The 141,697-nt window shown below is 45.1% G+C and overlaps 9 protein-coding genes across 14 annotated transcripts in view; 4 read left to right on the top strand and 5 right to left on the bottom strand.

Moving 5' to 3' along the window:
• ero1b (endoplasmic reticulum oxidoreductase 1 beta) overlaps window positions 1-10,811 on the bottom strand; it is a 19,996-nt gene extending 9,185 nt beyond the window's left edge. The window contains exons 1-5 of one of the 2 annotated variants that reach the window (XM_085275779.1): window positions 10,248-10,811; window positions 6,150-6,269; window positions 2,984-3,067; window positions 2,757-2,798; window positions 1-47 (exon numbers count right to left, since the gene is read on the bottom strand). The exon at window positions 1-47 is cut by the window's left edge and continues 36 nt beyond it. In XM_085275779.1, the coding sequence (XP_085131905.1) occupies window positions 1-47; window positions 2,757-2,798; window positions 2,984-3,067; window positions 6,150-6,269; window positions 10,248-10,412 (458 nt within the window). In that variant the 5' untranslated portion in view covers window positions 10,413-10,811. Of the gene's footprint in view, window positions 48-2,756; window positions 2,799-2,983; window positions 3,068-6,149; window positions 6,270-9,440; window positions 9,596-10,247 lie in introns of those variants that run through there. The other variant, XM_085275780.1, reaches the window with a different exon arrangement.
• Window positions 10,812-17,819: 7,008 nt separating this feature from the next.
• On the bottom strand, window positions 17,820-21,717 carry LOC146571811 (glutathione S-transferase theta-3-like). Its single transcript, XM_085275778.1, has 5 exons — window positions 21,271-21,717; window positions 20,908-20,995; window positions 20,682-20,832; window positions 19,941-20,117; window positions 17,820-18,356 (listed from the first exon to the last, which is right to left on the bottom strand). The coding sequence occupies exons 1-5, from the start codon at window positions 21,380-21,382 to the stop codon at window positions 18,159-18,161; spliced, it is 726 nt and encodes a 241-aa protein (XP_085131904.1). The 5' UTR covers window positions 21,383-21,717; the 3' UTR covers window positions 17,820-18,158.
• Window positions 21,718-32,907: 11,190 nt separating this feature from the next.
• On the bottom strand, window positions 32,908-49,291 carry LOC146571810 (glutathione S-transferase theta-3-like). Its single transcript, XM_085275777.1, has 5 exons — window positions 48,844-49,291; window positions 47,350-47,437; window positions 47,124-47,274; window positions 43,669-43,845; window positions 32,908-33,444 (listed from the first exon to the last, which is right to left on the bottom strand). Exons 1-5 carry the CDS (start codon window positions 48,953-48,955, stop codon window positions 33,247-33,249), a joined length of 726 nt encoding a protein of 241 aa, XP_085131903.1. The 5' UTR covers window positions 48,956-49,291; the 3' UTR covers window positions 32,908-33,246.
• Window positions 49,292-55,914: 6,623 nt separating this feature from the next.
• Window positions 55,915-59,070, top strand: LOC146571809 (uncharacterized). Its single transcript, XM_085278541.1, has 4 exons — window positions 55,915-56,108; window positions 57,510-58,532; window positions 58,623-58,776; window positions 59,007-59,070. The coding sequence occupies exons 1-2, from the start codon at window positions 56,057-56,059 to the stop codon at window positions 58,382-58,384; spliced, it is 927 nt and encodes a 308-aa protein (XP_085134667.1). The 5' UTR covers window positions 55,915-56,056; the 3' UTR covers window positions 58,385-58,532; window positions 58,623-58,776; window positions 59,007-59,070.
• Window positions 59,071-65,765: 6,695 nt separating this feature from the next.
• ddt (D-dopachrome tautomerase) lies at window positions 65,766-71,093 on the bottom strand. Its single transcript, XM_085275775.1, has 3 exons — window positions 70,879-71,093; window positions 67,082-67,257; window positions 65,766-66,111 (listed from the first exon to the last, which is right to left on the bottom strand). Exons 1-3 carry the CDS (start codon window positions 71,065-71,067, stop codon window positions 66,039-66,041), a joined length of 438 nt encoding a protein of 145 aa, XP_085131901.1. The 5' UTR covers window positions 71,068-71,093; the 3' UTR covers window positions 65,766-66,038.
• Window positions 71,094-73,409: 2,316 nt separating this feature from the next.
• Window positions 73,410-75,237, bottom strand: chchd10 (coiled-coil-helix-coiled-coil-helix domain containing 10). The gene is made up of 4 exons (XM_085275774.1): window positions 75,059-75,237; window positions 74,124-74,346; window positions 73,866-74,007; window positions 73,410-73,573 (listed from the first exon to the last, which is right to left on the bottom strand). Exons 1-4 carry the CDS (start codon window positions 75,220-75,222, stop codon window positions 73,554-73,556), a joined length of 549 nt encoding a protein of 182 aa, XP_085131900.1. The 5' UTR covers window positions 75,223-75,237; the 3' UTR covers window positions 73,410-73,553.
• Window positions 75,238-75,306: 69 nt separating this feature from the next.
• On the top strand, window positions 75,307-85,515 carry LOC146571806 (uncharacterized). Of its 2 annotated transcripts, XR_014892617.1 has the most exons (4): window positions 75,307-76,666; window positions 79,239-79,369; window positions 81,097-84,395; window positions 85,500-85,515. XR_014892617.1 is itself a non-coding variant. In XM_085275773.1 (3 exons), exons 1-3 carry the CDS (start codon window positions 76,378-76,380, stop codon window positions 82,012-82,014), a joined length of 1,338 nt encoding a protein of 445 aa, XP_085131899.1. In that variant the 5' UTR covers window positions 75,307-76,377; the 3' UTR covers window positions 82,015-84,419. The 2 variants fall into 2 exon arrangements, 1 of the variants encoding a protein (XP_085131899.1); XM_085275773.1 differs by lacking the exon at window positions 85,500-85,515 and having other exon boundaries at window positions 81,097-84,419.
• A 4,865-nt stretch (window positions 85,516-90,380) lies between these two features.
• LOC146571805 (uncharacterized) lies at window positions 90,381-101,237 on the top strand. Of its 4 annotated transcripts, none has more exons than XM_085275770.1 (5): window positions 90,381-91,000; window positions 91,150-91,570; window positions 92,197-92,273; window positions 93,280-93,394; window positions 93,477-97,236. In XM_085275770.1, the coding sequence occupies exons 2-5, from the start codon at window positions 91,297-91,299 to the stop codon at window positions 94,499-94,501; spliced, it is 1,491 nt and encodes a 496-aa protein (XP_085131896.1). In that variant the 5' UTR covers window positions 90,381-91,000; window positions 91,150-91,296; the 3' UTR covers window positions 94,502-97,236. The 4 variants fall into 4 exon arrangements, with proteins under 4 accessions (XP_085131896.1, XP_085131897.1, XP_085131898.1 ...); XM_085275771.1 differs by lacking the exon at window positions 90,381-91,000 and adding an exon at window positions 101,154-101,237 and having other exon boundaries at window positions 91,032-91,570; window positions 93,477-94,545; XM_085275772.1 differs by lacking the exon at window positions 90,381-91,000 and having other exon boundaries at window positions 91,032-91,570; window positions 93,283-93,394.
• LOC146571804 (uncharacterized) lies at window positions 97,674-126,959 on the top strand. The gene is made up of 8 exons (XM_085275768.1): window positions 97,674-98,184; window positions 101,154-101,245; window positions 101,337-101,451; window positions 103,421-103,560; window positions 110,658-110,751; window positions 111,032-111,147; window positions 122,508-122,907; window positions 125,566-126,959. Exons 1-8 carry the CDS (start codon window positions 97,890-97,892, stop codon window positions 126,195-126,197), a joined length of 1,884 nt encoding a protein of 627 aa, XP_085131894.1. The 5' UTR covers window positions 97,674-97,889; the 3' UTR covers window positions 126,198-126,959.
• The last annotated feature ends 14,738 nt before the right edge of the window (window positions 126,960-141,697 follow it).

The following is a 141,697-nucleotide window of genomic DNA, read 5'->3' as shown; positions in this document are numbered from 1 at the left end:
TGCTGGCACTCCACCACGTCCGACATCGTATTGGCCGCCTGCGAGTACTGGACACAGGAGGGATTCTTAATAACACTGTTTATCACAGTAATGACACCACTCACATCATCTTTACTTCACTGGGCTCGATGAAAGTGTTCCAGCCTGTAATTATGTAAAATGCTAAATGGCCTGTGTTTGTAAAGCGCTCTACACAACCTGTCACACACACATTCACACACTGGTGATGGCAGCTACAGTGTAGCCACAGCCACCCTGGGGCGCACTGACAGAGGCGAGGCTGCCGGACACTGGCGCCACCGGGCCCTCTGACCACCACCAGTAGGCGACGGGTGAAGTGTCTTGCCCAAGGACACAACGACCGAGACTGTCCAAGCCGGGGCTCGAACCGGCAACCTTCCGATTACAAGACAAACCGCCAACTCTTGAGCCACGATCGCCCCAAACAACAGCTGCTGTACACAACAGCCCAACACTCAACCGTCTCACAAAGACACAAACATAACTCCGAGGTTAAATCCTGCTTCACCTTCTGCTCCTGCCAGGTAAGCACAGCCCAGTGTGACCTGATAATACAACGCTCGGTCATGAAAAGTGAGCCCAATACATGATTCTTATAAATCTGTGCTTTGATTTAACAACGGAAGAAAAAACTAATACTTCTTGTTTCTGAGTGAACATCAAGACGAAGAGTAAGGAAATATCTGCTGCACAGACACTTTTACAACCCCCACCCCCAGCCCCAACTCTAGCCCCTCCCCCAGTTCTAGCCCCAGCCCCAACTCTAGCTCCTCCCCCAGTTCCAGCTCCAGCTCCTCCCCCAGTTCCAGCTCCACCCCCAGGTCCAACCATTGACTCACATGAAGAATCAGAGGAGCAGCGAGTGCTCCATAAACACAGCTGCAAACTGAAATCTTCTAAATGAGATTATTTGGCTCAGTCAAAGTGAAATATTTCAGGAACTGAAACAAAGAAGCACAAACATGTGACTCGTCCAATCTCGGTGCCATGTTTTAAAAGGACACATTCAGTAGTACCCAAGCAAAAGCAGTCAAACCGGTTTGTGCCTGAAACAGCAGCCTCTGCGTCCCAGTTACATTTAGAGGAGTTTTTAATATTTCTATCATATTCAAATCCTTTGATTTCACTGTGACCTCTCCCTGACTGTCAAAGCACCTCTGGTACTTCTCACTGCCACTCTGAGAAAGGCTCGCTTTAAGTCTGGCTGCGTCTCCCAGCTGATGGTCGGGAAACATCTGCCCCTGACTGAGACCAGAGCAGATGTGCAAACACTTCTGGGTCATTTCAAGGCAAACACCAGGCTGTTGGCCAAGAGCGACAAACACTCTGCTCTCAGCGTCTCCACGTAGAAGCTATCAGAGGAGATAAGAAGAGTGGCTGTGTGTGCGGTCAGTCCAGAAAGTGCTGGAACAAATGCAGCAGCTCTGAAACTTCCTCTAAAGTAAGAGACGACAGCAGCTACGAGGCCGCCGTCACAGCAAGTGTCTGCTGTCTGATCTCAGAGCGCGTGCACAACAGTGCAGCGCTGGCATGTCCACCTAACGTGGATTCACTGCGACGACTCAGCCACATGTTCCCACGGTTCTGAAACCAGCCCACTGAGTGAACAACGGGCTGGGAGGGCAGGTTATGATCATTAATATGCAAAGTGTCATAACCACTGATCAGGTAAGCAGTCCTTGTTTGGTTAGCACAAACACACACAACACTGCAGAGGGAAGGGGAACGAGGCTCACCCACAAACCTGCGTGCAAATCACACAGCTCAGACGCATCAATACTTCCATACCTGACAGTGTTTACACAAAACGCACAAAAGTGCCTCGTACAGCACAACAATAATGATGATGACATCAAAACCAGAAGGTGTTTAGCCTTTGGATCTAAGAATGCTCCAGCAGTGCTTTGACTTAGTCGGATTTCCTGGCACGATCCCACAGGTCCCTGTGGAGAACCTGACTTCCCCTCACTGCTGTGACTCTGTCAGCTCAGGCTGAAGATCAGCTGCTCGTCTTTCATGACCACGACTCACTTTTTGGGTTTGGTGTTGACCCGAGCGGCAGCGAGTACCTCGGCTAAATTAACAACGTTGGTAGAAATTGTGTTAATATGTCAAGCAGTGAAACAAACTCCTGACATTTCACTGCTGCAGTGCACTAGTGCACGAGCTGCAGTTACACCCAGAGACCTGAAGCAGGACTGATTCACACATGACTGACATTCTGTGGTGCACAGCACAAACGTTCAGGAAACACCACAAAGCTTCACTCATAACTGCACACACAATGATGACAAACACTGCTACACACTCACTACCCACTGACACTCTTCTTCAGTCCACTCATTGGTCAGAGGTGTCTGGGAGGGAGCACCAACAGTCAATACAGGAAGAAGGTGCCGTGTGTCAGCCCACTCGTGTCCTCCAGCACCCCCATGTTACATGTGCTGTTTAACATGTGAATCACTGAAACCGACGCAGTCAAATATCAGCCAGGAGTACACCAGACCAGCAGAAGTGCCCGGTCTACACCTCTGAGCCAGAGTGAGAGAAAACCCAAAATATCTGCACCTTTCTCCACCTTAGTCTTGGCTTTTAAAGTCCTGAGCTGCAGGAACTGCACCCTGGAAAAACAACAGTCCAAATATATACAGCACTCATGTGCAGGCAAGCAGGTGACCACAGCTGTACGTGGTAACTCCAAGTGGTGCAGCTTAGTCAGGAACAGCTGGTCTCACCTTGTTGTAGTTCCCAGACTTGATGCCAACAGGAACCTTGCTCTGTGAAACGGAACACAGACCATCAAACAATGATAGGTGACGATGTTCACACAGCTTCCCCTGAGAAAATACATTTAATGCAGTATGTGACAGCTAGTTAGGAGGCGGTCGTCTCCGTCCTCAACGAGCCGACGTGTGACTGACAGGCAGTAAAAAGAGACCATGTTGGAGTAAGGCTGGCTGACCTCGGGGCAGGGCTCCACGTGGCAGTCTTTGATGGAGCAGTGTCCGTCATCAGGCCAGAAAGGACACGGTCGCTTCAGGTTCACCTGCAGCACAGACACAGACACTCAGCACCTGCTCATTTATTATTACTGTTATTATGACCGAGGCAGGAAGCAAGCAGTGGCTCGTCCACATGTGAAGGACAAGCAGACGCTCGCTGCCTGTCACTGTAGGCTCAATCAGGCTTCAGTGAACGAGAGAAATCAAGGACGAGGGCGTGGCGTGTGAAAGCGTCGGCTCCACAGCTGTGCGTGGCTCACATCGTGTTTTTGGACAGTGGAGATTTCACAGGGGAAGCAAACGGAGGCCAGTGCCCACTGACTGTGGACAGCTGCTGACGTGCACGTAGGACACACGCTCGTTTCACCTGTAAGCATCCTGCTCGCCCCGCCGCCATTCACACAAACACCGTATGATCCAAAGAACACATATTTACTATGATGCGTGTGTGTTACGGTATACTCAGCCACTCCCACCGTGTTTCGTGCTCGCTCACAACGTGAACATATTAAAACCATTACAGACACAAGCCTGAAACTTTCACTGGCCTTTCTGAAGCGTACCAATCAGAGCACTGGTTACAACACAACTGTGTGTGTGTGTGTCACACGGTGGAGATTTGTATTTATGGTACATTGGTTTTATTCATTTTTAGTGTTTATTCATGAGAGTAGTTTTTATTTGGGGGGTCATGTGATTGTTGGGTGTTTCTCTGTATCTGCTGTACGACACAAAGCGCCGTGAGGAGACTTGTTGTGATTTGACGCTGTGGAAATAAAACTGAATTTGCATGGTTCTATTGTTTTATTTGACTCTGTTTTAGTCCACCGTGGTCTGGCTGCACATGGGACAAATTAGCTGATAGGGATCACCTGCTGAGGTGTGGGTGTGTCCAGAAGTGGCCTATCAGCTGTGACCTTTTAAAAGCAGACTAGCTGAGCGGCCCCAGATATGAGGAGGAATGTGTGAAGCCAGGTGAAACGAGGGACCCGCTGCCCTCTCGTCAGGGTGCGACGCCTAATCGGGAGACGGATGGGCCAGCGTGACGCGGTGAGCCAGTCCTGACAGCGAGGAACGGCGACAGTGGGAGACAACGCGTGTGACTGGCAGCAGGGCAGAGGAAGCTGGAAGCTGAACTGAAACAGACACAGGAAAGTGTTTGTCTGCTGTGCGTCTTCTCTCCACGTACACTCTGGTCTGTGTACAAGTCACACTGAAGTGACACCCGCACTACATCCATCTAAGTGGCCTCAGGTCTGCAGTGTGAATGAATGAGCACAGTGTGTGTGCTGCTCAGACACCAACAGAGCAGCCGGCCTCCTGTTCAAGCGCCGCTGCACCTCAGTGTGACGGTGCTACAGGCGACCCCTGAGCCTCCACCCCACCTCCTACACCAAACGCACACAATCGATTTGTGAAAACATGTTTAACACTATGGCATTAAAAGATTTGAATGTGTCAGCCGTTTGAAAGGTCACATACGGTGATTAGCACAGATCGATCCCGTTTAGTGTTGCCAGAAACAACATGTTTGTGCTGCAAGCTGCAGCTGAGGGAGGTGGTGCGCAGCATTTTGGTCTCCTTAAAAACGAGATGATCTACAAGCTCACAGAACTGGAGCAGCTGATATAGATCAGAGCTGCAGATCAGTCTGCTGTCTCGCTCCCTCTGCGCCTGACAGCATTTACCTGCTCGTGGTTGCTGACTTTACACCAGTGCTGTTCAGACTGCTGTACTAATAAAAACACAGCTAGACAGAAGTGCAGCAACGTCTTCATCAAGCGTAGCTCTTTCCAGGAGACTGCACGACTTTTTATGGCAGCACTGTCAAACCACAGTGTAGCACGACACCGGTACAAGATTCAGACATCACTTCCTGTTCTGTAACACCCAAACTAGAGACACAAGAAGAAAGGAAAAGAAAGTGCTACATGATTCTATGTGAGAATCATTTACACAGATGTTTAGGACCGTGTCATCCAACAGCTGCACGGCAGGAGTCGAGGGAAAGGACGTCCCAAAGCATTCACAGCATGTTTGTCCCACAGTGGGAATTTATATTTGTCTTTCATCAGTGGTTTTAGTGTTTATTTGTGAGTGTAGTTTTTATTTGCATGAAACTATTCTGATGTTTTTACATTGTTTTAACCCACTGTGGACTGGCTGGGCTTGGGACAAGTTGGCTGATAGTGATTACCTGCTGAGGTGTGGGCGTGGCCTATCAGCTGGTGAAAGGGCCTGTTTAAAGGAAGCTGGCTGAGCACTGAGGGAGGCCCTGATGTGAAGGGAAGGAACGCGCAGAAGCCAGACGATGGCAACAGTGTGCTGCCCTCTCGTCAGGGGCGTAGCACAGCTGCACCTCTACCTGCGTTTGTGAGCAGTGACTCCACTGCTGTTCACCGGGTGCAGCCGTGTTGGGAGAGGATCGCCATGGCTATAAACCAGGCCAAATTCCCAGACGATGCTTCTCTGCTTGCAGGGCGATGCCACGAGGGAAGACGCTGTGGCAGCGAGCGCGCGGCTCAAGGGCGGAGCATAAGTTGGGCTGTGATGGGACGAGACTGAGATGGGAGGCTTCTCCTCGTCCTCCTGGGACCGGCCTGGAAATGACTCCCCCGGTTTGAAAAATAAAGAAGATTCGTTCTGGGTTGTGGGAGCAGTTGCATCGTGGGACTGAGTGTTATTCTAACGAACTTTAGAAGTTTTGTTAGAATTGTGTTCATGTATTCCTGGGAATGCTCATGTATATGTTGTTTTTAGGATTGTTTGTTTGATTCTTGTTTTCTGGCCTGTGAATAAACCGTGACCGATTCGTCCTGTAGCATCTCTGGGTCTTGTATTTAAAACAAGAACGTCCTTGGTGTGACGCTCAGGTGCACCGGCTTTAGTGTCTGCATGTTCACGGTGTGCTCTTACTGTGGGAGGACACAGACCACTGAGGTCTAACAGTAAATCATGTTGTGACAACATGTGCCAGTAAACACAAAGACCTGCAAAAAGACAACATGTGCGCACACACGCAAAAGAGATCCATGTGATTTCCATCTGTTTTTACATACTACTTTTACTACTGCACTGAGCCACACTGTGCTTCCACTGTAGCCGGAGCGAAGACGCAGCTCTTACCCTGTAGTATCTGAAGTAGTCTCTCTCTGTCAGCTTCCTGATGCGGGGGTAGATCTTCAAGTTGTTGAAAATGTCGATGCTTTCGACGTCACAGAAGCAGTCATCCAGGACGCCTGTGAGCTGAAGCAAAGCAGGACACTTCGTTTACTAATGACACCTCATCTCTAAATAACAGTGTCACAGTGTTTCCACTCATGCTAAAACAGTAAAAATAATCATAATGTCCGGGTCATTTCAGATGTTTTAAGTGAAGCTGTGTGCTAGAAACTAAAACCTGACTGACGTCACGCAGTACAAGTCAAAGTCTGCACCCTGACGTTTGTTCAAACTCTTACGATCAGTCCAGACTCGGCAGCCTCAGTTTTGCCATGGATGAGATTGAGGCTACGTCCACACTAGCCCGGCTGGATTTGAAAACGCTCCACGTCCACACTGGTGTTTTCAGTCGTTTTCACAGAGGTGTGCGTCCACATTGAAACGGATGAAAACGCTGACGTTCCAGTCCTGCGCAAACGCGAGTGAGAATTAAAGACTTTGAAGGAAAGCTATCTGGAGCATGAACAAACGGATATTCATCCTTTTTAGGGCGACTGCTGTATAATGCCCTCCGCTATCTTAGCTTAATTGGTCACGTGACTGCATCACATGACTAAAATGAGTCATCGTTTTAGAAAGTCTGTGTTTTCGAGGGTCCACACTGCGACGGGGCAGCTCCCTTTTGAAACGTGTGCGTTTTCAAGAGCGTTTTCAAAACGCTGCGTTTTCCCTTCAGGAAAACGGCGTCTCAGTGTGGACGGGAGGCCAAAACGTTTTAGTGTGGACGTAGCCTGAAAGCACTTCAAAAGTCAGTGATAATAGTTACGCCTTCACTGGGAGATGTAACACCTAAAGACAAAATTACTGCCGTGAAGCTCTTACTTTGATGGGTGACAACAGAAGTGAGCCCTGAGGTAGGCCTGTGCCATATGACCACGATCTCAAATCCCGATATAAAACATCTATCATCGCGATAACGATATAAATCACAAACATGGAACATTTTCTGTAAATCCTGTGAATCTCGGGCAGCTCGACTTGTGTGAAGTGTTTCCAGCTGTAGCTGGAGTCGAGTGTTTTAACCGATGCATGAAACGATACATTTTTAGTCATAAGTTGTAACGGCGCCGTTTTCTTTGTGAGTATTTATTACACGGCGTGCTGCGGGGAAAAGCCTGTTCTAACGTTTGAGTCTAAGGTTTATTTTTTAGCACCTGGCGGCTCTTTTTTACTTCTCATCTGTAAATAATCTACTTTTTCACGTCATTCAGTTTATTTTGAAAAGTCTCAACAGGATCTTGAGCTTTATTGTGAAAGGTTCATGTGGAAACTAAACCAGCGGACACACAATGGTATTACTGTCCGTAGTGTGGTTATATTAAATATAAGAGAAAGAGAGAACTTGAAGAAATGAATATAACCACTACAGTGACATCAGAACCATGAACAAATATTGCCGTAAACAGTTTATTTTGCGACACCACGAAACAAACGACAACGTAAAATGAAACGATAGATGTTTCTATATCGTCATCCGATATATATCGTTATATCGAACAGCCCTACCCTGAGGGATCTCACATAGGAGAGGAGCAGATGTATAGCTTTTATTCCAAAGTGTCTGTTTGAACACAGTTACAGACACAGCAGCCCACTATTACATCTGTCAGCTGGTCATGTTTTTAAGGAGCAGTAACCATCATCCCGTTCTTAAATGGTCTTCCTGACCGACTGACTCGAGTTAATCTGGGTGAACAGATTCCTGGAAAGATTTTTTTAACCACAGCATGATAGAACAAAACAGTTAAAACACAAGTTCAGCTGAAATGGATCCAGAGACTCAGTTCATAGAGACAGCAACATGCAGCATTAGCAGGTGCATGCAGTCTCACATCCCTATTTTGGACATTTAGACAGTTGTTCCCTACTTGGTGGGGGTTTTTATGCAGCACTTTGTACGCTTTTGCATGAATTTATGATGGAAAACTGTTGTTTTATGTAAAGGAACACAACACCTGCTACTGTGCTTCTTGTTCTGTGGACACCCATAGATGGCAGCTCTCTTTATAACTTTACAATAAATTAAAACGCTGTAAGAATCTAAAGTGCGCCTTGTTAGAAGACATTACAGTTGCTGTCAAGTCTTTTTGTGGCTTCGCCTCCTCTTATCAATGAGCCACGTTTGCTTTGGCAAACATTTAGGATACCGTTCCTGACACAACCCCCACCCCCAGGTAGGGTTCACATTTCTGATAAAGACTGGATTGTAATTTTGCTGCTGTTACAAATTTATAATCATGTTATAGAAATGACATTAAGAAAATAAGAAAAACTATTAGGATCAGGTGATGATGCTCCTCCATCAGATAAACCACCACCTACCTGCACGTTCATACATAATACATCCATCACACTGTGTTACCTGAACCCACCAAGCCGACAGCCCATTGTCTGCTCTATAAACCGTCAGCTGCTGACTAAAACCTACAAATGTGTTTGAACTGAAGAATTACACAACCCAGCATTCACATGTTAAGAAGCTTGGTAAACAGTCAGTCAAATGGCTCTGGCTAGTTTTGTTAGGTAGCTCAGCTCTGTGCACAGCAGGTAGAGCCTCAAACCTCACCAAACATCTGCTCTAACTGGCTGGAGAACAGCTCCGGACACTCTTTCGGTTCATTTAGCTCATGATTAGAGTCTCAAATGCTTCATTAATACTTTAGTCTGGAAATTAAGAGAAAATGAAACATAAATAAAATGTTATTAACAAAATATCCAATGCAATGATTCCTCAATACTGAGTAAAGATGGACATTGTATTGTTTGGGGGCTTTTTTGCATTTAAATAAATAGTCTGTGTGTGTGTCTGTGTGTGTGTGTGTGTGTGTGTGTGTGTGTGTGTGTGAGCGAGAGAGAGAGAGAGAGCGAGAGCGAGAGCGAAAGTTATTCGAACCAAAACCGAACAAGTACTTTACAAGTATGTAGTTGTAAAAACTTGTAAAGTACTTTCACATTCTTTATATTTCACAACAGGCTTTTCCTTTTCAAGCTATCAAAGATATGACCGTACAAAACATATGGCAGCAACTGCTCAGCTCTGCAAAGAGCAGTACACCTAAACTACGTGCGGGTATTTTAGAAACCTTTGTAAACCCTTTACACTAGTATTATATATACTTATATATACACTACAGAAACACAAAGACAATCTTACTGTGACAAAAAACTAATGACAAACACCAAACCACAGCAGACCTCAGAGTGCAGCAGTCCACTGAGCGCCAGGAAAAGAACCATTTTTCTCAGCATCCTGTTGTTCGCCTTCAGCTTTCTGTGTCTCAACTTCCTTCAAATTAAAACTTCCCCCTCACGTAACTGTCCAAATGTCACGGCAGCAGCTGTATGTCTGTGCTGTCATCACAGACCCGCACTTCCATGCCGCCAGAAGCCCCGCCTACAAACAAGCCGCTGTCAAAACAAACGCCGCCCCTCTGACGGAGCCTCCCTGTTTGTAGTCATCTACATGTTATAGGTCGCTAGGGACACTTGGCAACTTCCACGCAAAAGACTACAATGTCCGTGAGGAGGCTGTAAAGCGGGAGCTCTGACACAGCCAATCAGATCACACCACGCTTTTCGCTCAACTCGCAAGAACTTCGGCTGGTTTAACTCGCTGCTGGGTCCGAGGAGAGGAAGAAGAGGAGCGCTCTCGACTCTGCTCATTAGTCTACTTTAAGGACTTAACTCACTGTTCAGTACAAACAAGAAGAGATTTCGGTTTAAATACCAATTTAGTCGGTCAACTGTAACTATATCTATTTATTTATCAAAATGGCAGAAAATAAAACAATTTGTGGACTCATGGACAGTCGCTAACTAGCATCTCACGTACACAGTGACGTCAAAATAAAATGACAGTAGAAAGTGCTGGAAGCTCCTAAAAACAAAACTGTGGTATGACTTTCGCAGATTACAAGCTTCATGAAGAACAACAAACTATGTTATTAAAAAAACAAACTGTATGTTTCCGGTGACAAAAGCTCCGTGTTTGGGGCTACTTACGTGACAGAAGCAGCTCTGGTCCTGGCTCTCCGAGGTTCTGCTCGGATGCTGCTCGCTGTGCTGCGTTTGGGGTTTGGTGTTTTGCTGAAACCAGCCCAGAACAAAGTTTCCCAACAACCACGCCAACAGCAAAACACCGAACGCTTGAAACGTTACTTTCCACATCACTCACTGCGCTATCAGCTTGGAAAGCACAAGAAAGTCAAACCTGGCGAGTAGTAGCTAGCTAACTATAGCAGCTTTAGGCTAGCAGAAATGTATCATCCGCAGCGTGTCGCCAAACCAACAGCCCGATCTCCAAGGAGTCTCACGTGGATATTTAGACTCCTAGCTGCCCCACGTAAACAGAGTCATGTTGTAAAAAAAATTACATGACTTAAGAGGCGCTTTCAACCAGCCTCCACTTTATTTTCAAGGTAGCGCAAGAAAAATGACTTTTACTTCCGGTTAAAATTTCAGAATAAAATGCATAACTCGCTCTTGCAGCTATAACAGGTCGATCTCAATCGGAGCCAAAACACGATCCTTTTTTCCCTAAACAGTAAATTAATATAACATAAAAGAAACAATGGAAAACTTCTTAAAACCAGCTACACAAAAGACAGCGTTGTCTTCCTGTGGGAGTTGTCGCCACTTTGCATGCGTTTGGAGTTGTTGTAGGGTGTGTCTGTTAGATTAATAGACTGGTTTTTACAAAGCGCTTTTCTACTCTGCCTGAGCTCTTACTTTATACAACATGTCTCCTTCACACGCAAACATACAAGCAGGATTTTCCAAGCCTGACGCTTTCTATGTGGGGTGTAGCTCAGGAGGTAGAGCAGCAAGAGCGTAGATTTGGTTTGGGCATTGGTGGGGACGGATGATTCAACCACCGAACCCTGCCCTGTTTTTGTTTTTTGTTTTTCCTTCTTGATTAACAAAAAAGGAGAAATATACTTGCCTACATATGCTATTCTACGTGCTTTTAAACCATTTAAAATTACAATTCATAGTTTTATATGTGAATTATATAATGTTAAAGTACTATTAAACAAATGACTGAGTATTTCAGGCTTTAGTTTACTTCAGCCATATTCCATATAAATCAGGTATCATACAAAAATAAAAATAGCTTCAAATACAGTCATGACAATAAAAGAATATGACTTTAAGGACTTAACAACATTACTTCAGTTATAGTACACCAACATCTCTGATACATCAGCACTAAGGGAACACTGAGTGACCTGCTGGTTTTTGTCCATAAAACTACTCGTCTAAGATGACCACAAAGTAACAGATCTCTCAGCAAAATGATGCAACGTTTGAGGCACTATTGCCCCGATTAACTCAGTGAGCTGCGATCTTTTATTCTAAACACGAGCTACTGTTACAGCAACAGACATGGACTACATGCCCCACACAACAACTCAATGTCCACTATGTGAAGCAGCCAAACACAGGCCTGCTCCTCTCACTAACTGAGATAAACTGCTGGCATATTGGTTTTACATCTATACTGTCCGGTCTCTCCTGGTGGACATGGCAACACGTTCTTCATGGTTACGTACAGTTTTAGACTGATGTGGGCCAAAGCCTGGCACAGCCTGTAACGTTATTGTGACACATTTTATGAGTGAACTTGGCTTTAAGTGACTCACAGGTTTCTTTGAAAAACACTTTCTTATATCCAGCTTCTTCCTCTTTGCTGCCGTCCTCCTCTCCTCCTCCTCGCAGCGCAGGTTTGCCGCTGCTGAAACTGAACAGAGCTCCCTGAAAGGCTCAGCCAATCACATTGGCCATATTTGTCACATGACGTAGGACTCCAGTAGAGGTGATTTAACTCTTTCTGCACCGCTGGGTGAATGAGACGCTGACAGATCGTTTTTCTTTCTATCGGGTTTGTTTTTCTTTACTCGAAGAGATCAAATTATTGGTGGGGACAATTCAGTAATCGCTGGATATTGGTGGGGACGTGTCCCTTCCGTCCATGACAATCTACGCCCTTGTAGAGCAGGTTACCTACTGATCGGAAGCTTGGTGTCGATCCCTGGCTCCTCCAGTCTGCATTTCAAGTATTCTTGGGCAAGATACTAACCCCAAGTTGCTCTCCGATGCATCCATCGCAGTGTGAATGTGTGTGAATGCAGTTAGAAAGCACTAAGTACAGAGGAAGTGCTTGTGAGAATGGGTGTGATTGGGTGAATGTGGCATGTTGTATAGAGCGCTTTGCGGACTCGAGTACTGATAAGAATCAGTCCATTTATGTAACACTCACGCGCACTCTGGAGCAGCTTGGGGTTCACTGACCTGCACGAGGACACTTTGGCATGCAGACCGGACTAGCCAGGGGTCAAACCACTAACATAATTAATCAGTAAATGACTCTTTGGTCACTGTGCTATAGCTTACATTGGGTCTTGGTGCGTCCCCTCACGTTTTATCTGCCTTCTCTGCGCATCAGATGACTGGAAAATCTTTCACAAGTGGATCCAAGCAACCAACATTTGGAGTTATTTAAACCCTATAAGACAGTGATTCTTAACCATGGGATCATGGCCATGTTTAGGCATTTCTGTAGATATGTGCTGTGAGGTGATCGGAGAGGCTGCTCCAAAGAAGCTACTGACCACCCCACTTTCAAACGACCCTGTGAGCCACCGTATCACAGACATGGCCTTAGACATACAGCATCAGCTTCTGGAAAGAATAACAAGTAGTCCGTTTTTTTCTCTTTGGAACTAGACGAGTCCACTGATGTCACAAATGGTGCATTGCTGCTGGTTTTTGTTTGTTATCGCTGGGACAGTAGTTGGCAGCTGGTAGAACTGTGTTGGGGTGTGCAGTGATGGTGCAGCTTCAATAACTGGCAGGCATCACGGCGTCATTAGGCAGATTCTCGATCGTGCACCAGTAGCTAAATGGACCCACTGTGTTCTCCACTGTGAAAGCCTTGCAGCAAAAGATATGTTACCAGAGTTCCACGATGTGATGGATGTAAGTGTGAAAACCATCAACTTCATTAAAAAGAATGCTGTAAACTCCAGTTGTTTTGCTGAGCTTTGTGAGGACATGGAAGCAGATCACGTCCATCTGCTCTGCCACAGTGAGGTGACATTGAACACGACTGGTCATCAAGCTTTTGTTGGAACTGAGGAATGAGGTCTTTTCTTACAGAGAAAAAAAATCTCCTCTTGTACATTATTAGTCCACCGCTGAGCGTGCCTACCTCTGTGACATTGTTCACTGCTGAACCAGCTGAACAGCAACATGTTTTTTATTGCAGACAAAGTTGAAGCTTTCAAGAGGAAACTTGCTTTGTGGACTAAGAGGGTCCAAGAGAAGACGATGGACATGTTTCCACTTTTGTCTCACATCTTGGAAAACTCCCCTCAGGTGAAGGTCAGTGACTCTGTCGATGAATATTTCCCTGAGGATCCCAGAGAAGCACACATGTGGATTTTGGACCCATTTTCTGTTGATCCCACTGAAAATGATGTTGCTTTGCTCTCACATCTGGAATCCCAGCTTCTGGAAGTTTCCACCGACAGCACTTTAACGTTGGAGTGGGGCAAACCGGATCTGGGCTCCTTCTGGATTGCTGTCTCAAAGGAGTACCCGTCTGGCACTGAGAGCTGTGAAACTCCTTCTCCCATTCACAACTACATACCACCAAGACCAAAGCCCGAAAGAGATTCAGAGCAACAGTGGAAGCTACTCTGAGAGTGATCCTTTCCTCCACTCCACCCAGACTGGATCTGATGGTGTCTCAGGTAAAGGGGAGTTACCTGCTGTGACTCTTTGTCCATTTGTCTCAAACATAAGGAGTAACTTCTGGTTCTGCCAATGAAAAAAGGTTTACTGCTGAAGTAACTTTCAGATTCACTCACAGACTATAAGGCTACATTTTCATTTGCACTTCATTTACATTTTATAACAGCTTATTTATTTATTCAATTAATTAGAAAATAATTTTGAATGTATTTATTTTATCACCACATTATTTATCCAGTTTCTATTTCCTCTTTTTTCCTCGTCTCTTTTGCTGTGGTAAAATTAAATGATCAGTTATTTCTGTGTTATTAAGGCTGACGTCAGCCTTTCAGTTTCTTCTTGCAGTCTGACTTGCTCCATGAATTGTTTTATGTGCAGGTTCACATACACATAATAAATGAATGTCTGTGTGATTATTGCATTGTATCATGTCATCATCATTATTTGACGAGGTTTTAGCTGTCAGAATGAAGTAGATTTGATTTAGTTATTAAATATGAATCAAACCAAAAACAACATCAATGTATTGAGTACGGTGTTAATATCTGAATGGGGCCCGGCCCCTTTGTAGTGGAAAAGTTGGGCCCCGAGGTAAAACAGGTTAAGAACCCCTGCTTATAAGACACTTGAATTTTCAAATGGTCGCCATTTTCCAAGATGGCTGTCACTTCCTATACAGGAAACAGCTGTTCTACAGAGTTCCAGTCACTTGTTTAAGTTCAGAGCTTGTACTCTATTTTTTACTGTAAGAATGACAACTTTAAACATTCCTCCAGAGCTTCTTTGTTTGATTTCTAACAAAACCCTTAAACAGGAAACAAATGTATAACTACAAGAAAGCATTTGTAAAGCAGATGGATCGGGCAGGTGTTTCACTCTAACTTCACAGCTCAGAGGTGCAGCTGTTATTATCAAAAAAGGGATCCCCTTCATAGCGTCAAAAGCAGTATCAGACCCTCGTGGACGTTATGTTACAGGGAAACTTTATAACAGTCAGGTTACACTAGCAAATATTTACGCCCCTAATGTTGATGATGCAGGCTGTATTAAATCATTTATATCCTCTTTACCTAATATGGATACCCATAAACTGATAATTGGCGGCGATTTTAATTTTGTTTTGGATCCCAGTCTTGACAGACCATCACAAAGATCAGCATCTAAATCAAAATCTGTGAAAACTATCCAGGAGTTCATGAAGACATATAAACTGATAGATCCATTTAGAGCTATTTCCCCAACTCTAAGCAATTTTCATTTTTCTCCTCTGTTCATCATACTTATTCTAGAATAGACGTTTTCTTAATAGATCACAGATTTCTTACACAGACCCAAAGTTGCTTCAATTCATACAGGTAACGAGTGGGGGACAGAAAAGCTTCTTACAGAAGACGTTACAGGTCTGTGAGAGCCAGAGATTTTCCTTGTTTGAGGTGACCAAATACTTATTTTCCACCCTGATTTACCAATAAATTCTTTACAAATCCTACCATGTGGATTCATGGACTTTTTTTTTCACATTCTGTCTCTCACAGTTGAAGTGTACCTCTGGTGCAAATTACTGACCTCTGTCATCATTTTAAGTGGGGGAACTTGCACAATCGGTGGCTGACTAAATACTTTTTTGCCCCACTGGATATACACATAACATTTGTGATCAATCTGAAGTACTACTCTCACTAGATGCGGAGAAGGCGTTTGACAGGGTCGAGTGGGATTTCCTCTTCTCAACCCTGTCAAAGTTTGGCATAGGCATGTTAAGCTGCTTTACACAAAACCTAAGGCCTCGGTTAACACAAATAATATAACTTCTAGTCCTTTCCTCCTCCACCGCTCTTGAAGACCAGGGTGCCCTTTGTCCCCATTGCTATTTGCACTTGTCATAGAACCTCTCGCCATTCAATTACGCTCTGCAAAGGATTATAAAGGAATAAGGAGATTTGGTGTAGAACATAAGGTGTCCCTCTATGCAGATGATTTGTTGCTATATATCACTGACCCTACTAAATCATTGCCAAAAATTATGACAGATTTAACTGAATTTGGGAAAAATTCTGGATACAAAATTAACCTAACAAAAAGCATATTGTTTCCTATTAGTTCTTTAGAAAAATTAGACAGTGCTACATTGACTTCGTTTCCTTTTACCATCTCAAATACTTTAAAATATCTTGGAATAAATAATAATTGTATAATAAATGTAACCCGTGAATTCTCTGGCCTTTTCAAACATAATTTTATTAATTTATACCATCAAACTGAGCAGAGCTTGGAAAGACTGTCCAAACTGCCCATCTCGCTTGCTGGCCGAGTAAATATCATTAGGATGAGCACTTCACCCAAATTTTTATTTTTGTTTCAATGTAATAATAATGGCATTTATATAGCACTTTTCAGGACCCCTCAAAGCACTTTACAAAGCCACTATTCAGTCACTCTCACACACTGGTGCAGGCAAGCTACAGGTGTAGCCACAGCTGCCCTGGGGCAGACTGACAGAAGCGAGGCTGCCATATCGCACCATCGGCCCCTCTGACCATCACCAGCAGGTGAAGTGTCTTGCCCAAGGACACAACGACCGAGACTGTCCGAGCCGGGGCTCGAACCGGCAACCTTCCGATTACAAGACAAACTGCCAACTCTTGAGCCACGATCGCCAGAATAAAAAAGACATTTCTCCAAAGACCCAAGATTACAGGAGGAATGAGGTTGCCTGGCTTTCAGCTCTATTATTGGGCCTGTAACATACAGTGAATGCAAAAGTATTCGTCCCCCTTGAACTTTCCCACATTTTGTCACATTACAGCCACAAACATGAATCAATTTTATTGGACTTCCACATGAAAGACCAACACAAAGTGGTGCACACGTGAGAAGTGGAACGAAAATCAGACATGATTCCAAACAGTTTTTACAAATAAATAACTGCAAAGTGGGGTGATTCAGGTGTGTTGACCCAGGGTGAGACCTAAAACCTGCAGCACACCAACCTGCATCTTGACTTTGACTTTCTCTCACCTTTATTATTTATTTTAGAACAACACACATGTCCATGTATGAAAAGAACATTTTCAATAACATCCTTTCTTTGAGTACTTCAGTTCACCGTCCATAAATGTACTTTAATGACAATGACTGCCTTGGAGCAGCTGTTTGTATTTGTTCGGGGAAATTACATTCAAATAAATGTATTTGTCATTTCCACTGAGGTGGTGCTGTGGGTACTGCTTTCCAGCCCTCTGCTGTGGATGTTCACCATAATAAGGATTTGCTGCTGCTGCCTCAATCTCCTTTCTTTCTTAATGCTGTATTTGTTAAGTTCTTTATAGACTTTAATCGGTTTTTTAACATCTCTGGAGTAGGTTGGACTCATAGGATCCTTTTCTGTGGATAAAGCAAAATGTCCCTTTTAGACTGGTCAGATGGTGCCAACCCCACCTCTTCAACCCTGGGTGAACCGAGCTGGTTGATAACCAGCCCTGTGTGAGAGATTATCCTGACCACTAATGTTAGAGTAAGTGAATCCAGACAATGAAGACATCCTGGGTACACTGAACTGGCTTTGTAGTGTAGACCTCTGGTAAAGTAGCATGTTGTGGTGGGCGGCCATCTTTGAAGAACAGTCAATTTCTACGTGAAAGGGCCGTCTCTGCTTGTGAGTACAAGTCTTGTTTGTTCTACAGTATGTCTGTGTATTACACTTGCACTGATTACTGTGCATGTAAATATGAAACACTAGGTGGCAGCAGTGCACCGTCATTTGCAAACATCCACACAGATCTGCACCAACACAGTAAACACAAAGGGAGGAAGCCAGGCTGACAGAGTGCTGCAGACACTTTATTAGGCTTGAAAGGAGATTAACAGCAGCTTCATTATATACGAAGACAGAGCTTTTATAACTGTGCATTTATTCTGAAAGCTCATGTTCCACATTCCTCTGTTACATAATCAGGTCTGCAGAGCCATGTCTGCCTGTCTCCATGGAGAAGCCCTGCACTATGCAACAAGAGTGTACTGAGTTTACTTGAAACATCTGGAATGCATACTACATTATCCTGTTAGTACAGACATACATGTAAGACGTTGTGTGTATTTGTTGTATCGACACATATGAGATGAATCCAAGTCGTTTGCACAGAATCGGTGCCGTCCTGTTCACATGAAGAGCCTGAGGATCTTGGGCTTGAAGACCTGCATCTTGCTGGAGTCCATGCTTTTCACACTCTCCTGTGCTCCCAGGATATACTGGTGTGCCTCATCGAAGAGCTCCTTTCCAATAGCTTCCTGGACTCTGTCCCGCCACGCACTCAGCTTGGGTCTCCCCTCAAACACGTCCACGCCGGCGCCCACAGGCTGCATTGAGACAAGCACAAGAAGAGGATTCAGGTTTAGTCCCCACAGAGATCAGAACCGGTTTGTTCATCGACCTCGTTCCCAGCAGCTGTTTCAGCTCAGGAGGAGCTCTGAAAACACCGGGGATGTGTGCGACTAGTCAACAAAGTGTTGCTACGGTTACTAGTCGGTACCAGGCGAACTAGTTGTTGGACCTGTTTATATTTTAATTTAAGTATTGTTGGTGAGAAACACCATTGATCTGGATGAACTGGAAAAAGGAAATACCATTGCTAAAACCAGTGGTTCCCAAACGTTTTTTGCTGGGCCCCTCTTTGTTTCACAAGAAAAATGCCCCCCCCCCACAAAACAAAAAAACCTTCCTCCAACCACACGCCCATATTTTGCTCCACTGCTGTTTATTTCACACCTCAAACATTTAGTGAACAATTAAGCAAATACAAGTAATCTGCAGGAAGTAATAACATAAACTACTAACTCTGTCACGCTGCGTCCGCACCTACACGGGTGATTTTGAACACGCAGCTGTTTCGTCCACGTAAACGGCGTTTCAATTCACTGAAAACTGAGATTTTTAAACTCCTTTTTTGCGTTTCCGTGTGGACGAGGAATACAGAGTTCGTCACGCAGCGTCAAAGGTATGTAACTTTTTCCACGTCACGCTGTGGCCACGTTATTGTTTACATGAGATGAACTGCAGAATGGCAGATAGAGACTAAATACTGTTAATCTGACTATCTGCAGGTTTACACGCAGTTACTGTCCCTCCATTTACAAAGGCAGAGGCGTCACAGTGTGATTGTTTTACATGTGGTTGTTTTTTCCTGTGTAATAATGTTCAACATTGCATCAATACATTTTTCTCTCTGTGCAAAATGTGTTCAAAAACATAAACAGCTGTGGGATCCTGTTTGTCTGTGATTTGAACCGGGGGAACAAACTGTGTCAGGATCAGCCTGATGTTATTTGTATCCTGCTGTAACTTTACTGTATAAAGAGCAAACATCTCCAACATGTCAGGAGCAGTTAGTCATTACAACAAGTGTTTGTGAACTAAAGATCAAGAATGTGGGATCCTGTTTGTCTGTGGTTTAAACAGCCCAGCGCTGCTCCCGACGAAGGGGAACCTGCAGGGAGACCTACCTCAGCACCTGTGCAGGTGAAGCCAAAGGGCAGATTTGCTTCACCAGATTTTCTCGTCTTTGGCTAAGAATGAAGTTGGTTTGGAAACATATTCAGCGACGCTTCATCTCCTGCTTTGTGTTTGTGTGGGCGCCCCGTCAAAAACCTGTCCACGATGCTAGCAGTGTCCAAACGTTCTTTGTTTTTGTTTTGTTTTTTCCTTCATACCGCCCCCCCTGCAATGGCTCTGCCCCCCCCCGCCCCCGGACTGGAAAATACATTTAAAATGTGATTAAAGGGACAATATGCCAAAAATGCACCAACTTACAAAGAAATGACAGATGTGCACTTAATGATGGTGTGACGGAGACCTGAATGAGTTTAAGATCTCGTGTTTGCTCCTCTCATAGTGGGAACACTGATTCTGATTCCTGTTACTGCGGGTACATTTGGGCCGCTCACCTGCATGATCTCCACAATGGCGACCAGATCAGCCAGTGAAATCTGATCTCCAGCGATAAAGGGCCTGTCCTGGAGGAACTTTTCTTCAACGAGTTTCAGGGAGGAGTTCAGATCGTCCAAGGCCGCGTTCATTTTGTCCTCTGGGATTTCCACGCCCATGACCTTGGGAATCATAAGCTACAGGCACAATGGATTCAGTGTGACTGAAACAATGAGCTTAATGCTGAACACAATCTGATTCAGGAGATGAATGATGACACGGTGACTCTGGGTTTTTCTTTGAGCAAATTCCAACAAACTAGAAAAGTAGCATCTGTCCCAAAGAGGTGGAAGGAAGTAAAAGCTCGAACACGCCGGGGAGGAGACGATGTCTGAATGATGTGGATTTTAAGTCAACGGCTATGACATCGCATGACTTTAGCTTACTGGCTCAGAGCAGCTCTCTCTCTCTCTCTCTCTCTCTCTGAGCGAGCAGACCAATGAAATGGCAGTGATGAAACTTTACCACAGAGGTGCACAGTAAGAACTGCTGAACTCTCTGTTTTCCAGCAGTGGCATTTATTGCTGATCATTTTCAGTTGGCCCTCACCAGCTGGCCCAGACATGCTCAGTGACATCACTCTGCACAGTGATTTTACTTCATAACCAGACGAAAGGGTATTTCAACAAAGCTAGAACATGATGGCGATAAGATATTACTAATCTAACAGCACCTACAAAGATCAGTGAAGGGGAACGTACCCGGAGCCAGAAGATCTTGGAGCCGTGCATCCGGATGGCCGTGTGCTGCCACGACAGGTACTCATTGACACGAGCACGCTGCTGGAGGTCAGCTGGGTACCAGAAGTCGGGAGTCTTAAACTTCTCAGCCAGGTACAACATGATAGCAATGCTGCAGAGAAGACATCACTGTGACCGTCACGGCAGACCAGCGCTTCCTCAGCTCACGACTTTTTGACATAATCACCTTTCAGCCAGGCAGAAGTCTCCATCTCTGAGAGCTGGGACCTTCCTGATCAGGCTGATCTTCCCAAAGTCCTCCCCATACTGCTGGCCTGGGACCAACACACGCGCATGCACACGCACACATTTTAATAGCAGATATTTGGAAGAATCACATGATCATCGTGGACATAACCAGACAGCGTCAGGCAGTCAGTGCGGACCGACGGAGCAGCTGCTCTGCAAGCAACGGAACCCAAGTTCAAAGAAACCCTGATCTACACCCTCACAGACTCACAACTCAGACCTGTGCTCGTCCAAACCTCCTTACTGCTGCTGTGAACGGTCACACTGGCGACGTTCTTCGTGTCTGCGTGCGTGAACTCACCGTCCAGCAGAGAAAGCTTCTTGAAGTCGAAGCTGATGTTGTTCTTCTTGGCGAAAATGTACACGGAGCGGCAGGGCTGCGAGAACAGGTCCAGGTAGAGCTCCAGCGCCATAGCTGACGGTCCTGTGTCGGCTCCTTCTGAGCAGGGTGCGGACACCAAAGAGTTTAAAGCCCTCTAAGATAGTTGGCGCCCCGCCCCCTGCTGTCGTGTGCCTCACCCTGATAGTGGAGTTAATGGCGACGGTAAAAACATAAGCGTGTTTAAAAAGCACACAAAATGTGTTTAAACACACGTTTTAAAGTGTTTTCAAACACAAGGCGTGTCCAGTGAAACCAGCAGCTGCAGAGCACTGGCTGGGTTCACTCTCCTGGAAACAAATGAAAAAATAAACTGCGCTTTGAATCTACACCAGTAACTTTTACCAACAGCCTTACATGAGACGCACTTAGTATCTCAAAGCTGTGCTTGAGGTCCAATCTGTTTCTATCAAAGGTGAAGTGCATTAAGCCAATGACAAGCCTGCATTATTCCCTAATGACCACCAGGGGGCAGGAGAGCCCGGACCAACGTGCCAGAATGTTTCCTTCGGTGGGCGTTGTTGTGTCTTCACTGCTTATGAAGAAATCGCCTCGGAGTCGTCATATAGATTCTTTTATATATATATATATATATATATATATATATATATATATATATATATATATATATATATATATATATATATATATATATATATATATATATATATATATACAACAACGCATCCACGCAACTGTAAACTGCTAAGCTAGCACATGAACACACAGCCGGCGTACCTATCTACTTCCGGTGATTTCAAAATAAGAGTTCGAACATTACGTCTCCCTTTAACAAACAAAAAACGCTTCTCTGGTAGTGAGACTATAATAAGATGTAAACAATATACTTCTAGGTTTCAATATGCTATGCTGCTGTATGTGTATTCTAAACATTTTTTATTTATTTTTCAAACATTTCAACACTCTTTTTAGGTTCTGCTGTATAAGTATCTCTCTTGCTTTTTCTTTTTTTTGGGGGAAGGGGGGTTACAAATCAAGGACCTGCCTTGGCTTGATGGCACGGCCGAATCTGGTGCGAGGGCAGGATTCAGTCATTGTAGTTGGAGTGTGGTGGGGAGACCTGAGCTGTGTCCTAAAACTGCGGCTGCATCCTTCAGAGGACCCGGGCCTTCGCGGTCTACGTGGGCCTGGTCCTTCGAAGACCAAGAAGGCCAGAAGTGCAAGGCTGTGAAATGGGACGGTCTAGCCTTCAGATTTGCGTCACCGCTGTCTTGGTGGAGTTTAAAAAAACTCGACCGTCCACCAGTTCAGAAGTTTTGGCGCGAGATATGTGAAGACTTATCAAAGTGTCTGAAATGTAACATTCCAGCCTTTAGTGTGCTTGCTGGGCAACTTGGATGAGGTCACTGCAGAAATAAACACAGCTCACGTTGTTTTTACGGCCCTATGCATTGCCAAGAAAATGGTCCTCATTAACTGGAAAAATAAAAATAATCTTAATTCTAACCTATATAAAAACCATCTAATCGATCACATTAGTCTTGATACAGCCTCTGCCATCACATTTGATCAATCCCTTTGGGCTCCTTTGATCGGCTTCATCACCTAGTGGGGGTGGGGGGTCATGGTTTGGTCCTGCCTTCGCTATTGTGGTTGATGTGGGGGTAGGGATGGCCTTAGGGTGTCTGGGGAGTCCCTAGGGATGTTTTCCCTGGAGGGCCTAACCCGGGGGATGTGGCCATGCCCTGTTAGGGGCTCTGGGGGCTCTTAGATGGTGTTTTCCTTGTGGCTGCGTACAGCAGAGATGGGGGAGGGTCTGTGCTGGCAGACGTTGGTTACTGGCCTGGTAGCCTGGCTGCCCCTGGGTGGGTTCGGGACGGGCGTGGAGGCTTGGGGGTCTGGGGGTGCTCCGCCCCTGGTCTTGGGTGCTGGCTGGGCCTTGGGGGCTTGGGTCCTGACTGTTGTGTCGCCGGAGCTGTGGGCGGGGTGGGTGCAGGGGGGCTCAGCCCCAGTGCAGGGGGACCTCTGGTGCATCGGCCCAACTAGGGGGCTCTCTAACTGGTGGGGAGGTTGTTGTATCTTTGCAGGAGGTCTCCTCACTACAGGAGCTCACTCTGCAGGTGGGGGGAGAGATATAGGAGAGGTGGAGAATGAACTCAACCTGGGTGTCTATTGTCTTGTGTAGTTTGGGAGATGATTGGATGATGGGGTGGGTGCAGTTTTCTCTGGGGTGGAGTCGGGTGGGCTGCCCTGGACTCTGTGGGGCTGGTCGGTGCTGCTGCTGCGGGCCCTGGTCTGGATGGGCCTGGGCCCCCTTGCCCTGGTGGGTTCCAGAGTGTGGGGGTGCCTACTGGGGTCAGCGGGGGAGCTGGCCCCAGGGTGGGGCCGCTTGCCCCTCCCTTTCTTCCCTCCCCATCCTCAGCTGCCTCCCTATTCCCGCTCTACCACACCCACCCACACACGCAGGGCTTGGGGTGCAGGTATGTCACCAGGGTGCAGGGGAGGCACGCCCCCTCTGTCCCCTTCTGGCCGCCTGTGCCTCAATTTTATTCTGCAACCTAGACATCCACATTACTCACACTCTCACATAACACATACATATAGGGCCTTGGGGGTGGGCACGTTTTACAGCATCCAGAGGATGGTCGGTGTACTCCAACCCACCTCTGGCACTGGTGCCCTACCCTCAATTTTAAATGCATATAGACACTGAGGGTTTTCGGGAGGAGCCGTGCTGCTCTCTGATAGGAAGCAGGAACCATGCTCTCCTGAGTTTTAAATGCACTTTAGAACAGCACACAGCAACACTACATATGAGCGGGCGTAGGGAGGTTGGGTCTTAGACTCAACCTCTCTGGGTACATCTCAGGCCTTCCAAAGTACGGAGGCCTATCTCCCCTCACCACACTCCCTGCCGGTGGCTGATGCCCTCAGACGTTGGTGTGTTGGTGGTTCTTGTCGTCTGGGGCTGGGCGCTCATGTATGTACCGGCTCACTCCTGGTGGCCGACTGGCGGGCCTGGCGCCTGTGGCCCGGCTGGGCCCCTTCCGGGGGGTGGGGTGCCCTCAGGCCTCTGGCCTCTGGGCCTGAAGCTCGGTCCTCTCTGGCACAGCTGGCTGCCGGCAGAGCCCGCGGGCACGCCACTGCAACCCCCTCTGGCCTCTGCTCCGTAGCTGCGGGGTGACCTCTCATTTGGGGCTCTACTCAGCTCTTCCCAGGAGGGTGGTACGGTTCCCCCCCTTTTTGGTGGTCCTCCTCGGGTCCTCTGGATGTCTGGGGCCTGGATCTCCTCCATACCTGCTTCATGCCCTGGGGGACGGGGCTGTGGCTCCCCACACTCCCTAGCAGATCGTTAAATGGAGAAACCTTTGGAATGCAAGCATGCTGATCCACACAGGTGTGCACACAGGTGTACACACGGGTATTCACAGACGCGGACTACAGCTTTCTTGGCTGCTGCCTCAAAGCACATTGTGCGCCGTCTATCTTGCGTGCTGCACAATATCGTTTGTTATTTAGTATCTACTGATATCTACTGCTAGCTAGTTTATTGTGATGGTGCTGTTTTTATGTTGCTCTTTTTTTGTTTGCTTTCTCTTCTGTTTTTTTTCTCCATACAGGTGATCCAGGTGTTTTGTTTGTTTTTTTTTTTTTTTCTTTCTTCCCCCCTTCTCACCGTCTCTTCTCCCCTCTGGTTTTCTTTCTCTCCCTCTCTTTCTTTCATTCTTTCTCCCTGTCCTATCCCCCAGTCATGTCTGCCCCGTTTGTAGCAACCGCAAATAAAATAAATACATAATTATTATAAAGGTCAATCAAATGGACCAATATGGCAAGGCCATGATGATCCACTTGGTAAAATAAATCCGCTTGGCATCTTTCTTGGCCTTAAGACAACAATTCTGACGGCTAAAGATCCAAACGGGACAAAAAATAAATAAATAAAAAATAATAATAAACTCAGCCGTCTGCTCCTTGCTATCTAAAATATAACAGGACACTGGCGTAAACTCTCGACCATCTCACACTTCTGTTTAATCAGTTTTCTGTTTGACGTTTATTCAGCTGTGTGAATATCCCGGAGGAACCCAGATGGATTAATAACGTTTTATTTAATCTAATAATCTAATAACTTTGATCTCAGCCAAACCGATTTACTCCGGAACAAATAAAACACCGAAAAATAGGCAAACAATTACATTTTTAAGTTATCCGAGTGACTTATATATCATGTTTAACCTGAGTAGCGAAAGAGCGGGGATCTGAAAATGATGAAGCCGGGAGTCCGCTGCTCTCGCCAGCTCGAGTGACCACTGAACCCCCCGCCTTGCTATCGAGCGGGTGGCTAACAGACATCTCCGAAAACGTCGGCGCACTTTTGCAAATATGCGATGTCTTGATAAACCAAGCAGATATTTGAAATGTACACAGCTGCTTTCTCGCCTGAAAATATGTTAAAAGTTTATTTTGTTACCCAGAAAGAATAATAAGACTAATTTTAAAACTTAGTAGCAGCCGCCATTGTTGGCAACTGAAATTTGGCTGGGATATGAATTCTGGGATATGGTGGGCCACGAAGGACACACCCGACCCATCCTTCAAAAATGAAGGACGCATTTGAAGGAGTCGACGAATTGGGACAGCCTTTGTCGCCTGACTGTGACGTAATCGGTCTACAAATGGTGCCTCTGGAGGATGCAGCCGACGTTTTGGGACACAGCTCTGGTCTCTGGAACAATGTCTTGAGTGGTTTGCGTGTCATCACAAACGCCAGTTTGTGTGGGATTTCGTGGCGACGTGTCCTGGGCGCTGACGAGGTGTCGGCGATTGCGTCTTAGGAATTGACCGTCACCTGTTTTGATGTGATAGCTGCGTGGGGTCTCTGCTGGTTTGACAATAGTGGCTGGCTGCCATGTCCCATCTTCTTGTTGGTAGCGTATTAGTGCTCCAGCCTGCAGTGTCGGCAGGGGTCGGGCGGATGTGTCATAATGTCTTTTCTGACGCAGTTGACATTCCTCTCGTCTTTCTTGCACAAGGCTTTGTGGGGTGACCTGAGGGCGGAGCTGTGTAGTTGTTGAGGGCAAAACGGAGTGCAATCTACGGCTCATGAGGATTTGGGCTGGGGATTTAAGGCCATCAACAGGTGTGTTCCTGTACTCCAGCAAGCTCAAGTAGGGATCCATCCTGTCCTGTTTTGCTTTTGTCAGAATACGTTGTGCAGTTTGGACAGTCTTTTCAGCTAAGCCGTTGCTCTGGGGGTAACGTGGGCTTGATGTAATATGCTGGAATCCCCAGTACTCTGCAAAACGTCTCAACTCTTGTGAGCTGTAACATGGTCCGTTGTCGCTTATGACTTTCTTCGGAATGCCATGTGTGGAGAGTGTGGCTTTCATCTTGTGAATCACAGCTGCTGTGGTGATGTGGTGAGGAGTGATGAGAGGCGCGAGTGGTAACATCTAGGAGGAGCTTCTGTCTGTGTTCACACAGCAGAACCAAGCACAAATGGAGCTGGAGTCTTTAAAGAGCAGCCCCACCGCTGGCTGATGGTCAGAGCATCTGCCTGAAGTGAAGGCATTTCAGGATTGAGATGTGAATGTACTGAAGAGCGATGAGTGTTGAAAAGCTGATTTGCACATGTGCAGAGCAGGGAGGGTGGATGTACTGGACACAGGATGATGAAGATGGAGCAGCCAGGCCGGGGGAAAGAGGAAGACCTCAGAGGAGGTTCATGGATGTAGGGGTGTTGGTGTCACACAGGGGGATGCTGGGAGAGGCTGAGACAGAGGCTCCTAAACCGACCAGCTGAACGTCTGAAAAATCACCCGAGATCCTAACTTTGTTCCTCGTTAACTTTTATTATGGCCCTAACCAAAGATCAGTCACGTCTCCACTGATAACTGGTGACCTGCGTGATTACGTTTTTGTCCTGTTCTGGCTGCATTAAAAGTCAGTGTTTCCTGCTCATACACTGTGACGTTTAATATCAGGGGCTCTCTGCAGGTTCGTCTCACAGCTGCTGTGAGCCAGATGATTCAGGGAGTTCAGTCCAACGGGGAGTCCTCGTGCTCCATCTCTCTGCTCTCTGAGCTGCAGAGCACTGGGTGAAAGGTCATCTGAGCATTTACATAACTCAGAGCTATGCTCCTGTTGTTGCCCTTTCAGGGACAGATGAGGGTCAGTAACCTCCTATGACAAACACTTGCTAGCATGGACTGCCTTCATAAATGTACCCGTGTTCACTCAGCTGGTGAAGTCTTACAGCTCATCATTGTGTTAGTCAGGCCAAAGCAGCTTGTTTGGAACATCCAGTTATTCTCTAACCCAGATTCTAGAGACTAAACCCTTCACACTGATGTTCATCACTTAGATTAAACTCACCTTTTCCAGTACATTTCCAACTGTAGGATTGAGTATTACTGCAAATGGAGACGGTCCTCTACCTCAGCCAACACAGGAGCTTTCCTCTGCTCTCACACATAAAGACGTGTTGCTCAGTAAGGACGAGGCATTTAGCCATGTCTTCTTTAGATAAGGAATATTAACACATTTAGGATACACATGTAAAAAGTGGCACCTTTCTCACTGATGTGTGTGAGCCAGGAGCTACGAGCTGTACGTCGCACTTCTTTAACGACTGAAATCACCAATGTGCAAAGATGCACATCGAACCTTCAACATCATGCACTCCACACTGTATATAAATGCCACTTGTTTTGCACATATTCAACTCTGTATATTTTATATATTTTATTATTATTATTATTATTATTTTATTTTATTTTTTTACTATTTAATTTGTAAAAATGTGTATACACACACACACACACACACACACACACACACACACACACACACACACGTAGGAAAATATTTAGTATACACATCCAGAAATGCATATACTATTATATATTGTACATATATTTATTAGTTTCAGGTTGGCCATTCTTGTATTTTGCTCGTTTGTGTTGTTGTGTTTGCACATCTCTGTTGCTTGTGGGGCTCGCACACAAGAATTTCACTCACATGTGCTGTGCCAGTGTGCCTGCACATGTGATGTGACAATAAAAAGTGATTTGATTTGATTTGATTTGAACCTGCTGAACACACGAAACAATGAACATTTTCAGGTGAAGCTGAGCTTTGAGAATCTGGCAGCAGATGTATAACGTGCAGTGATGGCTCACACGTGTCTGCTAACATGTGAAAGAAGGCAAACACACACACACATAAGTGAACTGTGTTTATTTCATCCACATCACAGTAACATTGTTTCCAGAGGAGCCCTCTGCTACATCAAAACTCAAACTTTAGAGCTCTTTCTCTGTGCGCTTCTTCGTAACAAGTATAGAAACCAAGCGAATGTAACAGTCGCAGAGCTTGGGTTTGGTTCAGACAGCAGAAATGATCATGGTGTGAAAATGAAGCAAGTGACCTTTAAACGACTGTGCAGAGGGGGCGGGTGCTGATGTGGTACAGCCGGTCGTTCAGGGAGGCGAGCCTTCACAGGAAGCTCATGACGGTTCCCTTTTTCCCCACTTGGTGAGGCTCCAGCGCGTTGAACACAATCACAATCCTGCCAATCAAACACAGCAGTCAGTCTGCACATCCACATGAGAGCAGCACACTCATCGCTGACAGCAGCACTAATGCTTACTGTGTTTAAACCATCATCCCAGACAGAAGACTGGCCCTGGAAGCAATCTTTCTACCAAATCAGTTCTCTACATCATCCTAATGGGAAATGCTCCACATGTGTCCAGATGATCTGCAACAACAGGAGGAAGAAGCACAAACACAGCACATCGAACACCTCTGCACCAGTGTTGTGGAGCACGGTGGTGCAGAGGTGAGGATTTGGGCTTGTTTTCTGATTGTTGCGAGTGCTCTTGCTCTTGACGAAGGCGGTCGCACTTTTCTCCTCTCCCTTAGCTTCCCTGCTTAGCCTCTTGTGTCCTTGTCTAGTCTCGTGTTTTTTTGTATTACTTTTTATTACTTTTCCGTGGAACACTCTCACAGTCTGTTCTCTAAAACCTAAAAGAGAATTATGGGTTGGATCAACTGGTCCCTGAATGCAATTGACACCCCTTTCTCAACGAGAAGTCTGGGCTCGGGTGAGCCTGAGTGCTGAAGATATCTACCTATTCAGAACCATGGTAACAGGGTTCTTGCTGATCGGAGCTGGCTTGGCCCTGACTTATCGAAGAATTAAGAAAGCGGAACCGGCTGTTCAAACCCCCACAAGGCTGCCCGCTGGGATTGGAACGATGGAAGAGGCGTGAGTTTCTCAAAATGGGCTCATTGAACGCAGCATGGATAAGATCTTGGAGAAGCTTACGGCTGCTGTGAATACTCAGAATAAGACTTCTGAGTGCAAATTGGATGACATCTCGAGGAGGCCCACTGTTGTGAGTTCTCAGAATCGGCTCTTTGAGCACAAGAATGACAACATCACAGAACGTAAGTATGGCGAAGCTCGCGGCTCTCCAACGGGAGATTGAGAGACCAGTGTTGGACTGTAGAACTGCTTTGAAATTCATATGAGCTGTTCGCACTAAAGTAAAAAGCACCATCACTTCATGCGGATACCCTCTCGGCGCCAGCTGCAGTCGCAAGGCTGGAGCTGAACAACAACACCCTGATAACGACTGTGTTTAGTCTGTTCTTCCCATTCCATGCAAGGCCACCTGGGTTGGCTGGAAGACTGTTTACTGAGCCTGGCAGGGCGAAGGACACTGTCTCAGCTGAACTCTGGACACGCCCACACATACATATACACTGATATGCACACACTCATCCTCCCTCCCTTTCCAAACGCCTTCGATGCTTGTTGCCTCCTGGGAACACGGCGGGTCTGAGCCCGCGCTGGATGGTAGCGCTGGGCAGGATGGCTGCTGTGTTTGCTTCGGATTACTCCTCACCCCCCACCCGACCCTGTGGCTGGTCACGTGCTCCATAATGTTGTACTGTGGACATTTATGTGCTTCTTTGTGCAGAGGAGTTTTGTTGTTTCCTGTTCTCATGCTGTCCTCCCAGGAGCCCGGCATGAGTAGAGGTCTCTTTTTTTCCTCTTGTACTTTCCCATTGTAGTGTATATTTCAGTGTTTTTCTGTAACGCTACCGATCTCTGACCTGTATCCCCATGTGATGTCTGTGCTATGTATGTATGGACGGGAGGGGGGTCCTATTTCACTACAGGGCAACCTGCACCCGGCGAATAAAGCCTTGATTGATTGATTGACTGACAGGTCAGCTCTTTCCCCCTCTGTTTCTTGTTTGAACCAGTGGAAACACTTCAGATCTCTGCGTCCCGCTTAGACGTTTCACTAATGTCATTCAGACTTTATCCTGGTCTCTCTTACAGAGACAGCAGGCTGTTGGCTTACACTGATTCTGAATCACTACTAGGGTGCGTATCTTTGATGAATCCAACTGTAACTTTGTGTGGATACAGACCGAGTACATGTCCACACAAGTGTAAGTGAATGAGGCCCAGTGAGCCCCACTACAGCAGCATGGTCAGAGTCCAAACCTCGTAGCAGAGCTGTGTGTGAACAAATAGCTACAAATCTCCATGAATCCAAGGAAGGATGTAAATAAGAGGCACGTTCCTCCACAACAGAGACGTCAACTTAGCTACTGACTCACAGGGTGTCCTCAGTCGCTCCCAGAGACTGTGCTCTCTGCAGAGACGCGAGTCCCTGATGCAAAGGTTTTACAATGCACAGCATTTTCACTTTCCTTCTGCTTGATATGGTTCCAACCTTTCCTGTGACTTTGCTCCTTGACACTCTTAACCCGTCGCACCAGCAGATGAAGCCTGCCACGTGTTCCTGACTGTTCCTTCCCATCCCTACACACCCCCATCCTGGATCCTGGACACCTTTGAAGGTTTATCTCCAAGGCCGAGGTCAGCTGGCAGGTCTAGGCCCAGCGCTGGATTAATAGCTGCAGGGCAAGATGGCTGTGTCTACATCGGCTCACCTCTCACCCCCTTACCCACCCCCATTGCTTGTCATGTGGTTTATGGTGTTGTGATGTGGAGATGTTTAGTTGAAGCCGGCTGCCATTCTTTACAGTTTCACTGCATCTGAAAGGTTTCTTAAGTTCTACCTGCCAGCATAGTGATTTTTCCTAGTGTCACCTTGGAGGTGGTAAATGGACTGATTCTTATAACGTGCTTTTCTACTCTCCTGGAGAACTCAAAGCATTTTATACAACATGCAACATTCACACAAGCACTTCCTGCTATGCTTTCCAGTGCTTTCTAGCTGACATTCACACACATTCGTACTCCGATGGATGGTTAGTATCTTGCCCAAGGATATTTGGTATGCAAGTGTGCAAAAAACCAAAACAACCACAGAACAGAATGATAAAGACACACAACAGTGCAGTAGAAAAGTGCAACAATGACAGGGGGTGGTGCAAAAGTCTGAGCATTGTGCAAATAGTAGCTTGATGTATGAAGGTAGGTGTGTGTGTGTGTGTGTGTGCGTGAGATTGTGCAGATAAATAAAACAAATAAGCAGAGTATTTCTGGCTCTTCTGTGAAATCATTATGAGTGAAAGCAGGTAAAACATCAGCATTATAACAACAGCGTGGACTCTGGCCACATACCCACTCTTACTGTTTCCTTATGTCAGGGGTGGGGAACTCCAGGCCTCAAGGGCCGCTGTCCTGAACGTGTTTTAAAGTTCGCTTGGTAATGAACTAATCGTATGATTCAGGTGTGTTGACCCAGGGTGAGACCTAAAACCTGCAGCACACCAACCTGCATCTTGACTTTGACTTTCTCTCACCTTTATTATTTATTTTAGAACAACACACATGTCCATGTATGAAAAGAACATTTTCAATAACATCCTTTCTTTGAGTACTTCAGTTCACCGTCCATAAATGTACTTTAATGACAATGACTGCCTTGGAGCAGCTGTTTGTATTTGTTCGGGGAAATTACATTCAAATAAATGTATTTGTCATTTCCACTGAGGTGGTGCTGTGGGTACTGCTTTCCAGCCCTCTGCTGTGGATGTTCACCATAATAAGGATTTGCTGCTGCTGCCTCAATCTCCTTTCTTTCTTAATGCTGTATTTGTTAAGTTCTTTATAGACTTTAATCGGTTTTTTAACATCTCTGGAGTAGGTTGGACTCATAGGATCCTTTTCTGTGGATAAAGCAAAATGTCCCTTTTAGACTGGTCAGATGGTGCCAACCCCACCTCTTCAACCCTGGGTGAACCGAGCTGGTTGATAACCAGCCCTGTGTGAGAGATTATCCTGACCACTAATGTTAGAGTAAGTGAATCCAGACAATGAAGACATCCTGGGTACACTGAACTGGCTTTGTAGTGTAGACCTCTGGTAAAGTAGCATGTTGTGGTGGGCGGCCATCTTTGAAGAACAGTCAATTTCTACGTGAAAGGGCCGTCTCTGCTTGTGAGTACAAGTCTTGTTTGTTCTACAGTATGTCTGTGTATTACACTTGCACTGATTACTGTGCATGTAAATATGAAACACTAGGTGGCAGCAGTGCACCGTCATTTGCAAACATCCACACAGATCTGCACCAACACAGTAAACACAAAGGGAGGAAGCCAGGCTGACAGAGTGCTGCAGACACTTTATTAGGCTTGAAAGAAGATTAACAGCAGCTTCATTATATACGAAGACAGAGCTTTTATAACTGTGCATTTATTCTGAAAGCTCATGTTCCACATTCCTCTGTTACATAATCAGGTCTGCAGAGCCATGTCTGCCTGTCTCCATGGAGAAGCCCTGCACTATGCAACAAGAGTGTACTGAGTTTACTTGAAACATCTGGAATGCATACTACATTATCCTGTTAGTACAGACATACATGTAAGACGTTGTGTGTATTTGTTGTATCGACACATATGAGATGAATCCAAGTCGTTTGCACAGAATCGGTGCCGTCCTGTTCACATGAAGAGCCTGAGGATCTTGGGCTTGAAGACCTGCATCTTGCTGGAGTCCATGCTTTTCACACTCTCCTGTGCTCCCAGGATATACTGGTGTGCCTCATCGAAGAGCTCCTTTCCAATAGCTTCCTGGACTCTGTCCCGCCACGCACTCAGCTTGGGTCTCCCCTCAAACACGTCCACGCCGGCGCCCACAGGCTGCATTGAGACAAGCACAAGAAGAGGATTCAGGTTTAGTCCCCACAGAGATCAGAACCGGTTTGTTCATCGACCTCGTTCCCAGCAGCTGTTTCAGCTCAGGAGGAGCTCTGAAAACACCGGGGATGTGTGCGACTAGTCAACAAAGTGTTGCTACGGTTACTAGTCGGTACCAGGCGAACTAGTTGTTGGACCTGTTTATATTTTAATTTAAGTATTGTTGGTGAGAAACACCATTGATCTGGATGAACTGGAAAAAGGAAATACCATTGCTAAAACCAGTGGTTCCCAAACGTTTTTTGCTGGGCCCCCCTTTGTTTCACAAGAAAAATGCCCCCCCCCCACAAAACAAAAAAACCTTCCTCCAACCACACGCCCATATTTTGCTCCATTGCTGTTTATTTCACACCTCAAACATTTAGTGAACAATTAAGCAAATACAAGTAATCTGCAGGAAGTAATAAAATAAACTACTAACTCTGTCACGCTGCGTCCGCACCTACACGGGTGATTTTGAACACGCAGCTGTTTCGCCCACTTAAATGGCGTTTCAAATCACTGAAAACTGAGATTTTTAAACTCCTTTTTTGCGTTTCCGTGTGGACGAGGAATACAGAGTTCATCACGCAGCGTCAAAGGTATGTAACTTTTTCCACGTCACGCTGTGGCCACGTTATTGTTTACATGAGATGAACTGCAGAATGGCAGATAGTCAGATTAACAGTTTTATATAATTCCCCAACAGCTTGTGTCAGAACAAATGACCAAACATCCTCCAGCTTCTGTCTCCTGAGGGGCACCAGGCAGGGATGCCCACTCTCCCCTTCACTGTTTGCAATTTTTATTGAGCCACTAGCAGCAGCAATTAGACAGAATTCAGTAATTAAGGGCATAAAATGTAAGAATATAGAACATAAAATCAGCCTTTATGCAGATGATGTGTTACTTTTTCGCCAAAATTCACAAACCAATCTCTCTGGGGTGATTGCATTGATAAATTCTTTCTCAAGTGTCTCAGATTATTCAATTAACTGGTCAAAATCTACAGTCCTTCCGATTAATTGCTCCTTGCATAATTCTTCTTCTACACCACTGCAATCGGGAAATATAAAATATTTAGCTATTAATGTTTCTCCTAAGCTTTCAGAATTAACTAAATTAAACCACATCCCACTTTTAAAGACAGTAGAAGGCGATCTGACTAGATGGAAATCTCTACCCATATCACTCATGGGAAGGGTCGCCACTATAAAAATGATTGTCTTACCAAAAATAAACTATTTATTGTCAATGATCCCAAATAAGCCATCACAAGATTGGTTCAGATCTCTAGACTCGTATATGTCTAAATTCCTTTGGAAACATAAACATAAACCCCCACATTAATCCAATACAAAATATTACATAGAGTGCACTATACATCATAGGATGTTCAAGATGGGCTATACGCCTTCCAACAACTGCTCACACTGCACAGCAAATACACCGGACAATTACATCCATGTTCTTTGGTTCTGTCCACCAGTGCAAAAGTTTTGGCGCGAGATATGTGAAGACTTATCAAAGTGTCTGAAATGTAACATTCCAGCCTTTAGTGTGCATGCTGGGCAACTTGGATGAGGTCACTGCAGAAATAAACACAGCTCACGTTGTTTTTACGGCCCTATGCATTGCCAAGAAAATGGTCCTCATTAACTGGAAAAATAAAAATAATCTTAATTCTAACCAATATAAAAACCATCTAATCGATCACATTAGTCTTGATACAGCCTCTGCCATCACATTTGATCAATCCCTTTGGGCTCCTTTGATCGGCTTCATCACCTAGTGGGGGTGGGGGGTCATGGTTTGGTCCTGCCTTCGCTATTGTGGTTGATGTGGGGGTAGGGATGGCCTTAGGGCGTCTGGGGAGTCCCAAGGGATGTTTTCCCTGGAGGTCCTAAGCCAGGGGATGTGGCCATGCCCTGTTAGGGGCTCTGGGGGCTCTTAGATGGTGTTTTCCTTGTGGCTGCATACAGCAGAGATGGGGGAGGGTCTGTGCTGGCAGACGTTGGTTACTGGCCTGGTAGCCTGGCTGCCCCTGGGTGGGTTCGGGATGGGCGTGGAGGCTTGGGGGTCTGGGGGTGCTCCGCCCCCGGTCTGGGGTGCTGGCTGGGCCTTGGGTCCTGGCTGGGCCTTGGGTCCTGGCTGTTGTGTCGCCGGAGCTGTGGGCGGGTGGGTGCAGGGGGGCTCAGCCCCAGTGCAGGGGGACCTCTGGTGCATCGGCCCAACTAGGGGGCTCTCTAACTGGTGGGGAGGTTGTTGTATCTTTGCAGGTGGTCTCCTCACTACAGGAGCTCACTCTGCAGGTGGGGGAGAGATATAGGAGAGGTGGAGAATGAACTCAACCTGGGTGTCTATTGTCTAGAGCCTTTCAGTCTGTTGCACCAAGGCTGTGGAACAGTTTACCACTACAATTACGTTTGCTTGACTCTGTGGATTCTTTTAAAAAAACAGTTAAAAACTCTTCTGTTCAAACAAGCCTTTTGTTGATCTACATATTTTATTTTATTTTTTACATTATTTACATTTGATCTTTTACATTGTATATAATGTCTATTGATTTTATTGTTTATTTTAATATTTTAATATTTGTGTACAGCGCTTTGTGATTGCCTGTCTGCGAAAAGCGCTTAATAAATAAAGTTTACTTACTTACTTACTTACTTACTTGTGTACAGGGATTAGGCAAATGAGTATTTTGTCCACATCATCCTCTCCATGCATGTTGTCTTACTCCAAGCTGTATAGGCTACTACCAATTAAGCATATTAGGTGATGTGCATCTCTGTAATGAGAAGGGGTGTGGTCTAATGACATCAACACCCTATATCAGGTGTGCATAATTATTAGGCAACGTCCTTTCCTTTGGCAAAATGGGTCAAAAGAAGGACTTGACAGGCTCAGAAAAGTCAAAAATAGTGAGATATCTTGCAGAGGGATGCAGCAGTCTCAAAATTGCAAAGCTTCTGAAGCGTGATCATCGAACAATCAAGCGTTTCATTCAAAATAGTCAACAAGGTCGCAAGAAGCGTGTGGAAAAACCAAGGTGCAAAATAACTGCCCATGAACTGAGAAAAGTCAAGCGTGCAGCTGCCAAGATGCCACTTGCCACCAGTTTGGCCATATTTCAGAGCTGCAACATCACTGGAGTGCCCAAAAGCACAAGGTGTGCAATACTCAGAGACATGGCCAAGGTAAGAAAGGCTGAAAGACGACCACCACTGGTTTACTATTCAAAGTCTCGTCTGTCTGAGATTTACCCACAAGTGATGGATCAGTGTGAGAGATGTCATGCCACCCCATGTGACCTAGGCCATATGTTCTTTCTGTGCCCAAGACTCCATGGCTTCTGGAGTCAGTATTCAGTTATTCTTTCCAAGGCTCTTGGGACCCAAATCTGCATGGACCCTTTTCTAGCTGTTTTTGGGCTTCCAGTCAACACTGGTCTAACCGACCCTACACACTTCAAAATTTTAGCCTTTACATCACTTTTGGCTAGACGTTGCATCTTACTCCTTTGGAAATCTTCATAGCCACCTTCAGTTTCTTTTTGGTTTAGAGATGTGATGTCATTTCTTAAATTGCAAAAGATAGGCCTTGTGGCGAAGGGCAAATACAGAGAATTTTATCGTATCTGGGGCCCCTTTGTAGACTATTGCAAGTCATTACACGCTCTACCAGCTGATTAATATATCTCTATCCCCCCTTCTTTTTTTTTTTTTTTTTTTTTGTGTGTTTTGGGGTTTGTTGTTTGTGTTTGTTTTGGGTTTCTTATTAGGTTTTATTTTGTTTGTTTATTTAAGCCTGTGTGTGTGTGTTATCGTATCTGTTCATGTAAGAAAAACTAAAAAATATGTGAGGGGAACAGATTGTATTGTCATTGTAAACCACTGTACACTTGTCTCTCAATAAAAATATGAAAAGAAAAAAAAAAAAAAAAAAAAAGACGACCACCACTGAACAAGACACACAAGCTGAAACGTCAAGACTGGGCCAAGAAATATCTCAAGACTGGTTTTTCTAAGGTTTTATGGACTGATGAAATGAGAGTGAGTCTTGATGGGCCAGATGGATGGGCCCGTGGCTGGATTGGTAAAGGGCAGAGAGCTCCAGTCCCACTCAGACGCCAGCAAGGTGGAGGTGGAGTACTGGTTTGGGCTGGTATCATCAAAGATGAGCTTGTGAGACCTTTTCGGGTTGAGGATGGAGTCAATGGTGAACAGATCAAAACACTGACAGAATCCATGGATGGCAGGCTTTTGAGTGTCCTTGCAAAGAAAGGTGGCTATATTGGTCGCTGATTTGTTTTTGTTTTGTTTTTGAATGTCAGAAATGTATATTTGTGAATGTGGAGATGTTATATTGGTTTCACTGGTAAAAATAAATAATTGAAATGGGTATATATTTGTTTTTTGTTAAGTTGCCTAATAATTATGCACAGTAATAGTCACCTGCACACACAGATATCCCCCTAAAATAGCTAAAACTAAAAACAAACTAAAAACTACTTCCAAAAACATTCAGCTTTGATATTAATGAGTTTTTTGGGTTCGTTGAGAACATGGTTGTTGTTCAATAATAACATTATTCCTCAAAAATACAACTTGCCTAATAATTCTGCACTCCCTGTAGTTTGGGAGATGATTGGATGATGGGGTGGGTGCAGTTTTCTCTGGGGTGGAGTCGGGTGGGCTGCCCCGGACTCTGTGGGGCTGGTCGGTGCTGCTGCTGCGGGCCCTGGTCTGAATGGGCCTGGGCCCCCTTGCCCTGGTGGGTTCGAGAGTGTGGGGGTGCATACTGGGTTCAGTGGGGGAGCTGGCCCCAGGGAGGGGCCGCTTGCCCCTCCCTTTCTTCCCTCCCCATCCTCAGCTGCCTCCCTATTCCCGCTCTACCACACCCACCCACACACGCAGGGCTTGGGGTGCAGGTATGTCACCAGGGTGCAGGGGAGGCACGCCCCCTCTGTCCCCTTCTGGCCGCCTGTGCCTCAATTTTATTCTGCAACCTAGACATCCACATTACTCACACTCTCACATAACACATACGTATAGGGCCTTGGGGGTGGGCACGTTTTACAGCATCCAGAGGATGGTCGGTGTACTCCAACCCACCTCTGGCGCTGGTGCCCTACCCTCAATTTTAAATGCATATAGACACTGAGGGTTTTCGGGAGGACCTGTGCTGCTCTCTGATAGGAAGCAGGAACCATGCTCTCCTGAGTTTTAAATGCACTTTAGAACAGCACACAGCAACACTACATATGAGCGGGCGTAGGGAGGTTGGGTCTTAGACTCAACCTCTCTGGGTACATCTCAGGCCTTCCAAAGTACGGAGGCCTATCTCCCCTCACCACACTCCCTGCCGGTGGCTGATGCCCTCAGACGTTGGTGTGTTGGTGGTTCTTGTCGTCTGGGGCTGGGCGCTCATGTATGTACCGGCTCACTCCTGGTGGCCGATTGGCGGGGCCGGGCGCCTGTGGCCCGGCTGAGCCCCTTCCGGGGGGTGGGGTGCCCTCAGGCCTCTGGGCCTGAAGCTCGGTCCTCTCTGGCACAGCTGGCTGCCGGCAGAGCCCGCGGGCACGCCACTGCAACCCCCTCTGGCCTCTGCTCCGTAGCTGCGGGGTGACCTCTCATTTGGGGCTCTACTCAGCTCTTCCCAGGAGGGTGGCACGGTTCCCCCCCTTTTTGGTGGTCCTCCTCGGGTCCTCTGGATGTCTGGGGCCTGGATCTCCTCCATACCTGCTTCATGCCCTGGGAGACGGGGCTATGACTCCCCACACTCCCTAGCAGATCGTTAAATGGAGAAACCTTTGGAATACAAGCATGCTGATCCACACAGGTGTGCACACAGGTGTACACACGGGTGTTCACAGACGCGGACTACAGCTTTCTTGGCTGCTGCCTCAAAGCACATTGTGCGCCGTCTATCTTGCGTGCTGCACAATATCGTTTATTATTTAGTATCTACTGATATCTACTGCTAGCTAGTTTATTGTGATGGTGCTGTTTTTATGTTGCTCTTTTTTTGTTTGCTTTCTCTTCTGTTTTTTTTCCTTCTCCATACAGGTGATCCAGGTGTTTTGTTTTCCTTTCTTTCTTCCCCCCTTTCTCTCCCTCTCTTTCTTTCATTCTTTCTCCCTGTCCTATCCCCCAGTCATGTCTGTCTCGTTTGTAGCAACCGAAAGTAAAATAAAATAAATACATAATTATAATAAAGGTCAATCAAATGGACCAATATGGCAAGGCCATGATGATCCACTTGGTAAAATAAATCTGCTTGGCATCTTTCTTGGCCTTAAGACAACAATTCTGACGGCTAAAGATCCAAACAGGACACAAAAAGAAAAAAAAATGTTGTGGTTCCCAAACTTTTTTTGCTGGGCCCCCCTTTGTTTCACAAGAAAAATGCCCCCCCCCCCACAAAACAAAAAAACCTTCCTCCAACCACACGCCCATATTTTGCTCCACTGCTGTTTATTTCACACCTCAAACATTTAGTGAACAATTAAGCAAATACAAGTAATCTGCAGGAAGTAATAACATAAACTACTAACTCTGTCACGCTGCGTCCGCACCTACACGGGTGATTTTGAACACGCAGCTGTTTCGTCCACGTAAACGGCGTTTCAATTCACTGAAAACTGAGATTTTTAAACTCCTTTTTTGCGTTTACGTGTGGACGAGGAATACAGAGTTCATCACGCAGCGTCAAAGGTATGTAACTTTTTCCACGTCACGCTGTGGCCACGTTATTGTTTACATGAGATGAACTGCAGAATGGCAGATAGTCAGATCAACAGTATTTTCTCTCTATCTGCAGGTTTACACGCTTACATATAAACACGCAGTTACTGTCCCTCTATTTACAAAGGCAGAGGCGTCACAGTGTGATTATTTTACGTGTAGTTTTTTCCTGTGTACTGATAGTCACTGCTCACCTAATGCGGAGTTTTTAATGGTCAAATGCAGACCTTATTATCTCCCCAGAGAATTCACTTCGATCATACTCACTGCCGTGTATATACCCCCCGACGCTAATGCTAGGTTGGCCATGAAAGAACTTTCTGCAGCCATTAACAAACACCAGAATAAACACCCCGAGGCTGCTTTTATTGTTGCTGGCGACCTCAACCACACCAACTTAAAGACAGTCCTCCCCAGATTCCACCAACATGTCTCCTGCCACACCAGAGGAGACAAGACTTTAGACCATGTGTATTCCAACCTGGCTGGAGCCTACAAAGCCACACCCCTCCCCCACATTGGACAATCGGACCATCTCTCCCTGTTCCTCACACCTCGGTATTCACCACTCATCCAACGTGTGAAACCTGCTGTGAGGACAATTAAAGTGTGGCCAGAGGGGACAGACGCAGTGCTCCAGGACAGATTTAAAAACACAGACTGGAATATGTTCACCCACACAGACCTGGACCAGTACGCCTCATCTGTACTGGATTACATCTCCGAAACCACAGACAGTGTCACCACCCAGAAACGGATCACCATGTACCCCAACCAGAAGCCTTGGATGAACCGGGATGTTCGTCTCCTCCTGAAGGCCCGCAACACTGCCTTTAGGTCAGGAGATGCACACGCCTACAGCACAGCCAGGGCTAATCTAAAGAAGGGCATCAAAAAAGCCAAACACCATTACAAAAAGAAGGTAGAAGAACACTTCTCCAACTCCAACCCCCGACGCATGTGGCAAAGACTCCAGACCATTACAGACTACAGGACCACCAAACCCTCCCCCGCATCCTCTGATGTCTCCTTCCTCAACGAGCTCAACAACTTTTATGCTCGTTTTGAGCGAGGGAACCCCACAACCACAACCAAAGCAGACTTGACGCCAGACCACCAACCTCTGACTCTCTCCCCCACCGAGGTAGGAGTGGTGCTGAGCAGGATCAATGTCCACAAGGCTGCAGGCCCTGATGGCATCCCCGGGCGTGTTCTCAGAGCGTGTTCTGGGGAGCTTGCAGGAGTGCTCACAGACATATTCAATCTGTCCTTGGCCCACGCTGTGGTACCGGCCTGCTTCAAATCCACCTCCATCGTCCCGATACCCAAAAACTCCAACCCATCTAGCCTCAATGATTACCGCCCAGTAGCACTCACCCCCATCATCACTAAGTGCTTAGAGCAGCTGGTCCTAGCACACTTCAAATCCTGTCTCCCCCCCACCCTGGACCCCCACCAATTCGCATACCGCCAGAACAGGAGCACAGAGGATGCAGTCTCCATCGCACTGCACTCTGTCCTCTCACACCTGGACAACAACAACAACTTCAGTTCAGCATTCAATACAATTCACCCCTTACAACTCATCAGGAAACTGACAGACCTGGGCATCAGTTCCCTCATCTGCAAATGGTTACTGGACTTCCTGACCAACCGGCCCCAACATGTCCGGCTGGATAACCACTGCTCATCTACCATCACAATGAACACCGGTGTACCACAAGGCTGTGTGATGAGCCCTTTCCTCTACTCCCTCTTCACCCACGACTGCAGACCTGCTGATGGTTCCAACACCATCATTAAGTTTGCAGATGACACCACGGTGATTGGCCTCATCAGTGACAACGATGAGGCCGCCTACAGGGAGGAGGTGGATCGTCTGGCTGAGTGGTGCGACAGAAACAACCTGCTGCTTAACACCGAGAAGACCAAGGAGCTCATCGTGGACTACAGGAGGAATGCTGACCCACATCCACCCATCCACATTAAGGGGATGGCTGTGGAGCGTGTGAGCAGCTTCAAGTTCCTGGGAGTCCACATCTCCGAGGATCTCACCTGGACGACCAACTGCTCCAAGCTGGTCAAGAAGGCTCACCAGCGCCTCTTCTTCTTGAGGACTCTGAGGAAGAACCACCTGTCCTCAGACATCCTGGTGAACTTCTATCGCTGCACCATCGAGAGCATCCTGACCAACTGTATAACAGTCTGGTACGGGAACTGCTCTGCCTCGGACCGGAAGGCGTTGCAGAGGGTCGTGAAAACTGCCCAGCGCATCGCCGGAGCACCACTTCCTGCCATAAAAGACATCTACAGGAAGCGGTGTCTGAAAAGGGCTGGGAAAATCATCAAAGACCCCAGTCACCCATCACATGGACTCTTCACCCTCCTGCCCTCTGGGAGGCGCTACAGGAGCCTCCGGACTAAGACCACCAGGTACCGGAACAGCTTCTTCCCCACAGCTGTCAGACTCCTGAACTCTGCCTCCTGACATCTGACCCACGTTAAACTCATGGACTGAACACACACACACCCACAATGGACAACTGTACCCTCAAACACACAATAATAACATGGACTGAACCACCACTCACAACCACTAGCACTTTATATAGCCTCTGTAGAAACTATCTACACCCTCACTTATCTTAACTGCACTACTGTATAGCTCTGTGTAAATAATCATTCTGTACATTCAATAATCTTTAATCCTACAACTGTTTACAACTTGCATAGTTCCCATTTCTGTATAGCTGTATATCTCAGATTTCTGTAAAGTTATTTATTTCATATTCTGTATAGTTTTTCATATTTATATCCTGTTCATATCCTGTACATAGCTTGTACTCACTACAGCCTGTACATACTTATAGTTATAGAATATTCACAACATACTTACAAGTGTTTGTGAACTAAAGATCAAGAATGTGGGATCCTGTTTGTCTGTGATTTAAACAGCCCAGCGCTGCTCCTGAAGAAGGGGAACCTGCAGGGAGACCTACCTCAGCACCTGTGCAGGTGAAGCCAAAGGGCAGATGTGCTTCACCATATTTTCTAGTCTTTGGCTAAGAATGAAGTTGGTTTGGAAACATATTCAGCGACGCTTCATCTCCTGCTTTGTGTTTGTGTGGGCGCCCCGTCAAAAACCTGTCCACGATGCTAGCAGTGTCCAAACGTTCTTTGTTTTTGTTTTGTTTTTTCCTTCATACCGCCCCCCCTGCAATGGCTCTGCCCCCCCCGCCCCCGGACTGGAAAATACATTTAAAATGTGATTAAAGGGACAATATGCCAAAAATGCACCAACTTACAAAGAAATGACAGATGTGCACTTAATGATGGTGTGACGGAGACCTGAATGAGTTTAAGATCTCGTGTTTGCTCCTCTCATAGTGGGAACACTGATTCTGATTCCTGTTACTGCGGGTACATTTGGGCCGCTCACCTGCATGATCTCCACAATGGCGACCAGATCAGCCAGTGAAATCTGATCTCCAGCGATAAAGGGCCTGTCCTGGAGGAACTTTTCTTCAACGAGTTTCAGGGAGGAGTTCAGATCGTCCAAGGCCGCGTTCATTTTGTCCTCTGGGATTTCCACGCCCATGACCTTGGGAATCATAAGCTACAGGCACAATGGATTCAGTGTGAGTGAAACAATGAGCTTAATGCTGAACACAATCTGATTCAGGAGATGAATGATGACACGGTGACTGGGTTTTTCTTTGAGCAAATTCCAACAAACTAGAAAAGTAGCATCTGTCCCAAAGAGGTGGAAGGAAGTAAAAGCTCGAACACGCCGGGGAGGAGACGATGTCTGAATGATGTGGATTTTAAGTCAACGGCTATGACATCGCATGACTTTAGCTTACTGGCTCAGAGCAGCTCTCTCTCTCTCTCTCTCTCTCTGAGCGAGCAGACCAATGAAATGGCAGTGATGAAACTTTACCACAGAGGTGCACAGTAAGAACTGCTGAACTCTCTGTTTTCCAGCAGTGGCATTTATTGCTGATCATTTTCAGTTGGCCCTCACCAGCTGGCCCAGACATGCTCAGTGACATCACTCTGCACAGTGATTTTACTTCATAACCAGACGAAAGGGTATTTCAACAAAGCTAGAACATGATGGTGATAAGATCCCAGATAGCAAGGAGACATTGAACAAATGTTGATTTTCCATCTGAACCATCAGAATCGTCAGGATTGAAATGTCAACACAAAACCAATGTTGAAACAACAAACCTGACACTGACATTGAAATAACATTGATTCACTGTTGTTCTGTCATCGTTGATTGTTGATCTATTTATAGTTGACAAGGTGACAACAATCACGTTGAAAAACCATCGATTTATGGTTGAGCGGGAAATTAAAGCTGCTACCACTTGGACTATTCCATAGCACCCCCTCTCACATTGGTACATCCCGCCAGGTAACCATTGTCTTGTACAGTAGAGCGGGACATTAGATTTACTCTCAGCGGAATTGACCGGAGAAGGCATCAGTTCATGCACTGCACTGGCCTGCACCACGATTAGTATAAGGTAAGAATGAATGACTTTTGTTCTATTCGTTATTTCCACGGTTGCATTTGAATAACAGTAAAAAAAACAAAACAAACTTGTTAATGTAAAGTTTCGGATAAAATGTGGGAGCCCGAAATTGTGTCTACTTTCATCTTACAATCCGGCAACAAATAAATTGCACTGCAAACAAAGTCTATCAACAAAGAAAACATTTTCGTTTCATACTTTTCCGTTATACAAAGCTAGCTTTAACGCTTCGAGGGTTCCTTTGTTCTTGCCGTCGCCTCGGCGCTTGACCCAGACTTTCGCTCTGTTGCTTTTTAGCATAGTACTACAAAAAATTGTAAATCTGTGATATATGATTGATAAACGTAAAGGTAACTGTATAAATGTGTTCAATGACTTTGTTACTTTTAATGATTGGAGAGCACCCGCTTCGATTCGCACTCAATTCAAACTTTACGCTGCACGCTCACCTACCTTGCGTTTGCACCTTTTGTCCACACGTAAACTGCGTTTTATTATTTATTTATTAGTTTTTCGCCTCTCACTGCTTAAGCCATTAATATTTCTAGAATTGTTTTTTTTAAACAGATGCGACCTCACAAAAGATGTTAACTATGCTGTCTGACCTGACGAGAGCTGTTAACGAACTCCGTGAGGAGGTCAGAGCCATCCGCCATCCCTGCTGCAATGAATCGGTAGATGCTGGGGTACTGCCTCTGGATTTGCCCTTGCACAACATTGAGGAGCTAAACAATGCAGAGCCAGCTCTTCAATCACAAGAGGCAAATAAGGCAAAGGTAAGTATATAAAGGTTATGTACACTTTGTAACTATAAAGTATAATAGCTGTCAGATGTGATTTAAATACATAACAACGGCCTGTTGATTACACACACAAGCACTTGCATACACATTAAAGACATGAGACACGCTAATTCCATCTCTTAAAATGTGTCTATAGGTGAGACGCTTTGCCTTGATTGGAGGGACCACACTGGAGGTGCGAGTCCGCCGTGTAATGGCTTATGCCATTACAAACGAGCTGGCCTCGGTACTAAACTGGGCAGGGGAAAAAACCAAGGACCAGACAAAGCAAAAAAGGGCATTTAAAGATACCAAATATGCATTTGCAGAGCGCTGTAAGTTTTACCGTTTTATTGCTATATTACTTTTTCTTTCTTAATAACAAGACTTTCATGTCCAGTTAATCTGGAGATGGAGTCTTTGGTCTTTGGCTTGTTTAGTCCTCGGGTTGTAGTTTGTACAGCCCGAGGACCCCATGTTTATTTTGTTTTAAAGGATACACGGTACACCATGCTAAGACTTATCACTTTTTCCGCTCATAGCTCTTTGGGAATCAAATGCGGCAGTTTGCAGATTTACGCCTGGTGACTTTCATGTCTATCAGCCTAGGAGTTTACATACTTTCTCCCAGCTGAAGACAGTTAACAAGAGCTTATTCATGTGCTCTAATTCACTTTTTGTGTGTGTGTGTGTGTGTGTGTGTGTGTGTGTGTGTGTGTGTGTGTGTGTGTGTGTGTGTGTGTGTGTGTGTGTGTGTATTTTTGTCCTAGATGGCCTGACGCAGCAGTTGGGAGCAAACTCTATGTCCGAGTTAGTCTTTGCACAAGCAGTGCAGAATTGGCTCCGATACGCCCCAGATCGTTTGGGTGGTGCAGGACGCACATCATCCATCCCCATCCCGGAGTAAAAATTACAAACTTCTGTGAATCATATAAACGTAAATAGGAAACTGTCTTTTAATAAAGTATTTAGCAAACGAAACATGCCTATTGACCTTTTTTGGTTTATTTTTTTCTCTGTTACATCACATGCAATGCTTTCTTATTTTAGGATATTAATATTGACATGATACATTGTGAGACATTTGGGTTTTTTTATAAAGGGTGTCCAATTTGAGGAATAAGTACAATTATGTGTTTAGGTGGTTGAAGTATTGATGGAAACATGCAGTAGTTTAGTATTGGTTAAAATACCTATAAAGAGAGGTAGATTTCCAGTCATGATTTAACTGTTGTTTTAATAAAAAGCAACTGTGCGAAAGAGGTGGAAAATCAACACCATAGCTCAACAGTGTTTCAATATCAGAATCTGACATTGTTTCAATGTGAGCAGTATTAGAAAATATAACGTTGAATCAACGTCAGGTTTCAACATTGAATCAACATCAAAACCTGACGTTGTTTCAACGTTAAAAAAGGGTGCAAGAGTGATGTTAGGTCAACGTCACACTTCAACGTTGATTCAATGACACAGCCTGATATTGACTCAACATTGTTTCAATGTTTCCTTGCTATCTGGGATATTACTAATCTAACAGCACCTACAAAGATCAGTGAAGGGGAACGTACCCGGAGGCAGAAGATCTCGGAGCCGTGCATCCGGATGGCCGTGTGCTGCCACGACAGGTACTCATTGACACGAGCACGCTGCTGGAGGTCAGCTGGGTACCAGAAGTCGGGAGTCTTAAACTTCTCAGCCAGGTACAACATGATAGCAATGCTGCAGAGAAGACATCACTGTGACCGTCACGGCAGACCAGCGCTTCCTCAGCTCACGACTTTTTGACATAATCACCTTTCAGCCAGGCAGAAGTCTCCATCTCTGAGAGCTGGGACCTTCCTGATCAGGCTGATCTTCCCAAAGTCCTCCCCATACTGCTGGCCTGGGACCAACACACGCGCATGCACACGCACACATTTTAATAGCAGATATTTGGAAGAATCACATGATCATTGATTGATTGATTGATTGATTGAATCTTTATTTTGAACATGTTGAAAAATAAAGATTTTGGAGAATTGTGGTAGTAAAGAAACAGGCCTGTAATTTGTGAAGTGGCGTCTATCCCCGGTTTTATACAGCGGCACAACTTTAGCTATTTTCATTTTGTTTGGCACTTTTCCCGTCTGAAATGATAAGTTGCAAATATATGTTAGAGGTCCTACAATTCCTTCAATGACCTTCTTGACGATTTTCATGTCAATATCATTACAATCAGTGGATGTTTTATATTTACACATGTGTACAATGTCAATTATTTCTTTTTCCTCCACTGATGTGAGGAACATTGAGTTAGGGTTCCTATCAATCAGGTTTTCACTACAGTCTACTGATGGCAGTGACTCAGGAATTTGTTCTGCCAGTTTTGGTCCAATATTTACAAAATAATGATTAAAGCTGTTGACCTTATCAGCAGTGTTTTCCATAATATTGCCATTATCGATAAAGTATTGTGGATAACTTTGTTGTCCAGAATTATTTTTAATGATACCGTTTAAAACATCCCATATTCCTTTCATATTATGTTTATTGTTGTTCAATATTTTACTATAATACTCCTTTCTACATACACGTATAATATTGGTCAACTTATTTTTGTATTTTTTATATTTATTTTCAGCTTCTTTTGTTCTTTGTTTTAGGTATTCCCTATAGAGTGTATTTTTCTTTTTACATGCATTTTGTAAACCCTTAGTGAGCCATGGTCTATCTGAATATTTGTGCTTTCTGTTGTATTTTATTGTTGGACAGTTTTTATCGTACAACTCCATGAATATTCTTAAAAATATGCCATATGCAATATCAATATCAGCTTCTTTGTACACCTTGTCCCAGTCCTGATTTAATAGATCGTTCTTAAATGCAGTCATCGTTTCTTCCGTCCTTACACGTCTGTATCTCAGTTGTTCTTCATGCTGATTTTTCTTATAATTAGTGTCATAAACTGCAAAAACTGGTAGGTGATCACTGATGTCATTAATTAATATTCCGCTCACAATGTTGTTTTCCATATTGTTAGTGAAAATATTGTCAAGTAAGGTGGCACAATGTGGTGTAATTCTGCTAGGCCTGGTTATTTTATGTCGTGGACATAACCAGACAGCGTCAGGCAGTCAGTGCGGACCGACGGAGCAGCTGCTCTGCAAGCAACGGAACCCAAGTTCAAAGAAACCCTGATCTACACCCTCACAGACTCACAACTCAGACCTGTGCTCGTCCAAACCTCCTTACTGCTGCTGTGAACGGTCACACTGGCGACGTTCTTCGTGTCTGCGTGCGTGAACTCACCGTCCAGCAGAGAAAGCTTCTTGAAGTCGAAGCTGATGTTGTTCTTCTTGGCGAAAATGTACACGGAGCGGCAGGGCTGCGAGAACAGGTCCAGGTAGAGCTCCAGCGCCATAGCTGACGGTCCTGTGTCGGCTCCTTCTGAGCAGGGTGCGGACACCAAAGAGTTTAAAGCCCTCTAAGATAGTTGGCGCCCCGCCCCCTGCTGTCGTGTGCCTCACCCTGATAGTGGAGTTAATGGCGACGGTAAAAACATAAGCGTGTTTAAAAAGCACACAAAATGTGTTTAAACACACGTTTTAAAGTGTTTTCAAACACAAGGCGTGTCCAGTGAAACCAGCAGCTGCAGAGCACTGGCTGGGTTCACTCTCCTGGAAACAAATGAAAAAATAAACTGCGCTTTGAATCTACACCAGTAACTTTTACCAACAGCCTTACATGAGACGCACTTAGTATCTCAAAGCTGTGCTTGAGGTCCAATCTGTTTCTATCAAAGGTGAAGTGCATTAAGCATGTGAGTGAAGTTGGCCCCCCACCTTCTTCAAATCCAACAAAAGTGGTATCAAACGTTTGTGCTGCAAACATCTTTGTTTGTGCTGCTATCATTTTAAAAATATTAATAACATAACATCTTGATGCGTGCTTAATCTTCCAGGTAAGTAAATCCCAAAAGGTTGGTTCCACACACATGCAAACAGCTCGTCTCCACTGCTTTAACTGTTAAACAGAGGCAACACTGCGGCTGGCAGGGTTTATTATGTGGAGCAGCAGCTTGTTTAGTTTAAACAGTCTGCATTAAGCTGGGCAAACACTGCGATTTTTTTCAGTCCCGTTATTCAGCTGCTGCTCAAACTGTACAATTGAATCTCAGGGGTTAGAAGTTCATAGGTCACGATGCAGGTCTCACACTATACAGCCTGATGCTCTGATGCGACCTGAGTGCTCACACTGTGCGTCCATAACATGAAGCTTATCATACAAAAGCTCTCCCTCGCTCTGTCTTTCACACACACAGACACACACACACCATCAACTTTGCAACAAACAGGTGTACCTGGCAAAGTGTGTGTAACCCTCAGTGTTACTGACATGTTCCACACTGATGCACAACAGTACTCTGGGCCCCACACTGTTTTATTAAGTATGTCTAATCACTGTAGACATTACATGTACCTTCTTAAAGGAGAGGTCAAAGGTCAGCTACCTTTATAGGTTCCTGCTATATGTTGTGACATATACACAGCACAGTTGTAGGAATGATAGTTTCTAAGTTCTAAAGCTTTTTGTCAATTTTCAACCAATAAATCATCAAGTTGACCTTGAAGACCACAAGTTTGAATGGATTGTTAACATGACCCCACTCCACAACACAATCCGGACTGACTTTAACAAATGTGCTATAGGCTCACCCGGAAAATAGTGAGCTTTACAAGACTGATTTTGTTCCAAAGGCTTGCACAGACCTCAACCAATCCTAAGGCTAATTAGCACGGCTAGAATTTTAAAAACATTTGTTAAATGTTGTCATTGCTAACATATACCTGTTTTAGAGCATGGTGAGTAGCCAGAGTGCAAAGTTATTTTTACCTCTAAAAAAAATGTGAAGATGTGATATTAGCATGTACGGAGCCCCTCTGATGACACGGTCCAAAAATAAATAAATTGTGGCCACAAAATACTACTTCGTGGCCACGAAATGGGTATAACGTGCGCACGAAATACTTATTTGTGGGCACGAAACACTTGACCGATAACCGTGATCCTTCCCAGGCCCTTGCAGTTGGTTGACAATAAAATCTACCCCAACGTCCGGATTGTACTTACGTCTGCAAAGCAACTGGGCTCTCAATATCCTGTTTAAATGTCTCTCCATAATAATGGTTCCTTTCAGTGCCAGGCTTTTCAAAATGCATCTGTAGCTCAGTCCCAGCCTAAAATTGTCAGGGATCTGGGTCTGAGGGACCTAGACCTATTATTGTATATTGTTTACTTCACTGTAAATAAACGCACTGCATTAATCCGCATTTTGGGTCCTCCTTCCCCACACACCCACGGTCTGCCACGCAGACCATGACAAAAATATGCCTGTTTCTCCATCACAGCTCTGATGGTTCAGTAAGGACATCTCCTGGTTTCATCTTCATGTTTCCCTCTCACCACATATCCAAACCGACATCATGACCAGCAGCTTTACAGCTGTGGCTCCAGCAAACATCAGCTGATACTAGAAATTAATATTAAATAAATTCTAACAACAGCTGATCAAACGTGCTGCTGTTGTTTAGCGCGACATCCGCTGGTTTCCTCTTTCTGGCTCGAAATATAAACAAACAAGAGAGAAAAGCGATCAGCTGATCACTGATCAGTTTCATCATTTAAGTAGCAACAGGAGAGGGAGGGGGGAGAATGGGAGAAGAAGAGGCCGCTGCAGCGTAAAGACACAGAATAACTCCAGCTTTGTGTCTTTTTTTTCATTCAAGCTGAAGTCTGGACCAATCACCTTCCTTTTCAGCCCAATACGAAACGCGGCCGGTCCGGCGGCCACCACGGGTCTCTCCTCCTCCTTCCTCCCCTTTCCCTCATCCACCTGCTGTACTCAAAACTTGTACTCAAGTACAAGTACTGTTACACTGGTTAAGTTGTACTCAATTACAAGTAAAAGTACTGGTGTTAAAAAAATACTACAGTAAAAGTACAAAGTACTGTTCTCAAAAACTACTCGGAGTATTAATTACTTTTTAACAGACTGATGTTTTATTCTGTCGTCAACAGCAGGCATTCGACTCGATTCACCAGTATAAATATTTATGTTCAAAGCACATTTCTCAGATGAACAAGGTATAGAAAGGTAACTTGTTTTGTAAATAAATGTAGATATAAAAGGAGGAATTTTGTTTGTTAAAACAATGACAAAAATGTTTCTGAACATGCGTAGAACCGTTTAAACTTTTCCCCATACACTGAACAACAGGCAGGAGTGTCTTAAAGTCTTAGCATTTCTGTCACACTTTACTTTCTGAACCTTTTGTTCAGTTTCAGCAAGAGCTGGTTTTCTAAATTAACAGAGGCAATCTGACTTCGTTTGGCAGTGAAGAGTAAACCAGCACAGCTAAAAAGTCGTTCACACGCAGCAGAAGCAGGCAGAGCTGTGTTCAGTTTAAGAGAGAGGTTTTTGATGGCTGAGGAGTGCAGCAGCTCCATGGTGTCTGTGGCACAAGCAAGGTAACCATCAAGCTCAGCTGCACTTTGGTCTGGAGAAGAATTCATCTTCATCAGATGACTCTTTGCTGATCCTCACTCTCATGCTCCGTCGTTTCAAGATGTTGTTTGATGCATGTCAAGGCTGTAATTGCAAGTAGATAACACAATTTTGTTATTTAAATTTCAGTGATTATTCCTGAACACAAATTTAAAATCGGCAAATTCTCAAAAAGGATTGTTTAGTATTCAGGACAGACCATCAATAACTTACAACGTATTAGGTGAAATACTCACTTAAGCATGTGTTCAAATGTAAGATTACACAAAAGTGGGATCACATGAATCCTTACCAGCCTCTGTTACATCTGCTCTGTCAGTCCAGGAAGTCTTGAACTTGGGTAAGAGGACTGCAGCTGCAGCCAACTCTGGATCCTCCATCATCGTCCAAAACGCTTTTGAAGGCCATTTTGCAGGGCTCTGATGAGTGGCACGCATGTCGTGCTTGATGTCTCCAGCCTGCTAAGTTTGGACAGTAGTTGTTGGATTACTGGCAGGAGCCATCCCATAAAGGAAGTGGACTCAGACTGAAGGATGTTTGCAGCTTTCACCAGTGGCTTCATGGTGGTACAGTACTCCCTAAGGAATGCAACTTCTGCAGGACTCAACCTGTAAGACACAACAACAAAACCCACCATGACTATAACAGGGATCTTCTGATTTAATATTAAGAGTCTGCTCACGTTTTTAACCATCCATTAAGGAAAATTCACAAAATTTGCAACCATATTGGTAGGTGTCCAATCAAATCAAATCAAATCAAATCACTTTTATTGTCACATCACATGTGCAGGTACATTGGTACAGCACATGTGAGTGAAATTCTTGTGTGCGAGCTTCACAAGCAACAGAGATGTGCAAATACAAGAACGTAAACAAGCAAAATACAAGAATGGCTACATCTGAAACTAATAAATATATGTACAATATATAATAGTATATGCATTTCTGGATGTGTATACTAAATATTTTTCTACGTGTGTGTGTGTGTGTGTGTGTGTGTACACATATTTTACAAATTAAATAGAGTCAATAAATAAAATATATAAAATATACAGAGTGAGACATGTGCAAAACAGTGGCGTTACTGTACAGTATGGAGTGCATAATGTTGAAGTTCCAGTAGTGGAGGTGAGGTGTCCAATTTTACTCACATTTTCACCTTGAACTCCTCACAAATGCTCCTGATGGCATCTTCCTCCTTCTCATCAATGATGCGTATTATCCTGTCAATGGCAAGGTAGGTTGAATTCCACCGTGTTGCATTGGGACAGATGATCTGTAGCTCACACTTGTCCTCTACCACTTCATTAGCCAAATGAGACCGGCCAGTTTTGTTCCAAATGGCCTGGCATTTTGCAAAGCTTGCACGGGAGAGCCTCTTGTAGGTGTCACTCATGCTCTCTGCTAGGGCAGCGTCAGATGTTGCCACAAGGTTTAGCAGGTGACATGCACATCGCTGATGAGGCGGGAGTTGATACTCCAAACCAGAGTCTTCATCAAGAATTGCACCTGCCTCATGGTAGTCAATATGGTCAGTCAGGTCAAGAGTTTCTGGGTCTGCTTCATCTTCAGCTGCATCATTTTGTGCCCCAAACATGTGGAAGGCCTTGACAGAGTTGGATCCATTATCAGTTGTGTTCTTACAACTTTGCCTCTAATCTTGTATTGGCAATGGATATCATCAAGCGCACCAGCAAGCATGTCAAATGTGTGAGACCCTCTCAATCTTTTGCACGCTAGTGCTGCAGACTCTTCCTCTATCCAATGGCATGTGACTCCAAGGTAACTTTTCTGATGAGCTGACCAACAATCAGTAGCAACAAATTTGACTTTATCCAATGCTGCAACCAAAGTCATCTTCATGTGATCAGCAGCTTCACAGATTCTGGCACGGACAGCGGGTCTGGAGATGACTTGAGGTTGTAATGTGGTAACCAATTCTTTGAAAGATGGCTGTTCTACCACTGCAAATGGCTGTAGACCCTCACATATGAAATTGATGACAAGCTGTCAACAGTTGCTTGTGGAACATGTTTGTTTGCAGCTCTCAACATCAGGTCTGGTAACTTGTGTATTTGCTGAGAGCTTGTTTGGTGTGGCTGTGGTCTTTCGCTGTCGAGATGTTGATGCCACAGTGATATTGCACTGCTCAATCTTCGATGGATGTTTCCTCTGTAGAGATAAATATTATCATACGTCAGGTTCATACATTACTTCATAACCTCACTGTGATTAACACTAAAAGAAAACACATTTTTAAAACATCATTCAACTAGACTTGAGCTAATCTTTGATTGTTGAGCATAGTATAAAAGAGTGGTGAATTGGTCAAATTTTGCAGATATATTGCTGTATTTATTTACAAATGTAAACCAATTTTGAACGATCATTGCAAAAAACATGAATTTCTGTATACATTCTAAGTCCTGTAATCTGTATACTATCTGTAAAAAGAGTATCGACCAATGTATCAGTATCTAAATTTTTAACTCCTTTTTATCAGTATCACCCTAAAGTTTTCAGTATTAGTCAGGTCCTAAAAATACTAAGAGAGCAAAATATGTGTATCTAGCAAATCTAATTTAAGAAAAGGGATCACATACACAAAAATGCTGCCCATACAGCTAACAAATAAAAACAATCCACATTATGTTCTTTAAAAAAGATATCATATTGGGAAACATATAACCCTACTGATTAAGAGCCACGTCACTATGATAGACCTATATCAGGCCAATGATCCTGATCAACTGATCCATCAATCGCGCTCTGGTACATGTCAGCTGAGAGCTGGAAGATTCATTTGAGATGCAGCTCAGCACTGTGTTCAAGTTTTTGTTTTTTATATAGGCCAGCTGATTGTAGGCCTGTGAGTTTTAAATGACTACAAGTTTAATTTATTGTAATGACGGTGGTTATCCAAATAATAAGCTAAAACATGCACACACACGCACATTAGCTAGCTCCGTCTTATTTTAATATCAGGCTAACCAATGGCGGTGACAATATCTTAGCCAAAATAACCTTAACACACATGGAAAATAAGAAAGCAATATCATACACGTATAGTTGTAAAAGCTCTTACCTCAATGTGTGTTTTTAAGATTAGACGCTGAAGTCTTGTAAGCTGAAATGACTGTGAGGTCAAAGTTGGCACTGCATCTGGACGCTGTCTCCGTTTCTCCCTCTGCACATGAACAATCCCTCCAGGTACGGCCACGGGCACGCGGGTATGGCCACGGGCACGCGTCCTCCGTCTTTTCTGCTCGTTCTCATGGTTGACAGTGTTGTCCTCTGTCTCCGTTTTGGCTTCTTTGTCTCCAAATCTTCGGTCTATAAAGTAGTTTGTACTCCACCATTCAGCACCTCCAGACTGTGCCTGCTGCTGCAGCGGAGTTTATTCTTTGCTTACGTCTTAAATTGGCGCGGTTGCGATTGCAAAAATGCAGACGAAAGGTTTGAATATTAAGTCAAATTGTGGGCGTACTCAGTAGCGACTTTTGATTTTATAAGTAGCGAAGTAGATTACATGGTGTAAGTTGTACTCAAGTATGAGTAAAATTACACACTTGAAAAATTACTCATAGTACAAGTACCCAAAAAAATCTACTTAATTACAGTAACGTGAGTATTTGTAATTCATTACTTCCACCCCTGACAGTAAATGACCATAAATGAACTGTAAATTACACCGCGGTCAGCTCCATTCATATAGTTCTATCAGTGCACGTGTACACACGTTGACAACCGTAACCATGGCAGCCGAGGGTATTTAAACGCTGCACGAGGCTCCAATCGTCCGTTTACACTTGCTCGTGGACTTGTTTCGACCTGCTCCAACCTCAGCCTGTGGAAAGCTAAGTTTTGCAAAACATTTGACTGAAAGCGGATATAACTTGAGAGCACAACAAGTACTTCATCTGTTTGTACTTGTTTCTGTTTTTCAAGTTTGAAGATGGCTCGCCGTGGACCCGGACTCCTCGACTGTCACCTGGACTTCGCTGCAGGTACGTTTGAAAATTTCTTTAACTTTAAATGACTGTAATAATTTAACAAGTTCCAGTGTGAATATCAAGTTTTAACCTGATCAAATATGTGTATTCAAGATTGTTTCCCGTAAATTGTTTGTATGCTTTAAATTTTCCGGGAGAGGTGTAGAAATTATTAACGACCGGTGTATGAATACGAAAAAAAGGTGTTACTTTGATGTGAAGGCTTCAAATTTGACACTTTTCTTTAAAATGAAATGGTTAAAAATAGCTTAATGGACTAAAATTTGTAAAATGCCCAAAAATCCGTTTCTGTGGTAACGGCATCTTCAAGCTGTCATGGCCTCAGAACACGCAGGCGTAAACACGCAGATCCAGGTCCCCTCCTGACATCCTTTTCTTCTCCGGATCAAAGGCTTTAATGACAAACGATATTTTTTCTCTGCTGCAAAACACAAAGATAAAAAAATACAAATAAAATAATATCAAAAGAATATGAAAACAGTAGAAATAATGGCATTAAGACCCATCTTCTGTTACGGTAATGCTTTTAACCTTATTGGATAGCAGAGAGAGATATTGTACACGGGGATATTTCCACAGGGATATTTCCACAGGGGTAGCATGTTTACCACAGATTAGATGTGTCTGTCCTTATGGCAGATACAGTCCTTGTGCACATTTCTAAAAATGTGGATTCTGAGTTAAGAGTTTGTTTGTTTGTTTGTTTTTCACTTGACCATCATTTTCAGACATACCTGCAGAGCTTTGTGTGTGCAATTTTTACTCTTGCCAAGGAGGTTGTGTTTTTATTTAAAAAAAAATGTGATTGGTACATGTGGTCTAAATGTTACATTATGGTTTGCATAATGTAACATTGCTTAGGCTGCTGCCCCCGCGACCCGGCCCCGGACAAAGCGGATGAAGATGGATGGATGGATGGTTTGCATCCACATATTTAACCTCTGAGCTTTTTTCAAAATGTGTGACATCGTGAATTGTAAATAAAACAGGAGAATGAGCTGCATGGTTAGTTCTAAATGTACTGTAGTATATTTATATAATAAGTTACTCATGTTCGGCTATTTACAAATCAATACTTATTATCCATTACCTATTCCAACATAGTGTTTGCATAAAGGCTTACAAAGAACAAATAAAACAAATTGAATGTACACTAAATACAGTGTCAATATAGTGTCACCTTAAAAGTACACAGAGTGAGCTGCCTTGGTGGAGGTTTGGTGGTCTTCTATTAAAAAACTTCACTTAAAGATTGAACAAGTAGAAGTGTCATTCAGTCTGACATAAAATGCTTTTCTCTCATGCTCTGCTCAAACTAACAGATGTAGGTCTGTTGCTTTAACACTGGGTGTCTATTACATTCCTAATCTTATTTTAAAAATTGTTTCCTCACAGGGCGTCTTGACTATGTGGTTGAACGCCCTGCAGAAGAAGGCCTTCCTGAAGTCATCAGGATCCTGGATGACAGTCTCCAGAGCACCACCTCTTCTGGTGAAGCTCAGGACACTGATACCCAGCGTATCAGCGAAGGTGAGTATGGTGAGTATTTTTCCCCTCTCTCACCCTCACCCTCTTCTGATGAAGCACCAGATGCTGATGACGGTGAACAGCAAGGTGAGTATGGTGAGTACCCCCCCTACCTACCTGTAGATGATGAAGAGGTGAGTGAACAGACTGACAATTCATCTGACTGGAACGACTCAGAAGAGTGGGGGGATTGGCTTAGCGATGACTCGGGGTATGACACCATGGATGAGAGAGATGATTCCCCTCTCATCCGGGAGCACCCTCCAGGGCCGTTTTGGCACGATTGGCAACATCCTATTGCTCCAGGTGCTGCCCCCATCGCCATGCCGCCTTTTGGCCAGGCCAACGCCCCACTCTTCCCTCAAGTTGTTGCCCCAGTTGGTGACCCGCCAGCTGCTCCTCCCTCAGCTGCTCCCTCTGCTGTTCCTCCCTCAGCTGCTCCCTCTGCTGTTCCTCCCTCAGCTGCTCCCTCTGCTGTTCCTCCCTCATCTGCTTCCTCTGCTGCTTCTTCCTCATCTGCTCTCTCATCTGCTTCTTCAGCTGCTCTCTCTGCTGCTCTCTCTGCTGCTCCTTCCTCAGAAAAGAGAAGCAGAGAAGACATCTGCACCGAAGAGGTAAGTGCAAAGAGGTGCAAGGTAAGTGACCAGTTTGATGCCCCTTCAACATCCTCAGGTTGTTTTGGAGTCAGACGTTTCTGGGAGAGGCTTTTTAACCTTTCCCTTGATGACAGTGACTCTGATTAGTTTATGTTAGAACGTGTTTTTAAACTTTGCCTTTGTGTTTTTGTTTTTACAGATATAAGAACATCTGACTCACACATGTGAAATGTATTGTTTTTTTCTTGAATAATATATGTTTTTCCCAAGCCCTAATTCACCATGCAGGACAAAGGTACGTCTGTACTTAATGTCAACACAAATAAGTAGAAAAGGTTTAAATATGATGCAGTGAACTGACTGTAGTCTCTTGTTTTTACATAAGGTATAGCCTGTGGCTAAGAATTCAACACTTCAGACACTCAACATCCAAGATGGAGCAAACACCCCACCCAGAAGACAGCCTTACCCCGACCAACCCGATGAGAAGGATGGATGACCAAGTGAAAAACGGGAGAGTGGTGCTGTGGTCCAACTATGTAAGTTATCACCTCACATTGACAACAAACTGTATTGAAGGCGAAATTCTTCCAATAGTTGGTATAAATCATCATCCTCTGTCAGCAGCACTGTAGGTTTAGCTTTATTTATATTTTTCATGTGTATACGTTGGGTTTAAAATTGCTTTTTAACAACATACTGCAGCTGCCAACAATGGAAATGCTGTTTTGTGTTAAAATGACAGCTTTCTTGTGTTATTGCTTTGCAGGGCAGCTGAGAGTGGACAGAGCTGCACAGAGGACCAAAGATCCACTCTCAGCACTTCATACCTGACTGGCCACAGCACCACCCCTCCTCACCCAGGGTGAGGAGGGTCCTGACCCCGCCTGCACAGAGGGAGTTGTGAACATGCACTTCTGTGTCGGTGGGTTTAGGATCCTCCTCACACTCACACTGATGAAGACTGTCACTGGAAGATGTCTCCATTGCATCAGCAGGATGTAAGCATTTGTAAAATATTACAGTTTGTGATGTTTTATACATATTTTTATTGAATCATTTAAAACTATGAGATATAAAATAAACCAATTTTCATAACATTTTCTGTGTATTTAGTTGTTTTCTTAATAAGTTATTTGGAACATCATCACAACCTGTCAGCTTTTTATTGAGGATTTAGAAAGTTGCTGGTGGCCTGAGTGTGTGGAGTGGGGTGTTGTTTTTGTCACATGGTGAAAGTGACCTCAGGGGGAGCAAATAGAACAACTGCACAATTTGGGGATTCACAGACTTTGGTAATCGCTAAAAACAATTAATAAAAATTGTTCTGTGTGAACTAAAAGCTCAAATATAAACCATCCTGACACTGACACAAATGATCTGCTGTTTATAAGCAGGACGGTGTTTTCATGAGCCTGGGTGAAGCTCATTTGCATGAGTTTAACCTCCTGGTCAAAAACTTGCATGACTCTGATATCACTCTAACTTTCTTCTGTTTATTTATTCATTTCTGCTAATTGTAGTAGATTAATATGTTCACCAGCTGATTCTTGGCCTGAATGTTTGAATGTTTGCAGTTTCAGGTCCTACTGATCAGTTTTAAGTATTGTAGAAAGTGAGCAGCAATTCAATCGAGTCCTGGGATGAAATGGGACAAAAGGGTAATGTGACAGCCACATTAGTTCCCTTCCCTCGTTTAACAATGTGTAAGCAGACTGCTTTAACCTGCAATTTACTGCATGTTGTTAGGCTGCATGGTACAACCACAGGCTGCTAACCACCCGTGGTGATCGAAGGTTTTGAGGTCTTGCTTGAGCTACTGATGAAGTTTTATCAAAGCTTGTTAAGTTTCCCAACCACATTTCATCCTGATGGTCCAAGGCTTACATCTTTATGCTCACAGACGTACTTCTGTAATTAATCAGTGACCGATTTATTACTTTAAGTTACAGTGTGAGGGGCATTAATGAACATAAATCAGATTTAACTGGATTATGTGTTTAGGTCAAGAGACACAGACCTTCATCTTTAAGAGGCTCTTCCCGAATGTCTAATCACGATGTTTGTGTTTGTCTGCAGCAGAGAGGGTATAACACAAGGCCACAGTCATGTGGTATTCTTATTCTTATGTATAAAAAGGGTTCACAACTGAAAGTAAAAAGTAATACAGTTAATGCACATTCATCTTAGTTGACATAAGCATAAAGACAATGTAAATAAGATATGGAAATATTTTAAAAGTTATTATTTTTCATGTTGCATCAGTGGTTGTCATTTTATTCACCAGAACTGCGATCTGTACAATACTAATCGGCTAGTTTCTGGGATCGATTGGTAGTGTCTCCAATCTCCACTAGGGGGCTTTCGCACATTCTCCTCATTGCATTAAACTACTCTGTGAGATAACAACACAAAATCACTTGTGATTCTTTCCTTCCTGTTTTCAGGGGCTGCATTCACTGAGGAACGTAGAGGAACAGTTAATATATGACAGCCTATATTTAGTAACGTCGGGTCAGTGCAACACAACCAGGCACCTTTACATCGATAGCTCAATTGTGTCCAGCAATATTGTCAGAAACGTTTTGATACACAGACTTTGCTTATCTCATATAAATGATTGACATTAAATGCAGTCATGGGGGATCAGTTGGGCTTCAGAGGTGCAAACATAGTGTCATCAGCTGTAGTCTGTTATGTTGAAGTTGCCTCGTTCTAATGTTTTCTCTGAGGCTGCTGTAAATGTGAATATATTTACTGTGGGTTTTGCTTGAAGAAGCTTTACGTTGTGAAAAACTGAAATCTTAAATTAGAATTGTTGTGCCTTATTTTGTGGATCTTTTTACATATATTTGAAAATACTAAAATTTGTATATTTATGTATTTTTGTTTGTCTGATAGCATTGATTTATAAAATAAATCAGACATTTCAAACAGTTACTCGCTACTTACTCAGTACTTGAGTAGCCTTTTCACCAAGTACTTTTTTACTCTTACTCGAGTAACTTTTTTGACGACTACTTTTCACTTTTACTTGAGTAATAATATTTTAAAGTAATGATACTCTTACTTGAGTACAATTTTTGGATACTCGACCCACCTCTGCATCCAAGTGACTTCTTCAGTCTCAGCTGACTGCAGGTTTCCCCAACCTTACAAACACATGTGAGTGAAGTTGCCCTCCAACCTTCTTCTAATCAAACAAAATTGATGTCAAACATTTGTCCTGCAAATTATTTTGTTTGTGCAGGTTGTGTTTCTCTAATTTTATACACAGTACATGTACAGTGAGAGAGAGATGTTACATCTGTCTTCACTTGCATCCCAGTCATAGAAGCGTTGGAGGTCGTTCTTTCTCCCACTGAAAATGTCCAGATGAACAGAATCAACCTTTTGGGATTTACTTACCTGGATGATTAAGCACGCATCAAGATGTTATTTTATTAATATTTCTAAAATGATCGCAGCACACACGAACATTTTTGAAGCACAAACCAGCACAAACGTAGCAGAAACGTTTAACATCGTGTTTGATTTGGGTAATGTGGGGGGGCTGGTTGACCTTTTGACCTTTACATTTTCATTAATATCTTTAAAACAGAAGCAGCACAAATGACAATTTTAGCAGCACAAACCAGCACAAACATAGCTCAACTGATTGACACCAATTTTGTTTGATTCCATTAATGTGGGGGGGCTGGTTGACCTCTGATGACCTCTAGAAATTTTTATTAATATCTTTAAAATGATAGCAGCACAAACCAGCACAAACGTTTGATACCACTTTTGTTGGATTTGAAGAAGGTGGGGGGGCAACTTCACTCACATACATGAAGCCAATGACAAGCCTGCATCATTCCCTAATGACCACCAGGGGGCAGGAGAGCCCGGACCAACGTGCCAGAATGTTTTCTTCGGTGGGCGTGTCTAAGATATGACCACACTGCCAGCATAAGAGGAACTGGTATAACAGCAGTTTCATCACACAACATATCAGAATCAGAATCAGAATACTTTATTCATCCCGAGGGAAATTAGGGTTACAGCAGGCAGCACGCTAATGGCGCATGCGCACTCACAAAGGAACCTTCTGACCAACTTTACACAAACATCACATTGGGCAGACATGTCAGAAAGGTAGGCTGATAGGAAAAAACAACGAAAATACACTACATGAGGTAAGAGGAGGAGAAAAAAAACTCCACTCAGACTGAGCTCCTAGTGGGAGAACAGTTTGATAACAGAAAAAACACCTCAGCACAAAAGCACATGACTATCAATACACCATAGAAACACAAGACCAGCAACAGGTAAAGGGTGAGAGAGAGCCGGTGTACACAGCGCATCCGGTCCTGCAGCATCTGCGCTGGTCCAGTTGACTGCTATCTTCCCCGGTAGGGCACAAGCATCGAAGGCGTTGGAAAGGGAGGGGGATGAGTGAGTGTCTATCAGTGTAAGTGTATGTGTGTGCGTGTCCATAGTTCAGCTGAGACAGTGTCCTTCGGCCTATCAGGCTAAGTAAACAGTCCTCCAGCCAATCCAGGTGTCCTTGCATGGGACGGGAAGAATAGCCATAACACAGTCATTATCAGGGAGTGATTGTTCGGTTCCAGCCTTGGGCCTGCAGCTGGCGCCGTGATGGGGATCCGCAATGTTCATGTTGATTTTGTTAATATATATTTTCAGTCATATTTTGATGTGTTTTGTTGTTTTCATCACTTTTATTTGGTCTTTTTAGTTGCAGAGGTAACCATGGTTCTATGAATGAGTTTATTACAGCTTGAGACACGTTTAAGGACCAGGCAGGACAAATATTTCACAATATACAGCAGGTCCCAGAATATTCCTCAGTCTGATGAAGGCAGAGAGGTGGTTGGTATGATGGAGAGAAGGAAGACACATGGATGTGGGCACGCTGAACTCCAGCTGAGCCACCCGTCTGTCATCATTGCTGCACTGCTGGTAGTGCCTTGCTTGCATTAGCTTGCACCTCCTTCCCTCTGATTCATTCCTAGAGAGTCGTCTGATTGTTTTGGTAGGAAGCCAACATGGGCAGTGTTTCGGCATCAAACCTGAGAGTCAAGTTCAACAGACATCTGGCTCTTATGTGGAGCGTCAGACAAACTGAGACTGATGAGGAAGTCTGGCTAAAGAACGCTGGAATCTCCCACCTCGACTGATTCATGGATAAATAATCTACCTGTGGATCCTGGCAGATGTTTGAATGTGAACTGAGAGAAATCCTTTTGACTGTGGTTTTGTGGTGATCTCATTAACCTTTTATCACCTAAGTAGCATACAGGCGACCTGGAATTATTTTGTCATTTTCACTGTAAAATTCTGAGTCCCATTCTTCAGGAATCATCTGAATTTCTTCTCTAGCTCAGAATAGTTGAGGAGTGATGAGAGGCGCGAGTGGTAACATCTAGGAGGAGCTTCTGTCTGTGTTCACACAGCAGAACCAAGCACAAATGGAGCTGGAGTCTTTAAAGAGCAGCCCCACCGCTGGCTGATGGTCAGAGCATCTGCCTGAAGTGAAGGCATTTCAGGATTGAGATGTGAATGTACTGAAGAGCGATGAGTGTTGAAAAGCTGGAAGAAGTGCTTTAATCAGCTGATGAATGAAGAAAGTGGAGGACAGCTAGGAAGAGCAGAGGATTAGTAAGGAGGAGGTGAGGGCAGCTATGAAGAGGCTACTCTAGAGGACGATCCTGTGGAGTCGGTTGTTTAGGAGGACAGTGGACTAACCAGGATTTTCACAGGAGAACTGTACTGGTACAGATCTGCAAGCACCAGGGTGATGTACAGAGCTGCAGTAACTACAGAGGGCTGATGAGCCACAGCATGAAGATATTCAGATGTCCAGGTGTTCACTGGGAGTGAGCAGGATGGACAGGACTAGAAATGAGTCCATCAGAGGAACAGCTCAGAGTCAGAGAGGCTGGGATGATTTGCACATGTGCAGAGCAGGGAGGGTGGATGTACTGGACACAGGATGATGAAGATGGAGCAGCCAGGCCGGGGGAAAGAGGAAGACCTCAGAGGAGGTTCATGGATGTAGGGGTGTTGGTGTCACACAGGGGGATGCTGGGAGAGGCTGAGACAGAGGCTCCTAAACCGACCAGCTGAACGTCTGAAAAATCACCCGAGATCCTAACTTTGTTCCTCGTTAACTTTTATTATGGCCCTAACCAAAGATCAGTCACGTCTCCACTGATAACTGGTGACCTGCGTGATTACGTTTTTGTCCTGTTCTGGCTGCATTAAAAGTCAGTGTTTCCTGCTCATACACTGTGACGTTTAACATCAGGGGCTCTCTGCAGGTTCGTCTCACAGCTGCTGTGAGCCAGATGATTCAGGGAGTTCAGTCCAACGGGGAGTCCTCGTGCTCCATCTCTCTGCTCTCTGAGCTGCAGAGCACTGGGTGAAAGGTCATCTGAGCATTTACATAACTCAGAGCTATGCTCCTGTTGTTGCTCTTTCAGGGACAGATGAGGGTCAGTAACCTCCTATGACAAACACTTGCTAGCATGGACTGCCTTCATAAATGTACCCGTGTTCACTCAGCTGGTGAAGTCTTACAGCTCATCATTGTGTTAGTCAGGCCAAAGCAGCTTGTTTGGAACATCCAGTTATTCTCTAACCCAGATTCTAGAGACTAAACCCTTCACACTGATGTTCATCACTTAGATTAAACTCACCTTTTCCAGTACATTTCCAACTGTAGGATTGAGTATTACTGCAAATGGAGACGGTCCTCTACCTCAGCCAACACAGGAGCTTTCCTCTGCTCTCACACATAAAGACGTGTTGCTCAGTAAGGACGAGGCATTTAGCCATGTCTTCTTTAGATAAGGAATATTAACACATTTAGGATACACATGTAAAAAGTGGCACCTTTCTCACTGATGTGTGTGAGCCAGGAGCTACGAGCTGTACGTCGCACTTCTTTAACGACTGAAATCACCAATGTGCAAAGATGCACATCGAACCTTCAACATCATGCACTCCACACTGTATATAAATGCCACTTGTTTTGCACATATTCAACTCTGTATATTTTATATATTTTATTATTATTATTATTATTATTTTATTTTATTTTTTTACTATTTAATTTGTAAAAATGTGTATACACACACACACACACACACACACACACACACGTAGGAAAATATTTAGTATACACATCCAGAAATGCATATACTATTATATATTGTACATATATTTATTAGTTTCAGGTTGGCCATTCTTGTATTTTGCTCGTTTGTGTTGTTGTGTTTGCACATCTCTGTTGCTTGTGGGGCTCGCACACAAGAATTTCACTCACATGTGCTGTGCCAGTGTGCCTGCACATGTGATGTGACAATAAAAGTGATTTGATTTGATTTGAACCTGCTGAACACACGAAACAATGAACATTTTCAGGTGAAGCTGAGCTTTGAGAATCTGGCAGCAGATGTATAACGTGCAGTGATGGCTCACACGTGTCTGCTAACATGTGAAAGAAGGCAAACACACACACACATAAGTGAACTGTGTTTATTTCATCCACATTACAGTAACATTGTTTCCAGAGGAGCCCTCTGCTACATCAAAACTCAAACTTTAGAGCTCTTTCTCTGTGCGCTTCTTCGTAACAAGTATAGAAACCAAGCGAATGTAACAGTCGCAGAGCTTGGGTTTGGTTCAGACAGCAGAAATGATCATGGTGTGAAAATGAAGCAAGTGACCTTTAAACGACTGTGCAGAGGGGGCGGGTGCTGATGTGGTACAGCCGGTCGTTCAGGGAGGCGAGCCTTCACAGGAAGCTCATGACGGTTCCCTTTTTCCCCACTTGGTGAGGCTCCAGCGCGTTGAACACAATCACAATCCTGCCAATCAAACACAGCAGTCAGTCTGCACATCCACATGAGAGCAGCACACTCATCGCTGACAGCAGCACTAATGCTTACTGTGTTTAAACCATCATCCCAGACAGAAGACTGGCCCTGGAAGCAATCTTTCTACCAAATCAGTTCTCTACATCATCCTAATGGGAAATGCTCCACATGTGTCCAGATGATCTGCAACAACAGGAGGAAGAAGCACAAACACAGCACATCGAACACCTCTGCACCAGTGTTGTGGAGCACGGTGGTGCAGAGGTGAGGATTTGGGCTTGTTTTCTGATTGTTGCGAGTGCTCTTGCTCTTGACGAAGGCGGTCGCACTTTTCTCCTCTCCCTTAGCTTCCCTGCTTAGCCTCTTGTGTCCTTGTCTAGTCTCGTGTTTTTTTGTATTACTTTTTATTACTTTTCCGTGGAACACTCTCACAGTCTGTTCTCTAAAACCTAAAAGAGAATTATGGGTTGGATCAACTGGTCCCTGAATGCAATTGACACCCCTTTCTCAACGAGAAGTCTGGGCTCGGGTGAGCCTGAGTGCTGAAGATATCTACCTATTCAGAACCATGGTAACAGGGTTCTTGCTGATCGGAGCTGGCTTGGCCCTGACTTATCGAAGAATTAAGAAAGCGGAACCGGCTGTTCAAACCCCCACAAGGCTGCCCGCTGGGATTGGAACGATGGATGGTGGCATTGATTAGTGCTGGGCTCTGCTGGGATCGGGCCCAGTTTGACTTTATAGCATTCTGCAGAGTAGTAAACGTACACGCTCTTCTTTCCAAAGTATATTTATACAACAGCTGTCTACATTCAGAAAAGGCTCAGCGGCTCATGTCCGTTAGTTTATTCAGTTAGTGAATCATTAACATTCACAGCCTTTACATGTGATCACTGTCAAGCTGTTAAGGAGACAGCCTCAGTAAACAGGTAACTACAGCGAGTGTGCACAGCAGACTCACCTGTCTTGGCTCAGATCGAGCTCCTTGGTCAGAAACTCAAAGATCTTGGCGCTGTGCTCCTTGTTCTTCTCGGCGGTGTCAGTCACACCGATAGCAGACACTGACAGGATCACACACGGAGAGGTGGAACCTGCCATCAGCATCGGCAGCCCCGGCGTCACCACCACGTTCATCCGCTGGACCAAAGACACAGACACTCGCATTGAAGCCCGACTGAGAAAGAAGGCTGCACGGGCGAGGCTTCATCAAACAAACTAAGTGTGCTTACTTCCACAGAGGGCAGCACAGGTGCACCAGTTACTCCTCTGTGTCCTCGCTGCACACGCAAAACATGACGTAGCCTTAAACACGGTCACGAGCATCAGTGCAGTTAATCCACTGAATAATACAGTGTTCAATAGTTTGGTGTTATCAGACTTTGTGCAAAGGTACAGTTCGTGTTTCTCTAAGCAGAGTCACATTCTTTCATGTACATCTCTGAGGGGTAAAATATTAGTGTTTAAAAGTTGTGGAGGTGGACACAGTAACTCTGACCTCTGACCTCCTACAGTGGCTATGACCCTGACCGAAGGTGAAGCGACGCCCTGTACGAACATTCTGCTCTCCATACTTCTGCGTTGTTTGTTGGCAAGTCTTTCTCATCTGAGAAGGTTTAAATTTTTATCATTAGCTTTTCCTTCTTTTTGAGTTGAGACAAAGCTGTGTGAAATTAGCCACGTTCCTCGCTGCTAGCACAGTAACCTGATCTGCTGGATGAAATGTATATTTTCATAGGTATTTGAAAGCTACTTGTGGCACATTGAACTGCATGCTGACAAGCCCTGACCTAACACAGTATCCCAGTTTAACTGCTCTCCTGTAAACTGGTGAGACATCGTCCTCTGTCCCGGCTCCAGATGTGAGCGGTCTCTGCCAGCATGTCATTAGGTTTGGTAAAAAACAAGAGTTCAAGCAAATGCACATACATGTTAATATTATCATTGGATCCCGATACACACGACATGCTGATTAAAATGCTGTTCATGTGTTTTAGCAGCGTGCTCTTCTTCACTCGGTCAGTCACAGTTCTGTTACAAATGCAGACAAAAACACTGACAGCAGATCTCCAGAACATCACCTCGACATCCAGGTTTGTCCAAAGTCTTTGTGTTTCTCTGATGAGCATCAGTATTAAATGTGGATTCTTATTAGCAGCTTCACTGCTTGTTGGCTTTAAAGCTTTTATAGCTCTCCAAGCCTGAGTGGTCCTACACGGAGTGCGTTTGTAGCTGCTGGCTACAGCTGGAATAGGGCATTTACTTTATTCTTTACATCAGAGCAGGTGTGGGGAACGCCAGGCCTCGAGCGCCGGTGTCCTGCAGGTTTTAGACGTGTCCTTGATCTGCATGGCTAAATGACCTCCTCAGCATGTCTTGAGGTTCTCCAGAGGCCGGTGTTGTGCCAAATAGTGATTGTCTGCCAAAAATTGATTTCCGGTATTTGCCAAAAACTGATTGGTCGTATTTAAACTAGAGATGGCACGATACCACTTTTTTATGTCCGATACCGATACCGATATCATAAATTTGGATATCTGCCGATACCGATATGAATCCGATATAGTGTTTTTTAATCAACAAAACTGTTTTTTAAATATCTTGCTGCATTTTGTATAAGTTCATACTCAAGTTTAAAACAACAACTACACTAAAGCTATTCTGTTATACCTGTATGCAAAAAAAATATTTCATAGTTCAGCAATACTGATCAATCTAATAAACTTAAACCTACACCATCCTCCCTATTCTGGTATTTTAAAGAGTACTTAGCATAAATATTAAGCAACCTAACTAATAGGGTTCCAACTCCCAGCAACAACAAAAATAAATAAATAAAAAATAGGGAACCACCCCTCACGCTCCACCTCATGATGCTTAATCGACGTAATCAACCTTAATTTGATGCAGTGTGAAAAAAAATGCACAGAAATCAATTATTTTTCAAGAAATATTAAATAGATTCAACATCTTTCTTCAACAAAATTGCAGACTGCACAGATGGTACCTTCCCAAAGGAAAACGTAGTATAGCTTACTAGGGTATATTAGACTTAACAGTTACTATATACAGTAATTGACTTCTATTCATTTTACATCAAATTAAAACTTTGGGTGTAAGATTCGGATAATTATTTATTAAAAGCTCGACATTTTAAATGAGAATAAGAAAGAAAAGTATGTCTTTGTGCCCCCTTTAACCTGTTAATGCCCTATCGGCCCCCCTGGCTAAACTTTGCTAGATCCGCCCCTGCACAGTTACCAGCGTCAGCTACGTAGAAAAAGATCCTGGAGTAGAAAGTAATATTAAATAAATTCTAACAACAGCTGATCAAGCTTAAACGTGCTGCTGTTGTTCAGCCGCTGGTTTCCTCTTTCTGGTGCAAAGTGGGCCAAAAACAAACAAGAGACACGGACTCGCGACAGAAAAGCCGATCAGCTGATCGTTAAGCAGTTTCATGATTGAAGTAGCAGCAAGAAGAGGCAGTCGCTCCATATATCGTTTGTTAAGCTTAATGCAGGAATGCTTTACAAACATTCAGAGATGGACTTACACACTTGCTTTACTTCTCTCGGGATAACTTTGTCGGAGATGAAATGCCGGGTTGCTAGCGAAGCTCCAAATGCTATCCAGACCACCGACAGGTCCCGCATGCCACAGCCGCTCTATCACGTGATGCATACTGCTCCGACTGCTAACGTTCTGAGGAGAGTTACGGCGTGTTGCAAGTTTTGTGAGGTGCTTTCGTGATATTTAATGGATCGGATTACATTTTTTATTTTTCTCCGATATCCGATCCAGTAATTTAGGTCAGTATCGGACCGATACCGATACGTAATATCGGATCGGTCCATCTCTAATTTAAACTGCTATAAATAACTTGTTGGGCTATAATATGTGAAACATATGTCAAATGGATCCCTCATGGATAACATAAAGCCATCTTGGGCCACAAACAACATTTGTGTAACAAGGTAGAAGCCGCAATCAGTTTTTGGCAGTGACTTTTATATGACCTTTATTTATGCAATTCTCATTAACATTAAAAGTCTCTTGTAAGAGTAAGTTGGCCAAGAGGACAGCAGAAATGGCAGCAAAAATTACAATAGTTCTGTAAACATATTTTAAGTGGGGCTAAAGGACCGAATTTGTTATAAAGTAACTACAGTAACACAGAGTTATACAGATACTTGAAAAACTGATAATTTTTTAATTTATAATCCTTTTGTAAACCCTGTTCACCGAAGTCTATTACCAACACATGTAAAGATTTTACTCATAAAAAATACACAGACACATTGGAAATCCGTTTTTGGCACAACACCGGGTAACAAACTCATCGTGCGATTCAGGTGAGATCTAAAACCTGCAGGTCCCCACGCGTGATCCAGAGGCTGCAGCTGCAAGAATAGAAACTACACCCTCGTTTCAGACACGTGACTATAATCCAGCGCTATCAGCCTGTGCTGTGTCCTGCTGATGGAGCTGTGATACTGAATCAACTTTGTTGACAAAGCGGCTCTTCGACGCGTGTAAAAACACTTTTGACGCTCTTTCACTGCGCGTGACTTTCACCGATTCACGCGTCATATCCAACTCTTCCCGATCGGTGCTTGTGATTGGTCACCTGTCGTACGTGGATCAGGGCTGAGAGGGTGATGAGAGAGCTGATCAGCGGACACGTATCCTCGGCGTGCGGCGCTCGCTCGCGGGCCTGTCAGCCTGGAGGTCGGGCTGGGTTCGTGTGTGTGCCGTACTCACGTCCTCGGGTTTCCCCAGAGCCGCCGCGGTGCTGGAGCACAGCCTCTTCAGAAAGGCCTCCGAGAACTGGCCGGCGGGCAGGTTGCTCTGTAGCTCGATGAAAGGCATGTTGCTGGAGCTCGCACGGACGTGGCCGTGGGAGGCTGAGACGGATGTGTCGTAAGAGCTGGCGAACCCGGAAGTAAACATGTAAAACCTTAACTCTTTACCTGGGCTGGGAAACTACAACTGTGATTGATGACGTCAGGTGTCATCAATCACAGCCCCCCCAGTCACATGACTGCGCCCCTCCCCACCACCAGCACTCACATGACTGCCCGCATGTTGGATCGTCGGCTCGCTGGTTGGGGTCCAGAAAGTGATGTGAGCACTTTGGACAGAGCCGCTCTCACTTCTACAAACCTGGACAAATGTGTTTAAACATAAACGAGACCGTCCACGGCTGCAGTGTGTGTGTGTGCTCCCACGCTTCAAGTCAAAACGAAACAAGCGCGAGCACTCACGGAGACCAGGTAACTTCAGCGTGGACTGTTAAACATCAGGTTCTTATGAAGCCCTACGGAGCCTCGCACGGGACTGTCCAGAGCACTGTTAAATCAAATCAAATCACTTTTTATTGTCACATCACATGTGCAGGCACACTGGCACAGCACATGCGAGTGAAATTCTTGTGTGCGAGCCCCACAAGCAACAGAGATGTGCAAACACAACAACACAAACGAGCAAAATACAAGAATGGCCAACCTGAAACTAATAAATATATGTACAATATATAATAGTGTATGCATTTCTGGATGTGTATACTAAATATTTTCCTACGTGTGTGTGTGTGTGTGTGTGTGTGTGTGTGTGTGTGTGTGTGTGTGTGTGTGTGTGTGTGTATACACATTTTTACAAATTAAATAGTAAAAAAATAAAATAATAATAATAATAATAATAAAATATATAAAATATACAGAGTTGAATATGTGCAAAACAAGTGGCATTTATATACAGTGTGGAGTGCATAATGTTAGTGAACTTAACCAAGACTGACAGGGAAGACTTTGTCCCGGACGGCTGGTTTAATGTGCTCAGAGTTCAGGCCAAGCGGCCGTGTCTTCCATCGCGGTGGTTGTTTCCGAGGTCTCAGTGCTGACCTGGAGGCACGTGGACTTAAAACACTCTTGCAGGATCTCACACAGCTTCAGTTCCTTTCTCTAGTGGACCTTGCGGGGCTCCGTAGGAGCTCGTTTCCTGTTTGTGCTGTAAAGAGAAAAGTGGACTGAATCACGAAAATCGCTTTCAGGGATGTTCCAGATCAGACCTTCACACAGTCATTAGGGAGCGTTTGCATTTTAAATATATTAACCCCCAACCGGTCGCAGCAGATGCCCCGCCCCTCCCTGAGCCTGGTGCTGCTGGAGGTTTCTTCCTGTTAAAAGAGAGTTTTTCCTTCCCGCTGTCACCAAAGTGCTGCTCGTAGGGGTCACATGATTTTGGGGGTTTTCTTTACCTTACGATATAAAGCGCCTTGAGACAACTGTTGTTGTAACTTGGAGCTATATAAATTAAACGGAGGACTAGCGCTATCAGAAAGATTTCATAAATCCTTATTTGCTATCATTTTTGCTCCAGCAGTTGAATGATGATGGAATTTGGTAACAAAGAGTTTGCAGTGGCTGGGAGGAACAGACTCCTGCATGAGAGTAAGAGGGCTTCAGGGGGGATGACATGACCTATATGTATCCTGGGACGACCACATCGACAGGAGGGACGAGCAACACAGAGGCTGCAACAAGAAGGTGATGAGGTGTTTGCTTTTCAGTCACTGCGGGGAGATCGGCTCACACCAACAAACTGAATGAAGGCTGCCTCTGTGCTGCAAACTGGAAGCTGTGGTGGGGAGCAGGGCCCTGAACAAACTGGTATCCATCATAGATGATCTGCACCAACCTCTGAACAGGCAGTGCAGCAAAGAGACTCAGCTCTGCTGCCACACAGGACATCATTCAGACACACAGCACGTGTGTCGGGCAGAGCTGCAACGATAACAATCTGTTAGATTCAGTGTTTCTGGAGTTACAGTCAGTCTTATTTTGAAAGCAGTGTTGTGTGGCTCATGCTGGGAGCTAACACACACAGACCTCTGTGCAACCTTACTGGCTGCTTCTTTCAAACAAACATCTATACAGGGACGCTCAGCTGTTGTTTGCAGATCTCACAAAGGCTCGATTCATTTTGTGGGTTTTTTGCAAATTTAACGGGACTATTAAAAAACACCTGGTGAAATTTAAAATGCAGCTTTCATGTGAAAACATTTCTGTAATGTTCAGATCTGTGTGCTGTTTACATTAGTGCAGTGTGTGGCACACACACCTGTGAGTATCCAGCTGCTAGCAGACTTACAGCACCAATCCAGCAAACAAACCTTTAATGTTCACAGTGTTTACCCACCATCATCATCATCAGTTTCCCACACTGAAAATAATCAAAGCAGGAAGTGAACATTTGTTTCGCTGCAGCATCCCAAAGTAGGACAGACCAACACGTGACGTCAACAGCAGCTATTTATTAAAGAGTTCATCACTGTTGTACAGTCAACACACACACACACACACACACACACACACTCTGAAGGACAGCGCTCCCGTTGGTGTCACGTGATCTTCACCATGATTGTGGGGGTCCGTTCATCACACCAGCGATGTCACACCTGCACAATCACAAACAAACACGAGTGAGCGCCCTGCAGACATCAGTCGTCTCCTGACACCATCAGCGCACTTTGTTTTAAAGGGAACTGCTCCTAATGAGGGAACCAAAATAACCAGGATCGATTAGAGGTCCTGAATGTTTGTTTTCCACTGACTACCCACCCCCACTGATCACGTGACTGCACACTCAGGGCAATCACATGAAGCCGGTGGGCTGTTGTTGCAGGTTTTCGTGGCGTGCTCCGAGTAGAGCTGCAGTATGAGGCTCCACGCCTCCTTTACCAGACTTACCATGGGAGAACTTGCACTGTTTGAGCGCCTCGTTGAAGCCCTCACAGAGAGTGAGGTCTGTATGGTTGGTGGCACAATCCAGAAACTGTTTGACTTCAAAGTGACAGGGGCCTGGCTGGGCTGGAGCAGACCGGGGGGGCTCCTGAATGAGAGCATAAAGAAATGTCACACTCGTGGCATTTCAAACCACAGCAGCTGCAACATTAGAGCTGAGGCATGCTGGGCGTTGTCTGGGCGGCATTTCCAACCACCTCTTACCTGGTATGTAGCTTTGGCTGGTTCTGGACTGCTGCTGCTGCCCCCACCGAATGCTCCCGTGAGGGCGCTGCCAACCACGTGGCCCACAGCTGAGCCAACAGCTACTCCTGCAGCTGTGGTAGCCATCTGGGCCATGAGTCCTGGACCCTGGGACTGAGCAGGAGCTGGGGCCAGCGAGGCCGGAGGTGCATGAACAGGAGCTGGAGCGTGGGATGGAGCTGGGCTACAGACAGGAGAAAAACAGTCATGCAACACTGCTGCTAGCAGGACAAGAGCTTCCAGCTGCTGAACGCTCTCTGTGCTGCTGTTAGTTTCTGAGGGTAGGCTTCACATCAGAGTTAGCAGGTTTGGAGTTGGTTAGCATGCTGTGTGGATTTGTGATACGTCATCCGTCGCAGATCAAGTTCTGTTGCAATTCAAATTCCCAGATGTGCTCCGGCTCCTCCCGTCCTATCCAGGATGCATTGATGGCGGTTGCCTGCGTGGACTCAGTGCAGCCAAACATCCCAGAATGCATTCAGTCCAGAAGTCATGTTAGTGTTTGGTTTCTTTGCTCCTGACTAAAGTTCAGCTTCATAACTGGATCATTTTATTTCATTTGGAGAGGTGTCAGTACATGTTGAACTGAATATTACATCAGATATGACAGGTGAAAACTGTGCTGTTCTTATTTCAACAGCTGAATTCAGGCTAGCATTAAACACATTTTAGGTCAGAGATGATCAAATTATGTTTTTAATATTTGTATAATTGTCCAAGCTCAGAGCTGTTAGCTGAAGCTGCTTCACTCACCTTTTGTGACGCAGAAAAATGTCAGCAGTGTTTCAGGCGCACGTCACCGTGAAAGTCACGTGTACGGCGGGATCAGCGCTGCGTTTGCACGAATGCAGCAGCAGCGCTGAGATATTAACACACAGGTACTGTGACAGTCTCACCTGGCTGGAGCCGAGGGACGGCTGCGGCTTCCTCTGGCCATTGGAGATGATTTAGCGGACAACGCGAAGCCTGGACACGCCGACCTGCTCGCCTCTACACCGGCTCGACTGACCTTGTGCAACTCGCCTGTAATCCCCCCCAAAGAGCAACTGGAGGCAAACATCGCGAGATTTAGGCGTTACTTTAAACTCCCGTAGTGTCTCCTGGCGGGGAGGGTGGGGGGGCTGCACTTCTTGGGTTTTTAAAGTTTCATTGGAGGTTGGTAAACAGCAAAACGGCGCATTAGCGCCATCAGCTGGTATGGGGATGATCCAGCATGTTCAAAACCAGCAACACTAAATCTCAGCTGCTGACAAGCGTCCATGGCTGCAGAGCTCCGTTTGCAGCAGCTCACTGAGATCTGGCCAGTGTTGGCCAAGTTACTTGAAAAAAGTAATGAGATTACAGTAACGCGTTACTGTTGGATCTGGCTGCCTCTTTGTCTTCTTGTGGTTTTGGGTCACTTCAGTGACGCCTGTCCTTCGCACAGTGGTCACAGGGCCCTGAATGAAAACTGTGCTGCTCCCTCCCCTGCGTCTCATTTCTCTGTGTTTGCTGGATTTTCTGAAACCATTGTCCTTTCCTTTCTTGCTCCTTTCGTTAGAGTTTGCGCTCTGATGTCTGAGCTGCAAACTGACCCGTGGTCTTGTATCGTCGTCCGGCTGCAGAGCTCAAAGAGCCCATTGCTGATCCTTTTCCCTAATCTGACATGAAACTGGGACAATAAACGCTGTGTGTGAGGCAGTACAGATGTGGACAGAACTGTAACACTGGTCCATGTCTGTGTGACTGTGTGCCGGTGTAGAAAAGAAGCAGTAATGGAAGATACACCCCACGGCAGTGCTGCTGTCTGGGCGACTGTCCACCCACAGCTCTGTGCTTCTCCTCATTTTCACAGGTTTCTGTAGTTTGATGTCATAACCAAGGATTTCATCTTTTCATTCTGTCCCTTTACAGCTGTTCACTGTTACACACAAATCATGAAAGCAGCCCGTGACTGCAGCGTGGGCTGGCTGTGTGCTCTCGTGCAGCAGCGCGGGGAGTCCTCTCAGCTCTGGCTGTGGTGAGCGCTCACAGGCAGTACCGCCCCTGACCGCAGGGGGCGCTGTGTGCTGATCGCCGGGGTTCCTTCTGGAAAAGCTCCGTCGACGTTAAAGCTTCCGAAGAGCGTCCGTCCTGTGAGCCGAGGTGCAGGTGGTGGTCCCGGGTTATGCATGTCAGATAGCAGCAGTAACAACGCACAGGCTCCGCCTTCTGTGAGAGGGCCGAAGGTCTGAAGATGTCTGCCGCCGTGGACTTCCACTCTCAGATCGCCTCCATCATGGAGGTGCTGGCTAACGCGGCCGTGGCGGAAATCTGTAAAGTTGTGGACGATGGATACGCGGTGGTTCACCTGGAGATGTCCCGGAGCCAGAAGGAGAACGAGTTCCTGAGGAGGAAAATCAAGCTGCTGGAGCTGCAGATCGCCCGGTACCGAGCGGAGAGGGTGAGGGGGGCAGAGGGCTCCATCAGCAGCCGCTTTCCCGGGGTTCGCCTCTTCAGCCGGCAGAGCAGGGACTCGCAGGCGGGTATGTAGCACCGGCACCGGGTGGTGAAGCATTACCGTCATAGGACAGGCTGGCAGACACGATCAGGACGCGGTGGGAGGGCAGTGTGCCGTGACTCAGCGTGACACAGTCCACTGGGCACTCGGTGATTTTCGTGTTTGACCACGGCCGCGGGCCTGTCCTGTGTTTGGAGCGTCCTCCTCTGTAGCTTGGTGGACTCGAGTGTCAACGCCACGGGCTTATTATATCCAGGCGTACTCACACCCGAGGGATATGTTTGCAGTTCCACTGTTTCTGTGGGCTGATTATCGTGTAGTCCATAGTAAACACACCGCTGACCTCTGACCTCGGTGCCTGAGTCAGCGATTTCACTCCTGTCTCTGATTCGTTGGCTGCCACTGGAGGAGAACGTACTGGCGGCTGCGCGGTAACAAAGCAGGGCAGGGCCCAACAAACCCACGACCCTGGCTTCCCTCATCCACGGTGTGGACAACATGTGACCAGTCACACTGGTTATTGTACTAGCAGCTGATTGGTTGGTCCAGTTAAAGCACTCAGTAGAGTGGGGCGGAGCTACTGTAGCCTCAGTGCTGGTTGATGGTTTGACTGTCAGTGATAAACACAACACACAGGTTACAACTACGTGCTGTAAAATAGTTTGCAGCCAAGAGAAAACAAAGTTTCCTTTAAGAATTGATATCAGACGTTAGAGCAGGGTCCCCAATCCCAGGCCTCGAGGGCCGGTGTCCTGCAGGTTTTACATCTCACCCTGGGTCAACACACCTGAATCACATGATTGGCTCATTACCAGGCCTCTGAAGAAAGTCAAGACATGTTGAGCAGGTCATTTATACATTTAAATCAGCTGTGATGGATCAAGGACACATCTAAAAACCTGCAGGACACCGGCCCTCAGGGACTGGGATTGGGGACCCCTGCGTTAGACTGTCGGCACACACGTCTCAGGGATCTCCCAGGAGTGGCTGTTAGTGATGGGCAGATGAAGCCCCATGAAGCACTGAAGCTTTTCATCCAATTGGTTCACCCCAACGCGAAGCTTCATGAAGCTTCATTTGCTCTAGCAGGACACCTACTGGACGTAAAAATAATAGCTGGCATGAATTTGAAGAGTGTGGCCTTTTGCACACAGCCTGTAAATGTCAACAACAAAAGGAGTGTGTAAAACATCTATATTGTAGTGATGGCAGTATACTGTGTATATTTATAGTGGCAGTATGGAAAATGATCATTTGGAAATGCTTGAAATGGAAATGATCATTTACTGTGAGGTGAGGTGTGGTTGGGGTGTGGACAGTAGTTGTGCTTTTGTAACGTTGAGGTATGGACAGCTACACACTGAGGCTTTGAGCCTCAGTCCTGCCTGTTCACATTTTATTCTGTAAAAACTAAATTTTCACTGCTTTTATGACCTTTTTAGTGGGGAGAACATAGCTGGGATTTAATGATTTAACAAATCTTTTGAATCCTTTGTCCTCCACAATGCTAAATGGCTGGGAGTCCTCAATCACCATGGTAACCAGGTCTTCATCTATTTGAGATTGTTCTCCTGAGGAAAGACAATAAAGACAAAGCACAAATATAAATATCACACACGTAACTTATAACAGTTGTATAATATTGTTATATCATTTAGTAACATTACTGCATGCTATATTATCATTGCATTTGATGGCTCACCTGGTCTTGCTCCACGATCGGTGTTCCCCTTATTCTCATGCAAAGCTCTGTAGTGCCTAAGCATGGATGAGGTGTTGTTGTTATATCCCAGCTCCCTGGCACATAGAAAACACTTCACCTTGTACAAAAGTACAGACAGCTCAACATAAATTGTATTGCACCATCAGTATCATGAAAATACATCTTCTGTAGAAATTTACATACCTTGTTGGGAGATATAAGATCAAAATGTTCCCACACAGGGGAGGACATCCTCCTCTTCTTAGCTGGCTCCATTCTCTCCTGACTTTCTCTCCTCACTCTCATAAACCTCCAAACGGTCTCCAAACTCTCTCTAACCGCAACTCTCCATCAAACACCCACATTTTGAATAAAGTCTGAGGGGTTTATATCGCTGTCATATCTCGCGGCAAAGTTCGAACCACTTCATGAACCAGTCACGTGGTACAGCCGGGCAGCGAGGCTTCGGACGTCATCATTTTCAGCTCCTCCCATAAATGAAGCAAGCCTCGATACGCGCTTCGCGGAAACGCCCCCTCCAGTACTCGACACAAGCTTCGAAGCCTCGATACAGAACGTCCCATCACTAGTGGCTGTTTTCTGGAGATCTGATTGGTCAGTAGGTGGTGATTTGTACCTGTTCACCTGTGATGAAGTCTGTTTGTCCAAACACTCAAATCCAGCTTAGCTGTTACGATGATCTACTGCGTCAGCCGTCGGTGTAAGGAGGGCTGACTCGGAGCGGCGAGCCTCTGACTCTGTGGACATGCAGCTTTTTAATACATAACGTGCACATGTGTTTGGCACGACATTAAACACCTGATTGTTTATATGAGTCTTTATTTTGAATGATCAGACTCACGAGCCTCTAATCATTCTTCTGGTATCCCATCAGGCCCCTCTCTGCAGGGCAGGACCAGGTTTCTGAACCGAGGGCCAGGAGCTCATCAGTCTGTGCAGAAGATCCAGCTCGTCAGTCTGGACCAGGATGCTGATCAGGAGGTTGTGACCACCACCAAAGCCGAGGTAAATCCTCACCCACACACGTCCGTTTACACACCAGTCCAAACTGTTCACACTTACAGACTGTCACACAAAGTTTTTATAGTTTTAAGTTGTTTTTAAATGGTCATGGCTGGATCTGTGACTGCGAGTGACCACAGTGGCCCCGGCAGACCTCCCTTTGTTACTCTACCCCCGTTTAAAACATACGATCCATGAAGGTGTAACACGGACAGGCTCAGAGCAGATGCCTGATGTAACCCACACACCTCACCACCGTCTCCTCGTACGTGTCCTGCACCACCTCACACACTGCTCTGACACTGCTGACCTCCATGCAGCACCACAGTTCCTCTCTCAGCAGCCTGTCATCTGCTTTCTCTCATCCTCAAAGACACAGTGAAGCTGACCTTCTCTGTTCTTCTCCATCATCACCCTCAAAGCAAACATCTTCTGCTCACTGATCTCTGTAACCTTGCTTCAACAGCTCTGTCCCACGTCTGCCTGCTGTGGCTCATCGTCCCTCTGTAGTTACTGCAGCTCTGAACATCAGCCTCGTTCTGGCAGATCTGTACCAGTACAGTTCTTCTCCATGCTTCAACAGCCTCTCACAGACACCTTCATACCTGCAAAGGTCATCTGGACCAAGTGTATTTCCACTCTTCATCCTCTTGTAGCTGACCTCACTTCCTGCTTATTATTCCTCTACACTTCCTGATTCACTAACTTCCCCCCACCCTCCTCCTTCCATCGCTCTCTGTTTTTCCAGTCGTGGGAGGAGCTATGAGGACTCCCTGGGCTTGCAGGGAACACAATAGAACAGATGTAGACATTTCTATAATAGAGTGTGAGTGTCTGTGACCACAGTCACATGTGCTTTAGTTCTTTCATGGTGTGTGTGCTTCAATGCACTCTCTAACAGAGTGTACTCACACTTCTGTCCCACTGCCTGTGAACACTTTCCCCTCACGATGTGATGTTTCTTAGCATGTCTGACGTCGTAACGTCCACAGACAACAGTGACAAACATTATTGGCTTTGTCTTTCTTCCGGTGCGTTTTCATTCAGAGGTGGTAGCAAGAACACCTACAGCAACAGGAGCTAATGTGTCTGCATTTAGCAAAAGCCTGTAAATGCTCACTTGTCTCTGTTTTCCAAGCCAAATTTCTTCACTGGCAAAATATGTGAGGGTTTGTGTTTGCAGCTACGCTCAGTTGCTGTCCACAGCTTTGCTGTTAGCGTCCTCCGTGATACGATAGCCCTCCAGCTAGCTGCTGCTGTCATGTGGTGCGTCCCTCATTTAAAGTGAAAAGTGTTCTTGTCGTTGTTGAGCGTGAATAAGAAATCTAATGTTGGGTCCATAATTATCTGGAGGATGACGGCACAGTAGAGAAGCAGCACAACGTCTCAGGGAGGAAACGCAGTATTTGTTGATGCCTGTGGGCTTCAGACTGTCGTCATTCACTGCAAACTAATACAAACAGTCCTAATATTTAAAATGTGCACAGTCTAGTTACCTGTCTGCCTGTGAAAATGGGCCTTTAAAACCAGAAACCAAAACATCACGGTGGGTACGTGGAAGTATCAGCTGGATTCATGCAGACAGGCTGCAGCTTTGCTCTGCATGGAAACAGTTATGTAACACGTTACTATGTAACTATTTATTTGGACGTGTGTTGTAATGATTACATTTGAAATAGTTTGATGATGTGAAGAACAGTGTTGTTCTCAAAGTGGGTGTGTCCTCTCAGTCAGCAGAGCCTGAGGGGGAGGGCGAGCTGCTGATCGTCAAGGTGGAGGGAGCAGTGGACGCTGGGTCTGTTGACCACAAGCTGCCGAGACGAGATGCTGCCTCCACCACTGCTACGTCACTCGGCGTCAGCGACGGCCAGACATCCAGACACCTAAGAGGAAAAGAGGTCAGTGGATCCAGCGTCGTCGGCTTTGTTGACGGTGGGACGGCTGAGATTGAGGGCGGCGACACTTTTCACAGTTCCCAGCCGCAGCAGACCGGAGCAGGGGACCGTCGGCCTTCGAGTAAAGGTGCTGACACCGGGCTGGGTACAGCTTCCTGTGAGGACAACAGCAAAGATAACCAGGCGGCGTTGGAGCCCTCCAAGTGCCCGCTGCCAGAAGTGATCGTCATTGATAGGGGAGGGGCATCGGACAAGGAGACCGCAGGGGAGGGGGGTGACTCGTCAGATGCAGTCCAGACAACCAGAGGACGAGACGGACACAAGGACGCGACTCGGTCCTCGGGTCTGTGCTCAGCCGGAGATGGGTCTGTGCTTCCTCACAATGACCCTCCAGGAACCTCCAGCATCAACTCCTCCAGTGACACGCACCTCCTGACTTTACACCACCCTGCGGTCCAACACAAAGCCCTCCCTCTGTCCTTCTACCAGGCCGTCACAATGGAGCGTCCGTACGGCTGCACCATCTGCACCAAACGCTTCTTCATGGAGTCGGACCTGCAGAAGCACATGGCCAGGCACACCAGGGAGAAACCCTACACCTGCCTGCTGTGTGGCAAAAGCTTCGTATGCCAGAGCCAGCTGGATATCCACCACAACGTGCACACCGGGGAGAGACCTTTCAGCTGCTCCGTCTGCAACCGGCGCTTCTCCCACCCCAGCAACCTCAAGAGACATCAGAAGATCCAGCACTGAACCCAAAGACGAACTCTCCACAGCCCGCTGCACCACAGCTTCTCCTCCAGAGGCAGGCTTATACACTACTAACCTTCCTCAGCCTTAACTTCATGAAACAGGACTGGATGAATATTATCACATGAGCTGCTGTCACGTCACCCACACAGTCCTCTGCAGCACACAAAGGACACACACTGTTGTTGATGAGGGACAGGATGCAGTATGTGAGTGTGTAAGGATGAGTATCGAACAGCAGCGCACACAGAGACACACACACAGACACACACACACACACACACACACAGACACACACACACACACAGACAGACACAGACACACACAGACACACACACACACAGACACACACACACACAGACAGACACAGACACACACACAGACACACACACACAGACAGACACAGACAGACACACACACAGACACACACACAGACAGACACACACAGACAGACACACACAGACAGACACAGACAGACACACACAGACAGACACACACACAGACACACACACACAGACAGACAGACACACACAGACAGACACACAGACAGACACACACAGACACACACACACACAGACAGACAGACAGAGAGACACACACACACACACACACACACAGGCGTTTCCATGGAAGTATCCAATCAGACCATGAACACTGTGAATGAGCTTGTAACTCCTGAACTGTGAGCAGCATGAATCAGCTGGCACATGGCAGACACATCATCATCATCATCATCATCATCATCACCTCTAGTCCTTTATGAGCTCCTTGCAGACGGCCCGTACATCAGAAATGATGTCACAACTGTTGGTGTGTGGTGCACTTGTTGCCGTTAGTTTGCTGCACCTCTGTCTTTTGTAACCTGCTTCCTGTGTGTGTGTATTTACATGAAGTCTAATCAGTTTAACACAAATGTTCTGCAAAAAGCACCAAAGCAACATGAGCGTCAGCTGGGGACGGGCACAGACTGAGTGATTAACTCCATCACTGAGACCTCCTGTATGTTCTCGCTGCCTCTGCTGTGAGAGGCTGCACCGTCTCTGAGCAGCACATCAGAGACGTCACATCATGCAGATTCATTGCACGCTGTCTGGTCAAATGTTTGTCATGCTGGAGGTGTTTCAGTGTCCCACACACCAACACAAAGCCCAGTGACGACACATGTGATGTTTGTCTTAGTGTTTAGGTCTGAGCACTTGATCGTCTCAGGTAGAAACGGAGGCTGACTGCTCGTCACGTTGTTACCTGATGAAGGCTCTGGCTGCTGGTCTGGGGTCAGCACACACTCTGCTGTAGCATCACTCTGGGCTCTTAGCTTAGCGTTAACATGCTGCCTGTGGTGTTGGCTGTCTGCATCATGCTGACACTCAGACACAGGATGCTGGCAGTGGCTGCGCTCATCATCCTGGTGCCTCTACACTGATGAAAGAACTAAAAAGGTTTCTGTGCTCATAAAAACACGGCCACGTCTGATAAGCAGGTCAGTTTCAGATCCAGCAATCAACCAAGAACCATCATAGCTGCTGCTGAGCTGAGCACCTGTATGGACATCAGACTGACTGAATCCAGACACATTAAGTGTACAAAGGCACAGCTGCTGTCTTTAGCAGCAGAGGCTAACTTGCTAACCCAGCTGCTTTCTTCTTTTGACTGATGAAAGTTTCTGTGAACTTGTCGAGACTTCATATATAAACCTCCCCCACCTTTAAATCTATCATCACACCTCATGGCTGTCCTGGTGAGCTTTGTCCCCATTAATCTGCAGCGTTGACTTTAATATCAGATTATTAGTCCACACCAGGTTAACGGGAGCTCCTGACACGCCCCCTGTGTGTAACGGGCTGTGTGAGTTGATGGCTGCGAAGAAGCCTTCGTTTGGTTTCCTTCATTTCTTTCATTTGGGATATGAGCCAAAGTCATGACATCATCACGAACATTTCCCTGTTAACGTACAAATTTCGCTTCACCTTTGAAATGAATTCATGAAATCTGAGCTATGAGTTCAACAAAGAAGAGAGAAACATTGTCACTGCTTTGTACTCGTGAATATAGTGACATGTAAATTCGCTAATAAATTGTATTTTCAAACACTTGTATTTTGTCGTTTCCTGTGTCGTACGCTCTGGACTCAGTGGTCCTCGGCCGAGCTCACGCTCGCTGTCGGCACCGGAGCGGTGCATTAACACTTTGGCGTCTCACTGAAGGTGAAAAGGAGAAACTTGTCAGGTATTAACCTGAAAAATGCCGTTTCTAATCCTGTTTCTTTGCTGTGGGCTCCTCAGGCTCCACTCCAGGGAAACAGTCCCTCCCAGGGGCAGCTGGATTGGCAGGAGGACATCAGGACACAATGTCACCAGGAGACCGAGGCCCTGTACAGGCTCTTGGTAAATGCATTGAGGAAATCAATGACTGGTTGTGCCACAATTTTCTCCAGCTAAACAAAAACAAAACTGAGGTAATAGTCTTTGGCACCAAAGAAAAACGATTACAGGTCACCAGAGAACTTCAATCTATACATCTAAAAACCACAAACCAGGCGAGAAATTTGGGTGTAGTGATGGATGCAGACCTAAACTTAGAAAAACACATTAAGACAATAACAAAGTCAGCTTACTATCACCTCAAGAATATTTCAAGGATAAAAGATCTGATGTCTCAACAGGACCTGGAAAAACTAGTCCATGCATTCATTTTTAGTAGGCTTGATTACTGTAACAGCATCTTTACAGGTCTACCTAAAAAATCAGTCAGACATCTACAGCTCATTCAGAACTCTGCTGCTCGAGTCCTCACTAAGACCAAAAAAGTGGACCACATCAGTCCAGCTCTGAGGTCCTTACACTGGCTGCCTGTCCGTCAGAGGATAGACTTTAAAGTTCTGATGCTGGTCTATAAAGCTCTGAATGGTTTAGGACCAAAATACATCAGTGACCTCCTGACCCAGTATGAACCATCCAGATCCCTCAGGTCATCTGGATCCGGTCTTTTATCAGTTCCCAGAGTCAGAACCAGACACGGAGAAGCTGCATTCAGCTTTTATGCTCCTTATATCTGGAACAAACTCCCAGAAAGCCTCAGATCAGCTGAAACACTCAGTTTATTTAAATCCAGGTTGAAGACTCACCTGTTCTCAGCTGCATTTGAATAAAGCACCAAATCCACACTTTAAGCTTAAATTTCAAAACTTACTCTAACTACTGATTTTATCTACTGTTCTGATTTTATCTGTTTTGATTTTATATACTGTTGTTTGTTGTTTGTTTGTTAATTAGTTAGTTTGCTTGTTTGCTTGTTTTATTCAATTTTAAATCATGCTTTTTATTTGTTCTTGTTTCTAATGTCTCTGTAAAGCACTTTGAATCACCTTGTTGTTGAATTGTGCTATACAAATAAACTTGCCTTGCCTTACGGAGCAGCATCCTGTTCTAAACTCAAAATTGCATCAGTCAACCAAATCAGTTCAAAGCCAGCCTCTGGTTTTCCACCAGGTTCCAAGATGGCTCAGAGTGGAGCTCTGCTGCGAAGCTTGACGGCGCTGCAGTCGGCTTGCTGCCACGTGGGGCTGACAGACGTGGTGGGTCGTGGGTAGGAGGTGGAGACGAGGGAGCGCCTCTCAGCAGAGCTGAGTGCTGACATCATCAGCCGGAGGTGTGGGGTTCAACGCCTCTCCTGTTGCCATAGAAACAGTGGACTCCCAGGTCCAGCTAACATGGCCATCGTGGTCGCAGATGCAGCAGATGGACAACTTATCGAGTCCGAGCAGCAGTCAGGAGCAGGGGTCTGGCTCTCGCTTGGTGTGTTCGGAGCGATAATGCTTCTTTTGCAGTGCAGCTGTCTTTGCACCAGTCTTTCACCGATGTAGTGTGTGGACTGTGTGTGAACCAGTATGTGACTCAACACCAATGGGCTATTTACTGACAGGGTGTAGCCTTCAGATCGTCATCACCAGGTGTTCCTAATACACTCCGGGGTGACCCGGCCACTGTGACAGAAAACAGCCTTCATTTAGTTTTCCTGACACGTTCAAAGGTGACTCTGTGAATGATGGTCAGACTTTCTACCTCAGGACTTTCTGGTAGAGAGCAGAATTCATGGTTTCATCGATTACAGCAAGTCTTCCAGGTCATGGAGCTGCAGTTCACCCCAGAGCAGGGGTCGGCAACCTTTCTGATGATGAGTGCATCTAAACTTTCCTCAAAAGTCAGTGTGCCATATGACTGCATTAGCAATAAATGTAATAACGCTCTATACTAGCAGTCCTTCACAAACAGGGAACAGTCTGTCTATTCTCTCCATCTGTCAGCTGCTGCTGGCTCTTCCTCCTCCTCTTCCTCACACACTGCTGAGTTTGTCCTGGTGGATCATCAGGGCTGCAAAGCCTCACAGATGATGTGCAGCAGTGGGTCCCTCAGTCTGTCCTCACTCTGGACACTTGCAGTCGTCACACATGGAAATCAAATGTGTGATAAGCTGCAGGATTCAGACACAAGTGTAACTTGCTTCAAGGAGTCCATCATTGTTCCTGTCCCGAAGAAACCCCACCCTGCTTCTCTCAATGACTATCGCCCTGTAGCCCTCACCTCAGTAGTGATGAAGTGCTTTGAACGCCTGGTCAGAGACTTCATCATTTCTTCACCACCAGACACACTGGACCCACTACAGTTCGCTTACCGTCCAAATCGTTCCACAGACGATGCCATCTCTCATCTCCTCCACACATCACTCACTCACTTGGACACTAGAAGGGGGAATTATGTTAAAATGCTCTTCATAGACTACAGCTCTGCATTTAACACCATAATTCCCTCCACACTCACCACCAAGCTGGAGCATCTGGGACTCAGCTCATCTATGTGTCAGTGGATCTCCAACTTCCTAACTGGCAGACCACAGGCAGTAAGGATGGGCGGACATGTCTCAGCCTCCACCACTCTCAGCACTGGAGCCCCCCAGGGGTGTGTTCTGAGCCCCCTGCTGTACTCTTTGTACACATATGACTGCGTGGCCACTACCAGCTCCACCACCATCATCAAGTTTGCTGACGACACCGTCGTGGTGGGCCTGATCTCTGATAACAACGGCCTACCTGAAGGAGATTAGGAATCTGGAGAACTGGTGCCAGAGGAACAACCTCCTTCTAAACGTCAGTAAGACAAAGGAGCTGATAGTGGACTTCAGCACTAAGCAGGAGAGGAACTACCAGACCCCCGTCATCAACGAGTGCCCAGTGGAGAGAGTGGACAGCTTCAAATACCTCGGAGTTCACATCACGCAGGACCTGTCATGGTCCTGTCACATCAACACCGTGGTGAAAAAGGCCCGACAGCGTCTCTACCACCTCAGACGCTTGAGAGACTTCCAACTGCCCTCCAAGGTGCTCAGGAACTTTTACTCGTGCACCATAGAGAGCATCCTGACGGGAAACATCTTAACCTGGTTCGGGAACAGCACCATGCAGGACAGACGAGCTCTACAGAGGGTTGTGCGGTCAGCTGAGCGCACCATCCGCTCCGAGCTCCCTGACCTGCACTCAATCTACAGCAGGCGGTGCTGGACCAAGGCCAGGAAGATGGTGAAGGACCTCAGCCATCCCAACAACAGACTGTTCTCTCTGTTGAGGTCAGGAAAGCGATTCCGCTCCCTGAAGACCAACACAGAGAGACTGAGGAGGAGCTTCTTCCCGCAGGCGATACGGTCTCTCAATCACACCACCACACAGTACTGACCCACACATACAGTTCTTACACACACACTGGACTTTCTGGACTTTGGTTTTGCACAACACTGGTCACTATATTCTTCATTTCCGGTTAATACTTGTACAGCTGCTGTTATTGTGTATATATTTATTTATATTTCTTCATACATTCTTATATAGTTCTATATTGTGTATTTTGTTGTACAGTTATTTTATTTTCAACTTTAATTTATATATTTTATCTTATTCTTCCCAGTTAAATTTACCCTTCATTCTAATTTGTGTTGTACAGTTATTTCATTTTTAACCTTAATTTATATTTTATTCCTTCCTAGTTAAATTTACCCTTTTTAATTTTTCATATTTATTTCCTATCTTATTCATAGCCTTTTCCTTTTTTGTTTTCTTTAGGTCACGAGCAGTTGTCCAAGCATTTCACTACATATCGTACTGTGTATGACTGTGTACGTGACAAATAAAATTTGAATTTGAATTTGAACTTATAAACACATGTTCATACTTTTATTCCACAATCAGAGAGAAAGAAACAGAGAGAGAGAGCAGGACAGACAGACAGGTGACAGTCTCAGGTGTACACACTGCTACACAACAGCACAGAGAAGCAGGATTTAGTGTTTGTGTTATTACGAGTGTAAACAAGAAGAGTTCCAGATGGTGCAGTGGACACATGTGTGACTGCTGTGATTAAAGCATCTTTCTTTCAGCTTAACGAGTGAACCGTCAGCTCGTTCAAACACACGTTAAAGTGCGTTTGGCTCGACACCACCGAACAGAGGCAGCAATATAACACAGCTCACATTAACAGTGCAGTGAATCCTGCTTGTGCCGTGATGTTCAGGACTGCAAACCGAGCAGCATCACTGACTTTCAGCTGGTTGTGTTTGTGGATATATGACTGACTTTAATTATCCACAAAATCATCACATTCTCTGTAAGATTAAGGTCGACTATTGTATTATATTTTAAAGGCTTTAAAACCAAGTTAACGCTGAAAGTACAAACATCGCTAATGTCACATAACTTTGCCGACATGTGGCCAACAGGAATGTTTTAATGTTCTTCATTATTAAACATTTGCACATAAATAAGTGACATAATATTCAGTACTTACTTTTAACAGTTTACTCTTCGGCCGCTCCACCTCCACTTCTGCAGCTGCCAGTCAAAGCTGCTATGATAACGTTTCACCCCAATTTAACATCACCGCGGTAGGAATTAGAATCAAACTTATGGGAGAGGAGACTCATTGGACATCAATCAGCGTGATGAGAACTATTGATAACAAAAGAAAGAATCTTTGGAAAAAGTTTTTCTTAGGAGAATTAATTTATTTTAGTCTGACCACAGTCCCATCCGCTAACATAGAGGAGGCGGGGTTTATGACCTATACTGCAGCCAGACACCAGGGGGCGATAGAGACGTTTTGGCTTCATTTTTGGGACGCTGTCACGTCATCCATCTTTATTACAGTCATTGGTGGTGATGAAGGAAAACGCTGGGTTGGCATGTAAAGGGGCATTTATTCCTTTCAAAGACCTGCAGTTCAAAAAAAGCGCCCCTCGACAGCCAAACCCATCTGTTCTCTGATTGGATTGTTACATTTGTGATTGACATGACATTGACCAATCAGATGAAAGGAAGAAAAATAGGGTTAAAATTCGTACTTGTAACTTGCAGGGTTTTTTGGCTAAGTCCACACACAGATTCTTTTTACACATACAAATCCTGATTTACATGTACAAAATATTTATGACCCAAGAGCGTAGATTTGGTTTGGGCATTGGTGGGGACGGATGATTCAACCACCGAACCCTGCCCTGTTTTTGTTTTTTGTTTTTCCTTCTTGATTAACAAAAAAGGAGAAATATACTTGCCTACATATGCTATTCTACGTGCTTTTAAACCATTTAAAATTACAATTCATAGTTTTATATGTGAATTATATAATGTTAAAGTACTATTAAACAAATGACTGAGTATTTCAGGCTTTAGTTTACTTCAGCCATATTCCATATAAATCAGGTATCATACAAAAATAAAAATAGCTTCAAATACAGTCATGACAATAAAAGAATATGACTTTAAGGACTTAACAACATTACTTCAGTTATAGTACACCAACATCTCTGATACATTAGCACTAAGGGAACACTGAGTGACCTGCTGGTTTTTGTCCATCAAACTACTCGTCTAAGATGACCACAAAGTAACAGATCTCTCAGCAAAATGATGCAACGTTTGAGGCACTATTGCCCCGATTAACTCAGTGAGCTGCGATCTTTTATTCTAAACATGAGCTACTGTTACAGCAACAGACATGGACTACATGCCCCACACAACAACTCAATGTCCACTATGTGAAGCAGCCAAACACTAACTGAGATAAACTGCTGGCATATTGGTTTTACATCTATACTGTCCGGTCTCTCCTGGTGGACATGGCAACACGTTATTCATGGTTACATACAGTTTTAGACTGATGTGGGCCAAAGCCTGGCACAGCCTGTAACGTTATTGTGACACATTTTATGAGTGAACTTGGCTTTAAGTGACTCACAGGTTTCTTTGAAAAACACTTTCTTATATCCAGCTTCTTCCTCTTTGCTGCCGTCCTCTCCTCCTCCTCGCAGCGCAGGTTTGCCGCTGCTGAAACTGAACAGAGCTCCCTGAAAGGCTCAGCCAATCACATTGGCCATATTTGTCACATGACGTAGGACTCCAGTAGAGGTGATTTAACTCTTTCTGCACCGCTGGGTGAATGAGACGCTGACAGATCGGTTTTTTTTTAAATCGGGTTTGTTTTTCTTTACTCGAAGAGATCAAATTATTGGTGGGGACAATTCAGTAATCGCTGGATATTGGTGGGGACGTGTCCCTTCCGCCCATGACAATCTACGCCCTTGTTATGACCACATTTTGAGCCCATATAATCGGCCTTAAAATGCAGCTTTAAGGCTGCAGACCCTGAATTGGGATACAGCCAAGGTTTCAGGTGAACCCACTGTGAAACCTGGCACCGCCCTATCATGTGATTTCCTGAGGTTAGATGGCCCATGAGGTGAGTGGGCGTTAAGGCGTCTGGGAAGGATCTCAAACTGGATTACAGATGGCAGACTTGTGTAGCAGCATGAGACGCTGCAGAGGTGACCCGCGTGTGTGTGATGAGCCATCACAGCCCCTCCACAGCACACACGCACCTGCATCTTGCACAGGAGTGCCATGGTAACACTTCCTGTCAGGATTTAGACCTCAGAACGCCTGATGATTAAGGTCTGTGTCTTTAACACACACACACACACACACACACACACACACACACACACACACACACAGGTGGTTATTTTTGTGACCTGATGCTGTCACATGTGGGGCGGCAGCCTGCGACATGATACTAAACAACAAACTGACGTCATCAGCAGGCGACTCCCACCTGACAGCGCCCAGGAGGCCGACGGGGAGCCTGTGCATGTCTTCGGCCACACATCAGTGCGCGGATCTCCTGACGCCCGTGCACCGCAGCGTCTGCCGCGCACATCTGTCCGTGCACTCCGACAGCGCGGGCCACGATGGCGGACTGCGTCGGCTTCCAAGCGCAGATCGCCTCCATCATAGAGATGCTGGCCAACTCGGCGGTAGCCGAAATTTGCAAACTGGTGGACGACGGTTACGCGGCGCTGCGCTCTCAGATGGAGCAGGAGCGGGAGAAGAGCGAGAAGGAGAACCGAGCCCTGCGGCAGAGGCTGCGAGACATGGACGTGAAGATGCGGAGCTGTGAGAGGAGGATGAGGAGACGGAGTCAGCGCGAGGAGCATCACACGGCTCATTTTAGGCCGCCCAAAGGTAGGGGAGCGGGACACCCTGCACATCCACCCATCCAGCTGTGAGCTCAGTAATGATTATACTGCTGCATCCAGCCCCGTGTGCTAGTCGGAGAAATTCGTCCTGTCTCCCATGAAGAGCATGGTAAAAGATGGCTCGCATGTTTTGTCCCAGCAAACCTGATTCAGGTGTCCTCAAATGCTGGTTGGTGTAACATGCACCTGCTGATCTGCTGGGCTCTTCCTGCACAGCCACCTGTGGAGTTCAGCAAAAGGCAGAATATCCAGTGAGTTCTCTGGGTGAAAAGGTGTAGTTGATGTTAGAGCAAATCAGAGCTCGTTACAACCGAGGTATGCAAAAGAGCAGGGCTGAGTGCACAGCACATCGAACAGATGTGCTACAGCAGCAGAAGAACAGGAAGCCACTGCTCACACAGGCGCAGCAAAACTGGAGAAGAGTGGAAACACTGCCAGGTGTGCCGAGTTTCTGCTGCCACACGGTACAGCTCGCCGTGCGTCAAATATGACGGCAGATCACAGACATCAGACGTGGGGATGCGTGGCGTGTCTGTCTGATAATGTGGCTGCGTGACACACAGCTGAAACACGTGGGGGAGCACATGTTCAATGTCCTGTGTTATTTTTCAGGACCTGATGACCATCAGCCCCTGGCACCCCCTCCTCTGGCTCTTTCTGAAGGCAAACCCTTTCATCCAGTTTCAAAGGTAAAGATGAATCGTGCACTAGGCTAGCACGTTATATAACCTCAGCTCTCTGCACTTTGTGAACCTCTAATCCAAGATCAATCTGTTTTTGTTAATACAAGAATCCAACATTATTTTCGTCAGTGTTGATCTGTGACCGTGTGACAAAGAAAAGGTCCACATCCTAAGGTTAGACTCAGATGTGTCTGAGTCCACCCTCTAACATATGTTTCATATGTTATTCACTCTAAAAACATTACTTTGTTAGGTTCAGGATCTTTAAAGGGTTCTATTGGTTTAGGCCCTAAAAAGGAACAGTTGGAGTTAGGAATACAACATAAACTGAATTAGAAAAAGCTCATGGTTTGGGTTCAAATTCTGCTTTATTTATACAGCTCCAAATCACAGCAACAGTCACCTCAAGGTGCTTTATACTGTGAGGTCGACTCTACAATGACACAGAGAAATCACAACAATGAGCAAGCACTTTGGCGACAGTGGGAAGGAAAAACTCCCTTTTAACAGGAAGAAACCTCCAGCAGAACCAGGCTCAGGGTGGAGCCGCCACCTGAGACCAGTTAGGGGTGAGTGGAGGAAGACAGGATAAAGACATGCTGTGGAAGAGAGACAGAGATGGATAACAACTAAGGATTCAGTGCAGAGAGGTCTGTTAACACATAGTGAGTGAAGAAGAAACACCCAGTGCATTATGGGAATCCCCGGCAGCCTACGTCTATTGCAGCATAACTAAGGGAGGATTCAGGGTCACCTGGTCCAGCCCTAACTATATGCTGTAGCAAAAAGGAAAGTTTGAAGCCTAATCTTGAAAGTAGAGATAGTGTCTGTCTCCTGAATCCAAACTGGAAGCTGGTTCCACTCACAGTGTGCACACGTGCAGTTATTTCTATTTTGGATGCAAAAAGTCTTGAATGTCTTCCTTCAGCGTCCGCAGCGTCTTGGCTGCTGTGTGGGACAGAAATGATTGATGCAGTAGCTGAAACTGTGAGACTCGTTTGTCTTTTCTCAGCAGGAGGAAGTCAAGATGTTGACACTGGTGAAGCAGGAAAAAGAGGAGAGAGATGACTGCAACTTGGACGTGAAGGTGGAGGTTAACATAAGGGCGGAGTGTGGCCTCTCTGCAGGTGAGTGTGGCCCCCACACAGTTACATCAGTGTTTTGTTGGCTGCTCACATGGTTTCAGTGTTACTGTCTGTCCTTCTACAGCTTTGGAGCCCAGCGAGGAAAGCCCCCCTGCTGACACTGTCCTCGACACCAGCGTCAGCAGCCTCACATCCTCCACATCACAGCTGTCCTCCTCTCCTGCTGATGCCACGATGGACCTGACCTGCAGGCCTCGAGCAAAACGTAAGGCTGCTAAGCCCGTAGGCAACACTGAGGGGGTCCATGCCTCCGAAGCGGCTCGCAGGGACCCTTCGGGGAGCCTACCTGATATGGCTCTGAAGCCAGAGGTCCAGACAGATGAGCTCACAGAAGATGACCTTCATCCCTCTCAGCTGTCGGCCACTATAGCCTCTGATGAGTCGAGCTGCGACCGCCTCAACAGCCTGGGCCTGGATCTGGCCTGGATGCAGGAGCGTGTCAGCCATCTGGGAGCAGCCTATGCAGTAGCACAGCTGGGTTTGGGGAACACGGACAGCGGGCACCCTTCTGCCTCCTTCCCCTCACAGGGAGGGGGAGAAAGTCTCGACGGCCCCCCGACTATGCTCTTTACAGGCGGCGCTCACGAGATGGCTGCTTTTGCTGCCTCCTTCGACATGGCTGCTGCTGCCGCCGCCGTAGTAGCTGCACCCCCTCCACCTCCGCCCCCTCCCCCTCCTCCGACAGCTCCCACTGGCACTGCCAGCAGCCAGAGGCGGCCTTACAGGAGCAGCACCGCCTCCGCAAAAGAGCCGGTGGCGTGCGCTGTGTGCGGACGTGTGTTCCCCAGCACGGCCGGCCTGGAGTTGCACCAGCGGGTGCACACCGGGGAAAGACCTTACACTTGCCCTCACTGTGGGAAGGGTTTTGCCCAGCCCAACAACCTGCGGGTTCACCTCCTCATCCACACCGGTGAGAGGCGTTATCGATGCACGCTGTGCGGGAAGAGTTTCATCTCATCGAGCCATCTGAAGAGGCACCGTACAGTTCACACACAGGAGAAACCCTACAGCTGCTCGCGCTGCGGCCAGTCCTTCAGCCAGATGTGTAGCGTCCGCAGACACCGGCAACAGTCTCAGTGTGGCCTGTAGCATGAATGCTGTAGCAACATCTGATACACTCTGGACTCTGAATGGTGAACATTTAAAGATGGTAGCTTGAGCGTAGATGAGGTGATGTCATGATGACGTTCAGAGTAAATGTTTGTAAATGTTTGTCCTAAATCAGTTCTTCGGTTGGTCTACCCCACACTGTCTTCATATTGGTGGTTTGACAGTGAGACACGGTCACACAGGTGAGTTTGTGATAGACTCTGAGACTAAACTGAGACTAGACTCTGAGACTAGACTCTGAGACTAGACTGAGACTAAACTCTGAGACTAGACTCTGAGACTAAACTCTGAGACTAAACTGAGACTAGACTGAGACTAGACTCTGAGACTAAACTCTGAGACTAAACTCTGAGACTAGACTCTGAGACTAAACTGAGACTAGACTCTGAGACTAAACTCTGAGACTAAACTCTGAGACTAGACTCTGAGACTAAACTGAGACTAGACTCTGAGACTAAACTCTGAGACTAAACTCTGAGACTAAACTCTGAGACTAGACTCTGAGACTAAACTGAGACTAGACTCTGAGACTAAACTGAGACTAAACTCTGAGACTAAACTGAGACTAAACTCTGAGACTAGACTCTGAGACTAAACTGAGACTAGACTCTGAGACTAAACTCTGAGACTAAACTCTGAGACTAAACTCTGAGACTAAACTCTGAGACTAAACTCTGAGACTAAACTGAGACTAGACTCTGAGACTAAACTGAGACTAAACTCTGAGACTAGACTCTGAGACTAAACTGAGACTAGACTCTGAGACTAGACTCTGAGACTAGACTCTGAGACTAAACAGACTAAACAGAGACTAGACTCTGAGACTAAACTGAGACTAGACTCTGAGACTAAACTCTGAGACTAAACTGAGACTAAACTCTGAGTCTAACAATAAACTCTGAGAACTCGTTCGAGTGAGCTGTGACTAAAACCGCGATGTCGAGAGCAAATAAAAGGGCAGAACCTCTATTTTAATCTCGTGGCCCAAGGAGCATGACTGTGTACCAGTTTGGCTCATGCTTTTATCAAACATCGGTGTTCATGACTAGATGAAGCTGGAAGCTGACAGTGCAGTGTAGTGGCAGCGACACGGCTGCTGATTCCAGCATGTTGTATTTCATGCTGTCAGCAGCTGTAAGTAGCAATGACAACAGAAAGTCTGACTTTTGCTGCGCAGACTCTCCACCTAACTGTTGTTACCTGGTGCTATGTACATAAAGCAGTGATGGCAAACAGCATCTGCACATCTGTTGAAGGTGATCGCTCTATTTAGAAGAGTGGACTTTATTCCATCCATTAAATATTGGTTGATAAAGTTTGCAAACACAGAGCACTTTCTTTAGTCTAACATCAGAACATCGGTCATTAATGGGACTCTCAATATGCCAAATTCATGTTTGAATGTATTATTAACATAATGAACATTAGTCAATCCTGCACACAGAGAGTGTGCTACATGTGGCACAGTAACAGTACCTTAGTTATGTCTCAAGAACCAAGAAGGGAAATCCCAGAACGTTGTCTGTGTTTGTGTGGATGCTGCGCTTTGTTTGGGAGAAACGTTTCACGGCCCATCCGGGTCAGGCTGCAGCTTTCCCACCGTGCACACGGCACAGCTGACACGAGCACCACTAGCTCCGTTTCATAAACATTAATATGCAAATTGTCATGAACATTGATCGCTGACCACGAGTGCGATTCACAGAGTCAGGACTGGCAGCATTCACGGCGCTGACTCTCGTCCCGTGGATGGGCTGCAGCTTTCCTCAGTCCTGTTGGGATAATCGCCTCGATCTCTTTGACGGTCCTTTTCTGGGCTCTGCTTTCCAAAGTCCAGAGTTCCAATCAGAGGTCTTTATGGCCCGGATAAGGTGAACAGTCGAAAGGAAAAGTGGACATAGAAGGCACGTTGTAGCGGGACAGTGGGTTTCATCTTATTTTAGCTGATATGAAGAAGACGCGTGTCCTGGTTTGATGGGAGGAGCTGCGAGGGGCGGGCTGCTGCAGGAAGGCTAGGATACCACAGCTGTGCAGCGGCTAGGAGTCCATGTTGCTGCACGATTACAAAAGCTATAACAAACTGAGTAATGTTGTTGTAAAAAAATTCCAGACTCTTCCGTTGAAGCACTTTAAAGGTTCCCCTTTGTTAGAAGGGAAAAACTGGAGTCGCGGTTTGATTCCATGCTCTCTGTATCAGCGTCATCATGACAGTATCGTGGACGAGTGGCCTTCTCAGACCTGTGCAGTGACTCTGACGTGTTGGCACTTTGTTGAAACACATCTTGTTGCCCAAGCTCGCACCTCCTCGTTGTGCTGACTACATTTATGTGTGTGCACTTCACATTCATATTGAATTGATGGAAATGTAATAAGCTGTTGTGAAGAGAGGGCATTACATTTGGATTATTGTTATTATTATTTTTGGATGCAGAGCCTGACTGGAGAAGCTTTTTCCAGGTCCAGGCCTGAAGATGAATCTTTTAATGTCAGACATTCATTGTCCACATTTCAACACATCACAGGACTGTAAAAAGATGTAAAGTGAAACATATATATCAGAGTCGTGTTAGTGTGTGTTGGTGTCTGACTGTAATCGGCTGTAGCAGCTAAAACAAATACTTTGCCTTCGAGTATTCTTTCATGACATGTTTCAGTGTTGATGTCATTAAATATGTAGGAGGTTTGCAGTGAACCTCGCCATGCTGTGCTCATCATTTCTGCTGTGTGCTGTCACTTTGTCATTTGTATGTTGTAATGATTACATTTGCATACACACCCAGTTATCATTATTTTTTATAATTTAATAGATAAAAACATGACAGCAGAAGGTGTTGTGCTTAGCAGTAGGTGTGGCTGTAGCTCAGGAGGCAGAGATCACTTACTAACAGGAAGGTTGCTGCTGTATCTTTATGTGTGGCTGGACAAGTTGTTTTTAAAACTATCAGCACAGCCAGATGAAATGAAGTTGTGTCATACAGTACACTCATACCTGAGATTATAAAAGATATTGAGATATTGTTATCCAGCCACAGTCTGATGTTTCTCTGTTATTTTAGCCGCTGTTACAGAATTAGACAAATTCAGAGTCGTAGCTAAATCAGGTGATCTGGTGACAAACACACATCTGAACAAGTTGGAGCTTTAGTGCCACCGAGCTACGAGCAGCATTACATCCTCCGGAACAGAGGGTGGCGCTGTTACGGCAAACTGGCTGTGAGCCGCCGTCAAACAGGAGATGCACTTTAGCGGTGAGGTGCTAGTGTTTACCTGCTAGCTGTGCTGCAATGCTGTGAACGACCTCCAGTAGTTTCTTAGTCCTACTCGAGCAGTGAAAGAGCAAAGACCGAGCAGCCAGCGGCTAACAGCCATGTCCAACCGCCTGGCCTTCCAGACCCAGCTGGCCTCCATCATGGAGGTCCTAGCAAACGCAGCGGTGGCGGAAATCTGTAAGCTGGTTGACGACGACTACGCGGTGGTGAGGTTGCAGATGTCTCAGTGCCAGAGAGAGAACAAGGCCCTGAAGAGGAAACTACACCTGCTGGAGCTGAAGATGGCCCGGGGAAATGCCGAGAGAAGGCTCCGGGAGAGTGCCCTGAACAGCAGCCGGCCGAGGGTGCAGATAAACGGCAGCGACAGGCCCCGAGAGCCCTCCACCCCCGCCGGTACGGTCAGCACGAATAATCCGAGCAGTAAGAAGAGTCCAGTCTGAAACCACATCAGGCTTTCTTCACTCACACGTTTATTATGTTGTAAAAAGTCTGGGCCCTGGATAGAGCCGGGGCTACAGTGTGCCTAGCTCGTTTTTCCGGTGTGCAGAGAGGGCACAAAGTGGACACACGAGCATCTCTGGTTCATTCATGCAAACTCAGAAACCTCTTCATCGAGACTCGATGAAATGAACGTCTCCGCCCATCAGCTGTTATACCGGTACATTACAGAGCACATGTAGAAGCCTCCTACATCAAATCTGCATTTACATATAACCCCATCTTCTTTTCTGATCGGCTGTTTTCAGCTTATTTGTACCTTGTGACAATGAGCCTCCCGTTCTTGGCTTTGGGACAAACGCGATCTTGGTTCATGTTTGTCACCCTGCGCTGTGATTTCAGACACGTCACAGGGCTCTGACTAAGGCTTCCCACGGTTGCACTGGTGCGCCTAACGGTTTTTCTTAGCTGCACCAGGACAGAAGATAGGTGCAACTGCATCACTTAACACCGCAGTTTTACATGTTGACTTAAAAAAATTGCTGTCCATACAGACAATATTGATTTGTAAATGATTAAGTTCTTTATTTGGAGCTCAGTTTTACAAGAAACACAAGTTACTGACAAAGTGCTTAAAGCGCTTCACTGAGCTGAAATTTAACCTCAAAACATCTCAAGACATTCAATGAAAAGAAAATCTAAAAGGACCTCAAAGTGTCTCACGGGCTTCAAACTGAACATCTCGGTGTTGGCACAGCTTGATATCTTATGGACTGTCCTCCATTGCAGTCACATGGCCCTCAGATGGCCAACTCCTGTGATTTGGCCTTTTTCTTCTTTTCATCTTTTCTCATTACCCACAGCTACATCTGCTGCTGTCAGGCCGAGGCTGCTCACCTCTCTGTATCCGCCTGCACTTTCAAACGTACACACACACATAGGCCTACAGGAATATCTGGACCATGGCCAATCAGAGACTATCTTTGATTGGTTAGACCATGATATGGGCATAATGTGTGTCTGTTGTTGACCGCATGGAGACTTTCAGTGTTGTGGGGACTGGCTGGTCTCACCTGTGTGACCTAGGATTTTTTGTTTGAGAAATTTGGTCGCACTCTAGAGCCCTGAATCAGTTGAAAAAGAGGTGCAGGTGGGAAGAGACTACAAACATCAGAGGAGACGAGAAGATGGTCACACAGACGGTCATTTGGCCAGCCCTCGTTACATGGATATGACAGCAGAGGACTCTAGTGTCCCCCTGCAGTGCCTGGCATAGATGTGTGTTGTAATCTGTTGGTGCTACACAGAGCTTTGGTCCCAAGTGACACCAACACGAACCTCTGTCCTAATGAGGACACACATGTGATCTTTGTCTTAGTGTTTAGGTCTGAGCACAGAGCAAAGATGGAAACCAGCACAGAGACTTCAAAGTGATTCAGGTAGAAACGGAGGCTGACCGCTCCGATTCTACCTGGGTTGCTCGCTTGGTTGCTGTTTTGATCACGTAAACGATGTATATCTCTGCCCCCATCCTGATCCAGTTTGAAATCGATGTGGAAGAAGTGCAAACTGAATCCCAGCCCTTCTCCATGAGCTATCAGTTAGTCAGATTTTGTTGCTCTATAAAATGACTGCTCAACATAAACCAACCATGATGTAACCTTTTTAAGCTTTCTAACCAGCTGTTTAAAGTCTCTGGTTCCCACCATTTGAATCAAATACTTGGCAAAACACTTGAGTAACCACGTCGCTCGAGTGACGCTCGGTGGAGTCCTTTATTTACATTTGGGTGGCACATTAGTGGCTGCTAGTATCTCCAGCTTCATAGCCTGCACTCCACGCTGTCTTTTTGCCTCAGGTGGTTAAACAGGGCTTTGTTGTTTCCACGGTTGTGCGTGTCATGCGAAGTGCCGTCAGGAGAACGTTGACGTAGATCCTTTGAAATAAATCTGCCTCTGAGGCTGACGCGTTTGTGTCATCGTTCTGTGCATTAGAGAATGTAAATGCCATTATATCACAATGTGACACTTTATTAATCACATAGTGTTGGCCGTGCTGCAGGTTAGCATCTGAAAGTGTGTTTGAGATGGAGAGGAACAGCTCAACACTTTCACTTGGATCAGGAAGTGTACAAAGTTTAAATGGCAGGAATAATCAAACACGTGATTTATGCAGAACGCCAGCTGATGTTTGAGTGTGAATGCATGGCACGTGCACAAAAATCCCCAGCAATGTACACATCACATTTTAGACAAAATCAAACTGAAACAAATGTTTAGCAAAAAAACATAGTATTACATAATAAGACTCTTTTTTTTGTTTGTTTTCTAATTCAGTTTTATTTACACAGCGCCAAATCACAACAACAGTCGCCTCAAGGTGCTTTATATTGTACAGTAGATGCAGAGAAAACCCAACAATCATATGACCCCCTATGAGCAGCACTTTGGCGACAGTGGGAAGGAAAAACTCCTTTTAACAGGAAGAAACCTCCAGCAGAACCAGGCTCAGGGAGGGCGGGGCCATCTGCTGCAACAGGATAAAGACATGCTGTGGAAGAGAGACAGAGGTTAATAACAGGGATGATGGGGAAACAGGAAGATGAATATTATGGATGCATGTTCTCAAAATACTTCAACTGTAACATTGAAATATTGAATAAAATAAAGTTTCTCTGGTAAAATGCTGATACAGCTGAACACAGTAAAATAAGTAACTTGTGCCTGTCAAACACACCGTCACACCCACATCACGGTTAAAATAAACAGGTGGGCTCTGCCATTACTGCCCTATAGGGACGGAGGGGCGGGATCTATTTACACTGACACAGAGCCGTGTTAGCGTTCACTTCCAATAGTGTAATATGTGAGCCAAACATGAGAATAACATCGGCATTTGAAGACAGCTGCTTTTCTGTCGTGTAGGTGACGTGTTTGACCAGCAGAGGGAGGTGCTTCTGTGGCCCAGCGGAGACGCAACCGGTGAACTGATCCTGTCTGAAAGCATGCACAGTAAGGTAGGCACATCATCACAGGTTAGCGTATGTGCACGCTGCTGTGTGAAGCTGCTATTGGCTGACTGAGAGACGATTCCGTGTTGCTGTGCAGTCTCCAGATGTGGAGCTGGTGGAGCCGGAGGCAGTGCTGGTGAAAGAGGAGAAGGTGCAGGCAGCCACGTCTCGAGATGAAGCGGAGCAGAGTACGTCACTTATAGGAGATGATGGTGAGTACAGACAGAAACACTAAGGCTGCTGAGTGGACGAGTACTGACACTGGGACATTTCCACGCAACATGCCGTGCTGCAGTTTAAAAATCTTAACACCTTCGATCAAATCGGTCGTAGTTTAAACCGCACATGCACGTGGTTGGAGGCGTCGCCTCAGAGGAACAAGGCTCGGCTTTTTTCTGTGGGTTTGCTCCTCCCACAGTCCACACACATGCATGTTAGGTTAGTTGGTAATTCTGAAGTTGACCGTGGACATAAAGCATGAGTGGTCCCAACACAGACACACAGCTGAGCGTGTGGGGATTCCCACTGGGAGAGCACTCAGAGTGACCGTGATCAGATAATAACAATACTAACCCATCCAAAGAGACGGCACACAGGTCTGTCATGGTGAACAAATCACTACTGTCGTTTAACTGGATGCAACATCTGTACAACATCTGTACAACTGAACCCTTTTATGTGTCATTAAAATGATACTTTTTAAAGAAAACGTCCTAAATGAGTAAATAAGTGTGTTAGTGAGTGACAGGTGTGACCTGTAGGTTTAGACGCTGGTGTGCACAGACAGTATTCAGGTTAGGATGTAGGTGTCAGTAAAATAGTTTCTTGGTCACATTTGTGTTTGGATTGAAGCACTCAAGTCCTCAGAAGGCAAAGCTTTACATTTGTAGAGTAGGTAGGCTCACATCGTACACATTTGTAGCTCTGACTGTACTCGTACAGCCTAAACTCGGACATGAAGACGGTGCTCTGTCCTCCTGGAGGAGTTTTACATGAAGAGGAGGAACAAAAAGCTCAGATCTGCTGCATCAGATCAGAGTGTGTGTGTTAGCCTCACACAGAGCGAGCGTGTGGCTGCTCTCAGGTTTGCTGTGCGGTTGCGTGTTGTTGTACGCTCCTACAGCAGGTCTGCTTTTAGGCACAAATGTAAACTGCAGCTCTAAGCAGCGTGCTTACAAGCTGCGCTCTGCATCAAATGCATCCAAGCAAAAACAATGCATTGAGGAGTTTTTATAATTTCTACAACAGAGAGGTTCACATATTTCAGGACATGAGTGCTGCAGGTAGAACAGAGCACAGCAGGGTTTCATATCCTCTAAAGCTGTTTGTTTGGATATGAAACATGTTTGACCATGAAAGAGTTAAAACACTGTAGAACAGCTCGTATATTAAAAACATTAAAACAATGCAAAGCCAAACAGGACACGCTGTTACAGCCATGTTGCTTCATAACAGCTGTGACTCCTCCCACACCGAGTGTGATGATGAGCAGGGGCAAGTAAAGTTCACATGTGAGAGTCGGTGGACATTTCCTTGCATATTTTATATCCTGCTTAGACCGTCGTGGTAAGAAAGTCGTCTCTTATTTCTGAGATTTGATGTGTCGTGTTGTGAAACTGCAGAGAGCTCAAACAGCAGTAGTTTCTGGTCTTAGGCTGTAAGCTCAGATATCGATGTGGTCTTCAGTTCTCCAGGCTCCTCTGTCAGGTTTGAGCCCACGCTGCTTCAGTAACGATGGGCGGTGTGACCGCCCAACAATCAATATGCTGCCAGTCAGACTCTGTGCAGATCTGCTAAAATATTTTCATACAAGAATCTATTTAACATATTAGAGACCTCAGAGGAGGTTTCACAGTGTGGTGGTTAATGGAGTCACTCACAAAGGGAATGATTGCTGGTTCTTTCTTTGGCCCGGTGAGGAAGGCCATCCGACAGAAAGCTTCCGTGGCGACTCTGTGACGGCAGCAGCCAACGGTATCTGTTAGAGACTTTGGAGAAACGTTGTTGTGCCTCGTTCTACATCTGTGACTCTGAAAGTCGTCTCCCTGTTTTCCCTGAGAGTGTGCAGAGCTGCGTATCCACACGTGTTACAGCCAGTACTTAAATAGCAGTTAGCATTATAGAATAGTGCTCTACTAATTGAGTGTAATGGTAAACTGAGTTTTCTTTCTGTGTTTGAAGGGCTGATGGAGTGTGTCCCTCATGGAGCTGAAGGTCAGATGCCTGGCCCCGAGGACCAGGACGCCCAGTCCGTGTCTACTCGATCCCAGTCGCAGAGCCAGGCGTGCAGGACGAAGCTTACCGGCAGCAGGGGAGTGGAGGTCAGTGGCTCCTCTCCTCTTAAGTGTGAACTCACTGCTTCTGTTGAAGGCAGAGACTCGCTGCAGGAAGTGGCGATCCCACACCGGTACGTCGACGATGGCAGCAGCGACTCAAAGTTTGACGTCTTGTGTGACATCGATAAAACCGGTCACTCGTTGGTCGGGGAGTTTTTTGACGAGCCCTCAAATGTTGACGTGGAAGGAACGAGTCCGTCGTGTTCGTACTCGATGGCGGCCGTCGATTTGCCGTCAACTTCTTCCGGTGTTAATGGCTGGAATCGCTATGACAACGTGTTTTCCTTGCCCCGGCCCTTCACTGACGGCAGCAAAGCGTTCCCGCGCACTGGCAGGGAAAGACTGTTTGCCTGCAGCTACTGCGGCAAAGCTTTTAACCGGCCCAAGAAAGTGGAGATACACCAGCGTGTCCACACAGGGGAGAAGCCTTTCAGCTGCTCCACATGCGGGAAGATGTTCTCAGAGGCCGGGAACCTGAGAAAACACCAGAGAGTCCACACTGGGGAGAAACCGTACACCTGTGGGGTGTGTGGCAGGGGATTTGCCTGGATAAGAAACCTGAAAACACACCAACAAAAGAGCCACGCTGACGTTTACAACGCAGAGACCTGGGAGGGTAAATGAGCTGCATTTGTGTGAAAGGTGCAGAGACACTGGAAGGCCGCTTTGTGCTGGACAGAATGGAAAGTAAATCTGTGGCGACTACAGTCGTTGTTTTTACACGAGTGAAATTTACACTCCTCCCACATGATACTCAACATTGGAATCAGGGCAGTGTGTCAGCTAGCCGTTACAGCAGAGCTGTAAAGCAGAGTGAAGCTCTGTTTGCTTCCACATCTGTGTGTGTTTCTGTAAAAGCAGGCAGCCAGGCCTCCTCTGATTGGTCAGGTCCAGTGTCCTGGTTCTCGCTCTGCTGGTTTGTGTATGCCCCCGTGCAGGCGTCGTCTGTAAGCCAGACGCTGTGGTGTTATAGATGTATGATTTGTAAAAAAACACGTCAACATAGCATTTTGTTTCATGGCGTCTAAAATAATAACTTTATGATAAAACAAATCGTAGTTTACAAAAAGATGCTTGAAACATTTTCAGGAGGCTGAATAGAAAAGGTTGAAGTTACATCTCCAGTCGTAGAACCAAAATCAGCACCCAGGCAGGGCTGTAAGACAGGACGCTATGTCTCTGATGGCGATATAAAAACGTCGTTTCATTTTACGCTGTCGTTTGTTTCATGGTGTCACACAATAAAGTGTTTACAGCAATATCATGGTCCTGATGGTCGCTGTAGTGGCTACATTCATTTCTTAACGTTCTCTGTTTCTCTTATATTTAATATAACCACACTACAGACGGACAAGCGCCTGTTTTTACATGTTGTCGTTAGCAACAACGACGGTAAACCCAGCATGAGGCTCCGCCGTCCTCTTGTTTATTTTCCACATAAACCTTTCACAATAAAGCTTAAGATCCTGTTGAGATTTTTCAAAATAAACTGAAATGATGACAAACAGAAGGACCAGTCCAAACAAATCGAGGACCTTATTGGTAACCGAGGGGCCACCTCTGTAGCACGGACGTGGTTTGGTTATGAAGAGTCTGACACGGACCAGAACAATCATGGTGCAAACTGGTCTCAGACTCAAACATGACAAACCTCTTCTACCACCTACTGTTACGCCCCTGTCGAGGGGTACAGGAACGAAGCATAAGCTGAAAGAAGAGTGACCCCGCCCTGGTCCCCAAAACCACACCACAGCCGATTTAGATGTGAAAGTGGTTTATTGTGCCTAAACTGAAGCGTGACTCCGGGCTGAACAAAGGCCAAAATAACAAACAAAACCAGTCAAGGGGATGCTACCTGAACCCTACGTGATAAAAAGAACAAACCAAAGACAAATGCCCCAACTGAATAAACAGGAGAAAATAATACAGAAAATAACAAGGCAGCTCACCCTTCGGCTTCAGTGACTATTTACACGTGACTCTAAACTACACACTACATACAGAAGCTCAGCAATCCTCAGGAGCACACACGCGAGTAACACAGGGTCTGGAGGCCAAGCATGGGTCTGCTGCTGCTGTCAGTGTTGCCAACTCCTCAGTAAGGAAAATCGCTATTGGCTGTCCTAAAAGTCGCTAGAAGTCGCCAAATGACGTCATCGCCTAATCTGCATAATTGGTCATGCTAATGTAATTGTAACCTATGCTGTTGAAGAGAGAAATAACATCGTGGAAGAGACATAAAGTGAGCAAAAAACGTCCTAAATGCATTTAGAGTTTATTTAGAACTACGAATTAAATTTCTTTTAGCAGTTATTGTTTTTTAATGTCACAATTCCAACCCTGCTCCTTTACCCGGGCTTGGACCGGCAAAAGTGACCCGAAACAGGCGCTCTGGTGGAGTTACTGTGTGTGTGTGTTTATAAGTAGTTTTAAACCTTGTGATCCACAAAACAGCATAAGAGTAAAAGAGTAAAAGAAGAACTGACTGCGTTACAGTCAGTGCGGAGCAGCGGCTTCGCTCATACGCGATTCATTTGCCGTTTGGATGCACAGGTGTGAACGTCTCCTGCCCTGATAGCAGCTGGGGAGGACTATCGTCCGCCCGTGAGCGCTTTGGCACGGGTGAGGTGTCCACGGCAGCACCGCTGCTTGTTGAGAAAAAGAGCGATACGCATTTTCACGTCAAAAAGTCGTCATAAATAAGTCTCCAGTAACACCAGAAAAAGTCGCCAGATTTGTCGCTAGTCGCTTTTTAGAAAAAATGTCGCTAAGGGGTCTGAAAACTCGCTAAATATAGCGACGAAGTTGGCAACACTGGCTGCTGTCAGCTGCTGGTGACAGATTTTCAAAGCAGCCACATGATCAGGGGACCAATCAGCAGCCGTCAGCTTCTCCAATCAGGGACCTGCAGAGACTTTTAAAGACACAGACAGGCAGAACGAAAAACAGCCACCACGACACATTATGGCCAGGGCCGTAACACCTACACAAGAATCCCCTGACAGAGTACGGAGAGAGTTTACGGACGAGAAGCAAAAAGAGCCGTCAGGTGCTCCAAATAAACCTTAGACTCTCTACACTCTGCAGGCTGTTTAATGCATCGGTCTAAACACTCGACTGCAGGTACACGACGCCCAGCTGAAAACACTTCACGCAGGTCGAGTCGGCCGAGATTCACAGAATTTACAGCAAATTCACTATTTTGTGATATATATGGTTGTGATTTGGGATTTTGGTCATATCGCACAGCCCTACACCCGGGTTAAGAGCACATGTTGTTCAAAGGCTCAGCACTGTGCTACCTTTACCTGTGCTGCTGTGGATGAAGCTGCATTAGTTTGATCAGTGAGATGTGCAGACAGCAGATTAATGTGTGTATCACTACTGTACCAGGGGACAAACTGCAGCGCGCTCTCGGTAGTGAACGAGCGCGTCAGCCAGTGCAACGACGTGACTCGCCCTCACTGTGGCACAGAGGAATACGATGTGTGACGAGACCTGAAACCGTGCTGCCGTCAGTGCACGTAGTGACCTGCTGTCAAAGGTTTGTGGCCCACAAAAGCACGTTTACATCAGCTGTTACATTAAAATGTGTCCAGTCACATTTACAGACTGGCTGTTTTAACCTTTGGGAGGGAGACTGTGCTAAGCATGAACACTGCTAACCTAGCAGTTAGTAACAGTGATGTTTGTCACACGCTGTTGGGTTGGAATTGATCTGAAATGGCTTTGTTTGAATTGCAAAGTATTTTAGTTACCGAGTCTACATTTGTTTGTAGCTCATGTTAGCATCAGAGCATTGCTCATTTTGGTAGGTTTCCACTTTCTGCATGCATCATTTCATTAAGGAATAAAATGTTGTCTTTTACCTCAAATGCGTGGGTTATTTGTTTTCAGACCCTGCAGAAACATTACAGCTGATAAATGATAAATAAAGCTTCAGATGTAACCCTTGACACCTGCATGAAGGCGTCCTCGGCTGTTGTACTGCATACTAGGCTGGGTATCGTCACTGATTTCTAGAATCGATTCGATCCACGATTCCATTCGATTTGAGTCGGGGAAATTTTGCCTCAGACAGTCAGAAATATTATAATTCTGATCACGTATCAGTACATTTCCATATTTTTATATCTATAAAAAGAAAGCTGACACTTGTGATACTTTATCAAAGGTGTGAGCGTCACAGCAGAGGCCTTTGTGTCAAAGTAGCTGAAGATAAAACACAGAAAAACATGAAGGAGAATTTCCTGCCCTGGATTTTATAAAAATATTCTGCAGTAGATCAAAAATGAAAGAAGACCATGAGTCAACACATGAACATTACCTGATGCTGCTGAAGTGAAACAGAGCAAACTTACAGCAGTTTTACAGACACAGCTGAGAGTTTTGCAGTTTTGCATAATTTTAAAAAGTTTAAATTTGTTCAGTATTGAACAGCAGAAATTAGGTTTTCTTTTCGGAAGTAAGTAAAAGGAAAAAAACAGCGTCCGACAGGCTGTAAACAACGGTAGACTTGTGCGTAACAAGCAAGCGAATAATGCAGAAAACAGATTTTTAGACGGGAAACTGTTGTTGGAGAGAGAGAGAGAGAGCTGTGCATCGTGGTGGAAGCAAAACAGCAAAAGTCAGAGTGAATCCATGACGATGTTTATGTGAAGCGTAGTTTGGATCTTCTTTTGCTGCTGGTTCGGTCAATATTGTTTGGAGAGAGATCAAACTAACAGCTTCAGAATCAGCGCAAAAACGACGTAAACACAAAGCTCGACCCGCTGACACATCAGACTCAGCGAGCTGTCGGCTTTCAGCCCCGACCGTGTCCGTGCCGTCGGTGAGAAAGGCGACATCTCACTGATCCTGATCTGTCGGCGGGTCGAGCTTTGTGTTTACGTCTTTGTGCAGAATCCGTGTTCCTGCTCTCATTTACTGTTTGAGCTGTTTGGTGGTTGTTGGAATTTTGTGAGGTTTAACCTGAGATTCTGGCGTTTCGGGCAAAATAAATTTACATTTAAAAATCGATTCAGGATTTTAATGAATCGATATCACATTATCCAAGCCAGAATCGATTTTAATTGATAAATCGATAATCAAAACCCACCCCTACTGCAGAGGTTACTTCAAATCAGTGATAATAACACAGAAATCACATTTGTCCATTCATCCATTTTCTAACAACTCGTGGGGGTGGCAGTCAAGCAGAAAACCCAGATCTCCTGCTCCCTGGCCATCCAGAGGTGCTCCCAAGCCACCTGAGAGAGGTTGCAGGAAGTCACAGCTCTACTCTAGTGCTTCTCTACGCTGAGCACTCAAAGATTTTTACACAGCATCCATTCATTCAAGCATTTTTACTATACTTAAGTGCTTTGTATCTAACAATTACGCTGAAGAGCAAGTTAGTATCCTGCCCAATTCGGCAGTAGAGGAGGAGGATGACCTGCTCTACTTCCTGAGCTAAAGCCACCACATGACCTCTTGGGACCACCAAAAAATATACCTTCCAACAGGGACGGCTCAGGCAGGCAGTATGGACCAAGCTGTCACTGCAGTTCTGAGGGACTAAATGGACCAGACCACATACTCCTGAAGCCCCGCCCACAGGATCCCCTGAGGGACGTGACTGAATGTCTCTCCCACCGAACACCTGCAGACTGATTGGACAAACTCCCTCAAATAACCTGAAGAGGATAACGAGCTAGTCCGGTTTTGACCAAGGTGGAAACCAGTAAATTGTTGTTTACTCATATTTCTTGACCTCCGCGCTGCGTTTGATTGTGTTACCATAATATTTAATAGGCTCAGTGTTTTGGCTGGTATCTCCAGCTCAGCACTAGACTGGTTTTCTTCTTATTTATCTGGAAGGACATTGTATTTGGGTGAGCAAGTTCTCCTTTTATACTGCATCTCTAAGCTGTGGGGCTCAAAAGGTTCAGTGTGGGGCCATTGTTGTTTTCCTTTAACGTCCTTTTCTAGTGTTTCTTGTTTCTGTGGCGCAGACAAATGTTTGAGCCTCAGCAGCTGGATAGGCTGTCCACACTAGTTCACTGTTTATCCCAGAATTGTGACCGCCTCTCCAATAATAAATATATATATTATCTTTAGTTCCAACAAGACTGAGGCTACATTATAGCTCCTGCTGATATGTATTCAAGAATCAGCTCCTCTGTGAAGACCCGTTTTCCTAATCTTGATGTCATGTTTAATTCTGAACGTTGGCTCACATGTATAGGGTCGATGTCACGCTCCTGTTTCTTTTCTACTCTAAACTGTGAGCTGTAGTGTTGTGCTCTGAACCAGAGGAAACCGTTCATGCGTCAGCGTGCCTAGACCACTGTAATGCTTTTTACCAGGATATGTGTATCGTCTCATTCATGCCTCCCAGTCATACAACATGCTGCACCTAGCAAGTTCACATTACCCTTTTATTAATTTTCAGGGGCTTTCAGTTGATTTTAGATTTTCAAATTCTCACACTTACATACAGACAAGCTCCAAAATACTTGCTGTCTGCGGTCTTTGCTCACAAGCTCAAAACCTAATAGTTTTTGCTCGTATAAGACTGAAGACTGGGCGGCACAGAGCGCTTGAGTCTGTTCCCGGCTCTGTTCAGTCAACTCTGTGGAGTCTTTCAAAACACAGTTCAAACCTTTTCTGTGTAATCCGGCTTTCTGCTGACGTCCTTTGGTTTGTTATTCAATTCAGTTTTATTTACACAGCGCCAAATCACAACAACAGTCGCCTCAAGGTGCTTTATACTGTAAGGTCGACCCTACAATAATACATACAGAGAAAAACCCAACAATCATATGACCCCCTATGAGCAAGCACTTTGGCAACAGTGGGAAGGAAAAACTCCCTTTTAACAGGAAGAAACCTCCAGCAGAACCAGGCTCAGGGAGGGGCGGGGCTTTTTTCATGGTTCTGTATTGCTATTAATTGTTTTGGAGTGATTGTACAGTACTTTGTGACTTTGATGTCTAAATAAACTTCACTATACTTGAGTTCGTATTCTTTTTTCACAGTTTTCACTGGTATCGTGTTGTGTATTGCATCAGACAGTTCCTATGTTTTCTTTGTGTGGGCAGAAGGATGAGGAGCCAGATGTGGTGCTGGTGAAGGTGGAGGAGGTGGAGCCAATGACGAGACCTCGGAACCGGCCGTGCCTCAGCATACAGGAGGGTGAGCAGACCCGTTCACTGTGAACTGTAGATCAGTTTAGGAAGTGTTCTGACTCCGACTACAGCAGCCTGATGACATCAAACGTGTCCCCTCGAGGGCTACTGTTGCTGTCATTTGGTGCTATATAAATAAAATAGAACTGAGTCGTCAGTCATCATATTGCATCATCTGATGTTTTGCCCTACATCAAGGATTCTCGCTCCAGAAAACCCTGTGAGAATGTTGAGTCCATTTAACCCTAGCTGGGTGAGAACTTGACTCTGAATCTGTCTGTGTCCAGGGTTGGTGGAGTCCAGTACAGACGACTGCAGAGGAGTGCTGTCCTTTGATGAAACCACACAGATGTCCACCAATCGGCTGTCCGACCTGCAGGACTCTGGGCGGGGCTTCTCAGAGGTCAGCTGTGGCCATTCTTCGCTGTGGACTAATAGGGGGGGCGGTTACAGTGAGAGCCTTCCAGGGCTGTCCTCACACTTCGCTCCACTCTCATACTTGCCTGGCACACTCACTGGAGGAGAGCCTGGCAGCTCTGGGAGGGGATCGGCTGCTGAGAACGCAACAGAGAGGGGATCAGCCGCTGAGAATTCTAGAAAGTTGCCCACTTATCCCTTTGAGCAGAAGCTTCCTGTTATTGATCTGTCAGATGAGTCCAGCCAAAGTCAGGTGTCAAGTCAGACGCAAGCAGGACACCTGTCAGTCCAGGGGTCTCAACAGTATCTGCACCCAGGTCCAAGTCAGGGCCCAAAAAATCCCACGAAGAGGGATTGTGTCTGTAGTTTCTGTGGGAAAAGGTTTCCTGCTCCAGCAAATTTGGAATCTCATATGAGAACCCATACTGGAGAAAAGCCATATGGCTGCACCATCTGTGGTAAAAAATTCTCCCAGTTGTGGAATTTGAAGATCCACAGGAACATCCACACAGGGGAGCGACCGTACCAGTGCTCGCTCTGCCCCGAAAAGTTTTCTGACCCCAGCAACCTGAAAAAACACCTAAAGAGACACCATCCACAAAACATGGCCATACAGTCAGGAACATCTTAGATGAAAGGGCTAACACACTGTTAATGAGTACTGTATTTTTCAGACCATTAGGCGCACTGGATTATATTATAATAATTATATACTCATTCTTCTTGCTTCTTCGACGTCCGTACCATTGATTCATTAATGCTGTATTCAATCACAGCTGCTCTATTCCCATGTTGTTGCAGTATATGAATGACTAACTTCGTATTGTGGATGGATTATCTCAGTTGTTCTCCTGGCTGAAGTTTGGTCCTTTTACAGCATCCTGCCATGCGACTGCATTTGTCTCTAACTATCAGGAACCCTCACATTAACTTTTATCGAGTGGAAAAAAGTTAACATTCATCCTCCAGCTTCACTGTTTATGCTATGCTAACATAGCTGTGTTGCTAGCAATCACGTAGCACATCATTATATACCAGCTAGCCCAACTTCAGTAACCCTACAAACATCACTGCTGTTTAGTTTTCTGTCCTCATTTATGTTGGAAGTGATAGCAGAGCTGTACGTTTGAATTTGTTTCAGAAATCTCTCAGTCAGAACATGGTATGTCATGTTTAGGTGGAAGCTAGCGAGCTAACTTCCTGCTAACTTCTAGCTTCATTAAATTTTAATAAATTCTGTTTTCATGGATGCCAGGATGTTAAACTTAATTGTTGCACCTGGTAAAGCAACAAAGCTGATGATTTTATTACAGATGAAAGAATTTAGACAGTTTTTAACTCTCAGTGATGCCGCAGTGTTCGTTTGACTTTGGGACCTGAAGTGGACGGAGTTTAGGACCCAGATTACTCTGCGAGGCTCCTGACTACGGTAGCCGTAATGCTCCAAGCGGTGCGCCTTCGTAGCTTACCAACGTCGTACTAAAACACTTTTGACAGATTTTCCAGCGCCGTGTAGCACATAAAGTCGGATCAGGTCAGTAAGCACAACCAGAATTCATACATAAGGCGCACCAGATTATAAGTCGCGCTGTCGAGTTTTGAGAAAATTAAAGGATTTTAAGTGCGCCTTATAGTGCAGAAAATACGGTAGCCTTATTTTAAAAATCGTGTCCTGGTGTGATTAGTGGGGATAGGTTAATTGATTAATCTAAATTGCCCATAGGTGTGAATCTGTGCGTGAATGTGAGTGCGAATGGTTGTCTGTCTCTGTGTGTTGGCCCTGCGACAGACTGGCGACCTGTCCAGGGTGTACCCCGCCTCTCGCCCTATGACAGCTGGGATAGGCTCCAGCACACACCACGACCCTGGAAAGGATAAGTGGAAGTGGATGGATGGATGGTGCCCTGAGGTTAAAATAGGCTTCAGGAAATGTAGCGTGTACCCTGGCTGTTAGTGGTGTAAATTGACTCGTTCTTAGGTAGTGATTCTCTATTCAAAGCACTTCTACTTTTTCTATGCTTAAGTGCTTTCTGTCAAACATTCACTCCAAGGGATGCATCAGAGAGCAAGTTGGGTTAGTCCTGTCCAAAGCACGTAGACTGGAGCAGCCTTCACATGATTGTGTCCTGCTCTACCTCCTGAGCTACAGACATCCTAAATAATATATTGCATTTAAGTGAGACACTCAGTAAGGGCATTTGTTGGGGTTTAGCATTGCTTTGCTTGGTTTGGCCTGTGGTCTCCAAAGTCAGACGTTTACCTTGAGTATATTAGCTTCACCTTTTGAAAACACAACACTTGTTTTGTTTCAGCTTTAGCATGCTAGCAGGTTATTAGGCCTCTAAAGATGCAGATCCAGTTTTTTATGTAACTCATGTTGTGTAAAGTCATGCTAAGTGTTGCTGTGTGTGCCCAAGGGCAGTTCCAGTCAAATCTATTCCATACTGTTGACAGGAAGTGAAAGCAGTAAGTGTTCATTCTCACAGCTCTAAAGCTCACCATGAGAACATTTGACTGAAAGTTTTTGATTCATTTTTTAACTGAAGCCTTTTGGTCATTAGAAAATGTGTGTGCTTTAGACCGGAGTGATAAGTGAGCCACTGTTCAACATTTACAATTTCAAAATAAAAGCAGAAATCTTTATTTTATGTATGTGTGTTTTATCCATGTAATAGATTGTTAGCCCATTCTGGTGTCATGAATACAAACTCTTAGGAAGCCCTTGTGAGTATTTCTTGAAGATTGGCACACATGTTTACTGGGACTGGTGGTCAGAGGTCAAGGTCACTGTGATCTGACAACACAGATTTTTGCAAGCACAAAAATTCATACACTAATTCTGTCAAATGTGTATCTTATGTTTAAAAGTAATAACTGAACTTTTCTGGCTGTTTGTCTGCATCATAATCCTATTTCACATTTGGTCTTATATTAAATTGTTGACCTTAATCTTTCTGCCACTTGGAGGTGACTGTTGTTGTCATTTGACACCATTTAAATAAAATAAAATTGAACCTCGTAAATTCATTTAGTCTTTACTTTTACAAAAGTCTGGACAAACATGGACACAAACTGCAGCCTTACTGGTTTCCAGTGGTGTGCAATAACCTGGCAGTTCTCCCGTTTCTACTGCTCTCTGCTTAGAAAACATTCAACTTTGAGCTATAACATTGCACATACCCATTAATTTATGTTAGATTACACGTAGTTTCATAGGTGTCGCGGTTGGTGGTTAACATGAAGAGGACCAGATGATGGAAAAAAACAACCACAACAGACTCGAGTCGTTTTCCAGAGCTCTGAATATATTTCTCTTACAAATACAAAGGTTCAAAACCATCTTAACATGAACACCCCAACTCTGCTCCCCACCACACACACACACACACACTCCAGCTACAAATAACATATACAGTGAAATGCTGCACTCATGTTAACACACCACACATACATCTGACTGAAGGAACAATGGGCTGGGAGGTCAGTTCCTTCATTAATATGCAAATTGTCATGACCATTGATCAACAACCACTGATCAATAACCATGAGTACCATCCACAGAGAGTTGGGGAATGGCTGCAATCACAGCATTGTAAGATGGTGACAGATGTACCCAATTAGGCCCCCTCCTCAATTCAGAGATGGTCTTTCCCTTATCATGGTGTAAATGGCCTTGTACTGATGTATAGCAACTTGAAATACTCCTAAAAATGGCACTACAGCATGTAAAAATATAAAGATAAGCTCTGGCTCTTGGTTCTATGATGGCGCTTAAAGGGTTAACTCATTGGTGTGTGTTATCTGGCTTCATGGACAGATAGAGCTGGGTGTCATCTGCATAGCAGTGTAAATGTATACTATGTCTTCTAATGATGCTGCCTAAGGGAAGCATGTATAATGTAAACAGAATTGGTCCTAGCACTGAACCCTGTGGAACTCCATAATTAACCTCAGTGTGTGAAGAGGACTCTCCATTTACATGCACAAACTGGAGTCTATTAGATAGCTATGATACAAACCACTGCAGCACAGTACCTGTAATACCTACAGCATGTTCTAATCGCTCTAATAGGATATTATGGTCGACAGTATCGAACGCTGCACTGAGGTCTAGCAGGACAAGCACAGAGATGAGTCCACTGTCAGAGGCCATAAGAAGATCATTTGTAACCTTCACTAAAGCTGTTTCTGTGCTGTGCTGAGCTCTGAAACCTGACTGAAACTCTTCAAATAAACCTCTGCAGATGATCTGTTAGCTGTTTGACAACTACTCTTTCAAGGATGTTTGATATGAAAGGAAGGTTAAAGATTGGCCTATAATTAGCTAAGACTGCTGGGTCTAGAGATGCTTTTTGAGTAAAGGTTTAACTACAGCTAGCTTGAAGGCCTGTGGTACATAGCCGATCATTAGAGATAGGTTGATCATATTTAAGATCGAAGCATTAATTAATGGCAGGACTTCTTTGAGCAGTTTTGTAGGAATGGGGTCTAAAAGACACGTTGATGGTTTGGAGGAAGTAATTATTGAAGTTAACTCAGAAAGATCAATTGGAGAAAAAGAGTCTAACTTAACATCAATGGTACTAAGAGTAGCTGTAGATAATATTACATCTGTGGGATGATTATTGGTCATTTTTTCTCTAATGATTAAAATTTAATTCAATTCAATTTTATTTATATAGTGGCAAATGACAACAACAGTCGCCTCAAGGCGCTTCATATTGTAAGGTAGACCCTACAGTAACACATACAGAGAAAAACCCAACAAGAAGAAGAAGAAACCTCCGGCAGAACCAGGCTCAGGGAGGGGCGGGGCCATCTGCTGCCACCGTTTGGGGTGAGAGAAGGAAGACGGGATAAAGACATGCTGTGGAAGAGAGACAGAGATTAATAACAGATATGATTCAGATATGAATCCCCGGCAGCCTACGTCTATTGCAGCATAACTAAGGGAGGATTCAGGGTCACCTGGTCCAGCCCTAACTATATGCTTTAGCAAAAAGGAAAGTTTGAAGCCTGATCTTAAAAGTAGAGATAGTGTCTGTCTCCTGAATCCAAACTGGAAGCTGGTTCCACAGAAGAGGGGCCTGAAAACTGAAGGCTCTGCCTCCCATTCTACTTTTAAATACTCTAGGAAGAAGTTCTTGTGGACTTCTTCCTAGACTTTTATTTGTGAAGTTCATGAAGTCATTACTAGTTAACGTTAAAGGGATGGTTGGCTCAACAGAGCTCTGACTGTTTGTCAGCCTGGCTACAGAGCTGAAGAGAAACCTGGGGTTGTTCTTATTTTCTTCAATCAGTGATGAATAGTAAGATGTTCTGGCTTTGCGGAGGGCTTTCTTATAAATCTCTGTTGGAGTAGCTTTCAGATAGCTGCTCTGCTCTATGTTGGTACAGGGCATTGAAGATGATAACAGTGGGTGGATTATATTCTTAAACTTAGTTACAGCGCTTTCAGAAAGACATCTACTTTGATAAAGTCTACTCTCCACCGCTGTGTAATCAATTATTGTAAATGTAAATGTTATCAGGAAATGATCAGACAGCAGAGGGTTTTCAGGAAACACTGTTAAATGTTCAGTTTCTATGCCATATGTTAAAACAAGATCTAGAGTGTGATTAAAGTGGTGGATGGGTTCTTTTACAGTTTGACAGAAGCCAATTGAGTCTAATAAATATTTTCACTCAGACAGTGAGAAATATTATAATTCTGATCATTTATCAGTACATGTTCATATTTTTGTATCTATGTATAAAAACAAAGCTGACGCTGTGAGACTTCAGAGGTGTGAACATCACAGCAGATGTCTTTGTGTCAAAGTAACTGAGGATAAAACATGAAGGAGATTTTCCTGGCCGGGCTTTTATAGCAGATAACCTTAAAAATATTCTGCAGTAGATCAAAAACTAAAGAAAACCATCAATCAACATATAAACACAGTGTTGGTCAAGTTACTTGAAAAAAGTAATCAGTAACTAATTACAGATTACTTCCCCCAAAAAGTTATCCCATTACTTTACTGATTACTTATTTTCAAAAGTAATTAATTACTTAGTTACTTAGTTACTTTTTAAAAACACGATTTACAACCTGAAGAGGTGATAAAGCGATAGATCTTTCAGCCCAATTCTACTTTTTCTGCATAATCCATCATACAAAATGTAATCAAATGGAAAAGTCTCTTTTTAAAACTTGTTTTATTAGTTTTAATCTTTTAACTTTATGCATCAAGCAAAAATTTAATTATATGCAACATTCTCTGACTGGAAGAAATTAGTTTAACATTTAAACCTATTTTCTGCACATTCCAGCACATAAGATAAAATATTTTGTGTGTTTACACTCAGTCTTTCAAATAGATGCAAGTAAAACACAGCAGAAAATAAATAAAGTCAAAGACTCAGCGGTCCTTTTGCTCTATTTTCACCTGTAAAGCAGGAGTGGGGCAGGCGGAGGTTTACCCTGGTGCAGGTGTGCCGCGGTCAGTGGAAGAATCCGCGAGTTTCTCTGTGAGTTTCCCATTACGTCGTAGCTACTCGGTGCTTGCTTGGAGGTTTAGGGTTTTTTTGCTGTAAAAATACGTTTTCTTCCCACGCACAGCGGACACTAATGTTTTTGTCACTTTTTATGGAATCAAACTCAAAGTAAGGTCAGTACTTCCACGCTTTAAACGCTGCACGCTCATACTCTCTCCCACAATCGATATATGATCCATTGTTGATCTGCACACAGCTGTTGTTACGAACGGCGCACTCGCTTACGTCACTGTCATGAGACATTCTCACAAAAAAATCACGGTTTTAGTAACGCAGTAATGCAGCGTTCCTACGGGAAAGTAACGGTAATCTAATTACCGTTTTTGCAATAGTAATCCCTTACTTTACTCGTTACTTGAAAAAAGTAATCGGATTACAGTAACGCGTTACTGCCCATCTCTGTATAAACATCACCTGATGCTGCTGAAGTGAAGCAGAGCAAAGTTATAGAGGTTTGATTACAGACACAGCTGAGTGTAAAGTTTCTATTTCTTCGATCTTAAACTGCAGAAATGAGGTTTTGTTGTCAGATGTCATTGTTGAGAAAAAAACAGGTGCCAACAGCACTGAATAGAACTGTAGACTGATGCCTAATAAGCAGAGAGTAATGCAGAAAACAGATTTGAGACGGGAAACTGTTCTTGAAGTACAGAGAGAGAGAGCTGTGCAGGAAGTGTGATTTTATCGTGGTGGAAGCAAAACAGCAAAGGTCAGAGATGACGATGCTTATCAAACATGAAGTGTAGTTTGGATCTCCTTTTGCTGCGGGTTCAGTCAGTTTTAGTCGGAGTTACTCAACCTGCAGCATCAGAATCTGTGAAATTTTCAGCCCTGACAGCTTGTCCGTGTACGTTCTGCCGGGTGAACGATCCACGGTGAATGAAATCCATGTACCTGCTCTCATTTCCTGTTTTAGCTGTTCGGCGGTTGTTCAAATAGTTTTGTGAGCTTTAAGCTGAGATTCTGGCATTTCTGGAAAAATACATTTATATTTAAAAATCGGTTCAGGATTTATTGAATTGATGTCGCTTTATTCAAACTAAAATCGATTTTTTAACCCGCCCCTACTAATAACAGATTAAATGCCATGTTGAGGCTGTCATTTTTAGCATCTACATGGATGTTAAAATCACCCACAATAATTATTTTATCTGAGCTGAGCACTAAATCAGATAAAAACTTTGAAAAATCAGACAGAAACTCTGTGAGGCCCAGGTTGTCACGTCTGAAGGTGAAGCAGACGGCGTGGAGTGAGACCCAAAAACATGATGGAGGCAGAGTGAGGTGGTGAACGAAACACAAGCCGTTATTTGGCTGAGCAAAAGTACAAACAAAAGCAAAGAGAGAGAAACTAACAAACACCTAAACTGGGGTAAGCTAAACATTACACACTACCTGAAACATCGAACTAGAACCTGGGATTCTGAGATCTGATTTTCACCCAGGTGTCATCCACATACCTGAACCAAGGACTCGGTGGTGTTCCAGTAACATCTGATGGGAAAACACTGTGAGTCAGGCCTTCATAGTGGAAGTGCTTCAAGGAAACCAGTACTGATGGTGAGAAATGGAGAGAACAACGTACTGGACAAGTTGAAATCGATAATTATGATGACTCCAAATGTGATGTTTGATTGAAGCCGTCATGTCTTTGTGAGGCAGAAATAAGGTGGACACACAAAATCTCCCCTGTTCTAAGCATGGAGCAGAGGCTGTAATGGTTCTTGGGGATTGGCACTGTTGCCCAGTTAATTATAGTCCCAGTAACCACCCTCTGCAAACACATCGCTGATGTCTTCACAGCATCATCAGCCTCACCCTATCCCAGCATCGCCCTGCATCTCCTCCTTCACTACATCCATGAACCTCCTCTGAGGTCTTCCTCTTTCCCGCTCCATCTTCATCATCCTATGTCCAGTACATCCACCCTCCCTGCTCTGCACATGTGCGAACCATCCCAGCCTCTAGTCCTGTCCATCCCGCTCACTCGCAGTGAACACCTGAGCATCTTCAGCTCTGCGTCCTGTCTTTGTGTCAGTGCCACCGTCTCCACATCATACATCACAGCAGCTCTCACTGCCATCTTCTAAAACCTTCCCGTTCACTCTCGCAGCTATCCTTCTGACACTCTTCTCCACCCACTCCACCCTGCCTGCAGCTCTCTCTGGATGGTCCCAGGTATTTAAACTCATCCTCCTTCACTGTCTCTGCTCCTTACATGTTCACCTTTCCTCTGGTCTCATTCACACACGTTTCTGCTGACTTTCATTCCTCTACTCTCCAGGCTCTCCTCCACCCGCTCCCTCATCTGCAAACATCACAGTCCACAGAGACTCCTGCCTGACCTCATCAGCCTGTCCATCAGCGCTGCAGGTCCCTGATGTAATCCCACCCCCAGCTCAAGCCCACCTGTAGCTCCTCCCACACACAGTACCACAGTTCAGGCCGTCTCTCCCTTTATACTCATAGACCTCACACCTCCACACTCCTGCTGTTCCCTCTGACTTGCTGCCTGTCTTCACACTTTCATCTCCGTCTTCATGTTTGATGTGGTGAAGGTTTTAAGCTGGATGACCTTCCTGACACAACCCTTCTCACTTGTTCAGGCTTCGGTGTGCCTCCACCCACACGTATCAATGATTTACACTGTAAACCAGTAAAGGAAATCTAAAAACTGTGGTTTTTATTATCAACCATATCTTGACTTGTTTGTGTTTGGACACAGACAGAAATATCACCCTCACCATAAACCTTCAGCCCCTGTTCTGTGTGCTGTAGTTGGTTCAGATGGTTTACAGTGACCTACAGTCAAACAAACAGAACTGCATGCAAACATACTAGTTTACTCAAAACACTGCAATACTCTGAACTCCAAAAGTAAATGGATTTTGCAGTTTTCAGTCATCTTTGGTCCTGTCCTGTACAGGACAGCTTTCATCTGTGTTTGTTATGCGACTGAACTCTGACCTGTGAATCATTCAGGCATGAACCAGGGTTACATCTACACACAATAGTCAACCAATTGTAAAGGGAGGCTGTCACTAAAACCAAACAAATGTCAAAGATGACAGTTTCACAGGCGTAATATATTTTTGTTGTGTCAAGAAAATTCTCAAAGATCTTTTAGCCAGTAATTTTGCAAAGTGTGGATGACGAGAGAGGAAGTTCCAAACCTAAAAAACTGCAGCAGATCAACAGTATCTGAAAGCCATGTCAGTAAGACATGGGACCTGAGAGATGCATCTGGACCTGCACCTGACCAATGACTGGTCACTAAAGCCTCACCAGAAAAGGTTTCAGTGGCTGTAAAGAAGCCAGAGAAAAGGATCAAGTGTGAACATTAAACAGGAACTGGACTGAAAATCAGTCAAACAGGTCTGATGAAGTGATGACTTTTACATGCTACTTAAACCTCTAAGATCAAATGGATGTCACTATGGAGCAGGTCAGGACAGAGGTACAACAGTGAGGGTCTACAGCCATCTGTAAAACACGGTAGGGCTTCTGGCGTGGTATGGCTACATTTCAACCACTGGTGTTGGGATCTTGTCAAATTGGTGTAATTATAAAGACAGAAAAGTACCATAAAATTCAGACCAACCATGCAGTTGCATCTGAAGAGCATCTGATGGACAGTAGCTTCATTTTTCAGCATGGCAGTGATCCCAAATATGTGAAGTAAAAGCATATCTGGATAGAAAAACACAACGCTGTCAGTCGTGGATGGACCTCCCCATAGCCCAGACCTCAACATCACTGAAGCAGTTTGGGATAGTCTTTTACAGAACAAAAGGCAGAAACATCCAAAGAAGAGCTGTGGATGTCCTTCAAGAAGCCTGGAGAACTTTTCCTAAAGACTACTTATAGAAATGACAGAAAAAGAGGAACATAAATGTGCTCATACCAAATATTGTACTAAATACTTCAGCATCATCAGACTTGTACAAACTGTGCTAAACTGGGAAAATCGAAATAGGTGCAGCAATTTTCAATAAATTTAGCACTGTTAAAGTGCTGAACTAGTGCCATGTTATCGTAAACACAAGTTAAATTGAATTGCAGTATTTTCTAGATATTTCCCACCAGGACCTGTAATGGAAAGTTTCCAGGACTCACTGTAATCAAATGGCAAAACCCCCTGACTCCTTTTAAAAGGAAGAAGCAGCTACATTTTCCTGAAGTCTATGTCTGAGAATCTCCCTTTGTCTGAGGAAGAAACGTCTACCAGGTCCTTGGTTCCAACCTGGACCAGAGCAGGGCTCCCTATGCTCTAGGTGCTCCAACATCTCCCCCATCAGAAACATTCCAGCTTAATCCTCTGGTCAGTGTACCATTGACCACAGAGCTGGCTGATAGCTGGACTCCGCTGTCACTGCGTTATGGTTTATGATATAGATATAGAAATGAATTTTCCTGTAGGGATCTTCATGACCTCATCTTTTTTTCTCTAACCAAAGCAGTCCAGTGTAACACTGAGTGAAAAATAAAAGTGTTGTGCTGTCTGTGGCATCGTCATCATACACAGACGGCACTTTCGCTCTAATTAGAGGACACGCGACTCAGCCTATACCTTCTGACTACTAAAGTAACCACACTGTGACTGTTGTGGCAGCTCTTCTGTCAGTGGAGCACGTACACAGATTAGTTTGTGGCTTCTGTTACATTTTCTGTTACATTTGTACAGAAACTATAATTCTCTGTACATTCTCTTAAGAAAAGGATGAGCAAACTTCTGTTAGTTTCAAACTTTCAACCCAGTCCTGTAAGCCTGTGTCATGAAGCTTGGTCCTTCTTCTGCTCTCCTTCCAGGTTGCAGTACCTCAAAGGACCCCTGCAGAATCAGAAGATATCAGCAGCATTGTGGCGGCCCAGCTGAGGGTACCAGACACCAACATGCCAGCCAACCCAACCAAGCAGCAGCAGCGATGCAGCAACAACCCCACGAGCTGTGACTACTCTCTCTTTGAACTGGAAACCTTCTTCACCCGCTGGGCCCCTGATAGTGACCCTGTGTCAGCTCCTGGTGGCTCTTCATGTGCATTTGTTCCTAACAAGTCAACTGAACGTGACCAGGATAGAGTTGTTATCATAGACACTCGTCGACAGCCTTGGCAAGTGCTCGATCCACCACAGACCTCGACGTCCTCGGCGTTGAAGCCGAGCGGAGGGCAGAGTTTCTCCTCTGCAGGCCGGCTGTCTGCATCACAGGGTAACACTTTGTCTGCTTTCCTCAGTACGGCCTCTTAATGCTGTTGTTTTGCCCTGCCTGTGTACACCTTCAGATATTTGGATCACTTTATTGATGTTCCATCAATGTACTTAAAACCAGTAGTGTGTGCTGTCAAAGCTTCCACTGGTGCCACGTCGGAGTGGTCATCAAAGTGATAGCAGACAGGTCGACAGCAGACGGGTGATTGTGTGCTGGACTCATTCTTGAGCCACACAACTGCACTCACATTTAACTAATAATAATCTGTATGAACAGTTCCAGTCCCGCAGCACTGAAAGAGCGCTTATAAAATTAACCAATGATCTTCTTATGGCAGCTGACTCTGGTTTACTTTCCATTCTTATTCTCCTCGATCTGAGCGCTGCTTTCGACACTATTTCTCACTCTATACTTCTCAGTAGGTTGGCCTCCATCGGTCTCTCCCATACTCCACTAGCCTGGTTTAAATCGTACCTGTCTGATCACACTCAGTTCATTCAACTCAAATCCTTCAGTTCTCAGCCCTTCCCTCTGACCACTGGCGTGCCCCAGGGATCTGTCCTGGGCCCCTTCTTTTCATTATCTACCTTCTTCCACTTGGACATAAATATAATATCCAGTTTCACTGTTATGCCGATGACACCCAGCTGTATCTGTCCACTAAACCTGATGCTGCTCTTCCCCCATCCTCCCTCACCCTCTGCTTAGCTGAACTAAATTCATGGTTCTCTTCTTATTTTCTTAAACTCAACAGTAACAAATCCGAGCTCCTCTTGGTCGGCTCTAAATCTACATTATCCAGAACCAACAGTTTCTCTGTTACTATCAATAACTCGCTGGTCTTCGTTTCTTCCTCTGTGAAAAGCTTGGGTCTCTTCCTCGACAGTACTCTATCTTTCAATTCAAACATTAATAATGTCACTTGGTCTGCATATTTTCAATTGCGCAACATTATTTGTCTCCGTCCTTTTCTCACCCCACATGCCGCTGCCATTCTTGTCCACAGCCTTGTTACTTCCAGGATCGATTACTGTAATTCACTTCTTTATGGTCTTACTCAGAAATCCGTCCACAAGCTTCAACGCGTCCAGAACTCTGCTGCCCGTATCATCACCAGGACCTCTTCTGTCCACCACATCACTCCTGTCCTGCAGCAGCTTTACTGACTCCTGGTCAAATATCGTATCAATTTCAAAATACTCTTGTACACATTTAAGACTATTCATCATCTCTCCTGATCTGGTTCAGATCACCGCCCCATCTCGGTGTCTCAGATCTTCTTCTTCTCTTTCTCTCTCCGTCCCCTCCCCCTGTTTTGCCACCATGGGGAGCAGGGCTTTCAGCTGCTCCACTCTGGAATTCCTGACCTCCTGATTTAAGAAATATCACCTCCTTCTCTCTCTTTAGGTCCCAACTCAAAACTCGTTCAAAACAGCTTATCCCACATAACCTCTCCACTCTGCTATTTTAAATTTGTTTTATGTCTTATGCTTTTATGATTGTGTAAACTGCTGGCTTTTATGTTGCTTTTGTTATTCTGCTGTGTGCAGTGTCCTTGAGTGTTCTGAAAGGCGCTTTCAAATAAAATGTATTATTATTATTGTTAGTTAAGCTTTCCTTTACACACTGAGGTCATTGTGGCAGCTGTTATTGCTGAAGCCTGACAAAAAGATACTGGTGATGAAAAGTCTCTATTGTACTATTGCATGCTTTAGGGTCTGAAGATGCTAATGTCACAGTCTGTGGACCAGCAGAGTGAGTGCAGTGAGTAGGACGCTGAGTTTAACAAATCAGAGTCAGAAAGGGTTTTATTGCCAAATGTTGAGCAGGTTTACAACATTAGGAAAATTGCTGCGGTGCTTCAGTGCAAACATACTGTCAGATAACGCTTAAATAAACAGTAGATAGATATACACATGAGTGCAGGTGGTGATCAGTGCCAAACATGGAATGATGCAGTGACACAGCGTAGGGTCATGTGTTAGGGATGGGAACAGTCATATGGTTATTGTTCATGTGTCCAACAGCAGAGGGGAAGAAACTGTTCTTATGGCGAGAGGTTCTGGTGCGAATGGACCGGAGCCTCCTGCCTGAGGGGAGCAGGTCAAACAGACTGTGTCCAGGGTGAGAAGGGTCAGCTGAGATCCGAGCTGCACGCCGCAGTGTCCTGGAGGTGTACAGGTCCTGCAGAGATGGGAGTCTGCAGCCAATCACCTTCTCAGCAGAGCGCACAACACGCTGCAGTCTCTGTTTGTCCCTGATAGTGGCTCCAGCGTACCACACGGTGATGGAGGAGGAGAGGATGGACAGCCGTTTAGTCGCAACATGAAGTTCAAACTGAGGGATCAACAACCTTTGTGTGCGTGCGCACACTTGTTTTAGCTGCTCTCGTTGTTGATTTGCGTGTTTCTGCCGTATGAATTTGTTGTTTTTCCTTGTATGTTTTTACTGGTGCAGCCATTGGTGCTTTTATTTTTAATATATATTTATATTTACTTGTATTACACAGAAATACCATTAAGAGAAATGAGTAAATACACGAACAAGACGAGCCTATAGAGAATTAATAGCGCTCATCTTGGAAAAGCAACCATCACATATAACTGCCTGGCTCCGAGTTTAGTGACAGCTGATTCCTTGTTTTCTCTGGTTCCTCAGGGACTTCTGCACCCACGTCTTTGAGAATGCAGGATCCAGGATCTTCCCAGCCTTCCTGGAGGAGAACACCAGCACAGGCTCAAGTGCAGCAGCTTCAAAATGGCAACACTTACTCTCAACAGGAAAGCACCGTCCCTCCCTCACGAATCACACCGTCCTCCAGCACAGGTGCTGTTAGTAAAACAGGTAAAACCAAGACAGCTGGGGCTCCACAGTCCTCTCTATCAGTCCGGGGAGCTGTAGCACCGCTGGCCAGCACTGAGGTGGCCATCGCCCCACAGCATCGGACAACTCTCCTCACTAACCTTAATAAAAATCGTGCCGCATGCACTTTGCCCACAGAGCGCCGCAGGAAGAGTTACGTATGTGGAGCCTGCGGAAAAGCTTTCTCTGGCCTGTCCAATCTAGAGGTCCACAAGAGAGTGCACACAGGCGAGAAGCCTTTCCGCTGTGACACTTGTGGGAAGCACTTCTCTGAGGCTGGAAACCTGAAAAAGCACCAAAGGGTTCACACGGGGGAGAAACCCTTCAGCTGCAACCAGTGTGGGAAGAGGTTTGCTTGGATCTGCAACTTGAGGACACACCAGCAGTCTGCCACAGGCTGCGGAGCACAAGCCGGGGCAGGGCTGTAACTGCTGATGCTGTTATTATTGATTCAAAGGGTAGTATAACTCAGCCCAGTGACAGTTTTTTGTGTCCCTGGTTATAGTCGACCCAGTTTAGCTCTTTCTCTGTGTTCCTGTGGGCGTTTTGAAACTTTTCCTTTGTCTCCTGGGTCCTCGGAGAGCCTCTCCATGGATGCATGGCACAACCTAAAGAGAGTGCCAGCTCTCCAGGACGTATACACTTAAAGAAAAGAAGAGAAACTGGAAGAGCTTCACTGAACAGAGGGGGTGGCTCACGACAACAGCTATCAGTGGCCTAAAATGCAGGGATTTCAACCCCCAGTCATACCCTGGCTCCTGTGACTGTAATAATGCCTTGGCTCATGTCCATTAATGACCCATATGATTACAGTAAAAGGCTCTCAGGACCACCGCTGAGGTGACAACCTACATCTTTAACATCATCTTTACCAACCAAAGATTTCCACTTTCCAAGCCTGCGGAGACATTTTGCTAAATATTGTATTTTTGAGCCTGTATATAAACATGTGACCCAGTGAGTGTTACAGGAAATCCAAACTAAACTCAAACTCTCGTTTTTCACTCACTAAAGGTGTATGCTGGACAATTATTTCACCTCAAAAAAGAAAAGTACGCAGAGTCGATTACATGACATTCATCACCATGATGAGTAGTTGGAAACGTTTGACCACGATGTGTATTTGACCACAGTGGGAACACAATCAGACTGAATTAAAGAGCATATAAAGTCTCCTGTGACCAACCTCATCAGATCTAATGTGGTGCTTTCAGCTCTTTTCATTCTTTCCTGTGTGATAGTTGCCCTCTCTCTCTCTCTCTTATTCTGTGGTGAAATCTTCCACTTTCACAGAGTTAATAAATAAATTGGATGTGTAGGCAGAATTCATCTAGAGGGGTGCCGCGTTAAACTCTTCATCCACGGAAGCCTGAAGTCTGTGCTGTAAAGAAGAACACAAAACAATATTTATCAGTGCTAGGACCAATTCTGTTTACATTATACATGCTTCCCTTAGGCAGCATCATTAGAAGACATAGCATACATTTACACTGCTATGCCGATGACACCCAGCTCTATCTGTCCATGAAGCCAGATAACACACACCAATGAGTTAAACTGCAGGAATGTCTTAAAGACATAAAGACCTGGATGGCTGCTAACTTTCTGCTTCTTAATTCAGATCAAACTGAGGTTATTGTACTCGGCCCTGAAAATCTTAGAAATATGGTATCTAAGCAGATTCTTCCTCTGGATGGCATTACCTTGGCCTCCAGTAACACTGTGAGGAACCTTGGAGTCATGTTTGACCAGGACATGTCCTTCAACGCACATATTAAACAAATATGTAAGACTGCTTTCTTCCATTTGTGCAACATCTCTAAAGTTAGAAATATCCTGTCTCAGAGTGACGCTGAAAAACTAGTTCATGCATTTATTACTTCCAGGCTGGACGACTGTAATTCATTATTATCAGGATGTCCTAAAAACTCACTGAAAAGCCTTCAGCTGATCCAAAATGCTGCAGCAAGAGTCCTGACAGGGACTAGAAAGAGAGAGCAGATTTCTCCTGTTTTGGCTTCCCTTCATTGGCTTCCTGTAAAATCCAGAATTCAAAATCCTGCTCCTCACATACAAGGTCTTAAATAATCAGGCCCCATCTTATCTTAATGACCTTGTAGTACCATATCACCCTATTAGAGCACTTTGCTCTCGCTCTGCAGGCCTACTTGTTGTTCCTAGAGTATTTAAAAGTAGAATGGGAGGCAGAGCCTTCAGTTTTCAGGCCCCTCTTCTGTGGAACCAGCTTCCAGTTTGGATTCAGGAGACAGACACTATCTCTACTTTTAAGATTAGGCTTAAAACTTTCCTTTTTGCTAAAGCATATAGTTAGGGCTGGACCAGGTGACCCTGAATCCTCCCTTAGTTATGCTGCAATAGACGTAGGCTGCCGGGGATTCCCATGATGCATTGAGTTTTTCCTTTCCAGTCACCTTTCTCACTCACTATGTGTTAACAGACCTCTCTGCATTGAATCATATCTGTTATTAACGTCTGTCTCTCTTCCACAGCATGTCTTCCTTCTCTCACCCCAACCAATCACAGCAGATGGCCCCGCCCCTCCCTGAGCCTGGTTCTGTTGGAGGTTTCTTCCTGATAAAATGGAGTTTTTCCTTCCCACTGTCGCCAAAGTGCTGCTCATAGGGGGTCATATGATTGTTGGGTTTTCTCTGTATCTATGAAGCGCCTTGAGGCGACTTTTGTTGTGATTTGGCGCTATATAAATAAAATTGAATTGAATCCTAACTCATCCGCATATTGAAGTTCCACAGTAACTGCATTATTTGTTTTTTGTCTTAGTGTATTGCATTGCTAGATATTTGTTAAAGACAATACTATATACTGTACGATCCATGTGTATCCATGTGTCACGGTGAGGACTCAAAGATAAGACTCTGAGCTAAAGTCAGTTAAATAAGTTTTATTGGCGAAAGAACTTCAACGCTGACGGGATCACAGGAGCTCTGAGAGGGAGAGAGGGAGTGACTTGTGATGGCGGGTGAGTGTGTGTGTGTGTGGGGGGGGGGGGGGGGGGAGACTGCTGGCAGGTGGAGGAGGTAGTGAGTGGACAGGTGGGAACTGAAGCAGTTCAAAGAGTGCCGGTAAGTGTTCTTCCAATCTTCCAAACAGGAAAGGTCCAAAGTGGCCTCCAGGTGGGATAACTGCTGGGACGCCAACAATGTTCCCTCTAATGTTTCATGTGTCTGAGCGAACGCACAAACTCCCTGAGCGTCCCTTGGATCACTGTGAGCAACAGCAGACGTGCGCACTGTGGTCACGCCAGCATCCAATCCATCCAAATTACATGTTTATTAAAATAATCAAATTACAGCGTTTACATTTATGTTAGACGACTCTTAATTACCTGCTTTTGCCCACTTACAATGAAAATTAAAAAAATCTTGTTCATGACCTGTGCAGCATGTTAACACTATTGGAAGGAAAAATAACTTCAACTCCAATTTTGAAAACACAACTTTCTTTTCTTTTATATATATATAAAGCTCTGACTGTATTATGAGTCTGTGGTCTGGGAGAGAGTCTGTAACTCTGTCTGCAAGTACAGTAAATAATGACCAGTGTTGGGCAATTAATTATATACTTACTTCTTCAAAAAAGTAACTGAGTTATGCAAACAACAAAGTTTTTTGCAGCTGTTTACCTAAAAATGCAGCCAAGGCGTTTTTAAATAAGCATTTCAAACTATTTACAGAACAATCAGCTGTTCTGCATCAGAGAGACCGTGCTAGCAGTGCACAATTGTGCACGCGCGCAGCTTAGAGGGAACGTTGCACGTCAACACCGACATTTTCTTTTTTTTTTTTTTTTGTGTCCCGTTTGGATCTTTAGCCGTCAGAATTGTTGTCTTAAGGCCAAGAAAGATGCCAAGCGGATTTATTTTACCAAGTGGATCATCAGGGCCTTGCCATATTGGTCCATTTGATTGACCTTTATTATAATTATGTATTTATTTTATTTTCAGTTCCTACAAACAGGACAGACATGACTGGGGGATAGGACAGGGAGAAAGAATGAAAGAAAGAGAGGGAGAGAGAGAAAGAAAACCAAAGGGGAGAAGAGACGGTGAGAAGGGGGGGAAGAGAGAAAAAAACAAACAAAAAAAACCAAAAAACAAACAAAAAAAACAAAACAAAACTCCTGGGTCACCCGTATGGAGAAAAAAAACAGAAGAGAAAGCAAACAACAAAGAGCAACATAATAAAAAAAACGGCACCATCACAATAAACTAGCTAGCAGTAGATATCAGTAGATACTAAATATTAAACGATATTGTGCAGCACGCAAGATAGACAGCGCACAATGTGCTTTGAGGCAGCAGCCAAGAAAGCTGTAGTCTGTGTCTGTGAACACCCGTGTGTACACCTGTGTGCACACCTGTGTGGATCAGCATGCTTGCATTCCAAAGGTTTCTCCATGTAACGATCTGCTAGGGAGTGTGGGGGGGCCACAGCCCCGTCCTCCAGGGTATGAAGCAGGTATGGAGGAGATCAAAACTCCAGACATCCAGAGGCCCCCAGAACACAAGAGACCAAGGAAGACCAACAGAGGGGCAGCCGCGCCACTGTCCCAGAAAGAGCTGAGGAGAGTCCCAGATGAGGGCTCACTAAGCAGCCGCGGAGCAGAAGCCAGGGGGAGTTGCAGTGACGCGCCCGTGAGCTCCGCCGGCAGCCAGCTGTGCCTGAGTGACCGAGCCCCAGGCCGAGAGGCCGGGGGCACCCCACCTCCGAAGTGGCCCGAGCGAGCCCCAGGCTCCAGGCCCTGGGGGTGGGCGTCCGGGTACACACCGGACGCCCACCCCCAGACACAAAGAACCACCAACGCACCGACAACTGAGGGAGTCCGCCACTGGCAGGGGAAGTGGTGGTGGGTGGAGATAGGCCTCCAAACCTTGGAGGGCCTGAGATGTCCCCAGAGAGGTGGCGTCTGATACCCAACCTGACATATAGACACAGACATACAGGCACACACAGACACAAACATCCATTCCCACCCTCATGCTCTCATATGCACTTACTCCACACTCAACCAACGTGGAGACAGACATAGAGAGACGCTGTACACACGATCACACTCCCCAAGCGTACTCTACAAACCGGGTCTAGGTACCCTTGCCCCTGCAGGGGGGAACTGCACCCAGACCCAGGTGGTGTTACCCTTTTCCCTGCGGTGGGGAGAGGCAGACCGCCCCGACTCCGCAGCAGCAGGGAGGCCCCACACTCCAGACCGCAGTCGGACGGCCAACTCCTCCTAGCCCCCCCCCGCTCCAGCAGGCAGCTGGAGATGGGGAGGGAAGGAAGCGAGGGGCAGGTGACCCCTCCCTGGGGCCAGCTCCCCCGCTGACCCCAGTAGGCACTCCCATACTCCGCGACCCGCCAGGGAAAGGGGGCCCAGGCCCATCCAGACCGGGGCCCAGCACAGCAGCGCCCCCCGGCCCCACAGAGCCCGGGACAGTCCACCCAACCCTACCACAGAGAAAACTGCACCCACCCCACCATCCACTCATCTTCCAGACTACATGAGACAACAGACGCCCAGGCTGAGATCTTCCTCCACCTCTCCTGTATCTCCCCCTCCTGCAGAGAGTTCCTGGGGAGAGGAAAGCTCCTGCTAGGTGTGACAATCTCCCCCACCAGTTGAAGAGCCCCCCAGGTGGCTCGACGCACCGGCGGCACCCTGCGCCAGGGATGGGCCCCCATGCACCCACCCGCCCACAACCCCAGCAACACACAAACCAGGACCAAAGGCCCCGAGGCCCGGCCAGGGCCCCAGCCCAGAGACGGAGCGCCCCCAGAACCTCATGCCCATCCCGGACCCACCCAGGGGCAGACAGGCTACCAGGTCAGTAACCCACGTCCATCAGCACAGACCCTCCCCTAGCCCCGCTGCACGCAGCCACGAGGAAACAGTCACCTGAGAGCCAACAGAGCCCCCAACCGGACATGACCGCTACCCCGGGTTTAGCCCCCCAAGGAAGACGCCTCCGGGGAACCCCCCGACGCCCTAAGCCTGTCCCTACCCCCACACCAATCACAACAGTGAAGGCGGGACCAAACTATGACCCCCCACCCCCACTAGGTGATGGAGCTGATCAAAGGAGCCCAGAGCAATTGATCTGATGTGGTGGCAGAGGCTGTATCAAGACTAATGTAATCTAATAGATAATTTCTATATTGGTTAGAATTAAGATTATTTTTATTTTTCCAGTTCATGAGGACTGTTTTCTTGGCTATGCATAGGGCAGTGAAAACCATATGGGCGATATTCTTTTCTGAAGTGACATTATCTAAGCTGCCCAGTAAACACACTAAGGGGGAAGTTGGAATGTTACATTTCAGACACTTTGATAAGTCTTCACATATCTCGCGCCAAAACTTCTGAACTGGTGGACAGAACCAAAGAGCGTGGATATAATTGTCCGGTGAATTGCCTTGACAGTGTGAGCAGTTGTTGGAAGATGTAAAGCCCATCTTGAACATCCGATGACCTGTATAGTGCACTCTATGAAGTATTTTGTATTGTATTAATTGCAGACTGGGATTTTTAATCAATTTAAAGGTTTTTAAGCATACCTGAGACCAGAAGTTTTGGTCTAGGTTGACTGATAAATCTGCTTCCCACTTTGCAATAGGAAGGGATATTGATTCATCTAATTTAGAAAGTGTTCTGTATATTTTAGATAATAATTTGGGGGATTTAAGAGTAAGTAAATGTGCCGCACTTGGTGGTGTTTGTAATTCAACTTGACTGAGGTTAAATTTCTTTTTTACTATGGATTTAATTTGTTGATATTCTAAAAATCTTGTCTTGTTGATCCCATATTGTGCAACTAGTCTGTCAAATGGAATAAATTCTGTTCCCTCTAATATATGTTCTAAGTATTTAATTCCTTTACAACTCCATTCTGGGAAATTAATCATATTATTGTTTTGTAATATGTCAGGGTTATTCCAGATAGGTGTACGTTTGCATGGGATTAATGAAGACTCCGTTATTTTTAGAAACTCCCACCATGCTGTCAGAGAGAAGCTGATGTTGATACTTTTAAAGCATTCATGTCTTTTGATGTTTGAGCTAATAAATGGTAGGTCTGAAATCTCTAGATCCTTGCATAGTGCCTGTTCAACATCTAGCCAGGGCTCAACTAAGAAGGTATGTTTTAACCATTCTGAGATGAACTGAAGCCTGTTGGCTAAGAAGTATTGGTGAAAATTAGGCAGATCTAATCCTCCTCTATCCTTGGTTCTTTGTAGCGTTTTTAAGCTAATACGCGGGGGTTTATCTTTCCAAAGGAATTTGGAAATATATGAATCCAGAGATCTGAACCAATCTTGTGATGGTTTGTTAGGGATCATCAAAAATAAGTAATTTATTTTTGGCAAGATCATCATTTTTATAGTGGCGACCCTTCCCATGAGTGATATGGGTAAAGATTTCCATCTAGTCAGATCGCCTTCTACTATCTTTAGAAGTGGGATTTGGTTTAATTTAGTTAAGTCTGAAAGCTTAGGAGAAACATTAATACCTAAATATTTAATATTTCCGGATTGCAGTGGGGCAGAGGAAGAGTTATGGAAGGAGCAGTTAATGGGGAGAACTGTAGATTTTGGCCAGTTAATTGAATAATCTGAAACTCTTGAAAACCAGTTTATTAAAGTAATTACCTCAGAGAGGTTGGTTTGTGTGTTTTGCAGAAAAAGCAACACATCATCCGCATAGAGACTGATTTTATGTTCTATGTTCTTACATTTTATGCCCTTAATTGTTGTAGCCTGTCTAAATGCTGCTGCTAGAGGTTCGATAAAAATTGCAAACAGTGAAGGGGAGAGTGGGCATCCCTGTCTGGTGCCCCTCAGGAGACAGAAGCTGGAGGATGTCTGGTCATTTGTTCTGATACGAGCTGTTGGGGAATTGTATAATATTCTTATCCAGTTTATGAAAGAGTTTCCAAAACCAAATTTGTGTAAAGTTGTGAATAAAAATTTCCAGTTAACTCTGTCAAATGCTTTTTCTGCATCTAGAGACAATATTATGGTTTCGATGTTTTTATTGTATGAGTAGTCTATTAAATTAAGTAATCTACGAGTGTTTGTTGAGGAGTGCCGACCTTTTATGAAACCAGTTTGGTCAGAGGGGGGTTATTTTCTCTAATCTCTTTGAGAGATCTTTGCAGATTATTTTAAGGTCTACATTTAAAAGAGAAATTGGACGATAGCTTGAGGGAAATAAAGGGTCTTTGCCTGGTTTTAGCAGGAGACTAATGTTGGCAGAATTCATATTTGGTGGTAGTCTGCCATCTTCCTCGATTTCCTGCAACATTCTGTGGAATACTGGTGCCAGAATTTTCCAGAATTCTTTGTAGAATTCTGCAGGGAAGCCGTCTGGACCTGGAGCCTTATTATTGGGCATACTTATCAGAGCTTCCTGGAGTTCACTTGGCGTCAGTGGCGAATCCAGTTCCATTGCTTGACTATCTAGTAATTTTGGAAGAGTTACGTTGTCAAGAAACAGATCAATTTCATTTTTAAATGGGTTTATTTGTGGTGAGTATAAAGTTTCATAGAAATCCCTAAAAATGTTGTTTATTCTTCCAGGGTCATATATTGTGTTCCCCGATAAATCTTTAGCAGCACATATAGTTGTTTTTTCTTTATTTATTTTTAACTGGTTAGCTAGAAATCGACCTGATTTGTTACTGTGTTCAAAATTCTGCAAGCGAAGTCTTTGTATAAGGAATTGTGTTTTTTTATTAATAGTTTCATTTAATTCTAGTTTTGTTTTGCGTATTTTGTTCAATGTTTCCTGATCTTGGTCGCACGCGTAGGCTTCTTCTAGTGATTTGATGGTTTTTTCTAATTCCTGAATATTTTTGTTTTCTTCTTTCTTTTTATGTGATGAGAAAGAAATTATTTTACCTCTCATCACAGCTTTCCCTGCCTCCCATAGAACAGAAGCAGATATTCCGGGAGTGTCATTAAAGTCTAAATATGAAGTCCATTCCTTTTTAAAATATTTAATAAAGTCTTCATCTTTAAGCAGTGATGTATTAAATCTCCAGTTTTTACTTGGCGTAGTATTATTCTTGTGCATTAGTGTTAAAGATACAGGAGCATGATCGCTGACAGCTATAGGATGAATCTCAGTGTCTGAAATGTCACACAGCAGTGAGCTGCTGACCAAAAAATAATCCAGACGAGAGTAAGAGTGATGAACATGCGAGAAAAAAGTATATTCCTTACTGTTGGGGTGAAGGGAGCGCCATGCATCGCAAAGACCAAAGTCGCTCATATACTGTTTGATTATATTTGTGGATTGCCAATTGCGCTGAGTTCCTGTTGTGTTGAGCCTATCCATGTCTTCATTTAGTCCAAGGTTGAGGTCACCGCCAAGAATGAGTGTGCAATCAAGGTGTTCAGAGAGTGCACTAAAAAATCCGTGGAAGAATGAGGGTTCATCAACATTTGGACCATATATACTTACAATACATAGTTTTTTGTTCAATATTGATAGTTTAGTAATTAGAAATCTACCCTCTGGATCTATAACTGTATCGAGTACTGTAAAATTAACATTTTTATGTATTAAAATTGCTACTCCCCGTTGTCTAGAATTATAACAGGCTGCAAACACGTTAGGAAACTCAGGTGTTTTAAGTTCATTTAAACCTGTGACAGGTTTGTGAGTTTCTTGTAATAAAACAACATCTGCCTGTAGTTTTTTAAGCTGGTTAAATATCTTTAACCTCTTTCCTCTGGTGCCAGCTCCATTTACATTCCATGTTACAAACCTCAGCATGCCCATAATTGTGTGTGTATGTCTAATGATGTACGCTGGGTGTTTCGTTTAGACAGGTGGAGAGAGTGTGGAAACATCCCTTGTTTGTAAATAGAAAGAGAAAAAGAAGTGTGGTGAGAGACTCCATAAGTCTGACTATGTGTGTGAATATTCACTAATATGAACAAGCGTGGCTTGCTTATGTGTCCTGCAAGTCTGTGCGTGCTGTGAGGCTGTTGTGAATGTGCTGCCGTTGAGCGGATGTGTTTGCGTGATCGTGGTGTGAAAATATGGAGAAATAGAGGGTGTTGTTTGTAGGTGAGTGGGGAAGTAGGTGACCACAGCAGTGAAAGACAAGAGAAAGAAAGAAACCACATGAACTGTGAGCGACAACAAAAAAAAAGAAACGAAACGGAAACGTTCCAATTAAAGTAATGACGGAGGGTGACGGTGTTATATCTGCTATGACATCATATTGATATTACTAGGTTAAACTCATGTTAAAGGAGAGAGTGTGAATGAATAAGAAAAGAGTGTAGCGGGTTCTTATCTGGAGTGCAGTCAATATAACCACGGTGTGGTGCCGAGGTCGCGGTACAGCTGTCCGTCCACGTAGAGCCGGTCCACGGCGATGACAGCACGGGAGCCTTTCTGGATGAAGCTACGTCGAACTGGGAACAGGACCTTGCGTCGTTCCAGGATCTCTTTGGGGAACTGGTCGTTCACGCTGAAGTCCGTTCCTTTCAGCTCTCTGCCGCGACTCTTCACCTGTTCCTTCTGTTTGAATTGACTGAATTTGGCCACAATAGGCCGTGGTCTCCTGGTCCGCGACCTCACGCCCCCCAAGCAATGTACTCTATCAAAGTCGATGTTCTTTACGGTGTCCTCCGGCAGCTTCAGGTGGATTTTGATGAAGTTTTTCACCGTTGCCTCTGCGTCCTCTCCGGCAGATTCTGGAATACCAGAAAACACAAGATTATCTCATGATACGGGCTTGTAGATCGATAACGGACTCTTTTATTTGTTTATTTTCAATGTTTAGCTGGGTCACGTTATCGGTGAGAGATTTGACCGACTCCCGTAGCGTGGCATTTTCAGCGGCAAGCGTTTCCACCTGCTGCTGGCTGAATTCCAGGGATTCTCTCAGAGATTTAAATTCCCGGTGTAAGATCTCCACCAGGGACAGCCTCGCATCGAAACTGGACAATCGCTTGTTGATTGACTCCAGGATTTCTGCGATGTCTTTGCCGGCAGGCGATGTTGTACCGGGGGAGTCTGCCGGGCGACATCTCTTCGATGACGGCGTCTCAATTTTGGCCGCGGAGGATGCACTCTGGGCCTTCTTCATTACTAAATCTTGAAAACAGCGGTCGATGTAATCTTGGAGAGCGTCTAAACTCTCCCCGTTGTCCTCCAGGGTGTTAGAGATGATAAAACAGATGTTGTTAGTTATATGACAATTGATTAGTATATTTGGTAATACTGAAGCTTGAAAAACCTTTGTTAAACTCTATGCTACCATTTGCTTTTTTTCCGCCAATTCTCCGGCGTCTGACGTCACCTACAACATGGGTCGCTTACCTTACTCGTCACTTCCGTCACTTACCGTCCTCCTCCTCCGACATTTTCAAGACAAGGAAGTGGTGACCTTTCACCGTGGTGAATGTCTGACACCAGCTGTTCTTGATGCCAGCACTTGGCAGCTGAAACAGTGAGAAGAGACCCCACCAGAAAAAGAAAACCCTCTGTTGGCGTTAAATGAGGGATTTAACGCAGAGGCACAGCTTCAGCTTTGTGACTAAAGGTGTGGGCGCATCAGGTGTTTTAGTGGCCTTATTGCTTATGAATTTGTAAGAGCTTCCCTTTCACAGCACAGAGTCTTGGGTGGACAATATTTAAATGACTGCAAATGTGAGGCTTAGTGGTCAAATAATGCTTAAGAACACGTGGTATTGTGGTTGTGGGATATAGCTGGAGGGTTCATTCATTTGGAATGAGTGGGATGGTCCTGGGTCTCAGAGCCAGAGGTTTCCTCAGAGACAGCGAGAGAAAACAGGGAGGACCATTTAGGGACCAGAACTGAACTGAGTTTCAGGTTTTGTAGCTGCATGCACAGAGATCACTACTACTCTCAGCAGTGCACATGCAGTGTGTCATGGTCCTGGGTCATCTGACCCAATGTTTTGTGTTTATTATTATTATGATCTTGTGTTCTAGTGTATTTTTAGTTATTAGGGTTTGGGTTCTGTGCTCCCTCTGTTCTCTCTGTGTACCGTGTCTCTGAGTCCAGTCTGTGCATTTCCTGTTTTACTTTGAAGGTGTCTGATGTCAGTGTGTTCAGTTTTGCGCTCCCCCTGTTTTGTCATGTTGATTAGGTTCAGTCTCCCTCCTGTGTGTATATCTATTGTGTGGTTACCATCTGTGCATTATACCTGTTAGTCAAATGTCCGTCAAACTGCAAACTGAATCTTTAAATATGTAAACAATACTTTAAGAAGTTCCCATCAATAACATTTGGTTTATTAACACACAGAGGTCTTGGGATCTGCAGTGCACCATCATACTAATTTTCTCTGTGCCTTTCAGTCATAAGAACTACACTATTAGTGGTGCATGTACATCATGATTACAGTTTAGGCCAATAGGGTCTCACAGCTGAGGACAGGACTGGAGTGATGAACCCAGGGCTTTCAAACTGTGTGATATTGTGTAGCAGCCAATCATCAGTAGACACCTTGACAGAAAAGTCCATGAGTCAGTGTATTCAGGAGGAGACCTGCAGAGGGGTAGTGAAGTACACAAGAAAACAGAAACAGAAAATAAACTGGGTCCAGTAAGTCCAGGAACAAAGCACGGTGACCATGATTACTTTCAGTGTGTCTTTTATACAGCGGTAAGAAAAAGTCTTTGCCCCTTAAAACTGGCTGTGTCACCCTAAGCAGCAAGAACTGCAATCAAGCATTTGCAATAACAGTGACAATGAGTCTTTACAGCACCGTGGAGGAACTTTGACCCACTAAACTTTGAAGTGTTGTAACCCAGCCACATTGGAGGGTTTTTGAGCACAAACCACCTTTAAAGGTCGTGCCACAGCATCTCAATCGGTCGTGTCAGGACTTTGACTAGGCCACTCCAAAGTCTATATTTTGGTTTTCAGCAAAACAATCCCAGACCATCACACTAACACCAACATATGTTACTGTGGTGTGATGTTCCTCTTCTGAAATGCTGTGTTGCTTTTACACCAGAGTGTTTTTCCAAAAGTCTTGGAGATCATCAAGATGTTTTCTGGTAAAACCGAGACGAGCCTTCATGTTCCTTTTGCTCCGCAGTGGTTCCATCTTTGAAGCATGTAGGCCATTGTTGCCCAGTGTCTTTCTTATGGCAGGGTCATGGACACATTCTTTATCAGCTCACTGTAATGATTAACAATCAGTTAAAGGACCAATACACTGGTCTGAAAGCTTTAGCTAATAATAACATCAATATTCCAACTCATCAGATTTTTTGAATAAACTATTTTCTGAGAACCAGGGAGAAGAAAGAGCGAACCCCCCCAAAAATGCCAATGGTTGAAGTGTCGGGGCCAGCTGGGCCCATTTTGGTACACAGACCGTGGACGGCTTCAGATGTGAAAGAGGCCACCTCTCTCCTGCCAGACCCGACTGTTTCCGGTGCAAAGTTTGGAGAGCAGTTGCTCATTTTCTGCCAGGAGTACAGACCTACGGGCTCGGAGGTTCGCAGGGCAGTTGCGGTAAATATGAAGCCCGCGGACGCATTTTCAAAGGACTGAGACCTGACATAGAAGCCGAGGTCAAGTGATCCTATGTGGGGGGAGAGGATGAGCCGAGGTGATGGGCATGATAGTGAAGAAAACAGCTAAGGAAGAGAAGCAAAGCACTGACTTGCACAATGCAGCACTAACACTACTGTAGCAAGTGGGGGTGCAGGCCAGCAGGGGAATGGAGAAAGAAGGAGGCGCAGAGGAGGATGTGGAGAGATGGCCGCGACCGTGACCGCTGCTACTTTTGTGGGGGAGCTTTTGGCTGAGAGGGGGGGGGGGGGGGGGGGGGGGTGTTTGTGCCATGGCGGATCCTCTGTGTTTTTATACCTAATAACACGGCTCAGGATGGCTCTGTAGCCAGGGCACTGGAAGGGTTGAGAACGCTGTCCACCCAAATACAGATGATTATGGCATAAATAATCCCTTGGATGATTGGTTCACTAATCATTTTGGTAAATATAAAGCCATAGTGGTGTCTTTGTTGATGTCCATGGCCACATTTGTTGCCATACTTACATGCTGTGGCTGTTGTTTCATACCGTGCCTTCGCACCCTAGTGAACAGGTTGATCATGACTGCACTGACCAGAGAAGATGAGTCTCCTAAATGTCAGTTACCCCTGTTGCAGACTGAAAATAGGGACAGTGATGAGTGAGAGTGAGGATGAAAATTAAGATATGGAATTGTCTGAGACTGACACTGTAGAATGATGCACATTGTAAAATCTCTTTTGAGTGTGCAGTGATGTTGATGTTACATACAGCAGTTAGGAACAGTTTGTTTTAATGTGATTTAATGGGGTTGTTATCACAAAGGGTGGGCATTGTGCTGGAAATTTCTTTATTTTATGTATTGATCACATATTTTAATCATATCACTTTAGTATAGCAAAATCACTCCTGACACCTCTTTGTATACATACATGTGGAATGTTCTCACAAGTGGGCCTCAGGTTTTATTGCACCTCACAGAGGGTGCATTGTAAACTTGAAGATCTCCAGAGCATCCTGCTCTTAGGGAGGTGACGGGTGGTCATAACCTTTCTTAGAGTAGAGTGGGAGAGGCGCAAGGATGAGCTGGACTGAAGGTATAGAGATGTATGATGTGCTGTGGAATGTTCTTTGTTTGTGTTCTGGGAGGTATAAAATGGTTCAGGGCGGTGTCCTTCTTCAGAAATTGTTTGCTGTTTGACCTGTGTCAGGTTTGTATAATGGATTGTCATTTATGCTTAGAAATATCTACTCATATGTGCTTAGAGTTTTATAAAAGATTGCATAATGATAGAGGTTTGATCCTTAGCAGACCGTAAAGACTCTGTGTGCCTTCCAGAGTGCTCTGGCATGCACACACACCTTAAGGTCATGAGAGCGGTCATATCTCCACTTACTGATTCATGGTATAGGAGGACACCTACTCTGTATCTGGTTAAGTATACGAGCCTTTTGCTTAGATGGACCGCTGGACTCCTGGCACCAGCTTTGGGGAGTCTTCACAGGGTCACATCTTGACCCCACACACACACACACACACACACAGATAAGGTATTCTTTGTCCACATGTATACCTATGTGAAACGTCATGTTAATGAACCCATGCATATTCATGTAACTACAATAAAAGGAGTGCTACAGGGAACCTGGCTGAGAGTCCGACGGAGGTCAAGTGGGCGCAACGACATCTGGCTCCGGTCCGGTCTCCCTCATGCATGAGTAACACAAAGGACTTTGCCTACTTGGTGTTCAATGCTTTTGCTGTGTAGTTAAATTGTCTCGTTCCAGCGGTGGGCCTGTGCTAGACAGACCCATCAACCTGAACATTTTCTCCACTGCAGTGTTTTTCTTTTCTTTTTTAATAAACCTCACTTCAAAAGACACGCTCGCCTGGTGGTTGCATTTTTAATCAAGATTTTCCTTAACAACTTGTTGTTAATTCAGGGTACTGCTAAAGTCAAGGAGACTGGGAAATTGGTGCTAGTAATAGTTGGGCAGCACAGCAGTAAAGTGGTTAGCACCAGGGGTGGGTCTTGATTATCGATTTATCCATTAAAATCGATTCTAGCTTGGATAACGTGATATCGAATTATTAAAATCCTGAATTTTTAAATACACATTTATTTTGCCCGAAATGCCAGAATCTCAGGTTAAACCTCACAAAATTTCAACAACCACCAAACAGCTAAAACAGTAAATGAGAGCAGGAACACAAAAGACGTAAACACAAAGCTCAGACCCGCCAAAACATCAGAATCAGCGAGATGTGACTTTCTCACCGACGGCACGAACACGGTCGGGGCTGAAAGCCGACAGCTCGCTGAGCAGAGTGAAGCTGACCCCCCACCCACTTAAAAAGTAA

Source organism: Mchenga conophoros, linkage group LG6, assembly GCF_057382185.1.
Source record: "Mchenga conophoros isolate Kocher_MC1m ecotype Shallow Benthic linkage group LG6, M_conophoros_male_GT1.1, whole genome shotgun sequence".
Taxonomy (NCBI): Eukaryota; Metazoa; Chordata; class Actinopteri; order Cichliformes; family Cichlidae; genus Mchenga; species Mchenga conophoros.
Note: the sequence above shows the minus strand (reverse complement) of the source record. Positions and strands in the feature narration are given on the sequence as shown.

What these genes read in the sequence shown, in the direction of transcription:
- LOC146571806 (XM_085275773.1), top strand. Translation starts at nt 76,378, where the DNA reads ATGTCTGCCGCCGTGGACTTCCACTCTCAGATCGCCTCCATCATGGAG. An exon ending in GAGCAGGGACTCGCAGGCGG is followed by an intron (nt 76,667 to 79,238) that starts GTATGTAGCACC and finishes GTATCCCATCAG; the next exon opens with GCCCCTCTCTGCAGGGCAGG. An exon ending in TGACCACCACCAAAGCCGAG is followed by an intron (nt 79,370 to 81,096) that starts GTAAATCCTCAC and finishes GTGTCCTCTCAG; the next exon opens with TCAGCAGAGCCTGAGGGGGA.
- LOC146571805 (XM_085275771.1), top strand. Translation starts at nt 91,297, where the DNA reads ATGGCGGACTGCGTCGGCTTCCAAGCGCAGATCGCCTCCATCATAGAG. An exon ending in TCATTTTAGGCCGCCCAAAG is followed by an intron (nt 91,571 to 92,196) that starts GTAGGGGAGCGG and finishes GTTATTTTTCAG; the next exon opens with GACCTGATGACCATCAGCCC. An exon ending in GGAGTGTGGCCTCTCTGCAG is followed by an intron (nt 93,395 to 93,476) that starts GTGAGTGTGGCC and finishes GTCCTTCTACAG; the next exon opens with CTTTGGAGCCCAGCGAGGAA.
- LOC146571809 (XM_085278541.1), top strand. Translation starts at nt 56,057, where the DNA reads ATGGCTCGCCGTGGACCCGGACTCCTCGACTGTCACCTGGACTTCGCT. An exon ending in TCACCTGGACTTCGCTGCAG is followed by an intron (nt 56,109 to 57,509) that starts GTACGTTTGAAA and finishes GTTTCCTCACAG; the next exon opens with GGCGTCTTGACTATGTGGTT.
- LOC146571804 (XM_085275768.1), top strand. Translation starts at nt 97,890, where the DNA reads ATGTCCAACCGCCTGGCCTTCCAGACCCAGCTGGCCTCCATCATGGAG. An exon ending in GTCACTTATAGGAGATGATG is followed by an intron (nt 101,452 to 103,420) that starts GTGAGTACAGAC and finishes CTGTGTTTGAAG; the next exon opens with GGCTGATGGAGTGTGTCCCT. An exon ending in CCGGCAGCAGGGGAGTGGAG is followed by an intron (nt 103,561 to 110,657) that starts GTCAGTGGCTCC and finishes TTGTGTGGGCAG; the next exon opens with AAGGATGAGGAGCCAGATGT.
- chchd10 (XM_085275774.1), bottom strand. Translation starts at nt 75,222, where the DNA reads ATGTTTGCCTCCAGTTGCTCTTTGGGGGGGATTACAGGCGAGTTGCAC. An exon ending in CGTCCCTCGGCTCCAGCCAG is followed by an intron (nt 74,347 to 75,058) that starts GTGAGACTGTCA and finishes TCCTGTCTGTAG; the next exon opens with CCCAGCTCCATCCCACGCTC. An exon ending in ACAGTGCAAGTTCTCCCATG is followed by an intron (nt 73,574 to 73,865) that starts GTAAGTCTGGTA and finishes GTGATTGTGCAG; the next exon opens with GTGTGACATCGCTGGTGTGA.
- ddt (XM_085275775.1), bottom strand. Translation starts at nt 71,067, where the DNA reads ATGTTTACTTCCGGGTTCGCCAGCTCTTACGACACATCCGTCTCAGCC. An exon ending in CTCTGGGGAAACCCGAGGAC is followed by an intron (nt 67,258 to 70,878) that starts GTGAGTACGGCA and finishes TCTTTGGTCCAG; the next exon opens with CGGATGAACGTGGTGGTGAC. An exon ending in CTCGATCTGAGCCAAGACAG is followed by an intron (nt 66,112 to 67,081) that starts GTGAGTCTGCTG and finishes TTTGATTGGCAG; the next exon opens with GATTGTGATTGTGTTCAACG.
- LOC146571811 (XM_085275778.1), bottom strand. Translation starts at nt 21,382, where the DNA reads ATGGCGCTGGAGCTCTACCTGGACCTGTTCTCGCAGCCCTGCCGCTCC. An exon ending in GAAGCTTTCTCTGCTGGACG is followed by an intron (nt 20,996 to 21,270) that starts GTGAGTTCACGC and finishes TGTTGGTCCCAG; the next exon opens with GCCAGCAGTATGGGGAGGAC. An exon ending in CCATTGTGGAGATCATGCAG is followed by an intron (nt 18,357 to 19,940) that starts GTGAGCGGCCCA and finishes GTCTCAATGCAG; the next exon opens with CCTGTGGGCGCCGGCGTGGA.
- LOC146571810 (XM_085275777.1), bottom strand. Translation starts at nt 48,955, where the DNA reads ATGGCGCTGGAGCTCTACCTGGACCTGTTCTCGCAGCCCTGCCGCTCC. An exon ending in CCGAGATCTTCTGCCTCCGG is followed by an intron (nt 43,846 to 47,123) that starts GTACGTTCCCCT and finishes TTGTGCCTGTAG; the next exon opens with CTTATGATTCCCAAGGTCAT. An exon ending in CCATTGTGGAGATCATGCAG is followed by an intron (nt 33,445 to 43,668) that starts GTGAGCGGCCCA and finishes GTCTCAATGCAG; the next exon opens with CCTGTGGGCGCCGGCGTGGA.